At 47.0% G+C, this 142,202-nt stretch overlaps 3 protein-coding genes across 11 annotated transcripts; 2 read left to right on the top strand and 1 right to left on the bottom strand.

Moving 5' to 3' along the window:
- Nucleotides 1-26,132: 26,132 nt before the first annotated feature.
- Nucleotides 26,133-55,610, top strand: RAD21L1 (RAD21 cohesin complex component like 1). Of its 6 annotated transcripts, XM_083447412.1 has the most exons (16): nt 26,246-26,264; nt 26,770-26,980; nt 28,126-28,235; nt 29,370-29,545; nt 32,988-33,117; nt 33,820-33,919; nt 35,224-35,333; nt 36,401-36,586; nt 37,573-37,674; nt 39,480-39,584; nt 41,599-41,828; nt 42,870-42,951; nt 43,245-43,351; nt 49,209-49,304; nt 52,030-52,110; nt 54,423-55,610. In XM_083447412.1, the coding sequence occupies exons 4-16, from the start codon at nt 29,402-29,404 to the stop codon at nt 54,609-54,611; spliced, it is 1,662 nt and encodes a 553-aa protein (XP_083303538.1). In that variant the 5' UTR covers nt 26,246-26,264; nt 26,770-26,980; nt 28,126-28,235; nt 29,370-29,401; the 3' UTR covers nt 54,612-55,610. The 6 variants fall into 6 exon arrangements, with proteins under 6 accessions (XP_083303536.1, XP_083303538.1, XP_083303540.1 ...); XM_083447410.1 differs by lacking the exon at nt 26,770-26,980 and having other exon boundaries at nt 26,133-26,264; nt 28,126-28,196; XM_083447414.1 differs by lacking the exon at nt 26,246-26,264 and having other exon boundaries at nt 26,370-26,980; nt 28,126-28,196.
- An 11,446-nt stretch (nt 55,611-67,056) lies between these two features.
- SNPH (syntaphilin) lies at nt 67,057-109,629 on the top strand. Of its 3 annotated transcripts, none has more exons than XM_083447440.1 (6): nt 67,057-67,193; nt 67,387-67,539; nt 95,442-95,532; nt 98,275-98,481; nt 105,949-106,098; nt 107,552-109,629. In XM_083447440.1, the coding sequence occupies exons 3-6, from the start codon at nt 95,483-95,485 to the stop codon at nt 108,819-108,821; spliced, it is 1,677 nt and encodes a 558-aa protein (XP_083303566.1). In that variant the 5' UTR covers nt 67,057-67,193; nt 67,387-67,539; nt 95,442-95,482; the 3' UTR covers nt 108,822-109,629. The 3 variants fall into 3 exon arrangements, with proteins under 3 accessions (XP_083303566.1, XP_083303567.1, XP_083303568.1); XM_083447441.1 differs by having other exon boundaries at nt 67,058-67,193; nt 98,374-98,481; XM_083447442.1 differs by lacking the exon at nt 98,275-98,481 and having other exon boundaries at nt 67,059-67,193.
- Nucleotides 109,630-116,098: 6,469 nt separating this feature from the next.
- Nucleotides 116,099-133,320, bottom strand: SDCBP2 (syndecan binding protein 2). Of its 2 annotated transcripts, XM_083447621.1 has the most exons (9): nt 132,985-133,320; nt 130,010-130,078; nt 128,886-129,006; nt 127,654-127,763; nt 125,823-125,984; nt 124,524-124,699; nt 122,389-122,560; nt 120,351-120,442; nt 116,099-118,565 (listed from the first exon to the last, which is right to left on the bottom strand). In XM_083447621.1, exons 2-9 carry the CDS (start codon nt 130,061-130,063, stop codon nt 118,511-118,513), a joined length of 942 nt encoding a protein of 313 aa, XP_083303747.1. In that variant the 5' UTR covers nt 130,064-130,078; nt 132,985-133,320; the 3' UTR covers nt 116,099-118,510. The 2 variants fall into 2 exon arrangements, with proteins under 2 accessions (XP_083303747.1, XP_083303746.1); XM_083447620.1 differs by lacking the exon at nt 132,985-133,320 and having other exon boundaries at nt 130,010-130,104.
- Between the last annotated feature and the right edge of the window lie 8,882 nt (nt 133,321-142,202).

Below are 142,202 nucleotides of genomic sequence, written 5' to 3'. Positions count from 1 at the left end.
TTGCCCTCTGGAACTCCCCGCCTCTTGACCTCAGGCAGGCGCGTTCTTTTCGGCACTTGCTAAAAACGTTTTTATTCAGGCAAGCCTACCCAGGATCTGTTTTTAGTTTATTCTGATTTTGTATGATTTAAAAGAGTTGGGTTTTTGTTTACTTATAATTGCACTGTGTTATTCTATTTGCAAACTGCTTTGAGGGTGTGGGTGTTTTAAAACAATCAAATGGTGTATAAATATTATGAAATAAATAACAACGTGAATAAATAATAGGAAAAATACTGTGGCATGTTTTCTTTAAGAGGAATGTAGGTGAAGGTGTTGTTATGAGTTTGGTGGGGTCAGTTTGAATGACCATCTGTCACAGATGCTTTAGCTGAGATTCCTGCATCGCAGCGGGTTGGACTAAAGGATCCTTGCGGGTCTCTACCATTCTATGATGCCCTATGTACTTTCCAAACCTGTGCTCCTCAGATGATGATTGCAGGGTTTGGGTCAGTGGTGTCACAACAAGGGGGCGGTGCTCGCCGGGTTCCATGTCTGTGGGGGTGACAAGAAGTCACCCCGCAGGGGCTCGCGGCAGCGCAAGCAGCCATCGCACCACCGCAGCCGCATGTGGAGGATCCTGGGTTCACGGCTGCATCCATGAGCAGAGGATCCCAGCGCCGGCGGCAAACCGCTATGTACAGCACATGTGTGGCATCACACGCATGCACTGTACGTAGCGATGCCGCACATGCGCTGTATAGCGGTTTGGTGGCGGCAGCGCTCCAGTGCTGTACGGACAGTGCTGAGATCCTCTGCTCGTGGCTGTAGCGGCGATGGATCCCGGCTCCATCCATATGGCACTGGAGCGGTGGTGCCGGCAAACACCTAAGTACCGTGCATGTGCAGCGTCGCTGCATACGCTGCATGCATCGTACGTAGTGACACCACACATGTATCCTACATAGCGATGCCTGCCCGGGGTGTCACAACGCCTTCCTTCACCCCTGGTCTGGGTCGGTTCAGATGCAGAGAGGCACAGTGGCGTAGCGTGGGGGGTGCAGGGGGAGCCGGCCGCACTGGGTGCAACATCTGGGGGGGGGGGGCGCTCGCACTCGCAGCTCTCTGCCCCTACCTGGCTCACTCACTCTCTCTCACTGCAGTGCTGGCTGTGCGAATCCGATCCGAGCCGCCGGGTCGCCGCCCACTGTGGAGGGGAGGGTGCCAGGCGTGCGGTGTGGTGTGGAGAGAGAGCGAGGGACTATCTGGGGGAGGGACAGTGCAGCGGGGGGGGGGGCAAATTACCTGCCTTGCCCCGGGTTAGGGGGCGCAAATTACTTGCCTTGCCTCGGGTGCTGACAACCCACGCAACGCCACTGGAGAGGCAGCCCATGAGGTACTGTGGTCCTAAGGCATTCTTATTATTATTATTATTATTATTATTATTATTATTATTATTATACCTCGGGTTACAGACGCTTCAGGTTACAGCAATTCAGGTTACAGGCTCCACTAATCCAGAAATAGTACCTAGGGTTTTAGGATGAGAACAGAAATCACGCAGCGGCAGTGGGAGGCCCCATTAGCTAAAGTGGTACCTCAGGTTAAGAACAGTTTCAAGTTAAGAATGGACCTCCAGAACAAATTAAGTTCTTAACCCGAGGTACCACTGTATTATTATTATTATTAGATCTATAGGCCACAGCAACTCCCGCCTCCCTGACCCTCAAGTCTGCCCTGTTGCTGTGCCGAGTACCCAGGTGCGCACAGGTGGGTGAGACCATCTCTGCCATGCTCACCCACCCAGGCCCCAGGGATCCAGACAAGAGCAGTCTCCTCATCCACAATCAAATCATGGACGGCAGAGGTCTTCCTCTGAGCTGACCTGGCGTTCAGCAACTGCAGCCACCGACCCAAGGGCTGCCCGATAGGACAACCGCAGTTCCCCAGGATGGAGGAGGGGCTGGCCTGTGGCACAGTCGCCAACTGCCTGTGCCGTGTGCCCCTTACCTGGCCTGTCCCACCTCTCACAACATAACTCCCCTTACCCAGAACCACTGTGATTGGCGGAAGGGGGGGGGAGCTTGCTTTTCCTCCAGCTCCTCTCTTCCCAGGCACATCACCCCTCCAACAACAACAAATTAAAAAACAGGTTTTTTTATATGCTTTTTATTGAGTTTTCTGTAACATATTCAAACAAAATAAATACTCTAAAGTTCAGCAATCATATGTCTACTTACCGTATTTTTCGCTCTATAAGACGCACCAGACCACAAGACGCACCTAGTTTTTGGAAGAGGAAAACAAGAAAAAAAAAATTCTGAATCTCAGAAGCCAGAACAGCAAGAGGGATCACTGCGCAGTGAAAGCAGCAATCCCTCTTGCTGTTCTGGCTTCTGGGATAGCTGCGCAGCCTGCATTCGCTCCATAAGACACACACACATTTCCCCTTACATTTTAGGAGTGAAAAGTGAGTCTTATAGAGCAAAGAATACGGTATTTACTACACGCTCTATCGTGCACCGGCTTCCCTCCCTCCCTTCATCTGGCTTTTGTATTAATTTTTCTCTTTCACAGGTTCTTATTTGCATTCTACACACATCACAGGATTTATTTTAATCCTGCTACAGTCTTTAAACATCTACAGTTAGTACCTATATACTCAACAAATTTACTCCATTCCTTTTTGAACTTTGCTTCCTCTTGCTTACAGATCCTGTGGGTCAGTTTTGCTAATTCTACATAGTCAAGCATTTTTGTCTGCCACACCATTCGTGTTGGTATTTCCTGAGTTTTCCATTTTTGAGCTACAAAGATTCTGGAGGCAGTTGTAGTGTACATAAATAGTCTATGGTCTGCTTTTCTGAATTCATCACCTATCATCCCCAGCAAAAAAAGCTTCTGGTTTCAAATTAAAAAACAGTTAAAGCAATTGTAGCAATTGTCTCTGCCTTGCAGCTGGCATTGAACTAGGAGATGTAGACTGGTTGCAGGTGCAGAGGTCATGAGACCCCCACCGCTCTCAGCGGCTGGGGCAGGCATGTCTGATGGCAAGAGGGGTTAGAGCAGGCTTCTTCCACCTTGGCCCTCCAGATGTTTTTGGCCTACAAGTCCCATGATCCCTAGCTAGAGATTGAGAGCCAGTGTGGTGTAGTGGTTAAGAGCGATAGACTCGTAATCTGGTGAACCGGGTTCACGTCTCCACTCCTCCACGTGCAGCTGCTGGGTGACCTTGGGCTAGTCACACTTCTTTGAAGTCTCTCAGCCCCACTCACCTCACAGAGTGTTTGTTGTGGGGGAGAAAGGGAAAGGAGAATGTTAGCCGCTTTGAGACTCCTTAAAGGGAGTGAAAGGCGGGATATCAAATCCAAACTCTTCTTCTTCTTCTTCTTCTAGCTTAGCAGGACCAGTGGTCAGGGATGATGGGAACTGTAGTCCCAAAACATCTGGAGGGCTGAGGTTGAGGAAGCCTGGGTTAGAGGCTCAAAGTCTCTCCCTTACCCTCTCTCCCTCCTGTTCACTGCCTTGCTAAAAACAGCAGTCCCTTGCACCAGGTATGCTCCTTGTGCTGCTTGAGAAGCTCCTATTATTGTGCCCCACGCGCTGGGTATTTTACCCCACATGGAAGTGGGGCAGGACGCAGCTTTGTGGAACAGCTTCTGCCGCATCGAAAGACTCAAACCTCATGGGCTCCCTCCTGTAATTGCTGGTGCAATTAACAAAGGAAGCCTGAGAACGCCAGCTCAGCTATCCCCAGATAGCTTTTTGCCTGTTTCATTACAACTTGTTCACATTGTTAACTATTTCACCCCCAGTCCAAACTTAGGAAGCTGTATAATGCAGAGCCACACCCTTGGTGTTCTGCGTTCTGCCTCAGCAAGGACTCTGAGACATTCTAGGGAACGGGCAAATATGTATTGAATAAGCAAAGAATAAACCACTGAACCTAGGGCTTGCCAATTGGAAGGTCGGCGGTTCAAATCCCCACGACAGGGTGAGCTCCCATTGCTCAGTCCCAGCTCCTGCCAACCTAGCAGTTTGAAAGCACATCAAAGCCAGTGTGGTATAGTGGTTAAGAGCAGTGGACTTGCAATCTGGGGAACCGGGTTCACGTCTCCGCTCCTCCACCTGCAGCTGCTGGGTGACCTTGGGCCAGTCACACTTCTCTGAAGTCTCTCAGCCTCACAGAGTGTTTGTTGTGGGGGAGGAAGGGAAAGGAGAATGTGAGCCACTTTGAAACTCCTTCAGGTAGTGATAAAGCGGGATATCAAATCCAAACTCCTCCACCTCCTCCTCCTCCTCTTCTTCTTCTTCTTCAAAGTGCAAGTAGATAAATAGGTACCGCTCCGGTGGGAAGGTAAACGGCGTTTCCGTGCGCTGCTCTGGTTTGCCAGAAGTGACTTAGTCATGCTGGCCACATGACCCGGATGCTGTACGCCGGCTCCCTCGGCCAGTAAAGTGAGATGAGGACCGCAACCCCAGAGTCGTCGGCAACTGGACCTAACGGTCAGGGGTCCCTTCATCTTTACCTACGGTAATTGCTGATCATGTGAACACAAGGAGGGACCTGTTTGATCAGAACATGAGCCCAAGAAACACAGCATCCTGTTTCTCACAGCGGCCAGACAGATGACCTGAAGCAGGGTTGGATTGTCTTCCATAAACACAATTTCAACAGTGAATCTGTAAATGACTGTGGAGGCCAATTCTGGATCCACACATCCTTCCACAGTGGGGGACATTGATTTCCAGGCGGGAGTTGATCATGGTGAGGGTTTACCAAGCGTGCCTTCCTCTTAGCACATTTCTCCCTTGCGTCCTGAGTTCGAGTGTCTTCAAAGTTCCTGACACCTTTGATAAAGGCTGTTCTCTAACGGGAGCGCTCGCAGGCAAGGTGTAATGTACTGAGTTGAATAGGATCCAAACTGCAACAGTCTTACTGAGTTGAATAGGATCCAAACTGCAGCAGTCTGATTGGTCCTAGAACAATAGTATCCAAAACGCAGCAGTCTGATTGGTCCTAGAACAATAGGATTCAGAATGCAGCAGTCTGATTGGTCCTAGAACAATGCAGCAGTCTGATTGGTTGGCAGGAACCACCCAATCATTCTCCAGATAGAAGCGAATCCACAACCTGATTGGCTTACAGTAGAATTCCGGAATTAGCCAATCATGTGCAGCCCATTGTGTAAATAATGTATATAAAGCAGATACTTTGAGGGGACATTCATTCATTCCTCCTCACCACTATGAGCTGAATAAAGAGCATGAAATCACTTTGCGACTCTGAGTATATTTCACAAGTGTTTCCCAATTGTTGGTGTTTATACTACATTTTTTTAGATTTGCCTTGAGACAGTCTTTAAACCTCTTTTGTTGACCACCAGCATTACGCTTTCCCTTTTAAAGTTTGGAATAGAGTAGTTGCTTTGGAAGACGATCATCAGGCATCCGCACAACATGACCAGTCCAGTAAAGTTGATGTTGAAGAATCATTGCTCCAACACTGGTGATCTTTGCTTCTTCCAGTACACTGGTGTTAGAGAAGAGTGATAATAGTTTAGTGATTCTTTATTGTAATTGATAAGTGTAAACTGTTTAATTCTTATTTGCTGGTGTTCAATTTTACTGTTTACTATTATACTCTAATGGATTATTGAATATTGCTTTATTTGATGTAAATTGTTTATTTTAAAATTATTGTGACTTTTGTATTGGATCAGATTGTTATGTGGTTTCTTCATTTTGTAAGCCTCCTTGTGTGTAGCAATATAGAAAGGCGCAGTGGCGTAGCGTGCGGGGTGCAGGGGGGGCCGGGCGCACCGGGCGCAACATCTGGGGGGGGGGCGCGCTCGCACTCGCAGCTCTCTGCCCCTACCTGGCTCACTCACTCTCTCTCACTGCAGTGCTGGCTGTGCGAATCTGATCCGACCGCCAGGTCGCCACCCACTGTGGAGGGGAGGGTGCCAGGCGTGCGGTGCGGTGTGGAGAGAGAGCGAGGGACTATCTGGGGGAGGGACAGTGCAGCGGGGGGGGGGCGCAAATTACTTGCCTTGCCCCGGGTTAGAGGGCGCAAATTACTTGCCTTGCCCCGGCTGCTGACAACCCACGCTACGCCACTGGAAAGGCGGTATACAAATTAAAAGTGAAATGGGGGGGGGGGGGAATGTTGCCCAAACGCCTCAAAATAAAGTGAAGAGATAGGATTTGGTGTCTCAAAAAGTTTTGAAGTTGTGCATCCCGTGAAAGCCTCAGAGAGATTTGTCCCATTGCTCAAACCCTCGCCTAGAAGAGAGTGATTCCCCTGCCAGCCCAAGCTGTGCCAATGAAGGGGATCCCTTGCCACTGCCAGTTCCTCCTTTCCCCAGATTCACTCATTCAGAAACATTCTGTCCTTGCTGTTCCTCGTGACAAAGCCAAGCTGGAGCCTGAAAAAGCTGGAACTGTGTCAGATACAAACAAATGAAAAGGCGTCGCATCGTGACTGAGGTTTCCTTGGAAACGCATCTCCAAGGCTGGCGACAGGTCACCGGAGCCTGCAGAGATGTGCAGGGCCATTTTCTCCTCGGTGCTGCGGAAATACAGTTGCAGCAGCTGCCTTGGGAAAAGGCAGGCTTAATTCTCCATCTTGTGCCATGTTGGGGAAGGGCATTGGCTCAGTGGAGAACATTGGAACGTCCCCACTTGGCAGGCAGAATGTTCCAAGTTCAATACCCAATGGCATCTCCAGATAGCACTGGGAATGCCCAGGATCTGAAACCCTGGAAAGCAGCTGCCAGTCAGTGTAGACATTAGTGGGCTAGATAGACCGGTGGTTTGATTTAGTATAATCAATCAATAGCAGATTCCTATGTCCCCGCTGATTAGCAGAGCCTCTCTGGCACACCCCTTTCGTCCCATCACCTGCTATTTAACTGGAGACCCTAGATGCTATACCATGGGCAGTGGTGTAGCGTGGGGGGTGCAGGGGGGCCGGCCGCACCGGGCGCAACATCTGGGGGGGGCGCGCTCGCACTCGCAGCTCTCTGCCCCTACCTGGCTCACTCACTCACTCTCACTGCAGTGCTGGCTGTGCGAATCCAATCCGAGCCGCCGGGTCGCCGCCCACTGTGGAGGGGAGGGTGCCAGGCGTGCGGTGCGGTGCGGAGAAAGAGCGAGGGACTATCTGGGGGAGGGACAGTGCAGCGGGGGGGGGGGCAAATTACTTGCCTTGCCTCGGGTTAGGGGGCGCAAATTACTTGCCTTGCCCCGGGTGCTGACAACCCACGCTACGCCACTGACCATGGGGACTGTATGCTGCCTTACCAGGGGGCAGCTGCACTTTGATCAGCTCCAGCAAGGTCTATAGGTATTGGCCTGATCAGCAGACAAACCATTCTTAAACCACCTGCAGTGGTACCTCGAGTTAAGAACTTAATTCGTTCTGGAGGTCTGTTCTTAACCTGAAACTGTTCTTAACCTGAGGTACCACTTTAGCTAATGGGGCCTCCCGCTGCCGCTGCGCTGCCGGAGCACGATTTCTGTTCTCATCCCGAAGCAAAGTTCTTAACCCTAGGTGCTATTTCTGTGTTAGCTGAGTCTGTAACCTGAAGCGTATGTAAGCTGAAGCATGTGTAACCTGAGGTACCACTGTATTCTTGGCTAACGTTCTCTCGGGACACATGTGGTTTACAGGCTGCCACAGAATTGGGCATGATCCGTTTGCCCCTGGCAGCCGCCAGAGCCTTGGGTTCCCCTGGCAGAGCAGACAAAAATGCCAGTCTCTGGTTTGCTCAGCTATTCTTGATTCCACCTCCTCTGATCCAAGAAAGGAACCTTTTTTTTATTTGATGACTCCCCCTCCTGCCTATCTGTCTGTCTGATTGTCTGTCTGTCTGATTGCCTGTCTGTCTGTCTGTCTGTCTGTCTGTCTGTCTCTCTCTCTCTCTCTCTCTCTCTCTAACACACACACAAACACACATATCAGATGGAGCTTGGCATGGCATAGAGGAGCTCCCCACCAGCCCTGCTCAGAGTGCGCTGCAGAAAGATGGAATTGGGGGGGGGGGAGAGAGAGAGAGAAAAACACCCACACTCCCACCCAGGCACTCATGTTCCAAGCCGAATCACCAGTTGCTTCTGTTCTGCTGGCTGCACGGTGCCACTGCAACTGCGTAGAGGCTTGGGGGGGGGGGGACCTTCAGTTCGGCTGGAAGAGGAGGCGGCAAGCAGTGGGAGAGGGAGAGAGATTGGAGCTCCTGGCCTGTGCATTCGGAAGCCCCATGCTGCCCCCTCAGCGGGCAGAGCCTGGCGCTGCCTGAACGCCCCACGTTTCCAGCATGCAGCTGGAGGAAGAGAGAAAGCTGCGTATTGAACAGGCGCTGGCGTGGCTGAGGAGAGAACTGGTAAGGTAAAGCCCACCTCCCTTTGTGCAGGTCCTTCCCAGGCAGAGAGGGGTAAGGCTCCCTGGGCGCTCGCAAGAGCAGCCCGGCAGGCAGGAGTTCAGCAGGTGAAGCTTTTCAGAGCTGCTGGAATGCAAAAGGCTTCATTCGCAATATTTGTGCCAGTCATCAAATGTTGAAAAGCGGGGTGAGGGAGCTGCCAGCTATCCACAGAGCAAACCTTCTTGAGCTTCTCCAGCTGGCATAGAAGTTTGACCCTCCTATTCTATGCTGTTTGCAGAGCCACAGGTACCCTCCTAAGTGATTCCTTGCATTTGCATTCCAACCTTTTCTGCGAGATGCTTTGTGTAACATAAAGATCTCATTTGATCCACACGGCAACCCTGCGCAGCAGGTTAGACCTTGAGATGGCAGAAGAAGAAGAAGAGTTTGGATTTGATATCCCGTCTTTCACTCCCCTTCAGGTCTCAAAGCGGCTAACATTCTCCTTTCCCTTCCTCCCCCACAACAAACACTCTGTGAGGTGAGTGGGGCTGAGAGACTTCAGAGAAGTGTGACTGGCCCAAGGTCACCCAGCAGCTGTATGTGGAGGAGCGGAGACGCGAACCCGGTTCCCCAGATTACGAGACTACTGCTCTTAACCACTACACCACACTGGCTCTCTCTTGCTCTTGCTTCTCTAGGAAGGGAGTTCCCAATCCTGGGAGCAGCCACGAAGAAGGCCCTGTCCTCTAGGGCAGCTGGATGAAAGCCATTATTCTATTGCACCCTTAGACAGGTGCAATAGAATAATGTATCTTTTCAGTTGTGGCTCCCTCGCCCCAGGGAGGCACGCCTGGAGCCACCATTATTTTTAGGCAACAGATGATGATTTTGTCTTCGCCAGGGGTTTTGGCATTTAATTTGGAAGAAAGAGGCGTGAAACAAAAATGAATGCCTTACAAATGGAAAGAGAAAGAGAAGAGGAATTGGGAAGGGGGGGGGGAGGAAATCGCCAGAAACATCACAAATTCTGGAAGCTGGCAAAAAAATGTGATTTACACCCATGAGGGCAAATGTACCCAGAGTGCTTGTTTCCCAGGCAGCAGACAGTCCGAGTGTCTCTCTCTCTCTCTCTCGCTCAGCCGAGATGGAAAGGGTAAAGTTTCACTCCTTCCTCCTTAGTATTCATAGCTTTGCACAGCAGACCGAACACCCAGAGACTAACGCTGATCAAGGTGACTCAAAGGTCGAGATGGGATGATGAGCCGGTTGGTGGGAGGAGGTGAATATCAGAGTGTTTCTGCTGTGAGCTCATTGGCACAGGGCTGATTTGTTTCTGAAACGGGAAGTGTCAAGATTTGGGCATGACAGGCAGCCATGTCTCCGAGGATTTGACCAATGCTGACATCGCTCAGCAGGGAGGGAATGTCACTTTGCGCATGCTCAATGACCCCCTGCTTTAAGGTTACATCACATTTCCAGGGCCTTGAAAGCACATTATCAATCTTAACACAGCCTTCAAATTATATCCAGTATGTGCCCCTTTAGAGAGAGCAATATTGTCCGCCCTTTCTTTGAAGAAGGGAGACATTTGTCATTTCAGCTGCTGCCAAAATTGTCGTGGGGTTTGGGGGGAGGCAGCGTGGAAACAAAAGATGCCATTCGGAATGGAATCTGATCTTCTCTGAAATCTTGTTCGTTTCAACATATCTTCGCCTTGCTATTCTGCTCACAATGAACATCCATAGTTGCTTATAACAATATCACAGTTCACAAATAATACCCAGGCGGTAGCAAACTAATCTCCCAAGAACCTCCAAAACAAAACAAAAAAACTCACTGAGAAAGTAGGAAGGGTGAAGCTGACCTCTCAGGGGAGGGAGAGAATTCCAGAGCCCAGACACAATGGCAGACCCTCCCTATTTGTCCCTATTTTCCAGGGACATCCCTGATATAGAGAAGCCGTCCCTGTTTCAGATTTGATCCCAGAATGTCCCCACTCCATGTGGGGCTGCCCTTGAGACTGACCCAGAAACTCCAGCGGGTGCAGAATGCTGCGGCGAGACTCCTTACGGGGTCCTCAATACTGGATCACATTCATACCAATTGCACTGGCTCCCGGTGGAGTACAGGATCAGGTTCAAGGTGCTGGTTTTGACCTTTAAAGCCCTTCATGGCCTAGGACCCTCATACCTACGGGAACGCCTCTCCTGGTATGTCCCACGGAGGACCTTACGGTCTGCAAATAAAAACATCTTGGAGGTCCCGGGCCACAGGGAGGTTAGGCTGGCTTCAACCAGAGCCAGGGCCTTTTCGGCTGTGGCCCCGATCTGGTGGAACGCTCTGTCACAAGAGACCAGGGCCCTGCGGGACTTGACATCTTTCCACAGGGCCTGCAAGACAGAGCTGTTCCACCAGGCCTTTGACCAAAGCACAGTCTGATCCCCTCCTTTGGTAATCCTCACAGAACTCTAGCCCAATGGTTGCCACTAATTTGATTTTGAATTGATTTTAAAATGAATTGATTTTAGAATGCTGTGTTATTTTTATTGTTGTTAGCCGCTCTAAGCCAGGCTTCAGCTGGGGAGGGTGGGATATAAATTAAAAAATTATTATTATTATTATTATTATTATTATTATTATTATCCTTAGGACGTCCCTATTTTCATTGGAGAAATGTTGGAGGCTATGAAGTTAGCCGACCCCCAAGCCGTCTGAAGGCAACCCTGTATAGGGAAGGTTTTTGTTTTTTTTAATGTTTAATGTTTTGTTATGTTTTTTCTATATGTTGGAAGCTACCCGGAGTGGCTGGGGCAACCCGGTAAGATGTGTGGGGTATAAATAGCAAAATTATCATTATGGAATTGCATGTCCCTATTTTCATCGGGAAAACATTGGGAGGGTTTGCAATGGTGAAGAATGTCTGGCAAACATTCGAACCTTCCTAATCTTGAAAGGAGATAAGATGCAGAGTGCAGACAGGATCATAAGGTACTGGAAAAGATACTTAGCCCTCAAGCGCTTTCCTAACTCCAGTTTATTAGTGATTTGATTTAATTGATATTCCACCTTTCCTCTAAGGAGTTCAGGCGGCATGCAAACATGGTCCTCCTCTCTCATTTTTTATTCTCACAACCACCCTTTGAGGTAGGTTAGGCTGAGGCAATGGCTGGTCCAAGCTCACCCAGAGAACTTCCTGGCTGAGTGGTGATTTGAATCCTGGTTTTCCAGGTCCTCATCTGGGACGCTAACTACTACACCACACTGCCTCTCCACTTTACCTTAGCACACTCCAGCAGTACTCCTCTAAGGTATATCGGAAAGGAAGTCACCTGCTCTACTGTAAAAATGGCCATCAATCCCATGCCTAAATCTTCCGGTGTCATCAGCTACGATTTTAACACTGGCAAGTCAAGAAACTCATTAACCAGAAAGTCAAACTTGTTCCAATGTGACGTAACAGGTATCTTTGCATTTAAGATGCAGGACTGTTATTATTTTAATGCAAATTGCCTTAGCTCTGGGATGAGGAGCACCACAGGGAAAAGTTTCCTCAGAGCTGCAGCGGGAGGGAAGGGTTGAATTCTCCCTTCCATGCCTGCTATGATGCTGATAAAAACTTACTTCACCCTCTGATGCTATTTGCATTTTTGAAACCTAGGGCCATTTTTACCCATGGGTGCAAGAGGTGCGGGCGCCAAATTCTGGGGGGCGCCGGGCGCCCGCCGCTGAAGCCACCTAAGCTCTTAACTATCTACCTGTTATGAAATAATAAATAATTTTGATCAAGCTAGAAAAACAAAATACATATATACCTAGGTATTACCGAAATGTATACCTACTGTTTCACTAAAGGACTTTCGACTTTGTGCGCTTATTTAGCAAAGACGTGCTGCGCCAGCGGTGGCGCTTGTCATTCACAACAGCGGTGCTTGTCAGACTCAACGACAACGCTTGTCATTCTCAATGGCGTTGGGGCTAAACTAATTTTGGGGGCGCTGGGCGGATCTTTGCACCCCGGCGGCGGATATGCTAAAGACTCGCCTGTTGAAACTAGTCCAGTTACCGTATTTTTTGCTCTATAAGACGCACCAGCCCACAAGACGCACCTAGTTTTTGGAGGAGGAAAACAAGAAGAAAAATATCTGAATCTCAGAAGCCAGAACAGCAAGAGGGATTGCTGCACAGTGAAAGCAGCAATCCCTCTTGCTGTTCTGGCTTCTGGGATAGCTGCGCAGCCTGCATTCGCTCCATAAGACGCACACACATTTCCCCTTACTTTTTGGGATGTAAAAAGTGAGTCTTATAGAGCAAAAAATACGGTAAATGCAAAGATGCATTTAACATTGCGCCAAGTTTGTTCCTGAGACCCAAGAGAACATTAAGCATTCCCACATAAGGCTTCCCAGTAACTCTGTAGTGTGGACCACTCTTACGATCTTCAAATTTTAGATGGGGGACTGAGAAAATGTAGTTTCACTCTGACCATGTGTGGCCCAATCCTTTGCCTGTTTACTCAGAAGGAAACCCAGCAATGTTCCACAGGGCTTACTCCCAAGTACGCATGCAAAGAACTGCAGGTAAGATGTGAGTGGGAGACCTCCTGCCAAACACTTGTCGAAGCTACCATGCGACAGAGTCACTCAAATAGTTCTCCCTTTCTTGCTTGTTTCCTATTCTAGTTAGAAATGCAACTCCAGGACCAAGAGCTGCTGGAAAAGTTGTTGCAGCTGCACAGCACCTTACGGGAGCTGAAAGCAGAGTGTGCAGACTGGGAGAGCTCCGATCCAAACAGGGATGTGTTTGGGGCCAGAGCCCGCTCAAGTTCGGAGGACATGGGAGCCCCAGTCCTGTCAAGAAGGTTCCTCAGACTCAGAGCGAACAGGAGAAACTCCCTCCCGTGACAAATCGAGGGTGGATGCAAGGGCAGGGGGTCATTCGTCAGTGCAAACAGCTTCCTTGGCATTCCAATGAAAAGTTTCTGGACTGTGTTGGTGCATTCAGAGGTGGAGAACATTGTATTAGTTTTCCTGATCATAATGCTAGAGCTTATGTCCTGTTTTCTGATGTTCCTGCAACACCTGGTGGCATTATGAAACGGTGGCTTCTTGACTGATATAGGTACCAGCATCTCGCGCTAAATTTCATTCACACCAGTGGAACAACAAGGAACATTACCGGGCAACTTTGCTACCCTCCCACTCTTTTGGCACTTGCATTCTTCTGTTCCTCTATGAAAACAGCAGGAAAGAACTATATGCTGGAATACTGCCCCGAATTTCATCACTTTACTCCTGAAATTTACTGGGCTAAGGATGCTGCAAATTGACTTTTTTCCTGTAATCACGTAACATGGAAATGAACACTAAGCATCCACTACATGCCGTTCGTTTTACCAGATGTGGCTTCTATGTTGTGTGAAAGCTCAAATATAATGCGGAAATTAACTGCAGTTAAGGAAACATCGGGGAACAGAATAAACGGCAGCTTGTGTGTGCCAGCTCAACTCTCAAAGATGAAAGAGCGAAAAATCAAAATATAATTCTGTGACCGGGAAGCCGAATATATTATTATTCAAATCAGGTGTTTGCATAATTAAGATATGTGTGCTTGCATTACGTCATGATTCTGCAGTCATGACTTGGCTTTTCAAATGATTCATTTTTGCATTTTTTTGCAGGGTGGCAAGAGGTGGGAGATGATGCCATTGCAGGCAGATGGAGGAAATCCTAAACTGTTTCATCATCATCGCCAGCAGCAATGGCATCAACATTGATAGTTATATAGTGCCAAAAATTACTGGGTCCCTACAGTTACATTTTTTAAAAATATATATAATTCATTGCCTCTGTAAAACAGTATTTTTTTTTCAATCTTCAAATCCAGATATTACAAGTTCATCAATAAATTACAAGTTCATTAATAAATTAATAATAAATTCATTAATAAATTAATAAATGTCAGTAATGGTTTTTCTCTAATGAAACAAGTTAATTTTGCCAATTAAGCCATGTCCAATAGTTTTACCAGCCATTCCTCTATGCTGTATCTTTCCTTCTTTGTGCGTAGAGCAATCTCACCGCTGCAATCATAAATTGGAGTAATCTCCCATCATCCTTTTCCAGTTGTGTATCCATTAACCCTGAAAGAAAGAGTTCTGGCTTCAATTGAATATTAACTTTTAAAATTTGCTGTATCAATGAATGTACATGTATCCAATATTTTTTAGCCTTTTCACATGTCTGCCAAGCATTATAAAATATCCCTTCGCATTCTTGGCATTTCCAGCAAACATTTGAAACACCTTTATACATTCTGAATAGTTTCTCAGGTTGGATCTTAATGAGTGAATACTATACTTAGATGCAAGACAGAGAACCCGAAGCATTATCTTTCTTTAATCTTGTCCAGATGACAAGACCACCCCCCTCTTGGCCTCGCTGATGTGGTCCAAAGGAAAGCAGCGCAATAGGTTTGGCACCAGCTTGGCTGCAGGAGTTGCTGGAAGGAGGCACACAAGGCACCCTCCAGCCACCTTAGGGACTCCATTCTGGATTTATGTAGGGTTTACTCCTTAGCCTTTTCTTCTCCCAAAGATGTCCCGCAAGGCAGCAGAGATTTAGGATCAGAGTTTTCCTTCTCCTTGATGGGCTGCCATGCCAGGTTGATGAACCCCACCTGCCCCTTAATAGTGTATTACTGGTAGATAGATTTAGACTAGGCCAGTGATGTATGGAAGTGAGAGCTGGACTATAAAGACGGCTGATCACCTAAGAATTGATGCTTTTGAATTCTAGTGTTGGAGGAGACTCTTGAGAATCCCATGGACTGCAAGAAGATCAAACCTCTCCATTCTTCTTAAGGAAATCAGCCCTGAGTGCTCACTGGAAGGACAGATCCTGAAGCTGAGGCTCCAATACTTTGGCCACCTCCAAAGAAGAGAAGACTCCCTGGAAAAGACCCTGATGTTGGGAAAGATGGAGGGCACAAGGAGAAGGGAACAACGGAGGACGAGATGGTTGGACAGTGTTCTTGAAGCTACCAGCATGAGTTTGACCAAACTGCGGGAGGCAGTGGAAGACAGGAGAGCCTGGCGTGCTCTGGTCCATGGGGTCACGAAGAGTCAGTCACGACTAAACAACTAAACAACAACAACATCCACAGATCATTCTGCTCCATTAGTTGTTCTGCTATGCTTCTCCAATGTTGCTGCATTTTTGCTCTCTGGAGGGGTACCCCTGCACTACAGCACAATGAAAGCAAGACAAAAATAAATCAACCTGGAACATTTGAAGAACAGAAAGTTACAGGATTTCAGCGGGATGCTACGGGGCATGCGTCAACTGGAAACACAGCAGTTTGTCTGCGCTGAAACTCTCTGAGTCTAAACAGTTGTGCTGGTCCCGGGGGTAAGGTACCTTGGGTGTAGCAAAGTCCACACGAAGAGGGGCAAGGTCCGAGGCAGAGTGCCGGGCGGAGAACAGGAACGCTGGAACAGGAGGCTGTGCAGGGAACAGGAACACCGGATGGTCGGGAACAGGAGGCCGAGCCGGGAACAGGAGTACCGGTTAGTCACGAGCAGGGATCACGAACGCAGGAAGGTCCGAAGCCAACAACGACGTTGCTCCCGCAACCTGGGGCCGGGCTGACTGGGCTTTTATCCTCTTCTAAGGCCGGGGGCGGTCCCGGCCCCCAGGAGCCCCGCCTCCTCTGGCCTTAAGGCGAGCACTCCTCCTGGGGGCAACCAGTTCCCTTCGCCTCTCTGCTCTAAACCTCTGCAGATCAGGAGAGGCCGAAGGGTTACTGGGCCCTGGAGGAGGCTCACCTGTGGCCACTGAGTCGTCAAGCCTCTCTGGGGCCAGAAGGGCTTCACCTGGGGCCAGCTCCTGATGCACTGCCACAGGTGCAGGCTCTTCAGCATCTAGGCCTGGCCCCAGTTCAGCCGGCCCTGGAGGCGGGGACTCCTGTGCAGGCCGGGATTCCTCTGTTTCATCCTCCGAATCGGAATCCCAGGCCATCACACCATCCCCCCTCCCAGGCCCCCCCCTCAACCGAGGGTCCGGACCCGGCTTGCCGGGGTACGTCGCATGGAACTCTCGGAGGCAGGCAGGTGCGTGGACGTTGGCCGCTGGTTCCCAGGAACGGTCCTCCGGTCCGTACCCCTTCCAGTCAATGAGATACTGCAGCTTCCCCCTGCGGTATCGGGAGTCCAGGATGCGTTCCACCTCGTACTCAGGCTCTCCCCGAACCAACACTGGCTGCGGTCGGGGACGGTTCGGGTGGAACTCGTCGGGTGGGGCCACCGGACTCAAAAGGGACCTGTGGAAGACCGGGTGAACCTTCAGGGTTGCGGGTAACCGGAGACGAAATGCCACAGGAGAGACTTGGTCTACGATAGGGAACGGGCCGGTGAAGCGGGCGTCCAACTTCCGCGAAGGTCGAGAGGGGTGGAGGTGGCGAGTGGAGAGCCAAACCAGGTCACCGACGCGAAGTTCCGGCCCCACCTGGCGGTGGCGGTCGGCCTGGGCCTTGTACGCTTCCTTGGCCTGGTGCAGTTGCTCCACCAAAAGCTGTTGCTGGGACTGGAGCTCTTGAAGCCACTCCGTCACCGCCGGGACTGCGGATGTCGGCAGCACCTCTGGAAACAGCCGTGGATGATAACCATAACTGGCCTGGAACGGGGTCTGCTGGGTGGACGCATTCACCGCGTTATTGTAGGCGAACTCCGCCAATGCCAGGTGGTCGACCCAGTCATCCTGCTGGTAGCTGCAGTAACACCGGAGGTACTGCTCCAGCACCGCGTTCGCCCGTTCCGTCTGGCCATCGGTCTGTGGGTGGTAGGCTGACGAGAGGCAGACCTCCGTCCCGAGGGTCCGGTGTAGTGCTTGCCAGAACCGGGATGTGAACTGAACGCCCCGGTCGGACACCACGCGCTCAGGTAGGCCATGCAGGCGGAAGACATGCTGAAGGTACAGCTGAGCAGTTTCCTTGGCTGTGGGTACAGATGGACAGGGAGCGCAGTGCACCATCTTGGTGAAATGGTCGGAGAAAACCAGAAGGCAGGTACAGCCACGAGACGAGGGTAAGTCCACTACAAAGTCCAACGAAACCGTGTGCCAAGGGTGCGGTGGAACTGGCAATGGCTGAAGTAGGCCGGGGGGTCGCCCGGTAGGTCCCTTGGCGCGCCGGCAGACATCACAACCAGCAACGTAGCGAGCCACGTCAGCCTTCAGGCGGGGCCACCAAAACTCTCGACTGACCAGATGGGTGGTCCGATACCGTCCAAAGTGCCCCGCTGCTGGGGCATCATGGGCCATCCGGAGAACCTCCAGCCGTAGTGGCCCTGGCGGGATGTACAAACGACCGTGGTGCAGCAGAAGGCCCTGATGCAGGACCAGCCCCGGATACTGTGGGCTGGACCCTTCAGCCAGCTCCCGGAGTCGTTCCTGGGCCCAAGCGTCGACCCGCTGCTGTTCCCGCACCCGAACCTGCAGTGGCTGCGCCTCCTGGGTGGCCAGGAATGCAGCCGGAGGTAGGATCGTGGTGGGTTCTGCTTGCTGTACCGTGTCTGCGTTGTCGTCAGGTTTCCGGGACAGGGCATCCGCCTTCTGATTCTGAGAGCTAGGGATGTAGCGGATCCGGAACTCCGTGGTATATGTGGCCACCGTGGACTTGCCCTGTTTCAAATGCCGAATCGCCCGGTTGGCTTGACTCTCTTTCTGGGGGTTGCCGAACGCGGCCTCCAAACGATTGCAAAACCCCGTATAGTCTGCCAGCAAGGGGGAGTCTTGCCTGAGTAGCGGCAACGCCCACTTGGCCGCCTGGTCCTTTAACAAGCTAATCAAAAAGTGCACCTTGGTACGGTCGTCAGGAAAGTTCCGGGCTCGCCCCTGAATATACAGTTTGGCCTGGGCCAGGAACATGGGAAAGCTGGCCGGGGCTCCATCAAATTTCTCAGGCAAAGCCACTGGGTACTTGCCCGGAGCCGGGGCGTCGGCCCCAGAAGCCGGTAGGGCTTCCAAGCGTTGCTGAAGTGCCTCAACCGCGTCACTGAGCTGCTGCACGGTGTGAGACAAGGCCTGGTTCTCCTGGGCCAAAGCCACCAGTGCAGCCGCCTGTTCAGCCATGGCCTCTGGCTCTTCCCGAACGCACCCCGACGAAGGGGGAGTGCGGGAGCTGGCGGGAGCAAACTGTGCTGGTCCCGGGGGTAAGGTACCTTGGGTGTAGCAAAGTCCACACGAAGAGGGGCAAGGTCCGAGGCAGAGTGCCGGGCGGAGAACAGGAACGCTGGAACAGGAGGCTGTGCAGGGAACAGGAACACCGGATGGTCGGGAACAGGAGGCCGAGCCGGGAACAGGAGTACCGGTTAGTCACGAGCAGGGATCACGAACGCAGGAAGGTCCGAAGCCAACAACGACGTTGCTCCCGCAACCTGGGGCCGGGCTGACTGGGCTTTTATCCTCTTCTAAGGCCGGGGGCGGTCCCGGCCCCCAGGAGCCCCGCCTCCTCTGGCCTTAAGGCGAGCACTCCTCCTGGGGGCAACCAGTTCCCTTCGCCTCTCTGCTCTAAACCTCTGCAGATCAGGAGAGGCCGAAGGGTTACTGGGCCCTGGAGGAGGCTCACCTGTGGCCACTGAGTCGTCAAGCCTCTCTGGGGCCAGAAGGGCTTCACCTGGGGCCAGCTCCTGATGCACTGCCACAGGTGCAGGCTCTTCAGCATCTAGGCCTGGCCCCAGTTCAGCCGGCCCTGGAGGCGGGGACTCCTGTGCAGGCCGGGATTCCTCTGTTTCATCCTCCGAATCGGAATCCCAGGCCATCACAACAGTGTTGAAAGCAAAGTTGTGTACAACTGCCCTGATCCCATCAGAACAAATGCACGATAAAAGGGAGACCTGGAGGAACCCTATCTGTTGTGGTGGTGGTAGGGAACACACACACAAAACTGGGTATCAGACGGACGGGAAAGAATCATTCCACCCTGAAACATTTAGTTGCAGATCCCACTTTAGGCTTCTAAATCCAAAACCATAACAGCAGAAATGTTTATAGAAGGAAACGTCCTGATGTTGCTGAACCCCCCAACTTCCATCAGCCACAGCAAGCATGGCCAATGACCAGGGATGATGGGAGTTGTAGTTCAGCAATATTGGGAGTAGGGGGGCAAATGCCCTGCACGTCTGCTGCGCCCCAACAGCTTCCAAACATCTCTTGGGGCTGCCTGTCACAAAGGTCCACCACTACTACTGAGCATTGCTCACCAACAGGGGCATACCATGGGTTGCTGGTGCCCAGCACAGGGCAAATGTTGCACCCCCCGGTGGACTGGCCATCTGGGGTGGGGGCCGTGCAGGGAGCCTGCACAGCGGGTGAATGGAGCCCACCTCCCCCCCAATAGGATCCTCACCAGCTGCTTCCATTCATCTGCCTGCTCACTATATTAACCCACCCGCTACTGCGCCTCCACTGCCAGCGCTCTGTGCCTGTCGTGGGGGCGCCTGATTGTACCCCTTTAAAATGTGTGCCAGGGGCCATGGCCCCGCCGCTATTCCTTTATCTAACCAGTAACCAAAAGAAAGGTCCATATTTGTCAGTTGAAAAATCTTGTTACCAACAATATGACATGGAGTACTGTAGAAGAGCTATACAGCTTTTAGAAGACATCTGAAGGCAGCCCTGTACCTGGAAGTTTTTAATGTTTGGTGTTTTACTATGTTTTATATGTGCTGATCGCCGAAGAATTGATGCTTTTGAATTATGGTGCTGGAGGAGACTCTTGAGAGTCCCATGGACTGCAAGAAGATCAAACTGATCCATTCTGAAGGAAATCAGCCCTGAGTGCTCACTGGAAGAACAGACCGTGAAGCTAAGGCTCCAATACTTTGGCCACCTCATGAGAAGAGAAGACTCCCTGGAAAAGACCCTGATGTGTGGAAAGATGGAGGGCACAAGGAGAAGGGGACGACAGAGGAGGAGATGGTTGGACAATGTTCTCGAAGCTACCAGCATGAGTTTGACCAAACTGCGGGAGGCAGTGGAAGACAGGAGTGCCTGGCGTGCTCTGGCCCATGGGGTCACGAGGAGTCGTACACGACTAAACGACTAAACAACAACAAAAGCCGTCCAGAGTGGCTGGGGAAACCCAGCCAGGTGGGCAGGGTGCAAATAAAATAACAGTAATAGTAATAGTAATATCCCACCCACATAGCTGGGTTTCCCAAGCCACTTCTTCTTCTTCTTCTTGTCTCTAGTACTCTCTCTGAACAGCAATTTTGGATCACAACTAGGGTGGTCCTCAGTATCATTTTGCAAAGGTATTTTTTTTATTTGCATAACATGGATATTTTGATACTATGCTATACTACACTGAAATGTTTAGATGTTTCTTTGATGGTCCTTGAATCTTCCTGCCATGCTTGCCATCCTCTCTTGGCACGTGGGGCATCACACCCTTTGAGAACCACTCCTCTAACCACTACGCTGCACTCTCTCTCCCCATTCTAATTTGCTGGAGAGCAGCCCAGGCAGAGGCCTGTTTTATAAAACCTTCAACAATAGTTTTATTGCTTGCTGACCGCCCTCTCTTCACAAACAGGCACCTGCCGCCTCTAGAAGCTTTCCTACCCCTCCTCTGGGAATCTGCTCACACTGCAAGCTCTGGGAGTAAATAAACAGGCTGGTGTTGTTTTGGAAACTTGCCAAGATCGGGGCGCAGGGGAGCGGGGAGAGAGAGAGAACGCAAACTCTCCTCAGCAAAGCACATAAAGCACATGGTTCTAAGGGATTTTACAAGCAACCAGGGTGCTGTTTTCAGCCCTCCTGAGCACACCAGGATTTCCCTTGTTGCTAGGCAGCGGTGTCTTCCAGCTGCTCTAAAACCTGAAATTACAGAGGCAGTGGTAAGTCATCATTTAGCTGGGGACTTTAAGATGCCATGTACGGTCCCTGAAGACAGGTGGCGCTTTCTGCAGTTATATTTCGCAATATGCCACCGACACAGTAATAAGCACATTAGTGATGGATTTATGTTGATCTGTCGGCACATTATTCTGCTCTTTTGCTTGTTCTATGAGGCTTCCCCAATGTTACCACGTTTTTGCCATCTGGAGTAGAAACACAGAACTGTAGAAGAAGAGGAGGAGGAGGAGGAGTTTGGATTTGATATCCCGCTTTATCACTACCCGAAGGAGTCTCAAAGCGTCTAACATTCTCCTTTCCCTTCCTCCCCCACAACAAACACTCTGTGAGGTGAGTGGGGCTGAGAGACTTCAGAGAAGTGTGACTGGCCCAAGGTCACCCATCAGCTGCACGTGGAGGAGCGGAGACGCGAACCCGGTTCACCAGATTACGAGTCTACTGCTCCTAACCACTACACCACCCTGGCATCATACTATAGAGCTGTTCATCTAGTCCAAGGGTAGGCAACCTAAGGCCCATAGGCCAGATGTGGCCCAATTGCCTTCTCAATCCAGCCCGCGGACGTGTTTTTACATGAGTAGAATGTGTGCTTTTATTTAAAACACATCTCTGGGTTATTTGTGGGGCATAGGAATTCATTCATCCCCCCCCCCCCATATAGTCCGGTCCACCACATGGTCTGAGGGACGGTGGACCGGCCCATGGATGAAAAAGGTTGCTGACCCCTGAGCTAGTCCAACCCCCTGTGATGCACTCTCTCAGCACTACAGCGCAACAAAAGCAAGCCAACAAACTCTGGGTTGTATTTAAAAGATGCTTTGGGAAAGCAGAACAACTTTGCCTTGCACAACCTGAGTTTCCTCCCATCTCCAACCTCCACATCCCCTTTATTATTATTATTATTTTATAATATTTATTGCTTTTTGAACAATTTAAACATTACAAAACCAAACAAAAACAGAAAAATAAAAACCAATACAATACAATATAAAGACACTACATAACACTAAACACATTAAACTAAACAAAACCAAACAAAACAATTTAAAACTCATACAATTTCAATATCATATCTTTCATTCACTTATTTCACCGACCTCCTCACACCTCCCTTTTTGTATTCCACTTCTGTCAAATGTTTCAGCAATTCCTTTCCATCTTCCTCTGTTATCTGTCGTATAATTATCTTAACACATTCTAACCTTATTTTACTTTTAAAATTCCATTAATCTATTTATACTTAAATCCTTATAGCATTTCTACTAAAGCCATATAACTTCATTCCAACATTTTAACATTCATTAATTTTGCCCTTTACATCTGTTTAGGAGCCTCTTCTTAACTTCTTTGCTGTAACTAATTCAGAAATACAGCAGAAGTAATTTCCCCCAGTAGAGACTGATAAGGTCACAGGCTTCCTCAACCTCAGCCCTCCAGATGTTTTGAGACTACAATTCCTGTTGAATAGGATCCAAATTGCAGCAGTCTGATTGGTCCTAGAACAATAGGATCAGAATGCAGCAGGAGAATTCCGGAATTAGCCAATCATGTGGGGCCCAGTCTGTAAATAATGTATATAAAGCAGACATTCTGGGGGAACTTTCCTCCTCACTACTATGAGCTGAATAAAGAGAATGAAATCCACACTCGACTCCAAGTATACAGTGGTGCCTCGCAAGACGAAAAGAATCCGTTCCGCGAGTCTCTTCGTCTTGCGGTTTTTTTCGTCTTGCGAAGCAAGCCCATTAGCGGATTAGCGCTATTAGCGGTTTAGCGGCTATTAGAGGCTCTTAAAGGTTTAAGGGATTAGCAGATTAGCTGCTAAAAGGCTATTAGCGGCTATTAAAGGCTTAAGGGATTAGCGGATTAGCTGCTAAAAGGCTATTAGCGGCTTAGATCAGCTGATAAGCGTCTTAGATCAGCTGTCAAGCGGCTTAGCGAACAGCTGTTAAGCGGCTTAGGGGCTTGGGGAAAAGGGGGGGAGGGGGAAAAAACCCCAGGAATCGCAAGACATTTTCGTCTTGCGAAGCAAGCCCATAGCAAATTCGTTTTGCGAAGCACCTCCAAAACGGAAAACCCTTTCGTCTAGTGGGTTTTCCGTCCTGCGAGGCATTCATCTTGCGGGGCACCACTGTATTTCAATTCCCATCATCCCTGACCACTGGTCCTGCTAGCTAGGGATCATGGGAGTTGTAGGCCAAAAACATCTGGAGGGCTGAAGGTTGGGGATGCCTGGATTCTGAGGCAAGACCTGGGTGATGAACTGTGCATCTTGTGCAGAGATGTAACAGCCACATGAGGCTCATAGGAGATTTTAATTTAAAGTCATATCTCATGGCACATTAGGATTGCACTAGTGTATCCAGATACACAGTGTGGAAATTACTGAGATCTTCTGTTTACGTCCTGCTAATATGGTATACAGCTCTTCTATGCTACAACTTTGCTTTCCCTGAAAATACAGCACCACCTGCTGCCCAGATGTGATTAGTTCACTTTTGCAGTGTCCTGGGTAGGGGACTGATAATCAAATTTATAGAGTACAGTTCTATAAAGACTATATGGGTGTCGCAGTTGAGCCACGTCTGGACTCAGAAGTGCCAAGTCTAATTAGGCCAACCTGCAGCTAACTATCAGACAATGAAGAGTTAGGAAAACTGCTTAACAGTTATATGCACATGTCACATGCTGAACAAAGTACTTCATTTAGCGTGGCAATTTTTTTTTAAAGTTACGAAAAAAATGAAATATTAACACCCACCTTAAAATGCACAAGGAAGCAGTCCAAATAAAACAATGCAGTAATGAAACAGGAAGTTCCAGTGTAACAACAAATTGCTCTAAGTATTCATTGTTATAACGCCAAGAGGTCCGGAAGGCAGCAACATGAGAATGGGCCTTTTCTGTGGTGACCCCTCGCTTGTGGAATGCTTTCCCCAGGCAAGTTTGTTGGGTGCCTGTTAGTTATATTTAGGCACCAGGTAAAAACCATTCCTCTTCTCTCAGACCTTTGGTGAATTATTGGGAAATTTTTAATGTCTAATGTTTTACGTCTTATGTTTAGCATCTTAAAAAGCAGAGACATCACCTTGCCAACAAAGGTCCGTATAGTAAAAGTCATGGTTTTCCCAGTAGTGATGTATGGAAGTGAGAGCTGAACCATAAAGAAGGCTGATCGCCGAAGAATGGATGCTTTTGAATTATGGTGCTGGAGGAGACTCTTGAGAGTCCCGTGGACTGCAAGAAGATCAAACCTCTCCATTCTTAAGGAAATTAGCCCTGAGTGCTCACTGGAAGGACAGATCGTGAAGCTGAGGCTCCAAGACTTTGGCCACCTCATGAGAAGAGAAGACTCCCTGGAAAAGACCCTGATGTTGGGAAAGATGGAGGGCACAAGGAGAAGGGGACGACAGAGGACGAGATGGTTGGATAGTGTTCGCGAAGGTGCCAGCATGAGTTTGACCAAACTGCAGGAGGCAGTGGAAGACAGGAGTGCCTGGCGTGCTCTGGTGCAGGGGGTCACAAAGAGTCGGACACGACTAAACGACTACAACGTTTTACATGCTGTAAGCCGCCCAGAGTGGCTGGGGAAACCCAGCCAGATGGGCGGGGTATAAATAATAAAATTATTATTATCAATCATTTAAACTTTGTGGGGGGTTCCATGGGCGTAGCCAAGAGGGGGGGCAACTGCCCCCCAAATCCTCTAAAGGTACTGAAAGACAAAAAATACTCAATTAACTGTGGTTCTGCCCCTCCCCCAACAAAAGCCTGCCCCCCCGTAATGTCCTCTTTTGGGGGGGATTTTTACCTGTGATCTTCCCCCAAAAACAACTTTTTGGGTGATCTATGGGGGTGCACTACTATTGTCATTACTATGTTATGTATTTTTGTATTTTTATATTGTAAACCACCCTGTGATCTTCAGATGAAGGGCAGTATAGAAATTTTAATAATAATAATAGTAATAGTAATAAACAACTATTCCAAGTTCCAGCCACCTTAGGCCACTCCCACATGTGCTCATGTTGTTTTTTGTTGTTTAGTCGTTTAGTCGTGTCCAACTCTTTGTGACCCCATGGACCAGAGCACGCCAGGCACTCCTGTCTTCCACTGCCTCCCGCAGTTTGGTCAAACTCATGCTGGTAGCTTCGAGAACACTGTCCCACCATCTTGTCCTCTGTCGTCGCCTTCTCCTTGTGCCCTCCATCTTTCCCAACATCAGGGTCTTTTCCAGGGAGTCTTCTCTTCTCATGAGGTGGCCAAAGTCTTGGAGCCTCAGCTTCAGGATCTGTCCTTCCAGTGAGCACGCAGGGCTGATTTCCTTCAGAATGGAGAGATTGGATCTTCTTGCAGTCCATGGGACTCTCAAGAGTCTCCTCCAGCACCAGAATTCAAAAGCATCAATTCTTCGGTGATCAGCCTTCTTTATGGTCCAGCTCTCACTTCCATACATCACTACTGGGAAAACCATGGTTTTAACTATACAGTCCTTTGTCAGCAAGGTGATGTCTCTGCTTTTTAAGATGCTGTCTAGGTTTGTCATTGCTTTTCTCCCAAGAAGCAGGTGTCTTTTAATTTTGTGGCTGATTTGCTTATTTGGAAAGGGCTGGTGCAATTCCTCTCCAGGTACCAAGGCTAAGCTCTGCAGCGCCTGGATGTCGTCTTCCTCCTCCGCCTCGACTTGAAACATCCACCGAAGTCTCTCCATCACTCTTGCAGGACCTACCATGGACCAGCGCACCTTAAACGAGCTGCGCTTGCGCAGCTGGGCGAGGGAGGCGATAATAAGAGACGAGCCTATCACGACACGCATGCGCATCCTTTCTCCCTCGGCCGGGAAAAGACCTCGAGGGGGCGGGGTCCGCAAGCGGGGAGAGCGCATGCGCGGCGAGCTCCCCAAGATACCCGCGAAGCCCCGCCCCCTTTCACACAAACGCCTCAGAAAAGGCGCCAAAATCTCTTATTTTAAAAAAATTTCTGACCGGTTTCCTGAACAGTCTGATTTGTTAGCGTACTCCCTCATATTTATACAGTACCTCTTTGACATTCTTTTCCCGACTCCTCATATTCGCCTCACTTAAAACCCGCCTTTAAAATAAAAAAAAACCACCTGAAGTCCGGAAGCGGCAGCCCCCTCAGCGCCGACACGTGTAGGGAAAAGAAACACGCGACGGGAGACTCACACGAGACTCCCTCGAGGGGAGGCGGGTGTTTCCTTTCCGGACTCAACCCTGATAGGAATCTAGGACTTGGGGGAAGGGGCGGGCTTTTTCCCTTCACGGGTTGAGGAAAGGTTGGATGGCCTTAAGGGGTCCCTTCCAAATCAGCGACTCAGTAATAATAATAATGAGGAGAAATAAATGCTGACATTAACCTGCAACGTGGGGTCCACGGTTAATCATGAGCGCCCCAAACCCTCCTCCTTCCACTCCTTTCTATTGAGCTGATAATAATAATAATAATAATAATAATAATAATAATAATAATAATAATAATTTCCTTCTCCTCAGGGGCCTTAACAAGCCTCCCCATCTCCCGCAGCTCCTCCTCCTCCTCACGCCACTTCTGTGGTAATTGAACGCAGCCGTCTCCATTTCCTCTCTGAAAGCAGCCTCACTCCGAATCAAGGCTGCCCCCTCCCGTGTGCACGTGCCTTGCTGCCCCTTTGCTTCGGACCCGGGCCTCTCTCTCTCTCAGTTCGTGTTCGAATTCCCTGGGAAGGTTGGTTGGAAACCGCTCGGAGGTTTTAAAGCAGAAGAGGATTCTTCCTCTGCGATCCCCGCCTCGCAGCGGCGGGTTGGGATGGATGACCTTCCGGGGTCCCTCGCAGTTTCTGCGATTCTGATCATACAGCCGGGGAAAGGTCCTCTGGCGCCTTGGGTCCATTCATGGGAAGCGAGGCCTCTCTGGAAGCATTTTAGAACCAGTGCTTTTATTCTAAAAAAATGTTTAGGGGTAAATTCTCATTTTGACTCTAGAAAATCACCATTTTATAGTTGGAATCGGGGAAAATGAATGCAGTGAATGGATACAAAGATTCACAAAATGTTTAGGGGGGTGCGCAGGGCCGGATTTAGGTTAGATGCGGCCCTAAGCTACTGAAGGTAATGGGGCCCTCTATATGGCCAGCTGTCAACAAATTGTCACTGGTTTTTGTGTTGAATATATGCTATATGGTAATTGATGGATCTAGTAGGTATCTAAAGTCATTTGAACATAACTTATTTGTTTTTTATCTTATATTTTGGAAAAATCCAGGTTTTCCCCCCCTTTAAATTTTTTTGGGGGGCCCCTAATAGAGCTGTAGGTTGTTTAGCTTATACGTAAATCTGGCACTGGTATGCGTACCCCCATAAAAAAAACACCAAACTGTTGGCTTCTGACCTATCGGTAATATTGCCATTTCTTTGCAGGCACACAATTGCCTTCTGTGCAGTTCTTCACTTAATGGTGATTTGTGGTGGCCACTATGAATTGTGCTCTGTACCTTTAAAACACATGGCTTCCTCCACAATGAACCTGGGGACTTGTAGATGCAGGAGACTGACCCTTACGATTTAGTAAATTGTTCTTTTTTTCATTCGTTCTCGCTCTCTTCCATGTTTTGTCCTAATCTTTTTTGTTCTACTATAGCACAAGAACTTCTGGTACGTACTCTAGTACTTCTCAAAAAAGCATATGGTGCTTTTGTTTTTCTGTTTCATTTCTTCTGCTCTTCTGGGTTTTTAGTTTTTTCTTTGTGATTCCTAAAAACAAAACACTGAGCCCAAAACTACATCTACTACTTTTTTTGTGTGTGTGTGTTTATAGGGAGCCAGCCAGAGTGGCTGGGGTATAAATAATAAAATTATTACTTTATTTTGCAGGAATGTCCCAAGCTTCAGCTACAATCTTAGACACTTCACCTGCAAGTTAATCTCTCCAGACTTACTTTTGAGTAGGTGCATATAGGCTTGTTCAGTGCTTCAACTTCCAGGTGAAAATGCTTAGAAATATTGTAGCTTTGGCAAATGTCACACAGTTTATTGATTTACATTCTATAAATCTCACGTTTTATTGTTTTCAAATAGCGTAAAAATTGTTTGCCGTCATACTCTTAAGTAGACCCACTGAATTTAATGGACCTGAGTAACTTTTCTGTTGATTTAAATGGGTCTATTGTGAGTATGCTTTTGTTGGATACTAACCTTGATGTTTCAGAATTTCACATATGTGTTTTTCTGATGCACTGTAGTCATTTTGTTTTGGGTGGTTATTTGCTGCAATTGTTATGAGTTTGAGGCTGCCTGACTCCTCTAACTTCCTGGCTCCAGTGTTAGAATATAATCAAGGCTTAGGGGTGTTAAACTGGGTACCAGACCCATTCTAACCCCTGGACCCAACAAGTGTTAAAATACAAGCCAGGCTGTAGCCCTGTGTTCAGGTGACGAGCCATTAAGCGAACAAAGGAGAAGGGGGCTCTGTGTCAGATGGCAAATGGGTGGGGGCCCTTCTCCAGCTCTTAGTTAGGACAAAGCTGGAGTCTGATGTGGCCCAGAACTCCAGCTTCAGGCTGGAAAGCCAGAGATGCAGAGCACAATGTTTTATTTCTGCTGAATCCAAGGCTGTGGCTGAGATTTTAAAAAGACTGTTTCGTAATGTTGATGCTCTGAAGCTCAGGTTGTAAATATGTGTAAAGGAACCATATATCACAGCGGCACCATATTCTCTGCTGTGCCTCATTCCCAAAAGGAAGCATAAACCCTGGTTTAAGTGCCTGAAACCACTAGAATCTCTCATCGCTCTGAGATTGAGGTGGCGTGCAACAGTCTTGCATGGAGATTGATACGAAATATGTACAAATGATATTATGTACAGAAGTAGCTAATCAACCTTCTTTGTTTTTGTTATAAAGCTACCTAGCTTTTGTACACAGCCATTTGTTTAAAACAATTTGCAAGCCTGCAGAGCTTGGAAATCTTAAACAAAAACTCCCTTCCAAATCATTTACTGCAAATCAAGGTTGTTGGGGTTTTTTGTTTTGTTTTTGCTTAATAGCTTTGAAATTGATACAAAAATGCCACATTCAGCATTTAATATACCGTATGTTGTTCTGTTTCCCCCCCTTCAGCTCATCAAGTTAAAGAACACAGTCTTGGCAAAATGTTCTACACGCAGCTGCTTATGAATAACCGTGGGCCTTTGGCCAAGATATGGTTGGCTGCTCACTGGGATAAGAAACTCAAAAAATCTCATATATTTGAATGCAATTTGGAGAAGACTATTGAAAATATTCTCTGCCCAAAGGTTTGATCCTCACTGAGATGTCTCATAAAAATCTGCTGTAGAAATGTCCCTAAGGTTTTACCCATCATTATGGGGCATATGTCACTGCACCCTTTGTTGATTACTAAAATATAAAAAGAACAATAAAAAGGGTAGGAAGACAGTTACTTCTTGGGACACCTCAGAAGGTGAAATTTTCTCGTTAGCTGGGAGTTACCTGGTTTGCAGCATTCTAAAGGAGTACATTTCGAATCCCCGCGACGGGGTGAGCTCCCGTTGCTCAGTCCCTGCTCCTGCCAACCTAGCAGTTTGAAAGCACGTCAAAGTGCAAGAAGATAAATAGGTACCGCTCCGGTGGGAAGGTAAACGGCGTTTCTGTGTACTGTTCTGGTTTGCCAGAAGCGGCTCAGTAATTCTGGCCACATGACCCGGAAGCTGTACGCCGGCTCCCTCAGCTAATAAAGTGAGATGAGCGCCACAACCCCAGAGTCATCTGCGACTGGACTTAATGGTCAGGGGTCCCTTTACCTTTTAAAGGAGTACCATCAGCCAGATGCACATTTATTATATTAAGATGTTTGCTCCTCTTTGTAGCAGTCCAAATAGAAGATATTGCCTTTCACCTGTAGTGAGGTGTGCAGATATTCTTGGACCACATCTTCCTTCATCCCTGAACATTGGCAGTACATATAGGAGTTGTAGTTCAAAACAACTAGAGGGCATAATGTTGGCATCCTGTTGGCTGCCTCTATCATTCCTATCAACTTGTCACATCTTTTTACTTGTTACATCTGTTTACTGTTTTACTGTTGTTGTTTTTTAAATAGCGACAAGACTTATCTAACTAGTTAGTTATTGAGATGCAACAGAAGCTTAAAGTATTTAGGGCTTGTTGAGAAAACAGACAACAAAGGGCAGACATAATAGCAGTTCATAAAATTAAGCATGGCGAGGGAAAAATAAAGATAATTTTTCCTCCTATCCCATGATTCTTGAACCCAGGGGAATCCAGTGCTACTGATTGGCAGTGGATTCAGGATAGACAAAAGAAGAGGGTAATCCATATTGCAAAGCATAATTCATTTATCGAAATTATAGCCGCAGAATATAATCATGGCCACTACCTTAAAAAGGTAAAGAGACCCCTGACCATTAGGTCCAGTCGTGGCCGACTCTGGGGTTGCAGCGCTCATCTCGCTTTATCGGCCGAGGGAGCCGGCGTACAGCTTGGGTCATGTGGCCAGCATGACTAAGCCGCTTCTGGCGAACCAGAGCAGCACACAGAAACGCTGTCTACCTTCCCACTGGAGCGGTACCTACCGTATTTTTCGTCCCATAGGACGCTCCGTCCCATAGGACGCACCTAGTTTTTTGGGGGGGAAATAAAGGAAAAAAATTTTCCCTTTATTTTCCCCCCAAAAAGCAGGTCGGGGAAACCTAACCAGGTCGAGGAACAGCGGGATGGCGGCGATGCGCCTTCCTGCTGTCCCCGCAGCTTGTGGGGCTGGCAGATGTCTGCCTGGCGCGAGGGGCGCTCTGCTTCAGGGCACCCCTCGCGCCAGGCTGCAGGCTGCTATCCGCAGCGTGGGGAGCGCTGCTGGGACCTCCTGCAGCGTTCCCCATGCTGCGGATGTCTGCCTGGCGAGAGGGGCGCTCTGCTTCAGGGCGCCCCTCGCGCCAGGCGGCAGGCTGCTATCCGCAGCGTGGGGAGCGCTGCTGGGACCTCCTGCAGCGTTCCCCATGCTGCGGATGTCTGCCTGGCGAGAGGGGCGCTCTGCTTCAGGGCGCCCCTCGCGCCAGGCTGCAGGCTGCTATCCGCAGCGTGGGGAGCGCTGCTGGGACCTCCTGCAGCGTTCCCCATGCTGCAGATTTCTGCCCGGCGCGTGGGGCGCTCTGCTTCAGGGCGCCCCTCGCGCCAGGCTGCAGGCTGCTATCCGCAGCGTGGGGAGCGCTGCTGGGACCTCCTGCAGCGTTCCCCATGCTGCGGATGTCTGCCTGGCGCGAGGGGCGCTCTGCTTCAGGGCGCCCCTCGCGCCAGGCTGCAGGCTGCTATCCGCAGCGTGGGGAGCGCTGCTGGGACCTCCTGCAGCGTTCCCCATGCTGCGGATGTCTGCCTGGCGAGAGGGGCGCTCTGCTTCAGGGCGCCCCTCGCGCCAGGCTGCAGGCTGCTATCCGCAGCGTGGGGAGCGCTGCTGGGACCTCCTGCAGCGTTCCCCATGCTGCGGATGTCTGCCTGGCGAGAGGGGCGCTCTGCTTCAGGGCGCCCCTCGCGCCAGGCGGCAGGCTGCTATCCGCAGCGTGGGGAGCGCTGCTGGGACCTCCTGCAGCGTTCCCCATGCTGCGGATGTCTGCCTGGCGGGAGGGGCGCTCTGCTTCAGGGCGCCCCTCGCGCCAGGCGGCAGGCTGCTATCCGCAGTGTGGGGAGCGCTGCTGGGACCTCCTGCAGCGTTCCCCATGCTGCGGATGTCTGCCTGGCGCGAGGGGCGCTCTGCTTCAGGGCGCCCCTCGCGCCAGGCTGCAGGCTGCTATCCGCAGCGTGGGGAGCGCTGCTGGGACCTCCTGCAGCGTTCCCCATGCTGCGGATGTCTGCCTGGCGCGAGGGGCGCTCTGCTTCAGGGCGCCTCTCGCGCCAGGCGGCAGGCTGCTATCCGCAGCGTGGGGAGCGCTGCTGGGACCTCCAGCAGCGTTCCCCATGCTGCGGATGTCTGCCTGGCGCGAGGGGCGCTCTGCTTCAGGGCGCCCCTCGCGCCAGGCGGCAGGCTGCTATCCGCAGCGTGGGGAGCGCTGCTGGGACCTCCTGGAGGGCTCCCGACCCTGCGGATGTCTTCCTGAAGCCTGGAGAGCGAGTGGGGTCGGTGCGCACCGACCCCTCTCGCTCTCCAAGCTTCAGCGAAAGCCTGCATTCGCCCTATAGGACGCACCCAGATTTCCCCTTCATTTCTGGAGGGGGAAAAGTGCGTCTTATAGGGCGAAAAATACGGTATTTATCTACTTGCACTTTGACATGCTTTTGAACTGCTAGGTTGGCAGGAGCAGGGACTGAGCAACGGGAGCTCACCCCGTCGTGGGGATTCGAACCGCCGACCTAGCCAAGTCCTAGGCTCTGTGGTTTAACCCACAGCGCCATCCACGTCCCTGGCCACTAGCTTAGATGGCTTTAAAAGTGGGGTGGGAGGGGGAGAGAGTAGTGAAATTCATGGTGGATAGGTCTGTCAGTGACTGAACCAAGGTGGTTCAGAAGCAATATGTCATTGAATACCAGTTTCTGGGGGTCGGGTGGGAGAACTATTCCTCTTCATGTCCTGTTTTATGGGCTTCCCAGAAGCATCCGGGGGACCCCTGTAAGAAGCAAGATGCTGAACTAAATTAACTTTGGTCAGATTCAGCAGGTCTCTTGTGTTCTCATTTATTGTGTTCTTTCCCACAAACATCAGTATTAAATAATGTAAACATTTCTTCCAAGTTTAAACTTGCCCTGCGAACCTCAGGACACCTCTTGTTAGGCGTGGTGCGGATCTACCACAGGAAAACCAAGTACCTCTTGTCCGACTGCAATGAAGCTCTACTTAAAATGCAGTCAGCCTTTCGTCCAGGTATGCTTCCATCCACTGTTCACCTGGGGTTTCTTATACATTACTACATACCGGGGCAGCAGTTAGATTTCTTTGCGTCCTCTAGCAAATATCTTTTTGCGGACTCCCAAAGTAACATGGCTATTCATAACTGTTCTCTTTCAGAACAAGGAATGGTCTGCAGCACCCATTATCCGTGGGTGTTGCAGTTCAAGTAAGACTAGATGATTAGGAAGAATTTTAATATTGATGATGCAGGTTGCAGTCCCATACTCAATTACTTGACAGTAAGCCCCATTGAACTGAAAGGGACTTACCTCTGAGTGGACAGGTATAAGATTGTTCTCTAAGTGGCCACTTATCCACTGAAAACCACTGGAGAGCCTGCTGAAGATTATTGACATGAATAACAGTTAAGTTTCATCCCAGTCTGGTGGTTCCTTGTACGACTGGTGCTTTCAGTGTTCACCTGCATTTTCATTTCATTTCATTTCAGTAGAATAGATTGTTCCTCTTATGCTTTTGCTTAATTAATGCTTATCAATCCTTTGCAATCTTGAATAGGAAATGACACACAAATTTGAACGACACTGCTCCAGCTTTGTTTTTAGCATATTTTATGCCCTTGGACATTTACTTGTACCTTTATATCCTGCAGGATACATATATAATAAATACAATTTCAGCATACGACAACTAATCCTGTGCTGTCTCTCTCTTTAGGACTTGTTGATCTCCCAGAAGGGAACTCAGAATTGAATTACGATGCCATCACGTTGCCTGAAGTATTTGATGATTTTGCCACACAACTCCCTGAGGTGAAGTACGTGCTTTTCAGTTTGCTTATTTTTTGAAGTTTCCTTGGGATGCATCTATGGTTGGCAGTTTTTCACATGGATGACTCATCCTCATGTGAGACAGATGTGGGTCCATGATATCTGTTTCCAAATATCTGTCACTTTGTGCATTTTGCATGATTTATCTGGACAGAAGAATTTAATTATTATTTTTTAGTAAGCATGATTATTACTGCCAGAGCAATACACTGGGGCAGTCCAATATCACTATGTTCATAATATGTGTATTATAGAAACCCCCAGTGAATGAAAATAGTAATAAAAGCAGTGCTCCATTTTTTCTCCTGGAGTGCTTTGACAGAAAGTCAGTGTTACGTTTATGATTGTCAGTGTTATGTTTATGATTGCAAATTGTAGTTCATAACAGCTGGAGGGCACTAGGTTGGCAAAGTCTGTGTTAAGGATACAAACAGGGGTGTCTTACCCATAGAGGCTAGTGATGCGGGGCGCCGGGGTGCTGCCCTCGCCCGCCTCTGCCATACTGCGCTGAAGCAGCGCAGCTCCCGGAGCCTCTGTCTGCCGTGGCCCAAAGCTGCCAGCTGAGCCGAGAGGCACCATGTCCAGCCCCCACCTCTTCCCTGCCGGAGGAGCCGCCCTCCAGCTGCTGCCCCGCCAGCAGCGCTGTCCTCCCTAAAAAAAAGTTGGCAACTCTGGGATACGGGCTGTGCACCACGGCGCCGGATATGCTTAAGACGGCCCTGCATATGAGTAATACAATATATAAAATCTTAGTTAGAATCATAGAGTTGGAAGAGACCACAAGGGTCATCGAGTCCAACCCCCTGCCAAGCAGGAAACACCATCAGAGCACTCCTGACATATGGTTGTCAAGCCTCTGCTTAAAGACCTCCAAAGAAGGAGACTCCACCACACTCCTTGGCAGCAAATTCCACTGTCAAACAGCTCTTACTGTCAGGAAGTTCTTCCTAATGTTTAGGTGGAATCTTCTTTCTTGTAGCTTGGATCCATTGCTCTGTGTCCGCTTCCCTGGAGCAGCAGAAAACAACCTTTCTCCCTCCTCTGTGTGACATCCTTTTATATATTTGAACATGGCTATCATATCACCCCTTAACCTCCTCTTCTCCGGGCTAAACATGCCCAGCTCCCTTAGCCGTTCCTCATAAGGCATCGTTTCCAGGCCTTTGACCATTTTTAGCTCATTGGATGTTAGGAGTTGTAAGCAAAATATGCCCCTCTTATATAACACATACAAGCACACTTTTTCAGTTGAATCCCTTCTTTCCAGATAAAGTCACATTTTTCTCCTTAGTGCCATTGATGTTGCTGAACATTTTACACTGAACCAGAGCAGAGCTGAGGACATCACTTTGCTGGAAGAGGATTATAGACGGGATCTACTTCTCCATGGTGGTAGTTTTGGTGAGGCGGCTGTTCTTTCTTCAAAAGTCAGAATATGAATGCTCACTTGGTTGGGGCGTAGTACTGATAACGCCAAGGTTGCAGGTTCGATCCCCGTATGGGACAGCTGTATATCCCTGCATTGCAGGGGGTTGGACTAGATGATTCTCAGGGTCCCCTCTATACAATTCTATGATTCTGTGTTAGGTTCTAATTGGCCCATTTTCAATATAAAGGCCTCATCTAGAATCACCGTTGCTAATGACTGAAAATTATGAACTGAGTACCACACCAAAGAATGGATCTGTTTTTTAATCAGGCAGCCTGCATGCCTTTTGCACTAAAGAATTATATCAGCTTGAGCAGGAGGCAAATTTCTGCTTGGCTGATTTTAACCTTTGATAGTGATGAAAATCCCACTCAGATGTTGTACACCTTCAGAGAGAATATGCCACTGTCACTAATGGCAGCATCCCATCCAGAGCAAATAGTGATTTTCATTGGAACCGCAGCACAGGGGAGAATCTTCCTCTGCCTTTACTGTATTTCGCCAGACCCATGCCTGGTACACGGGCATAGCCAGGATTTTTTTTAGCAGGGGCAGGACTTTGTTGGGGGGGCAGAACCGATGTGAGTGGTCAGTTAGTTAAGTATTTCTATTGTTTTACTTGATCGGGGGGGGGGGGGCAGCTGCCCCCCTGCCTCCCTCTTGGCAATGCCCATGCCTTGGTATTTTTAAAATGAAAATAGAAAGCCAGATATGTGATTGTGCATTTCACATCTTGTTAGGCCCTCAATGTGTTTAATATATGATGATGATTCAGTCTTAACTTTCAGAGGTTACATGTAGGTTTAATTCTTTTTTTCTTTTTTTGCATTTGATTGATTTCTTTTCAAAACTGTTTTATTTTTTAAAAGACATTTTAAAGAAAATTATAATGAAATTAACCTTAAAATGTTGCTTTTTATCCATCCTGCTATTGTGTGTATCTGTATCCGTATTTATATACACTTGAAACCACGCACTCACTTGCAGGGGAGAGGGAGAGGGAGAAGTTACCACTAGCCCTTCATATGTCCTTTTTCAGGTGAAGAAATTGAAATGCCGAGGCAGCAAAGCTTTCTCAATGACAGCATATTGGCTAGTTCTGGTGGCCTCTTGACTGATCACAGTTTTTTGAGCTTCACTGAAGACAAAACTGCATTTGCTGAAGATGCCAATTCATTCAAGTATGATGGGTTTGGAGATGAAGGAACTGCAGGCGATATGATTGGTACGTATGAACAAAATCCAATAGGCACAAGTAAGTGGGAGCCTTTCCTGAATTTCCCACCCTGAAAGGAAATTAACGTGACTTAAGCATGAGCCACTGTCCAGCCCTGCACTTCAGAAATTATGATCTGACATTTCTACACTACCTCCTAAATATGGGGCAGTTAACAATATAAAGGCAAATCCCACCCCCCATAAAATTATACATTATAAACAATTTTGAATACAGGTATGTACTTAGTAAAATACAGAATGGACTTATGATTGTGTGGGTTTAGGGTATAGTGAACACATCTTTGTGTAAGGGGGTGATACCTGCTGCCTTGAATTAGGTAATTGTTATGTACTGAGTTGAATAGGATCCAAATTGCAGCAGTCTGATTGGTCCTAGAACAATAGGATTCAGACTGCAGCAGTCTGATTGGTCCTAGAACAATGCAGCAGTGTGATTGATTGGCAGGAACCACCCAATCATGCTCCAGATAGAAGTGAATCCACAACCTGATTGGCTTACAGTAGAATTCCAGAATTAGCCAATCATGCGCAGCCCATTGTGTAAATAATGTATATAAAGCAGATACTTTGAGGGGACACTCACTCATTCCTCCTCACCACTATGAGCTGAATAAAGAGCATGAAATCACTTTGCGACTCTGAGTATATTTCAGTAATAGTGAGGCTGGGGTGGGGTGGGGGGGGGTGGCTAATGCCTTGTTTGCCCGCCTTCCCTGCTTTGTTGAAATCTTTTTCCAGGGCAGCTAGTGGTAGATTAGCCTGTAGGAGGAGGAACCATTCTAGCTGGAATAGGAGTTGGTGCCTGGTGTTAGCCTGTTAGCCAGCCAGCCAGCCTGCCTGCCTGCCTTGCTTTCCTGGAATTTTTCTCCCAGATAAGCCCTAACACAGCTGTCTGGTAAATCCCCACACCCATCCCAATGTATAAAGTAATAGTATCTTGTAAACCAATTGTTAAGTTCATTTTCCCTTAAGATGCTGTTCTTGGAGCTGAGCCGAATGACCACGTTCTTACGGACCTCAACATGGAGGAAGAATTTTCTTTACTCCAAGAGCTTCCGACTGATAATACAGCAGGTGAGTTATTTCCAGAGATGGCTCTGTGAGTCCAACAGCAAAAACAACAACGTGGTTGTTGGATGAACAGGTTTTTTGTGGCATCTTCTTCTTTGGCGATCCCTTGTAGCAGAGTAAGATTGTCTCCCGTGAATATGGTCTTAACAGTGAGTCCATAAGTGAGTCTGGTATTATGGCATAAGCTCTCATTGACTAGAGTCTTCTTCACCAGATGCATGAAGCGTTGTCATGAGTACATGGATATAGAGGGAGTAAAAACTGTAAAGAGTGAGATGAAATAGAAATGAAATGCAATGCAATAAAATAAACTAGAGTCTGACAATTTTGTGGAGTACTTGAGAAGCAAAGAGACCATTCACTGTGGCAGTAATGGATGATAACACACCCTGTCACTGCTAAGTTAATAAACAGCAGTGGTGGGAGAGGAAATCATGAACTTGATTCAGGCCAAAATGGATAAAATTGCAGTTATTGATAAGTTCCAATTCTGCAGCCTCTTTTGTAGGCGATGTAAACTTATTTATTTATGCTTATAGACTGCATTTCAAAGCATCTTGCAGTAAAAACAATATCCAAAATCACTGCAACATTAAAACACCAGATAATAAAATGTTAACAATTAATTATGAAAATTCATCTGAAAATCACAAGGATCACTTAGAGCAGAAGAGTGTTTCAGGCAAAAGTAGAGTGTTTTGGCCAAACAAGTAGAGTAGCAGACCAATAAAAGAAAGCAAGAACAACAGAAAACTACACAGGACAGAAAGTCTGGGTAAATACAGTGGTACCTCAGTGGTACCTGAACTGTTCTTAACCTGAAGCACCACTTTAGCTAATGGGGCCTCCCGCTGCCGCTGCTGCATGATTTCTGTTCTCATCCTGAAGCAAAGTTCTTAACCCGAGGTACTATTTCTGGGTTAGCAGAGTCTGTAACCTGAAGCGTCTGTAACCCGAGGTACCGCTGTAAAGCCATCTTTTACATCCTGATGAAAAACCTGTTTTCTGTAGGCAGTATGAATTTGTTCTACATCCTAGATGCTGCTACTGAAAAGGACCTGTTTGCAGTCGCACAGGTTTGAGAAATTCAATTCCATGCATTTAGGCTTGAATCAGCAGAATGGTTTCCTGTTAATATCTGTTGCAGCTTTTGTAAATGGTCACTTGGTTTATGTCATAATATCTGCCTTTAAGCTGCCACAAGCTTCTTTGTTGTTTTAGAAATTAAACTTGTGCAAGTGAAGTCAGAAAGTCCCTCTGGTCCCTCTTGCTCTGTTTGAGCCAATTGTGAAAGATAATCAGGAGCATAACATATACCGTATTTTTTTGCACCATAACACTTACTTTTTTCCTCCTAGAAAGTAAGGGGAAATGTCTGTGCGTGTTATGGAGGGAATGCCTACGGGTGGCATGCCTACGGATTTTCCTCCTCTAAAAACTACGTGCGTGTTATGGTCGGGTGCGTGTTATAGAGCGAAAAATACGGTATATTGAATGCACATTTTAATTAGCATGGTTTCTGCCCTTAAAAAACACCACCACCACTAGTGTAGGTTTTAAATTTGCTTTATAGGGTAAGGCTGCACACTTACCTGGGAGTAATTTCCCATTGAATTGTTGATTACATGCAATAAAATACAAGAATGCTATACAGTATGCAAAACATTAAGTGGCAAGACATTCCTCAGGCACATGTACAAAAATAACTCATTTAAAAATGGAATCCTTCCATAGAATGTACCATTCAGCCTTTCATTATTTACCATTGTGGAATAATTCTGTATTGGTTATGGATTGGTGTTTTGCAGGCGATCCTAGATCTGAGCAGGAAGCAAGAAGTTGCCCAGTTAATGAAACCACCTTGTTGCTCAGTGAGGAAGAAGAATTTGTACTGGAACCACTTGACAATTCAGGTTAGATTGGTCGCGTTTTGCTCTTGACTGAAAACATAAAACTTGGGAGTCCTCAATACCACCTCCAATGCCAGCTCTGTCAGCTCAGGCAAGGAGACTGCTGGGCAACTAGGTGGGCAGTAAACTAGCAGAATCCCTAATCTGTCCCGATTACCCAGGAACCCCCACACTAGATCCCCACACAACTGGACAGAGAGTCTGAGAAGAGAGAGATGGGTTTTCTATAGACCACAACAACTGCCCCTCCCTAACCCCATAGTCTGCCCTGATGCTGCACCCAGGTAGGGACAGCTGAGTAAGACCAACTCCAGCCTGCTCTCACACCCAAAGTCTTAGTGAAGCAAACCAGATCAGCCTCCTCATCCACAATCAGATCATGGATGAGGAAGATGTTATTCAGAGTTGTCCTGGTATTAAGCAGCAGCCGCCACAGACTAAGGGTTGAGCGATAGGAGAAACACAATTCCCCAGGTTGGGGAGGGGGGGCTGGCACACAAAACAGATACTAACTGCCTTTACTGTGTGCCCCTTACCTGGCCTGCCTCACATCCCACACCATCCCTTCTCTTACCCAGAACCACTGAGTTTCCCGCTCTCCCGAGCTCCTCTCCTCCTAGACCAGGGGTCGGCAAGGTTTACAGAATGCCGCGGCGAGACTCCTTATGGGGTCTTCGCTGCGAGATCATATTCATCCGGTACTATACCAGCTGCACTGGCTCCCGGTGGAGTACAGGATCAGGTTTAAGGTGCTGGTTTTAACCTTTAAAGCCCTATACGGCCTAGGACCCTCGTACCTACGGGACCGCCTCTCCTGGTATGTCCCACAGAGAAATTTACGGTCTGCAAATAAAAACATCCTGAAGATCCCAGGCCACAGAGAGGTTAGGCTGGCCTCAACTAGAGCCAGGGCTTTCTCGGCCGCGGCTCCAACCTGGTGGAACGCTCTGTCACAAGAGACCAGGGCCCTGCGGGACCTGACATCTTTCCACAGGGCCTGCAAGACAGAGCTGTTCCACCAGGCCTTTGGTCAGGGCGCAGCTTGACCCCCTCCTCTGGCAATCTGCACAGAATTTTGCTTAATGGTTGCCATCAATTTGATTTTAATTAATTTTATAATGAATGTTTTTAGAATGTTGGATTATTTTGATTGTTGTTAGCCGCCCTGAGCCCAGCTTTGGCTGGGGAGGGCGGGATATAAATAAAAAATTATTATTATTATTATTATTATTATTATTATTATTACCTTGCCTGGGCTGGTTCACTCCAGCAGAGATCCCCCCGTGGGCCGGATCATGCCCCCCCCCCCCCCACGATTTCCAGCTTCTGTGTCTGTGCAGATGCGATTTTCGGCACCGCAAAAGCAAGTCCCTGCGCCGTGCTGCACTGGTTTACCGCAGCATGCAGGGACTCGCCAAGTGGGCAGCTCATGGGCCAGTTAAACGACCCCTGTGGGCTGCTTGTGGCACATGGTCCTTAGGTTGCCGACCCCTGTCCTGGGCCACTGTTTCCCAAAATTGGGTCTCCAGCTGCCTTTCCCATTATCCCTTGCTAGCTACAAATGATGGGAGTGGTAGTCGAAAAACAGCTGGAGACCCAAGTTTGGGCAACACCATCTTCTCGCCCTTCCACTCAACAATTAAAATAAACACAAAAACAATTGGGACAAGGCCAGTCCCACAGCAGATGATGTTAAGGGGGGTAGTCTTGCACTTGCTCCGAAGTTACCCCCAAACTAAGGTTGCCATACATCCAGAATTTCCTGGTCATATCAGGGCAGAAATCAGTAAATGTCCAGGGAAATCCGGGTGTATGGCAGTCCGTGTCGGCAGTACCGTTTTTCCATTTAAAAAAACTCCAAAATGGCTTTTTATGGTTTTGCCAAACAACTTTTCTATCTGGATTTTCTCCATTTGAAATATGGCAACGCTACCCAAAGGCAAAAAACTGATCCTTTGCTACCCTATTCATTGGATTGACTTGCAATATTTCACTTGTGAATGTGCCTTTTATCTAGTTCTCACAAGGAAACAAAGAAGGAAGAAGAAAAGAAAGTTACTTGTTGATTATGTGAATCAGCTAAGCAGAAAAGCTATGCAAAACCAGCTTATGGACTATGAAGACACATTAACTACATTAGATATTGCACCCCCTACAAGAAGGCTGATGATTTTACAGGACTTGGGGAGTGCGGATAAACTTCTGGGCAGACCTACCCAGACTACAATTAGTGAAGATTTGCAAAAGGTAACAGTTTGTTATTTTAGGGGCTTCCAGACAGCCTATTTGTTGAGTAGTTTTTGTGATTTCTTTGCAGGGAGCTAAGATGATGTTGACTATTTAGTGTGCATTCATTCTGATGTGTTTGTGGGGAGTTTCCTACGCTTTCCAGGATATTTTCCAATCACTTTCCTTCTTGCAAAAAGTCTAATCTTTGGGGGGAGTGTGTTTGCTGCACAAGACCTCCCAGCAACAGTCAAGTGTAATTTTGCAACCTGAATTTGGCAATTTGTAATTGCATCCCACCAGAAAATCACAACAATCTGGAAGAACACCATATATGCTCCTGTATTGTTGCCATATTTGTGTATATATCTTGAAATATTGTGTGTTCAGAACGGCTGCATCCAATATATTTTCACAGACTTTAATGTCTGGGGTATTGCAAAGATCACAGAGCAAGTACGAGATTATCAGAATTATCCATATGTTCTGCAGATCCAATAGTCAGCTATTAAAGCTGCTTCTGTTGCTAAGCATTTAAAAACAACAATAAAAGCCTACTACAACAATACAAATAAAAATAGCTAAACAAAATGGCAGGACTACAGGTCCTGCCCCAGTAAAGGAGGAAATATCGCTCTTCAAATTAAGAGCCAGAAGCTTAGGGAAAAGGGGAAAAAATGGTTCCTAAAACTGGCTAAAGGTAGCACTTGGCATGCATCCCTCTTAGATGTTTGTTAGGTTTCTTTAGTGTGTTCCCAAGTAATCTGATTTGTTCCTGAATTATCTGGTCTTGGAAAGGAGGGTCTGCTAGGTGCACTACAATTAATGGAGATTTCCCAGGGGAAGAGGTGGCTTAGGGCTCAGGTTTGCCTACATCCCAAGGGAATATATTTAATAGCGAGTTAGGCATTTCTAAATATCTACAGAAGCTTTCTTTATGAATGAAAAGGTTAAGCAAGTCAAGAGCTGTCATATTAGTTGTCACTTACTAAGTTTTTGATTCATTAATATGAAAGTCATGTTCCAGAATTGAGAAAATATATATGAATACTGTTTTTACAGCTCTTTGCTAAAAGTCTCAGGTATGGAAGAAAAAGGTTGCAAGAGCTTGCAGTTGAAAGAAGCAAAGAACAAGATGTCCAAGGCAAGATTTTAGAATTATGTCTATTTTCAGCTAGTTGCTTTAACTCCTCCATCTGTAGTTTTGGGGGGAATGCACCACATTCAGCAAGTGTACCCTAAAGAAGAGCATGCTTAAATTCAGAAGGTGCAGATCTGTGTTTGCACATATTCCAGTAATGGAAAAGTCATTTATCAACTGAGCCATGAAATAGCTGTATGACTGGGCCCTGTCGTTCAATGGTGGTGTGGTTAGACTGGTGCAGTAGTCAAGAAGTTAAGTGTGATTATCTTATTGCTATTTTGTTGTCAATTCAGAATTGCCAACAGCAGAGATTCCAAAAGCTATGCAAGACACAACTTATCAGTTTGTGTCACAAAGTAGCAGAGAAGAAATGGGAAATAAAGAAATTGTTGAACCTATGGTAAGTACTTTCAGTGTAAAGTCATATTACTGTGCACTTAAGTTTTCCATGGCGCCATGAAAAGCCTGAAACTACTTCCCTTCCAACTAGGGGGTGGGGGAGAGGAGAGAGATTGGGGTCTGTGCTCTACACATCACTCCTTCCCTTTCCCGGAGTAGTCTGGAAAATATTTTAGCCCTCTTAAAGTCTGTCAGCATCATGCAGCTCCACCAGACACTAGGAATCTGGAAGCTCAGCCTTGCTCAATGCACTAATGTCAGACAGCCATGCTTTTGTAAGGGTCTTGTCTTGGTTCCTTACTGCTTAACAAAATGAGTTTGGGTAGGTTCCTCTGGGGTTTTTCCTGAAGTCTGAGATATTAATGATACACCATAACTGGGTGCTTTAGCTGAAATAGCAGTTCATACTATAAAAGAAGTAGTCTTCTTTGGCAATCCCTCGTAGCCTAGTAAGATTGTCTTCCATAAACACGGTTTTAACAATGAGTCCATAAGTGACTGTGGAGGCCAATTCTAGATCCACACGTCCTTCCACAGTGGGGACATTGTGTTACGATATTGAAGCAATGATGCTGCAAGCTGATTGCTTGGAAAAGTCATGTGATGTTGGGAGTGTCTGTGGGAAACAGACAGCACCGGAATTAGCTCAGAGTGTAATATGAGCTGCACAGGAAGTGCTTGCGGAGTCGTCTGCTGGAGATTGAAGAGAGCAGACATGTTTTCTGTAACACTGCAAAGACAGGAATAAAGCCATGTAAATACGTTTCTGTCTTATCTCTTTCCCCTGCCGGGGGGGGGCAGGAAAGAGTGGTGTGTTCTTCTCACGCTGAGAAGGATCGCCTATCGCGACCTCTGCCTGGTCCCTGCCGGGAGAGCAGACCGGGAGGTCAACAGGAGACCAAGCCGGGTGCCTGGGAGAGTTGCCGGTTTCTCCTGATAAAGGCTTGGAATCCAACATCTGGTAGCAAGAGCCGATGGTTTCATTCCATGAAAGCAGCGAAAGAGGTTGGTGGATCGTAACTTCATCCTCTGCAAATAGATAAGGGAAGATATGGTAGCGGGCGGATGGAAGCTGCAAGACCGGCAGGACATCGGAGCAATCGTTTTTGCTGATAAGCCAATGAGCAACGGAACCCCCAAGGTATGCTGATTTTATGGGCTAAAAGGGTGAACGCAGATTGAAGATTCTCTGGTTCACAAGAGCTGTTTCTTGGATTAGAAACGGCACTGAGAGAGAGCCACATACTTCGCATTCTTGGGATAGATAAGAAGCTTGTTGTTCAAGCTTGGAATGTCCAGTTGCTAAGCAACGGGACGTCAATCTTTTCAGCTACTTCGGAGATAGTTAGCTTGAAAAGGAAGTGGAAATCTACTGGCCACCGGAAGAGGCTGGGACTGTGAAGAGGCTGGAAAAACACTGGGTAAACATTCCAGCGTTTGTTTTGTCTTTGGCTAACTGCTCTTGGAGGGACTTTCCAGAGCTGCCAAGTGCCAATAGACTCTTGGATTTTACAAGGCTCGAGAGTGAGAGCTGAGGCTTGGATTCAAAATGGATACCAAGAAGGGGGGAGGCTTACCTTACCCACCTCCACTGACTAATGACAATTATGCCTCATGGTCTATAAAGATGAAAGCCCTGCTACAGAATCAGAGGATTTTTGGGGTGATTGAGAACCCCATCCCTGCTGCACCAACGCCAGGTTGGAATTCACAGAATGTGAGAGCCGGGACGGCCATAATTCTGTGTATCTCAGATGATCAGCTCGTGCATGTTCAGGATTTGGAATACGCACGTGAGATTTGGGAAACGCTGCGTAGAATACATCAAATGAAAGGGACAGACTTGCTGCAATAGATGTCAAAGACAGGGGGAGAGAAACTCGGAGTTCTGACACCCCCACTGCTATTGCAAGTGAAGAACAGGCTGTTGCTTTGAACGTTGTCCGTTGTTACAATTGTGGACAGACTGGGCATCTTCAGCGGAACTGTAAGAAGCCACGTCAACAGAAAGGAGCTAAGGGGAGCTCTGCAAAGCCTGAGGCGTCAGGCAAAAGTCGTACCAAGTCCCAGATGAAACCTGCAAAAGCATTGCTGTCAACAAAAGCCGAGTTTTCAATGAAGAACGCTTTTGTTATTGACACGGGTTGCACGCAACACATGACGTCGCGCCGAGGACTGTTTTCCACGTTTAAGAAGCAAAGCTTCACTGTGAAACTGGCCAATGGCCAGGAACTGAAAGCGATCGGGTTTGGGACTGTGTATCTTGAAAGTCTGAACTTGACTATTAACAATGTGTATTTGGTTCCTGGTTTAAAGTACAATCTGCTGAGTGTTTCGCAGATCACAAAGAAAGGACTGATTTTGTCCTATGATGAAGAAAACTGCAAAATCTTCAAAGATGGAGAGCTGTATCTTTCTGCCAGAGAGAAAGATGGACTGTATTTGTTGACTTTTGATGAAAGTGATTGCATAAAATGTAATGCTTCTGAGTCTAACATGATCTCTCTTGCAGGTGTGACGAAAAATGTCCGGAAGACGAGAGTAAACAAAGCTTTTCAGCGAGTGTATGCTGATGTGATTGGTCCTCTAGCACCTTCTAGAGGCAATGCAAGATATTATCTTGTGTGTGTGGATCATTTCTCTCATTACGTGTGGTTATTCATGTTGAACAAACCACAAGAAGCCTTAGAAAGGTTTAAAGAGTTTTGTGAGAAGGTTAAGAATATTCATGATGCGAACATTGATTGTCTTTTCACAGATGAAAAGCCAGTTTTTCTTTTACAGGATTTTCAGGATTTCCTGCATAAGAAAGGAATAAGGCACAAGATTGCTGTTTCAGCAGATGCATGGAACAAAAGTGTCTGTGTGCAAGTGAACAAAGAATTGCAAAATGGCATGAAGGCGCAATTGCTGAGTTCACGTTTGCCACATGAGTTTTGGGCTGAATCTCTATCATGTTATTGTTACAGTTGGGTGAGAAAGGTTTCCAAAGGTATGGAATGTTCTCCTTTTGAGAAGCTGTTCCACAGAAAACCTTCTGTCGCGCATTTTAAGGTTTTTGGATCTCAAGTCAGGACTGAAACTCCAGATGGGGTGAAGAATGCCAGAGGCATTTTTGTGGGTTATGAAAAAGGTCTCTACAGAGTAATTTTGTCTGAATCTGGTCAGGTGATTCTCACAAAATTTCTAGAGAGTGCTCCTGAACAGGAGAGAGTAATTGTTCACACATTTCCCACTGAGGACAGTTCAGATGATGATGATGATTTTACTGATTACAGTGGTACTGAGAGTGATAGTGATAGCTCGAAGAGCTCAGTTGATACAGTCATTGAGAGGAACTCTCACACAATGGCTAGACCTTCACAGGTGGAGGATGAACTACTGTTTACTATTGGAACTGGTTCTCCAAAGAGTCCTGAGTTTGCTAACTCAGCTGTAGCGTGTGTTACTATTGTTGACAACTCAAGACAGATTAAAGCTGTGTCTAAGTCAGAGACAGAAACACAACAGGGAGTTGCTAAGCGTAACACTACATTCCCTAGCCAAGGAAATGCAGATGCAATCATTCCTTGGAAGTCAGACAACCAGAGAGGTACACTGGGGAAACCAGTGGCGGGTAGTTCCAAGGGTGGAACTGAAACAACAGGGGAGTGTTATATGTATAACAATTGTTTGTTTTCTTCTCTGTATCAAGCTTTGCTCGCAGCACACATTGAATCAAATGGGGGAGTATGTTACGATATTGAAGCAATGATGCTGCAAGCTGATTGCTTGGAAAAGTCATGTGATGTTGGGAGTGTCTGTGGGAAACAGACAGCACCGGAATTAGCTCAGAGTGTAATATGAGCTGCACAGGAAGTGCTTGCGGAGTCGTCTGCTGGAGATTGAAGAGAGCAGACATGTTTTCTGTAACACTGCAAAGACAGGAATAAAGCCATGTAAATACGTTTCTGTCTTATCTCTTTCCCCTGCCGGGGGGGGGGCAGGAAAGAGTGGTGTGTTCTTCTCACGCTGAGAAGGATCGCCTATCGCGACCTCTGCCTGGTCCCTGCCGGGAGAGCAGACCGGGAGGTCAACAGGAGACCAAGCCGGGTGCCTGGGAGAGTTGCCGGTTTCTCCTGATAAAGGCTTGGAATCCAACACATTGGTGTCCGGGTGGGAATTGATCACTGTGTGGATTTGCCAATTGCGCCTTCCTCTTAGCACGTTTCTCCCTTGCGTCCTGAGTTTGAGGGTCTTCAAAGCCCATGACACCTTTGATAAAGGCTGTTCTCCAGCTGGAGCGCTCGCAGGCCGGTGTTTCCCAGTTGTCGGTGTTTATACTACATTTTTTTAGATTTGCCTTGAGACAGTCTTTAAACCTCTTTTGTTGACCACCAGTATTCCGCTTTCCATTTTTAAGTTCGCAATAGAGTAGTTGCTTTGGAAGACGATCATCAGGCATCCACACAACATGACCAGTCCAACGAAGTTAATGTTGAAGAACCATTGTAGTGTCATCCTGCACACTATAATTCCATTGGGAGCTTGTTTTCCTCTTTTCAGTTTTCTTCTCTTCTCACTCCCTTATTAATGTTTCTTTTTTTGAGTTGTCCTTTTAGGACAGGAAGCCTCCTCACCATCCCAATACCTTAGCCATGCTGTCATATCCATATTCTGATATAAGTGGAGTTTAGTGACAGTCCCCTCTCTGTAAGACTAGCGTCATAGGTACACTTGGCTTAGAATCATAGAATTGTAGAGTTGGAAGGGCCAACAGTGTAACGCGGCAGCTAAAAAAGCCAATGCAATTCTGGGCTGCATCAATAGGAGTATAGCATCTAGATCAAGGGAAGTAATAGTGCCACTGTATTCTGCTCTGGTCAGACCTCACCTGGAGTACTGTGTTCAGTTCTGGGCACCACAGTTCAAGAAGGACACTGACAAACTGGAACGTGTCCAGAGGAGGGCAACCAAAATGGTCAAAGGCCTGGAAACGATGCCTTATGAGGAATGGCTAAGGGAGCTGGGCTTGTTTAGCCTGGAGAAGAGGAGGTTAAGGGGTGATATGATAGCCATGTTCAAATATATAAAAGGATGTCACATAGAGGAGGGAGAAAGGTTGTTTTCTGCTGCTCCAGAGAAGCGGACACGGAGCAATGGATCCAAACTACAAGAAAGAAGATTCCACCTAAACATTAGGAAGAACTTCTTGACAGTAAGAGCTGTTTGACAGTGGAATTTGCTGCCAAGGAGTGTGGCGGAGTCTCCTTCTTTGGAGGTCTTTAAGCAGAGGCTTGACAACCATATGTCAGGAGTGCTCTGATGGTGTTTCCTGCTTGGCAGGGGGTTGGACTCGATGGCCCTTGTGGTCTCTTCCAACTCTATGATTCTAGGAAGGGACCCTGAGGATCACTGAGTCAACCACAGCAATGCAGGAATATGCAGCTTTCCCATACAGGGATAAAGCCTGCAACCTTGGTGTTTTCAGAACCATGCTCTAACCAGCTGAGCTAGTAAGTGAACTTAGTGGAGCTGACCTCTGAGTCAACATGTGTGAGATTGCAGTGTAAAAAAGCAGTCTTGGAGTAGAGCATAGAAAGACTACACATCCAGTTATATTATGGAAAAAACTATGCTTTCAACAGAATTGGGGCCTTGTTCTTAGGTGAAATTCTAATAGATCCAGCTATTTAGCTTCTACATCTCACATTTAGTCCAAAAAAGGAACCATAAAATTCAACACAGAAGCTCTGTCTAGCCTGAAATATTCATCTTCTACTGAGTAATGAACATATGCCCAAAAAGAACATGACTGAGAAGTAAATTTTGTTTGCTAAGAGACTGATCACTCCCCCCTCCCAAACTTGTAATATCAGGAAAGTGTTGGTGGAGTGTCTGCTGCATCTGATGGCTCTACCCAAGAGACGTCTGTAAGACTAGAGGTTGAGGGTAAGCAGGTTGCAGTGGAAAAGGTATGTTTTATGATTTGTTCCAAGTTTTATCTGTCACCGAATAAAAAAGAATGTTTAGGTCTAGTATAACTGGATCCAATGTTATCCACAGACTTTTAGGGTCATTCTTGAGGATATGATTAAGAGCTGCTTTCAGATTTCACATTTGTTGTGATTTTGGCAACTAGCAGCCATGCAGAGGATTTCCCCCCCTACCCCGTGCTGTTTTCCCAGTGAAACAAAACAATAACACACCACCACCACAAACACATTTAAAAAGCTGTAGAATATTAACCAGCCCCAGGCCTGCTGCCTAAAAGAATACCCTCCACAAGAAGGCCAATCTTAGCTCCTATCCTGAGATAGGACCAAATTAAAAAACCTGACTCTTCAGAAAGGCTAGTGAGAAGAGTATCGATCTCCAGCAATTTCAGGGCTAGGAGAAAAACCTGTAATCCTGGAGAGCTGTCCCAAGTCAGTTTAGAAAATATTGATCTAGATGGACCAGTGGTCTGAGTTTGTGGAAGGCGGATTTCTGGGTGCTTGCTTCTGTTCCTGCTGCTATGTTTTATTCATTTTTATCTGAAAATGTAATATGAATTATAATTGTATTTGCACTGTTGGTTGTTGGTTGATTTTTGCATGTTTAGTGTTTTTGTTGAAAACTTACCGTATTTTTCGCCCTATAAGACGCACTTTTCCCCCTCCAAAAATGAAGGGGAAATGTGTGTGCGTCTTATGGGGCGAATGCAGGCTGCTTGGGTTCAGCGATAGCAACGCGAAGCCTCCGAAGCCTGCGCTCCGGAGGCTTCGCGTTGCTTCCGCTGGAGCCAGGAGAGTCTGCTCTTTGAGGCTGGCGGTGGGGAAAGCAGCGCTTCCCCCATCGCCAGCCCCAGAGGATGGGGGGCAGCAGGAAGGCGCGCGACGCCTTCCCGCTACTCTCTGACCCCGCTTTGAGGCTGGCGGGGGGGAAAGCAGCGCTTCCCCCTTCGCCAGCCCCAGAGGATGGGGGGCAGTGGGGAGACGCACGACGCCTTCCCGCTACTCTCTGACCCCGCTTTGAGGCTGGCGGGGGGGGAAGCAGCGCTTCCCCCTTCGCCAGCCCCAGAGGATGGGGGGCAGCGGGAAGGTGCGCGACACCATACCGCTACTCCCCAACCCGGCTTCGAGGCTGGCGGGGGGGAAAGCAGCGCTTCCCCCTCGCCAGCCCCAGAGGATGGGGGGTAGCAGGATGGCGCGTGACGCCTTCCCGCTACTCCCCAATCCGGCTTCGAGGCTGGCGGGGGGGAAAGCAGCGCTTCCCCCTTCGCCAGCCCCAGAGGATGGGGGGTAGCAGGATGGCGCGCGACGCCTCCCCGCTACTCCCCAACCCGGCTTCGAGGCTGGCGGGGGGGGGAAAGCAGCTCTTCCCCCTTCGCCAGCCCCAGAGGATGGGGGGCAGCGTGGAGGCGCGCGACGCCTTCCCGCTACTCTCTGACCTCGCTTTGAGGCTGGCGGGGGGGAAAGCAGCGCTTCCCCCTTCGCCAGCCCCAGAGGATTGGGGGCAGCGGGAAGGCGCGCGACACCATCCCGCTACTCCCCAACCCGGCTTCGAGGCTGGCGGGAGGGGGGGAAAGCAGCGCTTCCCCCTTCGCCAGCCCCAGAGGATGGGGGTAGCAGGATGGCGCGCGACGCCTTCCCGCTACTCCCCAACCCGGCTTCGAGGCTGGCGGGGGGGGGGGAAGCAGCGCTTCCCCCTTCGCCAGCCCCAGAGGATGGGGGGCAGCAGGATGGCGTGCGACACCATCCCGCTACTCTCCAACCCTCCTGTGGGCTTTTGCGGGAGATGGGGGAATTCCCCCACCTCCCTAAAAGCAGGCAAAAGCTGTGCGCTCTTTAAAGGGGCTCCGCGGCTTCTGCTGGCTTTTCTTGGAGGTGGGGGAATTCCCCCACCTCGTAGAAAAGCCCGCAGGAGTCGCGCACCCTTTGAAGAGTGCGCCCCTCCTGGGGGCTTTTCCCCGAGGAGGGAGAAGGGACTGACTGGCCGTTTCAGTCCCTTTTCCCTCCTGGTCGAAAAGCCCATAGGAGTCGCGCACGGCTCCTGTGAGCTTTTGCGGGAGGTGGGGGAATTCCGCCACCTCCCGCAAAAGCAGGGAGAAGGTCTTGGAGTAGTGCACAGGCTGCGTGCAGCCTGTCCGCTGCTCCCAGAGCTGCGGGGGGGAAATCATATTTTTTTCCTTCATTTCCCCCCCTGAAAACTAGGTGCGTCCTATGGGCCGGTGCGTCCAATAGGGTGAAAAATACGGTATTTGTTTTAAGCTGGGGTGGTGGCCAACTTGTGGCCCGACTCCAACTCCCATCAACCCTGCGGTCAGTGGTCATGGAAGATGGGAGCTGTAGTCCAACAACATCTTGAGGGCCACAAGTTGGCCACCCTGGTTTAAACCTTTAAGCCTTAAAGAAAAATAGGATAAAAAAATACTTCAAAAATAAATGTGTAAGTAAAAACTGAGACAGCTTTGTAACTTTAAGTGTACAGTTGTACTGACACTTTTCGGTAGCAGTACTAAGATACTAGTCTAACCATATGACCATGTTTGCAAAATGAACTTGAATGAGTAATTCCTTGGTAAATTTCTGTGAGACCACAAATGTGCAGCAGAATTCTGGGGAAATCTGATTTTTTTCACACTTTTAAGGAGCATAATCATTCATCATTTACCCTTTGAGTGGCTGTTATAAGTCCTTGCGTTGCTTTATAATGTAGGGAAATGAAGACAATGCTCCAGATAATGAAGAAGAAAAAGAAAAGGATAAAAGAGCTGTAGATTTGCTAAATACTTTCCGGGTAAGTATTAGGCTAGGCTAATGTAGCGCTAAACCATGGTTCACAATTACATATTAACATGGCCACAATATCTGCCAACAAGTTAATAAAAAGAATGCCTGCCAAGTCTATGTGAGTTGTTGTGCCCTGATTATAATAAAATAGCTGCACATAAAAATAAATGAAATCAAATGCAAGTATGTCTTTACTATGAGGAAAAATTATCAAAATGTCCCCAAGTCTAAACTCTGTAACTCTTAGAGCAGGTTTCCTCAAACATGGCCCTCCAGATGTTTTGAGACTACAATTCCCATCATCCCTAACCACTGGTCCTGCTAGCTAGGGATCATGGGAGTTGCAGGCCAAAAATATCTGGCGGGCTGAGTTTGAGGAAGCCTGTCTTAGAGGTATATCCTGTTTATCAATGGCAATTTCTGGCCTCTTTCTCTTGGCTGTGCTGTCTTCTCGATGCACACAGCCCTTACTCTTTCCTGTCTGCAATCTTGAAATAAAAGCCAAGAGAAGCACGCTGTCCAAAATCCCTGCCAGCAATGCCTTTGCCACAGGCTAGCAAAGCAAAGTTATTGGTGGGGGCAAAGGATGCTTCCCTCCCTTAATGTGGCTCAGCCTCTGTCTCCTGTGAGAGCTGTTTGCAAAGAACTGCAAGCTACGTGAACCCGTCGTGAGTCATTCACACATGACTTGGGTGCAAAGCCTATAGCCCCCTTGCATTGTTCCCCTGCAACTGATGTTAAGAGGCATGCTGCCTCTGATTCTAGAGGGACCAATACCCGTCATGACTAGAAGCCGTGTGTACCCTTGTCCTCCATTAATTTGTCAACTTCATTCCCCTTTCAACGATATCTTCTTGACCATACCTCGTGATGGTGAATTCAAGTAGCCATGCGTTTCCTTTAGAACTTCCTTTTGCTTGTCCTAAATCTCCCACCCTCAGCTTCCTTGGATGGAAATGCTGTGCTAGATAGGCCTTTGCTCTGTTTTTGCAGGGCTCTTTTGATAGTCCTATGCTATGGGTAGGCAAACTAAGGCCCGGGGGCCGAATCTGGCCCAATCTCCTTCTCAATCCAGCCTGCGGACAGTCCGGGAATCAGCATGTTTTTACATGAGTAGAATGCGCCCTTTTATTCAAAATGCATCTCTGGGTTATTTGTGGGGCATAGAAATTAGTTCATCCCCCCCCCCAAATACAGTGGTACCTCAGGTTACAGACGCTTCAGGTTACAGACGCTTCAGGTTACAGACTCCACCAACACAGAAATAGTACCTCGGGTTAAGAACTTTGCTTCAGGATGGGAACAGAAATCGTGCTACGGCAGCAGCGGGAGGCCCCATTAGCTAAAGTGGTCTTTGGGTTAAGAACAGTTTCAGGTTAAAAACGGACCTCTGGAACAAATTAAGTACCGTATTTTTTGCTCTATAAGACTCACTTTTTCCCTCCTAAAAAGTAAGGGGAAATGTGTGTGCGTCTTATGGAGCGAATGCAGGCTGCGCAGCTATCCCAGAAGCCAGAACAGCAAGAGGGATCGCTGCTTTCACTGCGCAGCGATTCCTCTTGCTGTTCTGGCCTCTGAGATTCATGATATTTTTTTTCTTGTTTTCCTCCTCCAAAAACTAGGTGTGTCTTGTGGTCTGGTGCGTCTTATAGAGCAAAAAATATGGTACTTAACCCGAGGTACCACTGTATAGTCCAGCCCCCACAAGGTCTGAGGGACAGTGGACCGGCCTTCTGAAAAGGTTTGCTGACCCCTGTCTATGCTCTGACAAGCAGCGGGCTTGAATGCTTCCTGATGCTGGGCTGGGGAATCTATTCGACTGCAGTTTATTTCATCCCTAATCATTGGCCACTGTGGCTGAAGCTGACAGGAAGTCCAATGACTTCTGGAGAGCTGCAGGTTTCTCAGCGATGACATACAACATAGTGTGTATGTGGGAGTAACATGGGAATAGCCAAGGTGGGGCAGGGAGAGGCAGCTGCCCTCCTCCAGATCAATAAAAATATAAAATCAAAAATACATTGGTAACTGAGGTTCTTCCCCCCCCCACACACACACAAAGTCCTGGCTATGCCCACGGAGAGTAGTGAATGGTTATGTCTTTATATATGAAGTGAGAAATATGGGGATAAATAGGAAGTAGAAGAGCAATCTCTAAGTCCCTTTCACCAAAGCCCGATTCCTTCCATCAACAAACGTTGTGATGAATATAATACTGAATAGTGCAGCATCTATCACACAGCTGCTCACCAATCATTTTCATGTGTAAAACTGAACATCACCTCGTTGGTTTATTCCTTTGTTTTGTTCCCTATGCAGGACATGTACCAGACAGGAGCAAAGTCTTTCAGTTTTCTGACCCTCTGTAAAAACAAGACAAAGAAAGAAGTTGCAGAGAAATTCTTTAGCTTGCTTGTTCTAAAGAAAGAACGAGCTATTGAGGTGGCCCAGGCTGCTCCCTATGCTGACATTGTGGTGACGATGGGTCCAAACTTCCATACTCTCTGAAGAGTAGAGCGGTCTCCTTTTAACCATTAGTTGCTATGGTTGAAAACTGTACTCTGCATTCTATGAAAGTTGTAAAGAGACACCTTACAGCATACCTAGATCTTTGGATTAGACAGTGTCCAGTGCCCACATGCACTTAAGAACAAGAGCTAATAGACTATGTGCAGAAATATTATATTGTTAAAAAGAAACAAAAAAGAAACACAATGCCTTTGTTTAATTAGCACATCCAGAGTTCAAGCTGTATGTTAGGAGGAACACTGCTGCTGTTGTTGGTTTTAAAAAATGTTAAAGTATAATTTACATAGGCTACCTGTTTTTCTGTTTTCCATATGAAGTAAAAACAGGGTTAGCTATGTTTGATTCTGTATGCAAAGCTGGTTGATTGTTAGCTATCAAAATGTGGATATTGGCACGTAGCAATAATGGGAATTCTGTACAGCTGTGGTCTTCTTGACCCACATTTGTATTATTTAACATTTTTAGTTACTGCACACTGTATGGAACATTGTAATAATTTCATTAAGGCAAACGTGATGCTTGTTCTGTATGTTGCCTGTTTCGGGAACTGGATGCATTTCTGCTGTGCATCCAAGTCCCCACAGACACCACACACTGGGTACTTGAGTTTGCACTTCGCAGACACTTGAAGTATAGTGGCAATGGTGGCTTTGGATTGGTGACACAGGAGTGTTCCAAAAGGAGTGCTACCTGCCTCCTCATCCTACTCCTTGCTTTGCAGTATTGAAGCTTGAGTACCATCCAGGGACACCCTTAGGCTGCAGAAAGGGACCCCCGCCCCAGAAAGTGATGAGACAGATCTATTGCTCACTATGGTTTAGCCCCAAAATATGGACACTGGAACTCTTATAAAATAGTTGTATATATGTATGTGTTCTCCTATATAACCTGTGTCGTTAAATACAGTGTTTTGTTCTTTTTTCCCTGTATCTCCTGAAACTTTTGACTCATTAAGTAAATGCATTTTTGAACCTGAAATTGTAGAATTTGATGCACTGTGTACGGGGGTGGGAAGCTTAGCAAAAATGTCGTCAAACTTAAACAGTGCCAAGAGCCAAACTAGACTTGATGGCCACACAGTAGTTTGCTTAAACCTTAAGCCAGTTACTCAAACCTTAAACCATACACAAACCAGGGGGACAAGGGGTCTGATTCCTGGAGCAGAAGCACCATAGAGATGCTAAATCCTTCCTTGTCCACAGCTGATCTGCTTCGTAGTCTGTGTCCACCAACAATTGAAGTGAAATGGTCCTCAAAAAAGCTTGAGGGGATGGATATAGGGAAATAAGCTGTGGATATATGAGGAGGGTTTTACCCCTCATATTTGTGTCCCTATTAGGAATATTATTTGATATATTATACCTGTTCATGGTTCACTGGCTCTTCATTGGATCTCAGTCTGTAGCTGTTTGGATTCTTGGCTTTGCAGCGACTTCATTCCAGTTTGGAAAACACTGCAGCCTTAGAGAGCTGATTTGCCCATGTTGGAGGGTTCAGACAGGCCTCTTCTCTCTCTGCCCTCCCCAGTGCCACAGAAGATGCTACTGGAGAGTAGTATGGAACCAATGGAGTTTGCCAATGGAGGCAAACGTGATTTTGAACTTTGACATCATTCCTAGTCCCTGTTGTCTAAAAACTGTACACACACAACACACATACACAACTTTCATGTGTGATTTGGACATACCTTTGCAAGTCTTGGCCCATGCAGCTGGTGCAGACACATTGAGTTGTATCAAAAAGCCCCACCACCCCACACAATTGGCGCTGGGGGTTTCCCTAAGCCATGGGTAGGCAAACTAAGGCCTGGGGGCCTGAACTGGCCCAATTGCCTTCTAAATCCGGCCCACAGACAGTCCGGGAATCAGCGTGTTTCTACATGAGTAGAATGTGTCCCTTTTATTTAAAATGCATCTCTGGGTTATTTGTGGGGCATAGGAATTCGTTCATATTTTTTTTTCTTCCAAAATATAGTCTGGCCCCGCACAAGGTCTGAGGGACAGTGGACCGGCCCCTTGCTGAAAAGGTTTGCTGACCCCTGCCCTAAGTTTTCAAAGTAGGTTTGGTAAGAGTGTAGTGGAGCATGGAGGGAGAAGACAGAGAAGTTCCACTGCATGAGTAGAAGTTTTTCCATTTGCACAATGACTTCAATTAGCTTCAACCCTTCATGTTCGCTTGTTTTGTTTTTAAGAAAGGCAAAGAAACAGCCTGCACATACATACATGCATGCATGCACACAGACAGACACACGCACAGTGAGCACAGCTGTTACCAACTGCAACAAGGCTCTTACCACTCAGCCCCACCAGTTGCATAGAGATTGGCAGAATATTTGGGACTGACACTCAATAGACTTCTGCTCAGGAATGTGTGAAAACTGTCTGCCATCTCATCATCTAGCTATGGTTTGCTGCTGAAACATCTCGGTGTATGGCTCTTTAGAGACTGCATCTGGCAGGAGGATGTAAGCTTTTCTTCCCATTACTTACCTGGCCACCTTATGTATTGAAACAGATAATAATAAAAATAAATAATAAAATAATAATAAAAACCATAATAATTATTATTTATACCCCGCCCATCTGGCTAGGTTTCCCCAGCCACTCTGGGAGGCTTCCAACAAAATATTAAAATACAATAACCTGTTAAACATTAACAGCTTTCCTAAACAGGGCTGCCTTCAGATGTCTTCTAAAAGTTTGGTAGTTATTTTTCTCTTTGACATCTGGTGGGAGGGCGTTCCACAGGGCGGGTGCCACCACCGAGAAGGCCCTCTTCCTGGTTCCCTGTAACTTGGCTTCTCGCAGGGAGGGAACTGTGAGAAGGCCCTTGGTGCTGGACCTCAGTGTCCGGGCAGAACGATGGGGGTGGAGACGCTCCTTCTACTGAGTCACACCAATGGCCCATCTAGCTTGATACTGTCTACATCTACTGGCAGTGGATTTCCAAGGTTTCAGACCTCTGAGCTGTCTGTGAAATAGCAACTAAAAATATAGGTGGTGGTACAGCAGTACCCACTACAAAGGCTTTAGTGAATGTGTGCTGAGCTGGACTAAGTTTGCCTGCCTGATTTTCATGGCTCATGTCAAGAGTAGCACTAAGGGCATCTACATTGCACTTACACTCCTCATCTGTTCTTCTGAAAAGTCTGAGAAAAGGGAGACAAACCACAGGGAAATGCAGAATGACAATGATTTGTTGACAGCATTGTATAGAAGCCCCTATAAAAAGTGAGTGAATGAAACATGGTAATTGATTAGGCTGCATCAATAGGAGTATAGCATCTAGATCAAGGGAAGTAATAGTGCCACTGTATTCTGCTCTGGTCAGACCTCACCTGGAGTACTGTGTCCAGTTCTGGGCACCACAGTTCAAGAAGGACACTGACAAACTGGAATGTGTCCAGAAGAGGGCAACCAAAATGGTCAAATGCCTGGAAACGATGCCTTATGAGGAACGGCTAAGGGAGCTGGGCATGTTTAGCCTGGAGAAGAGGAGGTTAAGGGGTGATATGATAGCCATGTTCAAATATATAAAAGGATGTCACATAGAGGAGGGAGAAAGGTTGTTTTCTGCTGCTCCAGAGAAGCGGAATGGATCCAAACGACAAGAAAGAATATTCCACCTAAACATTAGGAAGAACTTCCTGACAGTAAGAGCTGTTTGACAGTGGAATTTGCTGCCAAGGAGTGTGGTGGAGTCTCCTTCTTTGGAGGTCTTTAAGCAGAGGCTTGACAACCATATGTCAGGAGTGCTCTGATGATGGTTCCTGCTCGGCAGGGGGTTGGACTCGATGGCCCTTGTGGTCTCTTCCAACTCTATGATTCTACGATTCATCCAGACAGGAAGGATCTACAGGGATAATGCAGTTGCAGAATTAGTGCCTTCATTCTTTCTTGGAATGAAGACTTCATTGCTTGCCAGCTATATACAGCACGCAAAAGCATACCTAGCAGCCAATTTACATAATCTGAGATGCACTGTAGAATATGGGCTGACTGTTTCAGTTTGTGCAAAAAAAAAATCGGCTCACAAAGTGTTGAGGGCAAGGCATATTTGGCAAACATTTAGGATTGTAGGAATTGGACACAAATTTGAAACACATCAGCAAAAATGAGTATGTAGCACACTCAACTTTTTACAAATCAAGCAAACAAAATAATCTCTTGCTTAGGCTCTTCATTAATGCTTTTTACAAATTGTAATTTGCACTTCTGGTAACTCCGGCCTGGTTTGTTATTGCCCTTATGTCATTTCACTCTGGAAGCAAGAGGGTTCTTCTGTTCTAACAGGTTACTTTTCTATTCACTTCAAGAGTCTTCATGAAATTGCTGGTAAGTATTCCTCAGTCTTGACTGGAACCCAATTTCATATGCCTCTGAGAGTGAACTGCAGTTACTGGGTGATTTGTGAGTGTATGAGGAAGGATGTGGGGGAATTTATGGAAAGCAACCCAAAATTAAATCTTCTGTGTTTCACCCTTTCCCACTAATAGGTAGAGAATGATGATGTTGTATGTGAACAATTGGGTTGCACTTGGTATTTTCCTGGGAGGCTGGTGCTAATCGGATGTGTTGCTGATTTGTGGAGGATGTGTCTGCAGAATGGAGGTAAGAATCATAGAATTGTAGAGTTGGAAGGGACCAGAGAGTCATCTAGTCCAACCCCTCTGCAATGCAGGAAGATGCAGGTGGCCCACATGGGGTTCAAACCCATAACGGTACGATACAATAATCTTTATTGTCACTGTCCCATACAGAACAACGAAATTGGGGGGGGGGGGTCTACATAAGACATTCAAAACCAACAAGCCTGCTATCCCCATCTGGTTAGCCCCCTAAAAACTCTGATACCCCATTTTTAAAATACAATATACTCCCATAGAGACTCCTTACACTGCGTTTAAAACCAGAATCGCATTTGGATAGAAACTGTTTCTCAGGCTGCTAGTCCTAGTCTTTATAACCCTGTACCTTCTTCCAGAAGGCAGAAGCTGAAAGAGATCATTTCCAGGGTGCGCACTAATCTTGGTGTTATCAACCCCCCACTCTAACCAGCTGAGCGAAGAGTATAGAAGTCCACAAAATGGACAAGGAAAGTCCAAAAACTTGGATAAGGAACTCTTTTAAGTAGGCAATTGAACTTTTTTTTTTCAGTGTTAGAATAGAGCAGGCATGCCCAACAGGTTGATTGCGATCTACTGGTCGATCGTGGGCTGTTCCTGGTTGATCTCTGCCCCCCCCAAAAAAAAGCTCAACAACTCTGGCTCCTTCAATGACAATGGGTTGATCACTGCCAGTTTTTATACTGTGAGTAGATCGTAGTCTCTTGGGAGTTGGACATGCCTGGGATAGAGCAAATGCAGTGGTTAAAATAATTGTGTGTTTGCTAGTATGGTGTAGCTAGGGCTGCCATACGTCCAGATTTTCCCGGACATTCCCAGGATTCCAAAAGTGGAACTGTATACCGCCCTTTACCTGTAGATCCCAGGGCAGTTTTTTTGGGAGGAAATGTGGACTAGAGACGACAACCACACTTGGCTACCATTATTTGAGTGTCCTTTGTTTTCCCCCCGCCAGTGTGGTAGCAGAGCTGAAAGGCTGCTCAAAGAGATCAGAACAGTGCAGGAGAGTATAGCACAGTATGGGATGCACACAGTGTGAGTGTCATCAGTGTTAGGAGATGAAGACCAGCAGGGGGCTTGCCCGCAAGGGGAAGGAAAATGCCCTTGAACTCTGCAGCAGCTGGAACAATACAGTAGCATAGAATGAAACACTGGCAAGTTGTTCTGCTGGAAACTGCACAAAACGAAAAATAAGCGTGCAGGCTGATTTGTTGCTTTCATAACGCCGTTGCGTTTTGCTCTCTCTCTCTTGTAGGGTTTCCCGTTTGATCCTTAGCTACAAATTATCCTGAGTTCTCACGGTGTGATGCTGGCTCGCTGAAAAACCACAGGCAGCTTCAGGCGGATGTGTTAGGTGATGGTTTTCTGAAGGTGCCGGGTGGGTGGGAGGAGACGGGAAACTATTCTGTTGCATCACAAGGGGGTGTCATACACCAGAGAATGAGGATAAACACATTTGAAAAGGGAGGGGGACACCTGGTGGGTTGCAGTTTTGAGCAGAGAAATGGCTGGCAGGCGGAGGAAAGATTCACTGTTGCCTCCTCTGCTTCTCTTCTTCCAAGTCTCTCCTTCTGCCTACAGCTTTTCTTCCTCCCCAAAAAAGCCATTTAGTTACCATGGAACACTTTTGCATGTAACATCAGTCACATCAGTTGGCACCTTTGGGATAATCTTACCTTGTGGGGCTGGAGATAAAAGGTGGAAATGTAACAATAACCTTTACAGAGCAAGGAAATCAGAGAGTCCTCTAGCCTCCCAAAAACGTAGGCTACTGTAAATAGGTTTTTTAAAAAATTATTAAAAATTTCAACAGAAATTATCAAAACAAATCATCTTCACTATTTCCCCCCCCTTTTTTCCCCTCCCCCCAAGACTCCCCCCAGCTCCTCTCTCTGATTTCTCAACTCATGTTATTCTCTGCATACTGTAAAATTGTATATATCCTTTTATTATCTGTCTACTATATTAACCCTCAATAAATTTGTGTATGTTTATTCAAAACCTGCCAAGGAGCAGTGGCGTAGCGTGGGTAGTCAGCACCCGGGGCAAGGCAAGTAATTTGCGCCCCCCCTGCTGCACTGTTCCTCCCCCAGATAGTCCCTCGCTCTCTCTCCGCACCGCACCGCACACCTGGCACCCTCCCCTCCACAGTGGGCGGCGACCCGGCGGCTCAGATCGGATTCGCAGAGCCAGCACTGCAGTGAGAGAGAGTGAGTGAGCCAGGTAGGGGCAGAGAGCTGCGAGTGCGAGTGCCCCCCCCCCAGATGTTGCGCCCGGTGCGGCCGGCCCCCCTGCACCCCCCACACTACGCCACTGCCAAGGAGTCCAGTTCATTTTGTTGTCTTTTTAAATAATTTGTAAAAAGTTCCCATTCTTCTTTAAAGTCACAGTTGTCCTTATCTCGCAATTTGCATGTTAATTTCGCCAGTTCTGCATAGTTCATCAATTTCTCTTGCCACTGTTCTTTTTGTCGGGGTTTCCTCATTCTTCCATCCTTGTGCTATCAAGACTCTTGCCACTGTTGTCGCATACATAAATAAGTTCTTTATTTTCCTTGGTAGGTCTTGTCCTACAATCCCTAACAAAAATAAGTTTTTAATCCACCACAGGATCCTGCTGCTCTTCCTACTCAGCTAATCTTTTGCAGTTACTAATAAAAATAAAATAGGACTTGCAACAAATCATTGAAGTGCCACTCATGCCCTCTTCCAAGATAAATGCACTATACATCCTAGATGATTTCCCATCCTATCCCAATTTCCCCCAATGTCAGCATTCAGTGTCCACAGTAGACACTGGAGATTATTTTCCCCTCTAAAGATTTTTTTTGTAGTACTAAAAAATTGGGGATTCACCTAAGTCTGCTGATGGTGTTGTTTTGTCCACATAGGAATCCACACTTTGGTAATGGGTTCGTGATTGGTATATAGGACACATTGTGCTACTAATTGCCAAAGCTGGAGATAATAGCCAAGAAATTAAATAATTGATACCCATAATTTAGTACGTGGGATCCCCCAAGTAGAAATTTGTCTTTTGCTTTACTGCATACAACACTGAGGACACTGTAGAAATATGGAGTTTTCTTGGACATCACCTTGCCAACAAAGGTCCGTATAGTCAAAGCTATGGTTTTCCCAGTAGTGATGTATGGAAGTGAGAGCTGGACCATAAAGAAGGTTGATTGCCGAAGAATTGATGCTTCTGAATTCTGGTGCTGGAGGAGACTCTTGAGAGTCCCATGGACTGCAAGATGATCAAACCTCTCCATTCTGAAGGGAATCAGCCCTGAGTGCTCACTGGAAGGACAGATCCTGAAGCTGAGGCTCCAATACCACCTCATGAGAAGAGAAGACTCCCTGGAAAAGACCCTGATGTTGGGAAAGATGGAGGGCACAAGGAGAAGGGGACAACAGAGGACGAGATGGTGGGACAGTGATCTTGAAGCTACCAGCATGAGTTTGACCAAACTGCAGGAGGCAGTGGAAGACAGAAGTGCCTGGCGTGCTCTGGTCCACGGGGTCATGAAGAGTCGGACACGACTAAACGACTAAACAACAACAACATCTATCTATCTATATCTATCTATCTATCTATCTATCTATCATCTATCTATCATCTATCTATCATCTCTATCTATCTATCTACACACACACACACATCACATTTCGTTAGTGTGAGATAACAAAACCAGAATCTTAATAACACAAAATAACATCATACTGCATAAAACCACAAATGTGTTCAAATTACAGGATATGCCTGACTGGAAATGAAGCAGTATGGCTGCCCCCAAACCTTTGCAGGTGCAAAGCGGTATTGCATACAATTGCCCTGCTGGCATCATGTTCACAAATAATCACGAATGCACAATTTAAAAAAAGGATCTCTGGAGGGGTCTGAATGCTGGGGGTGGGGTGGGGTCTCTAACTTCTGTTCCACTATAGTTCCTCCAGACAGTAGTACTGTGGTAGAATTGGGGAAGTAACACAGAATAATGAATGGGAGAAAATAAACCCATCACTAATACACTAGTCTTGTGCCAACAATAGGCTGCAGAATATCCCCAGTACAAAAGACCAGCCTGGAGAGGCCCTGGGAGGATGCCAGTGATACAGCTATTAAGAGCAGGGGTTGGGTATTGGGCAGCCTTCCCTCTGCCTGGGTTTCACTTCTACTTGGAGGAATGCAAACTTTAGCAAAACACAATTAGAGGAAGAAGAAGAAGAGGAGTTTGGATTTGATATCCCGCCTTTCACTCCCTTTAAGGAGTCTCAAAGCGGCTAACATTCTCCTTTCCCTTCCTCCCCCACAACAAACACTCTGTGAGGTGAGTGGGGCTGAGAGACTTCGGAGAAGTGTGACTGGCCCAAGGTCACCCAGCAGCTGCATGTGGAGGAGCGGAGACGCGAACCCAATTCACCAGATTACGAGTCTACCGCTCTTAACCACTACACCACACTGGCTCACATATCTGACAATAGCATGTAACTAATTAATGCCAAAGAATCATCAGGTCTACTGAATTCAGTTTTTGTAGCTACCTGGCCCAGAAATGCATACAATTTTTTAAAATTTTTTTTAAAACTCTGTTATTACTTCTGGGGGCTTGTGGTATTAATTGTGGACTACATAAAAGATTGAAAAATGGTGTGAGGGTCTGGGAGGAGAATGGTGTGTGGTTATTGGTTCCAACTAACAGTATATAATGGGACGCTGTGAGTAAAAGCTTCAGCGCCTAGGGCTTGCCGATCGAAAGGTCGGCGGTTCGAATCCCCGCGGCGGGGTGCGCTCCCGTTGTTCGGTCCCAGCTCCTGCCCACCTAGCAGTTCGAAAGCACGTCAAAGTGCAAGTAAACCACTTGCAAGGGACTGCTTTCTAGTGGGAAGTTAAACGGCGTTTCCGTGTGCGGCTCTGGCTTGCCAGAGCAGCGATGTCACGCTGGCCACGTGACCCGGAAGTGTCTCCGGACAGCGCTGGCCCCCGGCCTCTTGAGTGAGATGGGCACACAACCCTAGAGTCTGTCAAGACTGGCCCGTACGGGCAGGGGTACCTTTACATTTAACAGTATATAAATAATAAAATTATTATTATTGAAGGCAGCCCTGTTCAGGGAAGTTTTTAAAGGTTCGTGTTTTACTGTGTTTTTAATATTTTCTTGGGAGCTGCCCAGAGTGGCTGGGGAAACCCAGTCAGATTGGTGGCATATAAATAATAAAATTGCCTACTTAAAGTAACATCCACTGAGTTCAATGGGGCTTATAAGGCAGGTAAGTATAAGATTGCAACCGACCAAATATGTTATCAATGATTAGGCACCGTTATCATCTCAGACCTAATCAAACACATTTTTAAAAAGTATCCTTAGCTGTTTTTTCTAATGCTCATTGTGACATGTATTTTCGACAAATACTCAGACAGCTGCAGTATATGCAGTGAGGGAATCATGGCTATAGCCGGGGGGGGGGGCAGCTGCCCCCATCAAGTAAAACAATAGAAATAACTAACTGACCAATCGCGGAAGTTCTGCCCCCCCCCCTAACAAAAGTCTTGCCTCCCTCCACAAAAACCCTGGCTATGCCCATGGAGGGAATTCAAACACAATTGTATGCTGTCCTTTTATAAGTGAGTTCATTGTGCTGCTGCATCTTTTCCTTAGCAAATAAAATGTAATTGACCTTCTGCCTTATACATACTGCATTATAAATATCACCATCAATTTCATTTACATGGCTCCCTGACTTTCTGGCATAATGGAGCAGCTATTAAATGATAACAAAGCCACATTAACTTGTACGTTAAAACCATTTAACAGAGAAAATGAGAAAGGAAGGGTGGGGAAAAGTTATATTTCCCTGCCCTTGTCTCTCTCTCATATATTGAGAAAGAGAGAGTTGTAGATCACTCTTCATCCCAAAGGATTCCCAGATGGTGTACAAGAGGCAATATATATATATATATATATATATATATATATATATATATATTCTTACTAAATACAATAAAATAGCATTCATTAGCAAATGAGAGGCAGCAATAAACCTAATATAAAAACTGTAGGGCACACTGAGGCAGCCAACCCTTGGGGACATAAATAATAGATCATTTAATTTAAAATTTCCGGAGTCCATTTGTTTGAACAATCAAAATATGACAAAATAGCTTGCAGGTTTTAAAGTTCTTTAGAGCACAGAGAAGAATTTTCTCTTTGAAATCTTCAAAGATGTGTCCTGCCAAGAGGCTTTTCTATATGGCTCGACCACCTAATCCTAGCCAGAGTTGAGCATGCCTAAACCCATTGATTTCAGTGGCCTTGTGCCAGCCTATCTCTGTATAGGATCTGCTTGCCAGACTTTACAGAAGTTCTGTGCTTTGTGCACTAACTGTGCTTAGTGCGAATACACCAGTGTTCAGAAAAGTGTTTCCAGGAATTCTGAAGGATGGTTTAAAAACCTGTGTGCGCACACGTGTGTTACTGAGCCCTTATTGGACAAAGCTCCCAGGGCACACATACACAAGTGTTTAAGGATGTGGTGGTGTCTGTTGTTCACGGTGGGAAACACTGATGATGTTCTGGTGTTGCTGTACCCATTATAGTTGTTGCACAAAGTGTGGTGGCACCACTCTTGTCCAGAAAACCAGAATAGGGTTGCCATTGTTTAAAATTTTGCAAAACGACAACGACAAACCTATGGTTACGTGGAACAACCTCAATAAACACACAAAACGTAACCGGCTGTACTTTTGAATAAATAAGGTATACTATTCATTGTATCAGGGATGCGGGTGGTGCTGTAGGTTAAACCACAGAGCCTAGGACTTGCTGATCAGAATGTTAGTGGTTCGAATCCCTGCAACGGGGTGAGCTCCCGTTGCTCGGTCCCTGCTCCTGCCAACCTAGCAGTTCGAAAGCATACCAGTGCAAGTAGATAAATAGGTACCGCTCCAGCGGGAAGGTAAAAGGCATTTCCGTGCGCTGCTCTAGTTTGCCAGAAGCGGCTTAGTCATGCTGGCCACATGACCCGGAAGCTGTACGCCAGCTCCCTCGGCCAGTAAAGCGAGATGAGCGCCGCAACCCCAGAGTCGTCCATGACTGGACTTAACGGTCAGGGGTCCCTTTACCTTTATTCATTATATCAATTTGTAGATTTCAACAGAAGTCTCATAAAGTCCAATGAAAAAAGCGGAAGACCCAGTGGATCAGTTCATTCTCTAGACAGTTCATGCATAAGGTCCATATATATGTAAGTATCTATTCCACCTGTCTGTTCAAAGTCCAATAATCCACATGAAGGGTTGTTACAGTTCCGCAGAATCCTTTCACAGAGTCTCATACAGGATAGTAACGCTTCATGTGGATTATTGGACTCTTTGAATAGACAACTTATACATGTATGGCGCTTATGCATGAACTGACTAGAGAATGAACTGATCCACCGAGTCTTCTGCTTTTTTCGTTGAACTTTATGAGACTTCTGTTGAAATCTACAAACTGATACAATCAATAGCATACCTTATTTATTCCAAAGTACAGCCGGTTACGTTTCGTGTGTTTATTGCTTTAAATTTGCCTCTGCAAATTGTGGCTCTAAAAGCAGCCTCTTGACCTGCAGAAATTACACACGTGAAGCTTTTTTAATTTTTCCTGGCATGCAGATGAAGTTATGGGAAAGCACTCTCGCTTGATTGATTGCGCCCAAGAGCAAGACCTGGTGACAATTCTTCCGAGCCAGCCCTGCGCGCCTCCAGCCGGTTTTTCACGATGCTGTCTCTTTAAGGAGGAAGTGCGGAGACAACCGCAAAGTACGCAGCTGCCTGGCAAATCAGGCGCCCTCCCCTCCCGTCGGCCCCAGCCGGAGAGAACAGCTCAGCCCAGCCGCCTCTCCCACAAGCCCTGCAAGGGAGAGCATCAAGCATGGAAGAAGAAATACGCACAGGTGATGATGCAGGGAGTTGCAGACGTTATCCTTTGGTTGTGGATAGTGTTTCTCTTTTTTTGCAAAGGGTAGGGGGCATATTTAGGGTCTGGGAGGAATCTAAGGGAATCTGATCTCCTTGGGACCAAAGATCCAGCTGGAAGGCTTGGCTCTTATCTGCTCCCTGTTTTCTATTTTCCTTGGCCGGTGGCAGGTTGCTGATCCAGCCAGCTAGCTGGCTTCCTCATGCAAGTACCGCATTGGGGCTGCGCCCTCATCCACCCTCCCCTCCCCAAGGTGTCACCAAGAAGAGGTTTGCTTTTGGAAATTACCCCGACTGCCCCACCCCACGACTGAGCTGTCTCGGGTAAGTACCACGGAGAGATAAAATTTTTGCATCCTTCCTGGGAGGGATAGAATGCGGGGCTGTTGGCTTTTGCAAATGTGCAAGGCATGGGGAGCAAGTCTGTGAATTTAGGGCATGCCTTCCCCACCCCCACCCCTTTTTTGCTGAAAACTTAAAAATTTGATCCATGAAGATGCTTTGCAAAGAGAGCGGCTGCATACCTGCGAGAGCCGGAAGGTGCTTCTCAGTGTCTGTCATTCTCCTCTTTTCCCCTTTTCTCCTCCCCCTCCATTAAGGGCAGGTGGGGAGAGTCTGCTCTGGATCAGACACACCCGTTGGCAAATACATCTGTTCAGACAGACCCTGGCACCTCTCGCAGCACAGTGCAAATCTATTGTAGTTTTTTAAAAATAATAATAATAATAATGTTTTCCATCGTCATTGTTGCAGTCTCTTTGAGGTGACAGTGAAGCACATGAATTGGGCTGGCCCTGCAGAGTGTGGGGTGCCTTTTTGGTTTCTGTGCCCCCCCCCATTCAAGGTCATTGCTAGAACTCCTCCCTCACGAAACCATCCTGTTTCTTTTTGATGGAAGATTTCCCCCCTTAAAAAAAGATAGAATAGCACATGCCTGAAGGTTTTTCTCAGATCCCCAAAGCTTCTCCATCTTGAACTAAAAAGAGACTTACCTTTGCAGCCTTGGCCTGTATCAAATCAAGGGCTCTGTACTAGGTAACATGCCTCTCTGCTTCCTCCCCCCCCCTTTTTTTTTTATTTTGCTGCTCCATAGTGCTAGAATAGGGATGTACTTGTGATCTCTACAAAGCATTATGCATCTTGATTTATGATATCTGATCTCCTGGGATCTCTCCCCCACCCCCGTTATTCGGTTTGGAAATGTAATTTCATCTGGCCAGCCTGCTAGCCTTTGTTTCAAAGGCGTATGTCATCCTTTCTCCCATGTAATGTGGCATTTTTCCTTCTGTAAACAGCAGTTTTCCACTGCCTGTTATCTCTGAGCCACCAGCTCTCCTTGGACCTCCCTTAAGAGGCTAGGTCCTTTAAAACACCCCGGTAATTAATATCGCAGGTGCACAGAGGATTCCCTTCCTACACATCTGCCAAAGAATAAACCCTTCAGCAAATCAGTGTTTTATGATAGCAATAGCAAGGGTGAGTTTTTATATGACAGGAGCACCAAGCTTGAGGCAGCCTAGTAGCCACCTACGGCTAGCCCAGAGGAGCTCGCTTCTTGTTGTTGAGTCGTTTAGTCGTGTCCGACTCTTCGTGACCCCCTGGACCAGAGCACGCCAGGCACTCCTGTCTTCCACTGCCTCCCGCAGTTTGGTCAGACTCATGTTTGTAGCTTCGAGAACACTGTCCCACCATCTCGTCCTCTGTCGTCCCCTTTTCCTTGTGCCCTCCATCTTTCCCAACATCAGGGTCTCACTATATTTTTTTGGATAGCAAAGACGGGGGTTTGGTTGTCCCATGGCAGGCCACAACACAAACTATTGAGTTGTACTTTGCTTGCAGGGTCTCAAGTTGTCCTAAATCACTGATAATTTTTTCCCCCCAAAGAAGGTTTGGTGCAGTTGTGCTACATTTAGTTTGGATGCAGAGGAGGAAACTTCCTCTTTCTTACACTTCCCATATCTTCCTAATCCATTACCCCCAAATCATGCCTCAGTTTTCACTAGAAGGAGGTGCAGCTGCAGTTATTATTTATTACTGTGTTCCTATCATCTCCTTATTTCAATCATTCTATTATTTATTTTTTTTGCAATGGCATAGGTTCACAAAATAAATGGAATTTGCTAAAGAGACCAGAGCACTTGTCTGACTGCTGTTAGAATTTTGCAGGGAACAAAACTGGATAGCTTGAAAGACACCTGAAATGTTGTAGTTCCGCTCTTATACTGTCCCTCTCTTTTATGATTTGTGAGTTAGCTGCACCAAACAGCTGTGCAAACACGTCCTGAAAGGAGTAACTGAGAAAAAATTCAGCAGAGATGGGGGGGGGGAACCTAAGGCCCAAGATCTGAATGCAGCCCCCCCCAGGCCATTCTCTCTGGCCATTGGAAGTGTGCCTTTTGCCACCTTCCTCTGTGCCCTCCTCAGTAACGGATTGTGATAATTCAGAGACATTCAACCTTTGTGTGGCTGGTGTGTAGTCTGCTGTGTGAAGGTAAGAGTCATATCTCTTGCTTCGTGTGGTTTTGCTTCTTGTCCTGCCCTTCGGTTTCCCCTTCTGTCAACCTTGGGTCCCAAGGTTGCTTTTGGCCTACAACTCCCATCATCGCTGACCACTTGTCCTGTGAGCTAGGGATCATGGGAGTTGTAGACCAAAAACATCTGGGGACCCAAGGTTGAGAACCACTGCACTAGATGATGACTATGTTTTGGAGCAGACAGCTTGAAAAATGCTGTATGCCTTCCCATAGCACAGCACACTCTTATACCTCCCCTTATTTGGAAGTCATCAGAGCTGTGCAATATCAGAACAAAACTAATGAAAGGAATGGGTTGTCTGGGTTGATGGGTGAAGATGTAGACCTGCATGCATCCAGGGAGCAAATAACTTTCTAAAATGTTCCACAGAGATGGTGGGATGGCAGGACCTTGGCTAGGACGGGAAACATTGCAAGAGCTGTTGTTGTTGTTTAGTCGTTTAGTTGTGTCCGCCTCTTCGTGACCCAATGGACGAGAGCACGCCAGGCACTCCTGTCTTCCACTGCTTCCCGCAGTTTGGTCAAACTCATGCTGGTAGCTTCAAGAACGCTGTCCAACCATCTTGTCCTCTGTCGTCCCCTTCTCCTTGTGCCCTCCATCTTTCCCAGCATCAGGGTCTTTTCCAGGGAGTCTTCTCTTCTCATGAGGTGTCTAAAGTATTGGAGCCTCACCTTCAGGATCTGTCCTTCCAGTGAGCACTCAGGGCTGATTTCCTTAAGAATGGATGCGTTTGATCTTCTTGCAGTCCATGGGACTCTCAAGAGTCTCCTCCAGCACCAGAATTCAAAAGCATCAATTCTTCGGCGATCAGCCTTCTTTATGGTCCAGTTCTCACTTCCATACATCACTGCTGGGAAAACCAGAACTTTAACTATACAGACCTTTGTTGGCAAGGTGATGTCTCTGCTAGGGACGTTGCATGGTTTCCACCCAACCAAGCAAAGTGGAAATTACATAAAGGTTGGAAACATAAACTCAGTGCTTATCAAGGGAAGAGGGCAAAAGCTGAAGGATTGGAAGGAAGGGGTGGCCTTAAGGGAAGAAAGGGAAGTAGAAAGGCTGTGAGGGGAAGGAAGAGAGCATGGGAAGAGATTGGAGGTGTGTATCACCCATCTACAATGCTGTCACTCCTAGCTGTGGTTCATATATTGCTTTGAAATAACCAACCAGACCTTTGGCTTCATCAGATCTTCATAATTATCACGGTGGGTGGTTCAGAAGTTGTGGCACACTCCGAAACCCCTGTTTCAAGCAAACTCTGGTCCAAAATTCCCTCCAAATAGAAATCTGAGGACACAGTGGTCACATTAGGTGCTTCAGTGATGTCAGCCTTTTTCTTAAAAAGGCCCTGTTGAAAAGTTGGCCCAGAATGGATCTTTCTGAGCTCTCCATTAGCTATGTTGGATTCTGTTAAGCAGTTTCCTGCCCTCAAATTGTCCAGGGAACTGTTCTTCAGCTGACATCTGTGAATAAGTCTGGTGCACAACAGCTAAGGAAGAAAACAGAAAGCTGGAGTTGGGCCTTCACAGAGGAGAAGCCCAGGCTTGAGCCAGCTTAAATGGGCCATGCTTAAAACCATAGACCTGGATTGCTGTCCTTATTGAAATGTCATAAAGTAAGAACAGGCTATATAAATGTCATTGATCCAATAACAGCTCTCTTACACAGAGTCAGATCATTGATCTATCTAGCTATGTGTTGTCTATTCTGAACAGAAGCGATTCTCCAAAGCTCAGTCCTGGTATCTGACACCCATATTTAACTGGAAATGTCAGGGATTGATTTTGGGACCGCTTTGCATTCACAACATGCTGAACTGGTGCGATGTAATTATTCTGAAACTAAATTTCCCTGTTCACTAATTTTTTTAAATAGAACTATAGAATGTCAAGAAATGTCTTGACTTTTGTGCTTAACGATGCCTGTTGTTAAACTATACAATAATGACATTTCATACCTGTACAAAAATACATTTAAAGCTTAAAATACAATAAGATGTTTGTGATTTGTGCATAAATTGTATTGTTTTATATTGATAGTAGATGCATTATCTTTCATATGATAGAATCATAAAATTAGCTTACCTAGTTTAGCTTCTGTTTTAAGATCGGAATGTGGACCTAACGTGTTTTAGGAGATGCCTGAGCAAACTTTTTTAAAAAAGAAGATTTGAGCAGCATCTGAAGAAACCATTTTTCAGTAGATCTGACACCCTGCATAAGCAGATTACTCTGATACTGGTCGTCTCTTACAATAATTAGGATGTTTTTCTTAATCCTAAATCTGTTGCTAGCAGTTCAGGCCCATTGCTCCCTGGTCTGAACTGGTCTGAGCACTGGTGGCATTATAATAGCTTCTGTTATTACCACTCCATGGGTGGGTTCAGGGTGCCATCCTGTGTTTGAACAGCAGCAACTTAGCATCCTTAAACTGAGGGGATCGACCTCTTTTCCCCCAAGCTATTCAGGATATATGTGGGACGCAGGTGGTGCTGTGGTCTAAACCACTGAGCCTAGGGCTTGGTGTTTGGAAGATCGGCAGTTCGAATCCCCGTGACGGGGTGAGCTCCCGTTGCTCGGTCCTTGCTTCTGCCAACCTAGCAGTCCGAACGCACGTCAAAGTTCAAGTAGATAAATAGGTACCACTCCAGCAAGAAGGTAAACGGCGTTTCCGTGCGCTGCTCTGGTTCGCCAGAAGCGGCTTAGTCCTTCTGGCCACATGACCCAGAAGCTGTACGCCGGCTCCCTCGGCCAGTAAAGCGAGATGAGCGCCGCAACCCCAGAGTCGGCCACGACTGGACCTAATGGTCAGGGGTCCCTTTACCTTTACCTTATTCAGGATATAGCTGAAGAGCCTATGGGGTGGGTGGAATTTTTCCCTCTCATAATTCTGGACTCTGGGATAATCTAATGCATCATTGGATTACCGAGTTAGAAGGGACCTTGGAGGTTATTTAGTTCAACCCCCTGCCCCATTCAGGATCTGCAATGCAGGGTGCAACTATAGCCACTCAGTCTCTGCTTAAATACCTGAGGTGAATGAGAGACCACTCCTCCCAAGGCAGCCTGTTCCCTGTCAAATAGATTTTGCAGTCGGAAAAAGCCCACGTCTGCTTCCCAGCAGTTTCCATCCATTGGTTCTGGTTCTGTCCTCTGTGACAACAAAGTTTATCCCGTCTTCTGCATGCCCGCCCTTCCTATATATGTGAAGATCACTATCTCCTCCGCCCCCATTAACTCTTTGTCAGGCTAAATGTGCTTAGTTCTTTCAACTGATCCTCCTACGACTTGGTTTCAAGACCTCTGATTGATGAGACATTTAGGGCCCCTCCAGACAACCTATTTAATTGAGCATTCATCCTGCTTTGCTTGTACAAGAGCTACATGGTAATACTATCTCTAGCCTTTATTGAGCATTCATTCTGATCTGTTTATGGGCCAGTTATGTGACAATTAGCAATCATTCTGATTCGCTTGCAGGATGTTTACACATCTTATCATAGAATCATAGAGTTGGAAGAGACCACAAGGGCCATTGAGTCCAACCCCCTGCCAAGCAGGAAACACCATCAGAGCACTCCTGACATATGGTTGTCAAGCCTCTGCTTAAAGACCTCCAAAGAAGGAGACTCCACCACACTCCTTGGCAGCAAATTCCACTGTCGAACAGCTCTTACTGTCAGGAAGTTCTTCCTAATGTTTAGGTGGAATCTTCTTTCTTGTAGTTTGGATCCATTGCTCCGTGTCCGCTTCTCTGGAGCAGCAGAAAACAACCTTTCTCCCTCCTCTATGTGACATCCTTTTATATATTTGAACATGGCTATCATATCACCCCTTAACCTCCTCTTCTCCAGGCTAAACATGCCCAGCTCCCTTAGCCGTTCCTCATAAGGCATCATTTCTAGGCTTTTGACCATTTTGGTTGCCCTCCTCTGGACACGTTCCAGTTTGTCAGTGTCCTTCTTGAACTGCGGTGCCCAGAACTGGACACAGTACTCCAGGTGAGGTCTGACCAGAGCAGAATACAGTGGCACTATAATCTTCCCTTTAGTCATTCATTCATCCCTCCCACAACTGCATTACCACATCACTTTTCAAACTACAAAAGTCATTTTCTAGTGGATTTTTTGCACTAGGGGAAGCAGGGGGATCAGACTCTGAGGTGTTTGGGCTTTTTTTAAGTCTAAAAATGAAGCAAAAGCCTCTAAACTTGACCTCCTGGTTTCTCTAGAAGAGAAGAAGGGAGCAAGGAGTGTGAGAGTCTTGAGACTCACATGTGAACAAGGCCTGCATAAAGCTCTAAAAGTTTGGTTTTGCTTGGCTTGGGACGCTCTTTAGTGCAGTATCTACTATTTTGTTTGTTTACTATGCATTTAATCATATTCTTATTTACTTATACCCATCCCATCTGACTGGGTTGCCGCAGCCGCTCTGGGCATATTAAAAACAGAATCAAGCATTAAACAACTTCCCTAAACAGGGCTTCCTTAAGATGTCTTCTAAAAGTTGTGTTGTTCTTTATCTTCTTGACATCTGGTGGGAGGGCGTTCCACAGGGCAGGTGCCACCACCAAGAAGGCCCTCTGCCTGCTTCCCTGTAACCTCATGGTGAGGGATCCACCAGAAGGCCCTCGTTGCTGGACCTCAGAGTCCGGGCTGAAGAGTCCAGGGTGGAGTTCCTTCAGGTGTACTGGGCCAAGGCCATTTAAGGCTTTAAAGGTCAGCACTAACACTTTGAATTGTGCTCAGAAATGTAATGGGAGCCAATGAAGATCTTTCAGGACCGGTGTGATATGGTCTCGGCGGCCGCTCCCAGTCACCAGTCTAGCCGTCACATTCTGGAGTAATTGTAGTTTCCAAGTCACCTTCAAAGGTAGCTCCATGTAGAGCACATTGCAGTAGTCCAAGCGGGAGATAACCAGAGCATGTATCATCACCCTAGCGAGACAGTGTGCAGGCAGGTAGAGTCTCAGCTAGCGTACTAAATGGAGCTGGTAGACAGCTGCCCTGGACACAGAATTACCTGTGCCTCCATGGACAGCTGTGAGTCCACAATGACTCCCAAGCTGTTTACCTGCTCCTTCATATTTACCCCATTGAGAACCAGGGAGTAGAAGAGATGGTGTGCTGTGTATCATCCGCATACTGGTGAACACCCAGCCCAACCCCTCTGATGATTTCTCCCAGCGGCTTCATATTGATGTTAAAAAGCATGGGGGAGAGGACGGAGCCCTGAGGCACCCCACAAGTGAGAGCCCAGGGGTCTGAACACTCATCCCTCACCACCACTTTCTGGGCACCTCTTAAGATATAACCAAATTTTGCTTGATTGTTCCTGAGATTAAGGAGCATCTGTGTTTGGATACTGTTGGCTGCCATTTTGAATCAAGGTCATCCACATCGTTTTATCTGTATGCTGCCTTTCCATAGTTGAAACCGTGCCGAAAGGGGAATGAACCTTCCAAAACTGTACTTTAATCACTGATTTCAAAACTGCACTGATTTTTGTTTTGTTTATTTCTTAGCATTCCCTAGCAGTGCTGGGCATGAAGCTGCTATTATGTTCATAAAGGACAACTTTACTACAGTCTTCTTTCTTGTGAAAATTGTGGCAGCAGTACAGTGGTACCTCGGGTTAAGAACTTAATTCATTCTGGAGGTCCGTTCTTAACCTGAAACTATTCTTAAATTGAGGCACCACTTTAGCTAATGGGGCCTCCCGCCGCTGCCGTGCGATTTCTGTTCTCACCCTGAAGCAAAGTTCCTAACCCGAGTTACTATTTCTGGGTTAGCAAAGTCTGTAACCTGAAACATCTGTAACCCAAGGTACCACTGTACAGTGGTGCCCCGCAAGACGAATGCCTCGCAAGACGGAAAACCCACTAGACGAAAGGGTTTTCAGTTTTGGAGGTGCTTCGCAAAACGAATTTCCTATGTCTTGCGAGTTCCTGCGATTTTTTTTTTTTTGCTCCCCACCCCCTTTTTCTAAGGCACTAAGCTGCTAATAGCCTTTTAGCAGCTAATCCGCTAATCCCTTAAGCCTTTAATAGCCGCTAATAGCTGCTAAACCGCTAATAGCGCTAATCCGCTGGTAGGGTTGCTTCGCAAGACGAAAAAACCGCTAGACGAAGAGACTCATGGAACGGATTCTTTTCGTCTTGCGAGGCACCACTGTACAAGCAAAATGTCCTGCCTTTATGTCTTCTTTCAGAGGCATTAGTCCATCAGGTTTTACACTGTCTTCATTCATATATAATCCATCAGTTTGTTTTTGCTGGAACTGCCTTAATATTATCCTGCTGCTTGAACCTTAGAGAACAATGTCAAACAAGAGGTTCTGCTTGTATTCCACACCAGCCCATTCCACCAGTAAAAGTGGCCACGTTTCCAGGGCCTTGGACTTTTGAGGATTGAGTCTGGGACCTGCAGCGTGCAGCCCTTCCCTGGTCATCTGCTTATTCCTGCCTTTAATTGGGCTTCAGGCAAGAAGGGTCCTGCAGCCATAAACACGATAAGCTGCTCCTCTTTGTTGTCGTCATCATCACTGTTCTGGTGAGGGAAGAACCCGGCTCAGATACAGTCGCCACCCCCAGGCCTGGAAGCTGGGAATTGCTACTCATTGCTTAACTCCCTGCAGGTTCCTTCTGCCAGGGAGAGCTCCGCTGCTCCCTGACTCACGCCTCATCAAGCCAGACAGGCCTGCAATGGGAGCATCTGCTCCCAAATTAACGGTGCAGCAGCAGATCCTCTGGATCCACGTGATTCTGGATGCATCCGCAAAGATTCTCCCACGCTGCCCTTGGCTGCAATGTCGGGGTGCCCTAGCCTATACTTCCCTGCTCGTTCATCCTCCTCTGTTTCAAAACATCCTTGTTCCCCAAATACTGACTTGATTTAGAAACAAAGATTCTGCTATTAATAAATGTGTCTTCAGCTACAGCTGTGTTTCCCATATGGAAGGAATATCAACTTTTAAACGACCTTATTATGTATTTTACTATTTGGATTCGCTGGTCAGAATATCTGAACAGATTTTTTTAACCTGTTATGTACTGAGTTGAATAGGATTCAGAATGCAGCAGTCTGATTGGTCCTAGAACAATAGGGTTCAGAATGCAGCAGTCTGATTGGTCCTAGAACAATAGGACCCAGAATGCAGCAGTCTGATTGGTCCACAGGAGCCACCCAATCCAGCTCCAGGTGGAAGTGAATCCACAACCTGATTGGCCTACAGGAGAATCCCGGAATTAGCCAATCACGTGGGGCCCTTTGTGTAAGTAATGTATATAAAGCAGACATTCCGGGGGAACTTCCATTCCTCCTCACCACTGTGAGCTGAATAAAGAGCATGAAATCCACTCTGACCTCCGAGTATGTTTCAAACCTTTTCTGTGAAATGTGATCCTAAGTGTTTTGATGCAGATGGGGGAAGTAATAAGATGTTTGGTAGGGTGATCATATGTCCTACTTTACAGAGGGCACACTTCTTTTGAAAGGGCTGTCTTCTTCTTCTTCTTCTTCTTCTTCTTCCTTTCTTTCATTCTTTCATTCTTTCATTTTATATACCGCCCCTTATCAGAAGATTCCAGGATGATGGCAACATCCAACTGGAAGATAAATAACTCTAAGATTGGGGAGAGGGGAGCTTGAAGTTGCCCACCCACAGTTATCAGCACCTGGAGAGGAGACTGAGCAGGCATACAGGTCACCTTGTCAGTCTACCTAGAGATATTTAAACAGATGCATTTCTGTTTAAACAATAGTAATTGTTTTAAAACATGCGTCTAGACATACTCGTTAGGAAATGCCAATCTTTTCCCTCTTTTGCCTTCATTTGGCCAACATTCAGATCATATAACTGCTTGATCTCTGCACCTCTGATTATTCTCCCCCCCCCCCAAAAAAAAATATATACACCTCTCAGATTTTGAACCTGGCAGTGTTTTTTTGTGCAGTCGTCTCAGTGTGCCTTAGCCAAACCAAGCAACCAAGTCGTCTCCAACTGGAGACTATGCATGTTACTTTAAGTCTTAGCCCAAAGTCTGTAAGGGCACTTTTCATTCTATGCCTGCATCTCCCCTCCCTACAGCCCCACTGCTGCAGAGTGCAGTCATAATCCTGCATATGAGAATGTGCGAGAGAGAAAGGAGAGCTAAGAAACTGCTGAGAGACAGGTGGGAAGGCATTGCAGTTATACTGTTATGTACTGAAGTTCTCACCCTGGGCCAGCAGGGGGATACTGTAGATAGTTATGCAAATAAGGGATCGAAAGTGACGTTCAGTGATTGGATAGTTTTAGAAAAGTGTTACAGTTACGTTGTACTGGAGGCCTCTATATAAGCAGGCTGACTGAACCCTTCAGTTCAGTTCTGTTCTGGCCTGTGAATAAACAAGAGCTGTTTGAAGAATCACTGTGTCGTCTGATATGTTCACCCACAACTTAGCATATACCGGTACATTCTGCCATGGTGTCTGAACTCTTTTTTTAAAAAAATAGTTTTTATTAAGTTTCATACAAATATAACACATACTACAACAAAAAAGAAAGAAACAAAGTCACAAATATAAACCAAAAAGAAAAAAGGAAAAAGAAAAAAGGAAAAAAGAAAGAAAGCAAAAATACATGTCAACAAACACCTAGACGATACAAATTACCGTATTTTTCGCTCTATAAGACGCACCAGACCACAAGACGCACCTAGTTTTTGGAGGAGGAAAACAAGAAAAAAGATATTCTGAATCTCAGAAGCCAGAACAGCAAGAGGGACAGCTGCGCAGTGAAAGCGGCAATCCCTCTTGCTGTTCTGGCTTCTGGGATAGCTGTGCAGCCTGCATTCGCTCCATAAGATGCACACACATTTCCCCTTACTTTTTAGGAAGGAAAAGGTGAGTCTTATAGAGCAAAAAATACGGTAACTGGTTATATAAACTTCTAACATCATAAATATGTTTTGGACTTTCTCTGAGCCCTCCCATCTGAATTTCCTTATATTTAAATGTAGCAATTTTCTAATATCATTATTAAAACACAGTATTCAAATTAAAATAAAATTTCTTAACTTTTCTTAAGCTTCTAAATCTCAATTATTTAACTAACTCTTAATTTCATCCTAGGCCTATTTAGTACTTTCAAGTAATTTCTAATTTTTAATGTTGCATTATTTATTCAAATAGTCTTTAAATTTCTTCCTCTCTTCTTGATATTCCTCTTCTTTCTGGTCGCAGATTCTTCCAGTAGGGTCAGCCAACTCAATATAGTCCATCATTTTCATCTGCCATTCTTCCACAGTTGGTAGTTCTTGTGTTTTCCATTTCTTGGCTATAAGAATTCGAGCAGCAGTTGTGGCATACAAAAATAACTTTACATCTTTCTTGGGTAATTCAGAACCTATTATTCCAAGGAGAAAGACCTCTGGTTTCTTAATAAATGTATATTTCATCTTTTTAGAAATTCATTATAAATCTTTTCCCAGAAGTCTCTCACATGGTGTCTGAATTCTTAAGCTGAGTCTTTGGGTTAGGAAAGGACAATGTTAGAAACAATATGAAGTTAATATCTTGACTAATCAGGGACGAAGCCATAGATGCCTGCGATATGTGATGTTGTCAGCACCAGACCCCAAAGAGCTTCTATACCTTGAAGGGTTGCATGGAATGGAGAATTCTGCCCGGTGTAGCTTTGGAGCAGTGTCTCAGCTGTGTTCTGCACAATTAACTTTTGCTGCAGAGAAATCTTCAATGGATGCCCTTTGGTCAGAATTTCCTATTAGCTCCCATCCACAATTTCCCCCTCTTTCTCATTTAATGCAATCTCCTGAGAATCAAAGCCTGTGTGTTTAGATTTCCCCATGGTCCATTGTGAGCTGTCTTCTGCTTCAAGGCATGGATTACAGTCTCATTCTGAAATATATTTGTTTTCAAAAATGCCGGTGAGTGAGTTGGCCACTTCACAGTATCTATGTAGAAAATCCCTCTTGTGTAAAGCGGGACTTAGTCTGGAACTGGAACTCAGGCCAGTCAGACAAGTTCACCAAAGGCTCCCAGGCAGAATGCAAGGGACTGAACTTTGGACCATCAGCATGTGACCCCTCTGTCTTTAGCCACCTACCCTGCTTCTGAAGACAAGGAAGGGTCTGCATCCATGCGCATGCACACGGCTATCTCTCCTTCTTAAGTTGTGGGTGAACATATCAGACGACACAGCGATTCTTCAAACAGCTCTTGTTTATTCACAGGCCAGAACAGAACTGATGGGTTCAGCCAACCTGCTTATATAGAGCTCAACTACAAAGCAACAGTAACAACTTTCTGTAACTGTCCAATCACTGAACGTCACTTTCAATTCCTTATTTGCATATGTGGACCTGAGTGAAAACTATCTACAGTATCCCCCTGCTGGCCCAGGGTGAGAACTTCAGTACATAACACTCCTTGTAGTCATCATTGGGAGGACGGTAAAATTCCAATACCCCCAGCATCCCCAGGCCTGGAAGCTGTACATTGCCAGACATTGCATAACTTCCTGCAAATTCTCATCATGACTGAAATAGAGGCTGAACTCTGATTCGCAAGGTGTCTCCTGCATTCTGTCTACCAAACCATGCTACGCTCTCTTTCTGTTCCACCTCTCTAAGCTCCTTTTGTTTTAATATTGCAAAGTACACCATGAATTGATATACGACACAGGTACATGATATTTTGTAGGGGTGCGCATCAGCTGCAGGATTCTGTTCAGACTCAGACTAGCCACTTTGTTGCTGTTGTTTAGTCATTTAGTCGTGTCCGCCTCTTCGTGACCCCCTGGACCAGAGCACGCCAGGCACTCCTGTCTTCCACTGCCTCCCGCACTTTGGTCAAACTCATGCTGGTAGCTTCCAGAACACTGTCCCACCATCTCATCCTCTGTTGTTCCCTTCTCCTTGTGCCCTCCATCTTTCCCAACATCAGGGTCTTTTCCAGGGAGTCTTCTCTTCTCATGAGGGGGCCAAAGTCTTGGAGCCTCAGCTTCAGGATCTGTCCTTCCAGGGAGCACTCAGGGCTGATTTCCTTCAGAATGGATAGGTTTGATCTTCTTGCAGTCCATGGGACTCTCAAGAGTCTCCTCCAACACCATAATTCAAAAGCATCAATTCTTCGGTGATCAGCCTTCTTTATGGTCCAGCTCTCACTTCCAGACCCTTCCATACTAGCCACTAGCTCAATTTATACCAGACCGAGTTGGAGGCTGCCCAGTACAGCTCAGGGTTCCAGATCTGTTTTGTGGCATTGCCCTCTTTTAACAGAAGCAAATGCGATTGGCATGCATAGTAACCCCACAAAGAGGATAAAGTCTGTTAAATTACAGGCATAAAGGTCTGTGGGCTTTTGTGCTGGGCACCTCTAAAATGCTTTCTCCCCCCAAAAGGAAACCTCTCGCTTTATTTTTATTTGGGGGTGGAATTGGATGAAATTTTCAGGCGACGTCATCCCTTCTGAAGGCATGAATCATGCCAAATTTTAGGATAGCCAGAGTGCATTTCTCACAATGTAAGTGGTTCCCATTTTATAGTGGTAATCACTTAATCTCCTCGTGTGGTTTCTGGGCATTTGGTCTGAGAAACTGAGATACAACAAAGGTGCCCATGGGCAAACAAACTGCAGATAAAAATGTCCAGGGGCTTTTGTGTTAGCCACCTTTATAATTGCCTTTGGAGTGGAAAGAATGAAGTGATTTGCTTCCTGGCTAAAGCAATTCTGCACCACAGAGATCCTGTTTTGCCTCTGACCAATCCAAATCACTCCAAGGTGTCTCCTGTCACCTCTGGATTCAGGATTTGTCTGAGTCCAATGCACACTCCTAAGCGTTTCATGCTGAATATGCTCATTAATGGTGTGACGTGGCTTTTGATCAATTTAATAAAAGGTAGGCATTGGCCTTGTGTCAAAACCCACTAGTCGGAATCCTTGAATTTATTAAGGTAATTGATACAGAACTGCCAGTTCAACACATCTAAATTTTGCTTCATGGTAAAAGGGAGGGGAGAGTAGATAGAAATGTCTAAGACAAGTACATAGCAAGCCAAAGGCAATAAAGCAAACTTCAGTACAACAGCATTTGCCTGTAAGGTAAAGGGACCCCTGACCATTAGGTCCAGTCGTGGCCGACTCTGGGGTTGCGACGCTCATCTCGCTTTACTGGCCGAAGGAGCCGGCGTACAGCTTCCGGGTCATGTGGCCAGCATGACTAAGCCGCTTCTGGCGAACCAGAGCAGCGCACGGAAACACCGTTTACCTTCCCGCTGGAGGGGTACCTATTTATCTACTTGTACTTTGGCGTGCTTTCGAACTGCTAGGTTGGCAGGAGCAGGAACTGAGCAACGGGAGCTCACCCCATCGTGGGGATTCGAACCGCCGACCTTCTGATCGGCAAGTCCTAGGCCCCCTGGTTTAACTCACAGCGCCACCCGCATTTGCCTGACCTACAGTTAAATCCTTTGCTTGCTTACTCACTTTCTTGATATAGGCTCTGAGGGTGATAAAGGAGAGGGCCTTTTCAGTTGTAGCGCCCCACTTGTAGAATGCCCTCCCTAGGGAAGTCTGCCAGGGACCTTCTCTGACATTTTTCCAATGTCAAGAAAAAGCTTACTTCTTATTACAGGCTTTTGATGGACTATGATGAAGTTGTCTGCTGTCAATGTGCTGCCAGAACTTTCTACAGCTTCTCATGATGGTGGGGAAAAGCAGGGGTTTTTTCCTGTATTTTTTAGTATTGCATGCATTTTCATTTGAAAGATTTTATGCAAATGTGTTTATATTATACTGTGTTTTCACTTACGCTTTAAATATGTTGCCAGTCACTTGAAGACCTTTTGGGTAACGATTGACTAACAAGTTGAACTGCTGAGTTCAGTGGTATTTGGTCCCAAGCAAGTGTGAATAAGGCTGCAGTGTCAGCAATTAAAATAAAGATCTTGCTTCCATTAATGTAAATGTCATTTAAGCACACTTTCTAGGGCTGCTAAGCACAACACTCTTTGCCTGCTTCTTTTGCTTGGGCTGAATTGGTTGTTTAGCATGCAGATAAGTCCAAGAATCCCTGCGACGGGGTGAGCTCCCATTGCTCTGTCCCAGCTCCTGCCAACCTAGCAGTTCGAAAGCACATCAAAGTGCAAGTAGATAAATAGGTACCGCTTCGGCGGGAAGGTAAATGGTGTTTCCATGTGCTGCTCTGGTTTGCCAGAAGCGGCTTAGTCCTGCTGGCCACATGACCCGGAAGCTGTACGCCGGCTCCCTCGGCCGATAAAGCGAGATGAGCGCTGCAACCCCAGAGTCGGCCACGACTGGACCTAATGGTCAGGGGTCCCTTTACCTAAGTCCAAGGTGAGGGAGGGATTGGCATAGTGGGTGCTGATGTCACAAACCAGGGGGAACTCTTGCTACTGCCCAGTGCATCTTCTAAAGCAGGCAAAGTCTTTACAGAGGGTGATGAACACAGCACATGATATCATGGGCGGTCCCTTGAGTCTGCTAGATGACAATGCAAGGGATCCTTGCCTTAGGAGAGGGAGAAAAATTCTCAGGGATGATTCACACCCCGGCCAGCACCTCTTTAATCTTCTACCCTGGGGCAGGAGATATAGAAGTATAATCAGTTGTACCAACAGACTAAAAAACAGTTTCTATCTGTGGGCTGTTAGGCTGCTGAACGGAAAATAATATAGTGCAACTGACTTTCAGGGTTGGCTTGTTGTGCGACAAGCACACAGAGTGAAATGAGATTGAGTGTTTGTGGGGAAGGGGAGGCTCGGTTAATTTAATTGTATACAGGTTGTACATTGACCATAAAGGTATTATTATTATTATTATTATTATTATTATTATTATTATTACTGGAGGAGAGAGCATTTGGGCTGCTCTTTTCCCAGGTGAAGAAAGCAGTCTCTGCAATCCTTCAACTCGGACCTTTTAGCTTCCTCTCTCTTTCAGACAGTACCTGCATTGGCAAAGTTATTGATTAGGGGAAGGCAGGCATATAGAAGTGTGTGATTTTGTAGAATATTGTATGGTTGATTGAATCAGATTCAAAAACCAAGCTGTTCAGATCAGGTACTTGATTTCATCTCTCTTGGTGCTTTGATCTAGCCCTGCCTTAAATCTGTATACATACTGCTGTCTTGTTTCATAGCTCTAGTGTTTTCAAAGTCCTCCAAGGCCTTAGTAGTTTTTGAAACAAATATGCATAATAAAATTACATGTCTAGCTAGACTTGCCTAAACAACCATTTTTAGAAGGCACTGAAAATAATAAAGCAGAGGTGCTTGCCTAATCTTCAGGGACAGGGACTTCCAAACTTGCAAATGTGGAATGAATGTTATTTGGCATGTGTGAAAGTGTCAGTCCTGCAGATCAAAGGGGTAAAGTAGGCACATATTGCATAAAGCAATCCTTCAGCTAAACTGGTTCCCTGATGATGATGATGATGATGATGATGATGATGACTTTATCTTCTTCTTTGGCAATCATTCGTAGCCGAGTAAGATTGTCTTCCATAAACACAGTTTTAACAATGAGTCCGTAAGTGACTGTGGAGGCCAATTCTGGATCCACACGTCCTTCCACAGTGGGGACATTGGTTTCCAGGTGGGAGTTGATTGTGTGGATTTGCCGAGCGTGCCTTCCTCTTAGCACGTTTCTCCCTTGCTCCCTGAGTTCGAGGGTCTTCAAAGCCCATGACACCTTTGGTAAAGGCTGTTCTCCAACTGGAGCGCTCGCAGGCCAGTGTTTCCCAGTTGTCGGTGTTTACACTACATTTTTTTAGATTTGCCTTGAGTGAGTCTTTAAACCTCTTTTGTTGACCACCAGCATTACACTTTCCTTTTTTAAGTTCGGAATAGAGTAGTAGCTTTGGAAGACGATCATCAGGCATCCGCACAATATGACCAGTCCAACGAAGTTGATGTTGAAGAATCATTGCTTCAACACTGGCGATCTTTGCTTCTTCCAGTACACTGATATTAGTTTGCCTGTCTTCCCAAGTGATGTGTAAAAATTTTCGGAGACACTGTTGATGGAATCTTTTGAGGAGTTGGAGATGGCGTTTATAAGTGTTCCCTGTTTCACAAGCATATAGTAAGGTTGGTAGTACGATAGCTTTGTAAACAAGCATTTTTGTTTCCCTGCGAATGTCCCGGTCCTCAAACACTCTGCACTTCAGTCGGGAGAAAGCCACACTCAAAGAGCTCAGGTGATGCTGGATTTTGGCATCAATGTTGGCCCTTGTGCACCAAAGTCCTTTCCACAAAGGACTTTATATACTAATAGTAACACACTGACATTACCAGTCCCTATATCCAGAAACATCCTTTCTCTAGCTCCACCACCTTTCACTGTCAATAAGTCTCCTGCCTCTTTCCTTTCCTTGGAACTGTCTCGCACAGTCCACCTTCATGCTCAGATATGCAGTTTTTATTATGTTGCATTTATGTTTTTATTTGCAAGCTAGTACAAAAATGCTTTGAGGCATGGTTGAAATACGTTTCCTGCTGTTTTCAGCTTTCATCTGAGCTGGAAACAGCTGGCCATTTTCTGGGGGGTTGAACATTCCTTTTTGTCCCTTTATAACATACAATTTCCATTGGGGTAGCCACATTAATACGTTGCAGATTATGTTATATGATTATGTTATTGTGACGTGAGCTTCCATGGGTTAGAACTACAGTGGTACCTCGGGTTACAGACGCTTCAGGTTACAGACTCCGCTAACCCAGAAATAGTACCTTGGGTTAAGAACTTTGCTTCAGGGTGAGAACAGAAACCGCGCAGCAGCGGTGCAGCAGCAGTGGGAGGCCCCATTAGCTAAAGTGGTACCTCAGGTGAAGAACAGTTTCAGGTTAAGAACAGACCTCCAGAACAATTTAGGTTCTTAACCCGAGGTACCACTGTATCTCCATACAGCTGAAGAAGTTGGTTGTATTCCATGAAAGCTTCTGCCACAATAAAAATTGTTAGTTTCTAGGGTGCCACAAGTCTCTTTGTTATAAAATCAACTTAAAAGGAACACTCATCCCATAGTGATAGCCTGGCGTTTTCTTCCTGTAGCACCGTGGTTACAAAAAGATATCTTTTTCAGAGCATCCACAAAAACATCTGATAAGACTTCAATGTGAAACTGATTAATTGAAATATCAGGTTTCTGCTCAGTTGACTGTTTTAGTCCAGCCCTGTGTCATTTTGCACGGGAATTTCACTGCTGAGAAAGCATTTAGTACAATGAAACTGGTGTCCGGAGGGTGGGTGGGGGGGAACGGGGGGGGGACTGCAAGGGGGAAAGGGCATTCGTGTGACAAGTTAATCCCCCAACCCCTCCTGCCACTTCATTGCCCGTCACCCACTCCCGACTTTATTCAGCTAACACATCCCATCAGCATAAGGTTTTTTGCTTGCACAATGGGGCTTCCTCCCATCTCTCCCCCGCCCCCCATGTTCCAGAGGATTCATTGAACTCTTAGAACAGATGTAGGGGATGCATGGGGGGGGGAGGAGAGGGGGTAGTTTCATGGTGCAAAAAGAAATCCTTGCACTGATGAAATGAGTCATTTAATGCTACTTTGGACACAACCTTTTGGACACACAAAGTAGAAGCAGCAGTTTTCAAACCAAAATGCTTCTGCTGAAAATTGACATTCAGCTGTTAACATGTGCCACATCACTCGCTGTGGACCATAACACATAATATTTTTCAGGCACTGGCAATAGGAGTAGGCATGCATTCTGTAAAGGGACCCCTGACCGTTAGGTCCAGTCGTGGACAACTCTGGGGTTGCGGTGCTCATCTCGCTTTACTGGCCAAGGGAGCCAATGTACAGCTTCCAAGTCATGTGGCCAGCATGACTAAGCCGCTTCTGGCAAAGCAGAGCAGCGCACGGAAATGCCGTTTACCTTCCCGCTGGAGCGGTACCTATTTATCTACTTGCACTTTGACGTGCTGTCCAACTGCTAGTTTGGCAGGAGCAGGGACTGAGCAACGGGAGCTCACTCCGTCGCGGGGATTCGAACCACCGACCTTCTGATCGACAAGTCCTAGGCTCTGTGGTTTAACCCACAGCGCCACCCACATCCCATATGGATTCTGTAACTTGTGCTTAATGCAAGCATGCCTCTTTAGACACCTTGATGGCCCCATGCCAGTCCCGCTGTAAATTGTCACTTGGTTTTAAACTGTTTCTTAAATAATAGAATTCCTTGCTACCCTTCCCCCATTCCTTATCTTCACTGCCCTATAAATAGATAAACACTTCATTGCCCTAAGGTTGCAGTCTGAGCATACCGCAATGTTGGGTGTTTCTTAAATGTGATGGGTTGTGAATAAATGCTTCCTGTCTGCTCATAGCCCAGCTAGCACTCGCTGTGGCAGATAATTATTCATTGTTGAACCCAAAGCTGAGCATCAGCCGAGGAGCATGCCGGCTGGAGTTTGGGTTTTTGTCCTGTCCATGGCAGCATCCAGTGATCTCCTAAGCCCTGCCCTTGTTGCCATGACAACTCTTTGCATGGGTTGAAACAATCAGGGATGCCTCATCACAGTGTGGTGCTAGGAAGCTGGGGGGCAGGGAAGGAGCTCAAGGATGTGGTTATGCACCAAATCTGCAGCTCGGGTGGTTGTGCTGAGCAAACGACTTATGGAAAGATTCTTGCATTTGCCCATTGAATTTTTGCTAAAAAGCTTCTCATGTTTGGAAAATGTTATGTCTGAACCAGCTCAGTGACATGCCAGGAATCCCCTATACTTTTGAAGTGAGAGATGAACCCAGGGCTTCCAAAAATACATACTGAATTATTTGATTGTAATCTAAGGAATGTTGGGGCTTCCTAACTTTCCAGAAATCTGAAATTAAAAAGAGAATCTCTGAATTGCATCCTCTATGCATTGGGAAGATCTTAAAGTACCCGGATTTGAAACCAGTGTCATTCCCATGTGGTCTTCTGTAATCGTGCATTCATGCCACTAGCATAGCAGCATATTCTCAGGGTTGCCATCAAAGTGCGGCATTGCATATTAGTGCAAAATCTTAACATTTTTTAATTTCTATTTTTGACACGTTTCTGGTCCTTAAGTCTGGAATGCAGATTTGAAAATGCGCTCACGGTGCCTTGTGATATCACAGAAGTTGTGCTGAGGAGCAGAGGAAGTCTGAACAGGGAATCCACTGGCCAGCAGCTGCCTCTTAAATGCCCTTCTGCATAATAGAGAAGGAAAATGAGTTATGCAAAATATGTAAGTGTGTGTTGATTTCTAGGCACAAGATTGCAATAATGTTTTTCAGTTGCTTTTCTAGATGGGCAGTTTTGGTAATAAATAACAGTCAGCCAACACTGTCGTCTTCTGTGCCTTCAGTTCTGCAAATCCTGAAATTACTTTTCCCCTCCTTCTTCCCTTCCTTGCAGCCGCAATGTTGATGGCTTTACACTGCTGAGTCACCGCTCTGCCAGAGATCTCTTATAATTCCCCTGCCTTTCATAGCAGTCAAAATGCTTGGAGTGTTATTAGCAGTTTCTTCTCTCCACCCCTTTTCCTCACTCCCACATTTGTCCATTTTTATTTCCCTAGGCAGAATTAGTGATACGTTTGCGTCTGGTTGATCAAAATGCTGGAACAGAGAAGGGCTTTTGAACTTCTTAAATTCTTATTATCAGGCTAGTGGCAGAGGAAAGACTGTATGTTGCAGACCTCTAGCCTCAGGGTCTGGAGGCCAGAAACGGATTCTCACATTCATACATACCCACAACTGTGTCCCAAATCACTGCCAACTTAACCTTCTCCCATAGTATTTAATGGGAGCCGTTGAGAACTGAGCCCAGTTTTGCATGGCTTGACCTGGATTCACTTCCTTTGCCATCTTGGAGCAGGGATAGTCAATTGGTTCTCTCCAGCCATTGCTGAACTACAACTTCCATCACCCATGACCACTGGCTATGCCATCTGGGGCGCATGGGAATTGAGGTTCAGCAACATCTGGGTAGCATCATACTGGCTACACACGGGAGCCAGTCAGGCACAGAGAAAAAATGGCAAGGACAGAGAAGGAAAGGACACAGAGCTCTCTCTCTGGTGAACTGGGTTCGCTTCCCCGCTCCTCCCCATGCAGCTGCTGGGTGACCGTGGGCCAGTCACACTTCTCTGAAGTCTCTCAGCCCCACTCACCTCACAGAGTGTTTGTTGTGGGGGAGGAAGGGAAAGGAGATTGTTAGCAGCTTTGAGACTCCTTCGGGTAGTGATAAAGCGGGATATCAAATCCAAACTCTTTCTTCTTCTTCTTCATCATCATCATCTTCTTCGTCTTCTTCGTCTTCTGCCTTAACCTGAGCCAGACCATTGGTCCGCCTAGTTCATGGGTAGGCAAACTAAGGCCCAGGGGCCAGATCCGGCCCAATCGCCTTCTAAATCCGGCCCGTGGACAGTCTGGGAATCAGCGTGTTTTTACACGAGTAGAATGTGTCCTTTTATTTAAAATGCATCTCTGGGTTATTTGTGGGGCATAGGAATTCATTCATTCCCCCCCCCAAAAAAAAATATAGTCCGGCCCCCCACAAGGTCTGAGGGAGAGTGGGCCGGCCCCCTGCTGAAAAAGTTTGCTGACCCCTGGCCTAGGTAGTAGCTCATTACTCGGGGAGGAACTCTCCATGGTCCTAGGAAGAGATTATGAAATGTACAGCCCTGGGTCTATGTGATGTGACCTGCGGGGGCTCCCCATTTGTGGAATGCCCTCCCCCAAGTAGGCGTGCCTTCATTACATATCTTTAGGCACTAGGCAAAAAACATTCCTCTGCTCCCAGCCCTTGGGCTAATTAAACAATTTGGCCTTTGTGGGCGGGGTGTTGTTTGTTAATATAATATGTATTTTTGTGTTCTCATATTGTAAACTGACCTGTGATCCTCAAATGAAGCGTGGTATGGAAACTGAATAAACAGAATAAGTGAATATTCTGCAGTGTGTCTGCTCTTAAGAGACACCTATGAATTCAGCATTTGAACATACCGGTTTGCTTTGCAGAGGGAAGTGTGTGGGTGTTTTTACGTCGGAGGCGCCCTGCCCCTCTCCCTCTGCGCGGTTCCTTCGTCATTGCTTTAAACTCGACATGACAATTTTTCTGTGGCTTCTTTCCACGGTCCTCCCACACCATTCGTCACCATGGAGAACCCAACTCTTTCAGAAGCCTTTATTCTTTTCTCGCCACTTTTTAAAAGGAGCAATTAGTAGGTTGGAAGGACTACTTTTTGTTGGCAGGGGAGTTCTGCCTCCCCCAGTCCTCTAGAGCTCTTGTCTGAGCAGTGAATTCAGGGTGGCGCCCCACATATATGTTCATTGCTTGAGAATGGCCAAATGGGTTCAGCTGTGTATCTTGGATAGCATTGCACCAAAGTTGGCTTTGGGTGATATGAAAGATCTTTCTGCAGTAATCATATTATTATGAGTTTAGGGGAGAGGGAATAGGATGTATGCGATACCTTTCTAACCCATGAGTCCAGCAATTAAAATATAATTGAAATATAAGCCAGGCTAGCTTCTTGTGTGGAGGTCACCATCTGGGTGATGGGCCATTAAGAGATGAAAGGAAAGGGGGCTCTATGCGAGACAATAGATAGACCTCTCTCAACTCAGGGATACTGTAGTTAGAAGGACAAAGCCTGAGTTTAGAGTTGAAAGCGGCAGCGGTTTGTCCCTGCTCCTGCCAACCTAGCAGTTCGAAAGCACATCAGAGTGCAAGTAGATCAATAGGTACGGCTCCAGCGGGAAGGTAAACGGTGTTTCAGTGCGCTGCTCTGGTTCGCCAGAAGCGGCTTAGTCCTGCTGGCCACATGACCCGGAAGCTGTATGCTGGCTCCCTCGGCCAGTAAAGCGAGATGAGAGCCGCAACCCCAGAGTCCGTCATGACTGGACCTAATGGTCAGGGGTCCCTTTACCTTTACCTTAAAAAAATAATAATCCTTAAATAGTAGCCCAGGGGGTATGATCAGGGCTGAGCCTGTAGTGAAGAGGGAGGATTTGTAGTTTGGCTCTGTATATAAGAATTTGTTCATGCAAACAACTTTCTTGACGTTACAGTGATAAACAACTATGTGTGGAATGATGCTTAGCTGCAGGGTTCGCAGGTACCCTAAACCAGTGTGTAAGCCTTTAAATGTGCTTTGTAAAGCTGCCTTCTGGCTGTGTCCTCAGTCAACTCTAAAACTGGTGTTGGTTCGGTGTGTTTTTATTTATTTATTTAAGTATTTATAGACTATGCTTCCATAAAAATACAGCGTGGCAGTCTGCAGCCCATAAAGTTGCAATAAGATCAATAAAAAGCATCAATAAAACGTTCATAAAAGCATCAGTAAAAACAAAAAGAGATCCTAGTTTGTAAAATCAGACTCACGTGGAAAGGGCCTGTCTGAATTAACAATAGGTTTTCGGGCACAGCTTCTGTCCATTCCCAAGAGCCACCAGAGAGGCTAGAGTGCAAAAACATTCTTGTAGCGTAGTCCTATAAATGTTTGCTTACATGAAGGGTCCATCAAGTTCGGTGGAGCTTTCTCCTGAGTAACTGCACCTAGCATGAAAGCTTTGGGGTTGCTTGTGGAATCAGCCTGTTTTATGTCTATGCTGTTTCACAAGCACAGCTCCTGCTGTTTTCTGCTTCCCAGCCCCTCTAAGTTTTTTTCTAGCCAAAAAGCTCCCCCTTAATTCCTTTCCTTTGCCACTCTCTGGTGCAGCCAGGGTGATGGGTTTTTCCCGGCTCAGTGCTGCAGTCAGCAGGCTTTGCTTAGGCTGCGTCTCTCCACTCGCAGCATGCAAGCAAGCCGGGTGATGACTAATCGTGGCGCATTAGCAAAAACCCCTGCAGCTTTGCATCTTGGGGAGGAAGACTCCATCGATTGGGGAGCTTTTATCCAGAAAGGCAGCCTGTGTTGCACACAGCTGGAGACTCCCGCCCCCCAGCATCTCCCCACTTCCCTTCCTCTCGGGAGTGAAGGGATAAAACACAGATTTCAAAGTTTAGCGGAACCTACTGTCCTACTCCCCCTTTGTGAAACTCAGGACAGTTTCTTCTGAAGATTTGTGGTGTCTTTGTGTAAAATCAAAACTGGTTGTTTACAGGATAAAAGAGTTCTTGGGACCTAAATGATTAAGGCCTTAAAAGACAACAATATGTTAGGACAAACACCATCCTGTGTGTTAAGATCAGCAAAGATATTTAAGTGGTTGTTGTTGTTTAGTCGTTTAGTTGTGTCCAACTCTTCATGACCCCATGGACCAGAGCACGCCAGGCCCTCCTGTCTTCCACTGTCTCCCGCAGTTTATTCAAACTCATGCTGGTAGCTTTGAGAACACTGTCCAACCATCTCGTCCTCTGTCGTCCCCTCTCCTTGTGCCCTCCATCTTTCCCAACATCAGGGTCTTTTCCAGGGAGCCTTCTCTTCTCATGAGGTGGCCAAAGTATTGGAGCCTCAGCTTCAGGATCTGTCCTTCCAGTGAGCACTCAGGGCTGATTTCCTTCAGAATGGATAGGTTTGGTCTTCTTGCAGTCCATGGGACTCTCAAGAGTCTCCTCCAGCACCAGAATTCGAAAGCATCAATTCTTCGGCGATCAGCCTTCTTTATGGTCCAGCTTTCACTTCCATACATCATTCAAGTGGTAGTGGGGTCTAAGAGGGCATTCTCTGCAGCAGCCCCACAAGTGTGGGGTTCTCTTCCTGTAGAGGTGCATCCGATGTCCTCGTTGTAGGGCTATTCCTGTATGCTGACGACCTAACTCTTTACCAATCCTTTGATGGCTGAGTTACATATTTTAGAGATTACCTTTATTCTCTGCTTCTAAATTGTATTTCAGGTGTTGTGTTATACGTTACCTTTATCTGATCTTCAGTTGTAGCATCTCGGAGCTGTTCTAACCTGCCCTGGGATCTTATGGTGAAGAGTGGATAACATATCCTACAAATAAATAAACAAACACAGTTCAGGGACACATTCCAGCCAGGCAAAGGTACTCAGTGAAAGCCTGGAGCAGGGCCAGTGACCTGTGGAAGAGACAGGACCTAAGGAAAGTCCCAGGGGCCAGATAGAGCTCTGGAGGGCCGCATTTGACTCTTGAGAAGTAGTGGACCATTAGAAGAGCAGCCTGGATCAGGCCAGATGACCATCTAGTCCAGCATCCAATACTAATAATAATAATAATAATTTTATTATTTATACCCCACCCATCTGGCTGGGCTTCCCCAGCCACTCTAGGCGGCTTCCAACAAAATATTAAAATACAGTAATACATCAAACATTAAAAGCTCCCCTAAACAGGGCTGCCTTCAGATGTCTTCTAAAAGTCTGGTAGTTGTTGTTCTCTTTGACATCTGGTGGGAGGGCGTTCCACAGGCCGGGTGCCACCACTGAGAAGGCCCTCTGCCTGGTTCCCTGTAGCTTTGCTTCTCACAATGAGGGAACTGCCAGAAGGCCCTCGGAGCTGGAGCTCAATGTCCGGACAGAACGATGGGGCTGGAGATGCTCCTTCAGGTATACTGGACCGAGGCCGTTTAGGGCTTTAAAGGTCAGCACCAGCACTTTGAATTGTGCTCGGAAATGTACTGGGAGCCAATGTATGTGGTCTCGGTGGCCACTCCCAGTCACCAGTCTAACTGCCGCATTCTGGATTAGTTGTAGTTTCTGGGTCACCTTCAAAGGTAGCCTCACGTAGATCGCATTGCAGTAGTCCAAGCGAGAGATAACCAGAGCATGCACCACTCTGGAGAGACAGTCTGCGGGCTGGACCCAAGCAGAAGAGCCCTCTCCCCACTTCTGATTCCCAGCACCTGGTATTCAGAAGCACACTGCCTCTAACTGCGTAGGAAAGAGCATAGCCACTGATAGACTTAGCCTCCCTGAATTTGCCCAGTCCTCTTTTAAAGCTATCTAGGTTGATGGTCATTACTGCGTCCAGCAGGAGCCAGTTCCACAGGTTAACTCTGCAGCACTGCATGTAGAAGTACTTTCTCCTGTGCCCATTGTAGAAACTTGGCACAAAGCTGCAGAGGCATCCTGGGGCAATTTGCCTGCCACATGGTTCCATTTCCTCTGCTCCCCTTCGCCCCTTCTCCTTGCTCATTCTCATCCCTGAGCGCAATTCAGAATTATCATCTGATTGTTCATTGATTTGTTAATGGCCGCGACAATTGTTCCCTGTCTCTCTGAATAGGGCTGGGAGGAGATTTCGGTGTATCCATTTTGTATGTGGAATTTGTCGTTCTCCAAAAGATGACCAGCTGCTATAACCCAAAGTCTAGTTCAGGCCTAAAAACAGGACCAGGCTGGAGAGAGGGAGATGAGTTTTATGGGGCCGTGGGGATGAAGGCCAGCCAGCTGGGACAAAAGAAAGCATTTTTTAAAAATCTGTTCCTTTTTAAGACGTATAAACCGTCCACATATGGATTCCAGGGTGGCCTACATAAAAATAGAAATACAGTGGTGCCCCGCAAGACGAATGCCTTGCAAGACGGAAAACCCGCAAGACGAAAGGGTTTTCCATTTTCAGAGGTGCTTCGCAGGACGAATTTCTCTATGGGCTTGCTTCGCAAGACGAAAATGCCTTGCGATTTTTGAGGTTTTTTTCCGCTCCCCAACCCCTTTTTCTAAAGCACTAAACTGCTAATAGCCTTTTAGCAGCTAATCCGCTAATCCCTTAAGCCTTTAATAGCCGTTAATAGCCCTTAAACTGCTAATAGCGCTAATAGCGCTAATCCACTAATGGGGTTGCTTCGCAAGACGAAAAAACCGCAAGACGAAGAGACTCGCGGAACGGATTCTTTTCGTCTTGCGAGGCACCACTGTATCCCTACATAGAAATATTTCACATCCCTGAACAGGAAGATGAAATCCATCAGCCCTAAATAAAAGGGGGGGGGAGTCATGTTCTGATCCTGCCATACATACCCCATTGTTAGAAGGACCTTGTTATCCATTGTGTTCGCACCACACCTTGCCCTTTCCACCTTGTGCTTTATGGACTCACCCAAGGAACAAGTTAGGAGCCCATCTTTGAAGGAGGCTGTGCCTGGAGGAAGAACTGGGGGGGAGGTGACTCCATCTGGCAAGGCCTCCTTCCTCCTGCCTTGCTCCACCCTCCAGTCTCTGCTTCTCAATTTGTATTTTATTATTTCATGTACTGTGTGGCTTGCCGTTGTTTTACTGATTATAGTTTAGAAATTATTTATCGTAACTGTTAAGGGTGAATTTCTGTAACTTTTATATGCTGTTACTATTTCATACTACTCTAATGATTGTTGAATGCTACTTTTTGATGTAGATTGCTTGTTTTAAAGTTTTGTATTATTATCACATTTTTGTCTTGCATTAGATTGTTATAAGATGTACATTTTTTGTTTCTTCAGCTTGTAAACCACCTTGAGTATTGCAAGATAGAAAGACGGTATACAATTTTTTTTTTAAAAAAAATGTTGATGCAATATTAAATCCAAATAGTGAAAATAATGGAATTATTGAATATTAAACCAGAGGCTGTACAAGCACCTGAAACAAGTCTCTGCAAAGAAAAGCATCTTACCAAATAGGAAAAGCTTTATGGTTTGAAATCTAGGCATCCCCAAATGCACCTTGCTATACCCATGTTTGTTCTAACCCCAAAATCCTTTCCCTCCCCCTTTTTATATCTCTCGCTCTTTCCCCAGCTGGAGTGACAGCCAACGTCACCGCCAAGACCTGCGGTTCCATGGCTATGTCCCTGCCAGGAAGCAGAAGACCCTCAACGGGATCCCGGAGGTGAATATCACGAACCCTTCCCCTCCTCATTGCGGAATGGGACTTCCGGCAGCATCCCTGCTGGTTCTCAGCAAAGGAACCGTTCTCGCCCCCACCCCAGCCTCTCCCATGCTGCTTTCCTAGAGCGAAGAGAGAGCCTGGGTGCTCTCCAGAGATATGGAAGGAGCCTCTTCTCCTTCCATGCGCTTCGCAAATGTACAGGATTATGAATGCTGCACAGTGCCTTGCGGGGACCGCAGAGCTGCTAGGAAGGAGGGACAGGTTGTTTCTTGTGGCTGCCGTAATCCAAAATTGCATGCCTGTTGACCACACCTTGGCACAACATTTGCATGCCTCCTCGCCTGTTGTGCATGTGTGAACTGCTCCATCACAATAACTGGACCTGGAATCCCACACTTCAGTTCTGGGTAGCCAAAGGCACTCTTTGGGGCGACTGCTTCCTCAGCAGCCAGGGGGGTTGGTCTGTTAGCCCTGGCGGCTTGCCCTTTGCTGCGTTTTCCCCTGTCCCTTAGTGTGTTTTCAAACATCGGAGGTCCCTGCCATTCGCATTTGCGAAGGCACCTCCTGAGAACAGGGCTGCCAGGCTCTTCGATAGGCTCTGCTCCTGCGCCTTTAAGGCAAGCCTGCGCAGCTTGCGATGAGCCAAGCCAAGCACAGCTCTCCTGTCACGCTCAGTGACCTGTCAGGTCCTGCCAGCCACAAGAGCAACGCTTGTTGTTGTTTGAAAATGCCAACCCTGTCCGGGGAGAGCAGAGCAATGCTGAGCTGTTGTCAGATGCCTGAGTTCCCTGGGTTCTTTCTCAGGAATGGAAGCATGTGTGTTAATATGGATGGGAGTGAGAAGAGGGTGTGCCGACCATTTTCACTTACTGAAAAGGACTAGGAATTGTTCACCCCTGGGCAAGATGCCATGGATCTAAAGTACAAGGAGACAGATTTAGGCGAAACGTGCTAGTAAGCTGCCTGTGGTGCTGTGGAATGTCAAAACAGAGACATGTCAAGCACTTAGTACCTAGTGCACTCAGATAGGAGTGTCCTTTCCAACCCTTTGATTATATGACTCCTTATCATAGTTTTAATTTTTATTTACAGTGTTTCTATACAGCGGACGCTCGGGTTGCGAACGTGATCTGTGCAGGATGCATGTTCGCAAGCCGCAGCGTTCGCAAGCCGCAGCGACACATCTGTGCTCCTGCGCATGTGCAAAGTGCGATTTAGCGCTTCTGTGCATGTGCGAACTCCGAAACCCGGAAGTAACCTGTTCCGGTACTTCCGGGTTTCGGAGCGTCCGTAACCTGAAAAAACGCAGCCTGAAGTGTCTGTAACCTGAGGTATGACTGTACTATCCATGAGCAAGAAGTTCCCTGGGCAGATTACAACTTTAAAGATGTAGAATCATGAGGTTGTAGATGTGGAAGGGGTCCCAGGGGTCATCTGGCCTAAGCCCCTGCAATGCACGAATAGATGTACAGGTGCAGATGTAGAAATACAGCACGAGGGCAAAGTCAAAAGCAAATTAAGACAACATTATTATATATACAGTGGTGCCTCGCAAGACGAAATTAATCCGTTCCGCGAGTCTCTTCGTCTAGCGGTTTTTTCATCTTGCGAAGCAACCCTATTAGCGGATTAGTGCTATTAGCGGTTTAGCGGCTATTAGCGGCTATTAGCGGCTATTAAAGGCTTAAGGGATTAGCGGATTAGCTGCTAAAAGGCTATTAGCAGCTTAGCACCTTAGAAAAAGGGGGTGGGGAGCGAAAAAAAACCTCAAGAATCGCAAGACATTTTCGTCTTGCAAAGCAAGCCCATAGAGAAATTCGTCCTGCGAAGCACCTCTGAAAACGGAAAACCCTTTCGTCTAGCGGGTTTTCCGTCTTGCGAGGCATTCGTCTTGCGGGGCACCACTGTACAATGGAATCTCGGTTATCGAACGTAATCCGTTCTGAAAGTCCATTTGACTTCCGAAATGTTCGGAAACAGAGGACCAAAGGTCTGTCAGTAAGTTCAATGGGGGAAATTGAGAAACGCACCTCGGAAGCCGTTCAACTTCTGAGGTACATTCGAAAACAGAAGCATTCCCTTCCGAAACGTTTGGCAGCCGAGACATTCAAAAACCGAGGTTTCACTCTGTGTGTATAGTCAATTAATACATGTTCCCTTGCAAGCATCTCTCCTACCTTTTCCTGTCCATCTATCTAGAATGTTGCTTAAAGGGTCTCTGCTGCCTCTTGTCATCCCAAAGGCAGCCTTGGCCTAAGGATGATACTGTATTTTTCCGTGTATAAGACTAGGTTTTTTTCCTTTTAAAAATGTCAGAAATTAGGGGGCGACTTATACACAGATAGTGCCAAGGGCGGGTTGGCGATTGGTGAGTCCCCCAAAATAGGGGCCGTCTTATACATGGAGGCGTCTTATAGGCGGAAAAATACGGTACTTCCCAGCACTTCCCCTCTAGCGCTTATGATCAGGTGCTTTTTCCTGGGCTCTGAGCTCCATGAAAGTGATGGGGTGCTCCTGCTGGGGTGCTGGGGAGTGGTGCTGGGGGCTTGCAGCGCCCTCCTCAGGCCCGCCTTTGCTACTGCTTCACTAACCTGTTTGCAGAGAGAGAGCTTTTGCCACGTTCCATTTTGAACCCCGCCTGTTTGTTCTTGTCGTTTGTTCTGTTCTGTCCTGTTTCGTTTTTTTCTTCTTCCTGTATTCGTGTTTTCCTTTGGTGGTGTTGTTTTTTTTTTATGTTTTAAGCCGTGAGTTTTACGGAAGGAGTGGCTTTGCCTCGTTCTTTAAGTCTGCAACGGCCCCTGCCACTCCGACTGAGAAACAGCCTCTTCTTCCTGCCTCCAGGCGTCCCTCTCCGCCAGTGAGCATGCGGGACACCTACGGCACCTCCTCGCTCAGCAGCAGCAGCAACTCCGGCTCCTGCAAGGGCAGCGACAGCAGCCCCACCCCAAGGTAACCCTTGGCTCCTGGAAGGGCAGCAGCACACAGACACACACACACACAAACACACGCATCACAAGCGTCCAACGTAAGAGAGAGAATTGCCTTGCCAACCCAGCAGTGGCCTGCTAAATATTATTATTATTATTATTATTATTATTATTATTATTATTATTATACCCTGCCCATCAGCTGGGTTTCCCCAGCCACTCTGGGTGGCTTCCAACAAATTATTAAAAGACAGTAATGCCTCAAACATTAAAAGCTTTCCTAAACAGGACTGCCTTCAGATGTCTTCTAAAAGTCTGGTAGTTATATTCTCTTTGACATCTGGTGGGAGGGGGTTCCACGGGGTGGGTGCCACCACCAAGAAGGCCCTCTGCCTGGTTCCCTGTAACTTGGCTTCTCGCGGTGAGGGAACCGCCACAAGACCCTTGGCGCTGGACCTCAGTGTCCAGGCAGAATGATGGGGGTGGAGACGCTCCTTCAGGTATACAGGACTGAGGCCATTTAGGGCTTTAAAGGTCAGCACCAATGCTTTGATTTGCACTCGAAAACGTACTGGGAGCCAATGTGTTATGTGGTCTCGGCAGCCGCCCCCAGTCACCAGTCTAGCTGCCGCATTCTGGATTAGTTGTAGTTTCCGGGTCACCTTCAAAGGTAGCCCCACGTAGAGCGCATTTCAGTAGTCCAAGTGAGAGATAACCAGAGCATGCACCACTCTGATGCGACAGTCTGCGGGCAGGGAGGGTCTCAGCCTGTCTACCAGATGGAGCTGGTAGACAGCCGCCCTGGACACAGAATTAACCTGCACCAACATGAACAGCTGTGAGTCCAAAATGGCTCCCAGGCTGCACACCTGGTCCTTCTGGGGCACAGTTAACCCATTCTGGACCAGGGAGTCCCCCACACCTCCCCACCCCTGTCCTCCCAAAACAGTACTTCTGTTTTTAATAATAATAATAATAATTTTTTATTTATACCCCACCCTTCCCGGTTCAGAAAACCGGGCTCAGGGCAGCTAACAACAAATTTAAAGCACTTAATTGTGATACAACAACAAAAGCAGCATAAAATACAGTATAAAAGCGTGAATAACAGTAAATTCAAAGTTCTAAAATCAATTTAGGGGGAAATCCATCCAATAAACATTAGATGATCACCAGGGCTAGCTGACTAAATTAGTCCTCTTTGGGCCAGAAAGGAGGCCAGGGAAGAATTAGCCTCTAGGATAACTGCAAGCTGAACAAGATAGAGGCATCATTGTTGCACAGCACCTGGTACTCCGGGAGTATACTGCCTCTGAATATGGAGGGTTCTGCTCAGCTTGGTCTTTGCCAACCTCGCAGCCTCCACATGTTTTGAACTACAACTTGGGAGTTGTAGTCCCAAAGTATGATCAAGGGTCTGGAAACCAGGCCGTATGATGAATGGTTGAAGGATCTGGGTATGCCTAGCCTGGAAAAGAGGAGAGATGTGATAGCCATCTCCAAACACCTGTGAAGGTCTGTCGTGTGGAAGCTAGAGCAAGCACATTTTCTCCTGCTCTGGAGGGTAGGACTCAAACCACTGGATTCAAGTTGCAAGAAAGGAGATTCTGACTAAACATCAGGAAGATAGATAGATGATTGATTGATTGATTGATTGATTGATTGATAGATGATAGATAGATAGATAGATAGATAGATAGATAGATAGATAGATGATAGATAGATAGATAGATGATAGATAGATAGATAGATGATAGATAGATAGATAGATAGATAGATAGATAGATGATAGATAGATGATAGATAGATAGATAGATAGATAGATAGATAGATAGATTGATTAAATAAGATAAAACTTTATTCACATTAGCCAATGGCCATACCAACAGTAAAACATTACAGTATAGGCAAAAAAGGAAGTTTGATATAAGAGCACAAGTTAAAGTCCTGAATCAGCCGTCAGTTAGTGGCCCTTATTCCGATTGCCCCTGCTGTGAACCTAGCCACCTTTGCTGTTCTCTGCTCATTTTGATCTGATAGAAGGAAGCACATTGTGGCAGTGGATGAGCGCCCTGGGATGGTTAGTACGAGTGGGGTGATGATCTCGTTCCTCAGGTCTTTGTAGAGAGTACAGGACAGGAGGACGTGTGCCGCAGTTTCGGTGCTGCCATCTCCACAGGGGCAAAGACGTTTCTCAGGCGGGATCTTTTGGAATCGACACTCAAATACCGCAGATGGCAAAAACATCCAGTCTTGCAAGTGTAAAAGCACGTCTGCATTTTGGGATAATAAGTTTGTGCAGATATGGGGCCAGAGAATCAAAATGGAGAGGTGGAAAATGAACATACCAAGGGCAGAATTTCCTTAGAGTGGCCAGGTTGTTCTGAAACATCAAGAAGAACTTTCTGGCAGTAAGAGCTGTTCAACAGTGGAATGGAGTCCTTCAGAAGGTTCATTGGAGGTTTTCAAGCAGAGGTTGTATTGCAGGGGGTTGGACTAGATGGCCCTTGGGGTCCCTTCCAACTCTGATTCCATGAAAACATTTGAAGGGCACCCAGCTGGCAAAGGCTAATTTAGCCGTTCTGGCTAATAGGTAAAGGTACCCCTGCCCGTACAGGCCAGTCTTGCCAGACGCTAGGGTTGTGCGCTCATCTCACTCTATAGGCCGGGAGCCAGCGCTGTCCGCAGACACTTCCGGGTCATGTAGCCAGCGTGACAAGCTGCATCTGGCGAGCCAGCGCAGCACACGGAACGCCGTTTACCTTCCCGCTGGTAAGCGGTCCCTATTTATCTACTTGCACCCGAGAGTGCTTTCGAACTGCTAGGTTGGCAGGCGCTGGGACCGAACAGCGGGAGCACACCCCGCCACGGGGATTCGAACCGCCGACCATGCGATCGGCAAGTCCTAGGCGCTGAGGTTTTACCCACAGCGCCACCCGCGTCCCTGTGGCTAATAGCCATCACCTAACCTCAAGATGTCCAATATAACTGGGGAAATGTAATTGATTAGTCCAATCCTAACCTGGCACCAGTGAACCAGGTGGGCTGCCAAATAATGGCAGATTTAACTCCTAATGCAGGTTAACTCAGGCTGTTCTGAAGCACAGAAGAGTAGCTAGGAAGCAACTGGAGGGTAGTTTGTCTGTACTCTTTTATTGAACTACATGGCTAACTATATTTGTAAGCAACTGTGAATATGAATTCAGCTGCTGATAATAAGGCTGGACCTGTGAATGAACCCCAAATAAATAAATAAACCCCATAAAAAGGGGTTGGATTCTGTCTTTAAAAATAGCTGTTTCAAAAGAGCAGTACTGCAGTAGGTGCAGACTAATTCTGAACTCAATTGAAATGAGGGCAGTTACACGCTACTAAAACTGGGGCCTAACGTAGGTCCCTTGATACAGGGTTTCAGAAGTGATCAAATTCACCATTAGTGTGGAAGGGCAGGAAAGTTGCCAACAGATTTCATAGATGATAGATAGATAGATAGATAGATAGATAGATAGATGATAGATAGATAGATAGTAGATAGATAGATAGATAGATAGATAGATAGATAGATAGAGATAGATATAGATAGATATAGATCGCAATTGCCCTTATGCACCTGTCCTTTGCATACAACCTATGTATTGACCTGGGATTAAAATATAAATAAATACGGATTGTATTTCAGGAACCTTAAAAATTAAGGCCAATGTTGCAATAGTAAAAAGGAAAGGAAAAGGCTCCATTCAGCAGAGACTTTGTGAAGGTCACCAGTTATTGCAGCTGCAAATGGAATAGTGGTCTAAGGATGTACTTTCACATTACACATTTTTGGCAGTGTTCCTGTCCTCAGCTCCTGCTTCTCCCATCTATAACATCCAGCCCAGCCTACCTGACGTCATGATGATGTGTGTGTCCGCCCTGCCATCACATTCCCTGCTCCACATCATTGGCAGGACCAGGGAGCCATGCATAAGCATATACAGTGGTACCTCGCAAGACAAAAGAGTTTTTTGTTTTTTGAGTTGCTTCGCAAGATGAATTTCCCTATGGGCTTGCTTCGCAAGACGAAAACTTATTGCGCCTTCCGTCAATGCATTCCTATGGAAAACCGTCAATGCATTTCCTATGGGAAACCGTGCTTCGCAAGACGAAAAATTCACAAGACGAAAAAACTCGCAGAACGAATTAATTTCATCTTGCGAGGCACCACTGTATACCGTATTTTTCGCTCTATAGGACGCACTTTTCCCCCTCCAAAAATTAAGGGGAAATGTGTGTGTGTCTTATGGAGTGAATGCAGGCTCCTTGGCTTCAGCGATAGCAACGCAAAGCCTCCAAAGCGCAGAGGGAGCATTCCCTCTGTGCTCCTTGGCTTCGCGTTGCTTTCGCTGAAGCCAGGAGAGTCTATCCCTGAAGCCTGGAGAGTGAGAGGGGTCGGTGCGCACCGACCCCTCTCGTTTTCCAGGCTTCAGCGAAAGGAACCTGAAGCCTGCGGCTTTGGGTTCCTTTTGCTGAAGCCAGGAGAGCAAGACTCTCCTGGCTTCAGCAGAGAGGGAGGGCTGCACAGCGCCCCTTCAGCCAAGCAGGAGGAGAAATGGAAGGGGCTCCGTTTCTCCTGCCGCTTCGCTAATGAGTGCTGAGCAGAGAGGGGGAGAATTTTTTTTCTTGTTCTCCCCCTCTAAAACAAGGTGCGTCCTATGGTCAGGTGCGTCCTATAGAGCGAAAAATACCTTATATGTTTTTATAAGCCTGCATTCTTTGTCACATATTCTTCCACTGCAAGTTCGTAACATTGGACTTGATCCCATTTAATAATAATAATAAAAACCTTTAATATTGAATCAGATTCAGTAGTACTGGGGCCATCCTCCTGGGGAGTCCAGGCCTCATTCCCAGTACAGTTCTGAAAGGCTAAACTCTCATCTTACCAAAAGGGTCCTCTGCTGCCAGTACATTTAAAGGCAGTCCTTTTGAGCTCTCTGGGAAGGAAGGAAGGAGGAGGTGTGAACTGGCCTAGAGATGGACCAAATTAAGGAAGACGGGCCAGGTCCCAGATTCCTAACTCTACACTCAGGATTGCACATAGACTTCTCCAGGGTTTGTAGTGGGAGGAGGATGGCAGAGACTTGCACTCCTTTCCTAATTTCTCTTTCTTTATCAATGTAGACACTGAGCATTTAGGAAGCAAGTATAAACGTGGACAGGAAATCTAGAGACAGCATCAGTCCTGCACTCCAATGTTCTTGAAAGCTGCCAATCAGCCGGGAAACTTTTAGCCACCTGTTCAAACCAGGCTTAAACTCATACTCTGCCCTTTCACTGGCTGTATTCAAAACTTGCGAGGCAAGCAAGACACTGGCTTCAACCCTAACAGTAGCAGATAGATGCGGGTGGCGCTGTGGGTTAAACCACAGAGCCTAGGACTTGCCCATCAGAAGGTCGGCGGTTTGAATCCCCGCAACGGGGTGAGCTCCCGTTGCTCGGTCCCTGCTCCTGCCAACCTAGCAGTTCGGAAGCACGTCAAAGTGCAAGTAGATAAATAGGTACCACTCCAGCAGGAAGGTAAATGGCGTTTCCATGCGCTGCTCTGGTTTGCCAGAAGCGGCTTAGTCATGCTGGCCACATGACCCAGAAGCTGTACGCCGGCTCCTTCAGCCAATAAAGCGAGATGAGCACCGCAATCCCAGAGTTGGCCGCGACTGGACCTAATGGTCAAGGGTCCCTTTACCTTTGAATAATTAAGCTGCACAAAACCCCACTTAATTATTTACTTTAGTCATTTCTAACCTGCCCTGGGGGAAAAAATTCTTTGAAGGGTGGAGGTAGAAATGTCTAAAATAAACCAATTAAAATGTCGGCTTTTGTACAGCTTGACAGCTAAGCACTCATCATGGAATCAATATACACATAATAAAGCAATCATAGAATTCAAAAACCAACAGTAGACTAATGCAGGTTACTGTTAAAAAATCAAGGATATAAAACATCATGGTTAAAATGCCAGGGCAAGGTGGGGAGAGATAGGAAACAGACACACTTCCCCGGGCAAAGCATTTTAACACTGGAAAAAAGAAACTTCCCCTCATTGAAGCTGATAGGACCACGGCCCCTGCCACTGCCTAAGCTCTGGGGAGCAGTTTTTTGTGGGGGTTTTCTACAGCAGAATATTACTGTACAACAAATTTATTTTAAACTTATTTTAGCTATGTATTTATGATCCCCCATTACTCCCCAAAGGCCGAAAGCTAACCAAGATCGGTGGTTATGGATAAATACAGGAAGGGTGCTGGGTACTGAAAAGTACCAGGGTTTGGCAAATCGACACAATGCCAAGGGTCTTGCAAGCGTAAAGAAGCGTCTTTCGTCTTAAATGTCTGTCTGATTTCCCCCTCTGCTGCTCTTCTCTGTTTCTTCATTTGCTACAGTCATTAGTCTGCTATAGCTCCACATTACTCCATCCTGGGCAAGAGGCAGCACTAAAGCATCCTTTGCACAGGGTCATTGCTCTCCTCTGTTTTTGCTTGGCTTTGGAAGAGAAATCTGGAGAAAGGAGCAGAAAAATCTGAGCTCGAAATGTGCGCAGTTACCGTATTTTTCGCTCCATAAGGATGCACTTTTCCCCCTCTTAAAATCTATGGGGAAATGTCTGTGCGTCTTATGGAGTGAATATGTGGTCCCTGGGGCTTGGGGGGGGGACCCAGGCTTCCCCTACCAGCCCCGACCTGCTCTTTGGGGCTGGCGGTGGGGGAAAGCGCTTCTGGGGTAGCCCGTGAAGCCTCCGCAGGGCAGCGGGGAGCCTTCATCCTGCTGCCCTGGGGAGGCTTCACGCGGCTATCCCTGGCTTTTGCGGGAGGTGGGGGGAGGGACAGAGTGAGGCTCTCTCACTTCCCCCACCTCCTGCAAAAGCCCCCAAGAGCCGCATATATTTTTTTCTTGAATCCCCCCCCCAAAAAAAAAGTAGGTGTGCCTTATGATCAGGTGCACCTTATGGAGCGAAAAATACGGTAACTTAGCAGTGTCAACATAGGCAGCACTGTCCTGAGTTTCTGAAGCTTAAAAGGTGAACCCCAAGGCGCTTGCAGTCTAATTTTCAGCCCTGAGAGAGAGAACAAGAGCGCGAGTGTGAGAAAATGAGGAGATGCAGTCATGTGCTGTGAAACCTTCCACGGACCAGGAAGGGAAATCTCCCTTCTGACCCTGGGCAGTTCCAAGGCACTGAAGAAGAGTTTGGATTTGATATCCCGCCTTTCACTCCCCTTCAGGAGTCTCAAAGCGGCTAACATTCTCCTTTCCCTTCCTCCCCCACAAGAAACACTCTGTGAGGTGAGTGGGGCTGAGAGACTTCAGAGAAGTGTGACTAGCCCAAGGTCACCCAGCAGCTGCATGTGGAGGAGCGGGGAATCGAACCCGGTTCCCCAGATTACAAGACTACCGCTCTTAACCACTACACCACACTGGCTCCCTAATTCACTGATGAACTTTCCTGTCTTTTCAGGCGCCCAGTCAAGTACCTGCTGTGCAGCGACAACCATGGGATCAAGCCCCCGACCCCTGAGCAGTACCTCACCCCTCTCCAGCAGAAGGAGGTCTGCATTCGACACCTCAGGGCCAGGCTGAAAGACACACACGAGAGGCTGCAGGACAGGTCAGTATTGGGGGGCTCTTGCATCTGGGGGGGAGGAATTTGAGGCTCGGCATTCCCCTGAACATACTAGGCCAGGCAAGCATCAGTCAGCCTTGCAGGCTGCTCAGAACTGTGTCAGGTGGAACTTTTCAGGCGCTAATGATTGATAGATTACAATAGCTGGCTTCATGGGAACGACGCACCTTGATTTGCTGTGGAAGTGTCTCCTTGCCAGTGCTGAAGATTCAGCTGCAAATTTAGTCAGCTTCTTGCGCTTCACCTCAGGCAGCAAACCCTAACCCTTACTCACAGGTAAGAGTGCATAGGATTGCTGCCTAAGAGAAGCAGATAAAGGTAACTTTGCTGAATGTGTACAGTCTTCTCACAGAATTTAACTTTCACTCTATACCAGGGGTAGTCAGCCTTTTTATACCTACCACCCACTAATGCATCTTTCTTGATGGTACAATTTCCTTACTGCCCACCAGAGCCGGTGTGGTGTAGTGGTTAAGAGCGGTAGTCTCGTAATCTGGGGAACCGGGTTCGCGTCTCTGCTCCTCCACATGCAGCTGCTGGGTGACCTTGGGCTAGTCACACTTCTGTGAAGTCTCTCAGCCCCACTCACCTCACAGAGGGTTTGTTGTGGGGGAGGAAGGGAAAGGAGAATGTTAGCCGCTTTGAAACTCCTGAAGGGGAGTGAAAGGCGGGATATCAAATCCAAACTCTTCTTCTTCAGCGCTCGATGGAAGGAGGATTCAGCTTGTGCCGTAGCATAGCATAGAATAGAATAGAATAGAATAGAATAGAATAGAATAGAATAGAATAGAATAGAATTTATTATTTATACTCCACCCATCTGGCCGGGTTTCCCCAGCCACTCTGGGCAGCTTCCATCAAAGTATTAAAATACAGTAGTCTCTTAAACATTAAAAGCTTCCCTAATCAGGGCTGCCTTCAGATGTCTTCTAAAAGTCTGGTGGTAGTTCTTCTCTTTGGCATCTGGTGGGAGGGCATTCCACAGGGCGGGTGCCACTACTGAGAAGGCCCTCTGCCTGGTTCCCTGTAACTTGGCTTCTTGCAGTGAGGGAACCACCAGAAGGCCCTCGGCGCTGGACCTCAGTGTCCAAGCAGAACGATGGGGGTGAAGACGCTCCTTCAGGCATACTGGGCCAAGGCCATTTACAGCTTTAAAGGTCAGCACCAACACTTTGAATTGTGCTTGGAAACATAGTGGGAGCCAATGTAGGTCTCTCAGGACTGGTGTTATGTTGTCCCGGTGGCCTCTCCCAGTCACCAGTCTAGCTGCCGCATTCTGGATTAGTTGTAGTTTCTGGGTCACCTTCAAAGGTAGCCCCACATAGAGCGCATTGCAGTAGCCCAAGTGAGAGATAACCAGAGCATGCACCACTCTGGCGAGAAAGTCTGTTGCAGAGCTAGCAAGGGCAGTGACCGTCTGCTTGTCCGTCTGCTACAGGGATGCCGAGATCGATGATCTGAAGACGCAGCTCTCCAGGATGCAGGAGGACTGGATCGAGGAGGAGTGCCACCGCGTGGAGGCCCAGCTGGCGCTGAAGGAGGCCCGGAAGGAGATCAAGCAGCTGAAACAGGTCATTGACACCGTCAAGAACAACCTGATGGAGAAAGACAAAGGGCTCCAAAAGTACTTTGTGGACATCAACATTCAGAACAAGAAGCTGGAGACCTTGCTGCACTGCATGGAGGTCGCTCAGGACGGGACGGTCAAAGAAGAGGGGGCTGCCGAGTCTGCGGGGGGCTCTCCGGCCCGCTCCCTCACCCGCAGCTCCACCTACACCAAGCTGAGCGACCAAGGAGCCGCGGACAGGAACCTAGGCGGCTCCCAGATCTCAGTGGAAGAAGCGGCCTGTGACAGCGGCTTTGTGGCTGCAGATGACTCCTTGAGCCGGACGGACTTGCTGGACCAGAGCAGCCTCCTGTCCTCAGGGGTGGAGTGCGGCACAGACGACACCTCCCTGCAGACCAACTTCACCCTGGGGTCCCGGGTGCCCACCAGCTCCACGTACGAAAAGCTGATGGGGTCTCAGCACAGCGTCGAGGCCGCGGTGCAAGCCAGCTGCATGCAGGAGCAAGCCATACAGACGGACTTTGTGCAGTACCAGCCAGATCTTGATACCATCCTAGAGAAGGTGATGAAATCCCAGGCTTGCAGCCTGCCCAGCCCCACCTCCGTGTGGGTGTCTGAAATGGAGGATGCGGCTGAGCCATGCAGCTCGGAGATCCAGGGCCAGAGCCTTCCTGGGGGGCCCACGGACATGGCAGCTGCTGATCCCAGCTCAGCGGTGTCGATCAGCGCAGTAGAGGAGCGGGAGAACGCTACTGAGCAAGCAGCTTCGCCAAGCCCAGTGGCCAACAGCCCAACCGTGCGCCAGCCTTCTAGCGCCAGCCAGTCGGTGAGCGTCGTGTGCGCCCCAGAAGAAGAAGAAGAAGAAGCAGAAGCAGCTGAACCAGGCCAGGAGCTCGTAGCAGCAGCGGCGGCGGAGCCTCAAACTTACTGGAGCCGCCACTTCATCGTGGATCTCCTGGCCGTGGTGGTGCCGGCAGTGCCTACGGTCGCCTGGCTGTGCCGCTCGCAGAGGAGGCAGGGTCAGCCCATCTACAACATTAGCTCGCTCCTGCGGGGCTGCTGCACGGTCGCCCTGCACTCCATCCGCAAGATCAGCTGCCGCTCCGTCACCAACACCAGCGGCTCCTGCTCCCAGCCATAACCTCCTTCCCCTACTCAGCCCGTTGCGCCGCACACATGCTTCGCCCGGAGAGAGCCAGTTCATGGAAACGACCATAATTTAGCTGACCACTGATTGTACATCTCATCCACGCACTGAGACTTTTTATTTATTTATTTTGGTATTTATTTGGGGGGGGGGTGCACCTGGGTGACAGTTCTGACCTGCTGCATCTTGATTTATACAAATGGGGAGTTAGCAGTGCCCCTCTTTCTGCAACCCTGGAGGAATTGCAAGGAGCTGGGATTGGGCAGCCGGCCTCCCTGCTGAAGGACCCTCGCGCCGTAGGTGCTGTAGCTTGCGGAAGTTTTCCTCTCATTCCATTTCAGGGAAGTTACGAGACTTTTCCCCAATCTCTCTCCTTTCCACAGTAGGCTCTTTCTGGCCATTTTTGCGATCTGCTAGAAAAGCTCCCAGATAGCTTGTTTCTTTCTCTTCTGCTTTTTCTACGGCTACTCTAGAAACCACCAGTGTCCCTGATCCTCACTAGGCCACCACCTGTAACCCACTTTTGCTCGCGTTCCCTCACTTACAGGATTTTGCAGCAGTAACTACAGATCCTGACTGAGCCTTTTGCCGGCTCCCGATGGGAAGAGAAGGGGCACATCGCAGTCGCCTTGCAGTGACGAGATGTATTCTCTCCCACTGCCAGGTTGACTCAGAAGTGAGGAGGGAGTGGATTTCATAGCTCGGCAATCGATCACCTGCTTTGCATGCAGAAGGCTCCAAATTCATTCCCCAGCACCTCCAGGTGGGACTGAGAGAGACCTCTGCCAGTCCGTGTAGGCAGCACTGGACCCAGAGGGTTCCCTCACTGCAAGAAGCCAAGTTACAGGGAACCAGGTAGAGGGCCTTCTCGGTAGTGGCATCCGCCCTGTGGACCCAGAGACATCGCTTTCCTCCCTTCTTCCAGTGACAGGCAAAGGGACCATCTTGGTTCTTTCATGGGGCACAAAAAATAAAGCAGAGCCCTTTCTCCATCTAATGACACAACACCCGTCACCTTCCTGACAGTTTAAAATGGCAAATTCCTTCCTTCGAAATGGGTTACCATTTCCCCAGTCTTACTAGAGCAGTTGGCGCTTGCATTTTCAAGCTCAGTTCACAGTTTGTGTTTCTTCTTCTTCTTCCCAAGCAAAAAAAGTGACTTTACCAATTTATAATCCCACATTCCAACCCTCTCCTGACGCCCTTTCTGTGTCATTGTGCCAGTCATTTTGGCACCTTAAGTATGTCCCCTTCCAATCCACTAGGGGCAGTAGCGGGGCTACTCTTCAGTAGTAGCTTCTGCAGGCAGAGAGGCCAGCGCACATGTGCTGCACATGCGCCCTGGCCCTGATTCAATACAGTGGTACCTTGGTTTGCATACGTTTTGGATTACAACCACGTCAAACCCAGAAGTGCATGTCCCGGTTTGCAAACTTTTTTTGGATTACAACCCTTTTTCTTTTTTTGGATTACGAACAAATTTTTTGGGGAGGTCCCATTGGCGAAAGCGCGCCTTGGGGTACAACCTGTTTTGGTTTACAAATGGACCTCCAGAACAGATTATGGTTGTAAACCAAGGTACCACTGTAGTGGGAGTCTCCTGTTTGTTCTTAATGTTTTCATTACTGCCTCCCTTAGGCGCAAGTCAATGGACACAATCATGGGGTAAGAGACCCTGGATAAATCACTGCTGGTCAGGACAGATAATGTCACATTGGGTGGCCTAACAGTCCGAATAAGGAAACTGCCCAATGCTATCCCATGTCCCTGTGGCATCATCCTGCTCTGCTCTTTTCCCTGCCCCCACTTGCCAGACAGTGATGCTCAATAAATAGTCTGTTATGCTGGACGTGGGTGGCGCTGTGGGATAAACCACAGAGCCTAGGACTTGCCGATCAGAAGGTCGGCGGTTCGAATCCCTGTGACGGGGTGAGCTCCCGTTGCTCAGTCCCTGCTCCTGCCCACCTAGCAGTTCGAAAGCATGTCAAAGTGCAAGTAGATAAATAGGTACTGCTCCGGCGGGAAGGTAAACGGTGTTTCCATGCGCTGCTCTGGTTTGCCAGAAGCGGCTTAGTCATGCTGGCCACATGACCCGGAAGCTGTATCCCGGCTCCCTCGGCCAGTAAAGCGAGATGAGCGCCGCAACCCCAGAGTCGTCCGCGACTGGACCTAATGGTCAGGGGTCCCTTTACCTTTTATGCTGGAGTCATGCAATACAACTCCCTTCCCAACTCAATTTTCTTCCTATTCACCCGCTTCCTTCAGATTCCATGCCCCAAAATCCCCTAAGAACAACAGAACCTTTCATATGGATGTTCCTTTGGCAAAGTTCACAAAGAGTTGATCCAAACCAGTATTCTTTAGCCCAATAGTCTTCAGTCTTTTCACACCCAGGACCCACCTTCGACCCAAACATTTCCCATTATTTTTTTTACCATAGTGCAACTGCTGCTGTTGTGACCCATCATAGATCAAGCCGTGGCCCAGAAGTCAGTCCCAACCCACCTGTTGAAAAACCAGTGCTTTAACCAACCTCAAACAAATGATGTCCCTCACACCACTAAGATGTGCTGTGCCCCCTTTTCTCTCAAATTCCAGCAACCTGTTTCATGAGCCCACAACTTCTCATTCCTGCCACTGGTGTTCCCAGTATGCTTTTTCAAAGCAACCGCTAAGGAACAATGCACACAGACACATTCTTGCTGCTTTTTTTGTCCCATTAGTGATGACTCTCCGCACTCTGAGGAGCAACCAGTAGGCAGAGAGCGCACGTGGGATGGAATGAATGAATGCCTAGATGTATGATTGTTTTAAGACTCGACATATATCTCCTCTAGGTGGTGTAGGAGCCCCAGGGATGACACACTGTGTAGTACTTACAAACTGGATTTTTATTGCTAGGATTTAAGACTCAGGCTTGTCTTGAAGTCGTGCCCTCTGCTTTGGGTTTCCTTTTCCTTAATCCCCAGAGTTGGTTGCGGCTACTCAGGGGGAAGGGAAAGGCACTTTGCACTTTCTCAGAGACACTTCATTCGTTCATATTTCCCAGGGCTAACGCTTGGGGAGCTTTGTCTCACGCCAAGCCCTGATCACTAGCATCTAATGCCCCATGCTGTACCATGTTCAGAAGTTTGGTTCTCTGATCTGGAAGGCAAGAACTAAACAGCCAGGGCCGGGGATGCAGACATTTAAAATTTGAGCCTGGGCTCACTTTCGCCTATTTACCCCCAAAGCGTTGCAGAATTGCGGAGAGAAATTCAAGCCCTTCTGCCTCCCTCCCCCCACCTGAGAATGTTAACAGAACGTAGTGGATCACGAATGTTGTGCGAAAACTTCACTTTTGACGACCGCGTTATTGTCACTTCTCCCCATCACGTTCATGACGAGACTTTTCGAACTCTCTTTGGCTCTGACTCCCTCAGCTGGGAACTGAATTTTACGTCGTCCGCTTCTTGGAAGCCGCTGCTGGGAAGGGCGGCTGCTGGCCAAGATGCAGAAGAGCCAGATAATATACCTCGCGTAGAGCAACTGGCCGCCCCCCTCGCTTGGGGCAGTAATTAAGGAGTCCTTAATTCGGTTTCTGTCTTGCTTTGCACTATGTTCACTTTTGGCAAACTTGAACCCTACCATGCAAAGGTTATCGGCTGACAGCATCAGGCGGTTGGCTTCCTCTTTCCTCTCTGCAGTGCTGTTGGAAAAGCCCATTTTTCGGAACTGAAGAGGTGAAGGAAGCCGGGATACAGTTCTGCTACCTGGTTGCTTCTTCCATAATTAGTATGAGCTTTGAGAGAAGAAATATAAGCCACAGGTGGCTCAATGGGTCCTTTTGTCTTATTTGAGCTTAAGCTTATGGGTGTTTGGGTGATGCTGTTGGAGGGAGCTGGGAGTATCTCTATGCTGCACTTCCAGTTCCAGTGCTGGACTACTGGGATGCCACTGGGTGGGCTGGTTTAAAGGGATTGGTGCGAGCAGAGGCCAGGGGAAGTATTTAGTGAAAAGACTGAGCTCCCTTCTCCTCCTCGCATGGAGACTTTTCCCTTCAGTGCTTGAGGGTCAGTCTCATGTAGCCTTAAATTCTATGACTGCTATTTACTCTGTATTCTCAAAATGTCTGTCATCAGGATAGGTGGGAGGGAGGGCTTGTATATTGCAGATCTCTTTGGGGAGGGCACTCCTGTACAAGATCCCTAATTGGGGGGGGGGGGTGAGGGGACAACAGGTAAGTTTCGCCCTCCCCACAAAGCATCCCTCAAATGCAATGTGATATGTTTCCTTGTAGGAGTGAGCGACAACCATTTATTCATCTGGGAGAAAGAAAGTACTGGGTGCATTCATTGGCGATGGAGCTTAAGATGTTCCTAGCGACCACCAGGCACTAAAGAAAGCCTGCCCCGGCTTGCATGGCCCCTTCCTGTCGTTCTGTTTTTCGGTCCTACTAGAGTATCCAAGAATCATAGAAGTGTAGAGCTGGAAAAGGGAGCCCAGGACTCATCTAGGGAAGTTTTCAATGTTTGAGGTTTTATTGTATTTTCAATATTTTGCTGGGAGCCACCCAGACTGATTGTGGCAATGCACTCAGACGGGTGGCATAATAATAATAATAATGATAATAATAGTAATAATAATAATAATAATAATAATAATAATAATAATAATAATAATAATTTTATTTATACCCCATGCCCCCCTGCCAGAGCCGGGTGCTCAGGATGGCTAACACCAGTAAAATTACAGTAAAAACATAGTAGGGAGGAAAAAACCAATTTAAAATACACGCTAAAATGCAATTTAAATAATTAAATTAATTTAAAAATTTACTGTTATTATCATTAAAGCATAAGAGGACAGGGAGAAATAAAAATGTGAATGGCCAAAGAAAACTTAAATTTTCCTTCAAGTTTTTTGGCAGAGGCTGGGTGGCCATCTGTGAGGGATTCTTTATCTGAGATTCCTTCGTTGCAGGGAGTTGAACTACATGGTTCTTGGGTTCCCTGCCAGCTCTACAGTTCTGTGATTCTATTTTTTAAAAAATGGCCTGTCCATTTCTTGAAACTGTCCATCCTACAACGGATCATGTTGCCGCAAGCTGTTGCAAGGCCACAGGGCTGGGCAGGGGGGGAAACAGCCAAGCAAACATTGCTGCAAGCTTGGCTGTCCCAGCACTGCTGGGTCTCCGGGCGAGGAGATGAAGGCAATGGCAAGAGCCCTGCGGCTCCTTGCTCTCGGGGCACGGCTTCCTTTCCCCTGGCATGTTCCCTCTGGGTCCAGTCTGGACAACTGCCCACATGAGGGACAATAGGCGGTGGAGAAAATGGCTGTGTCTTATCCCTCGTCGGGGCTTGTGTGCTCAGAGAGGGCAGATGAACAGGAAAGGAGAAGGAGAGCTGTGGAGCTCAAAGGGTAGCTGGGGATCGCCTCATCAAGATGTGGGCCTCAGCCAATGCTCAACAATGCCAATCGCCAATGCCAGCCCAATGGCCTCAGTTATGGAAGCAACAGAACCGAGAAATTGCACAAAACACATGAAATACCGTGAAAATCCCTGAAATGAGAAGTAATTGACTAGAAATATTATCTTGTGGAAATCAACTAGAAATGTGGGAATCAACTAGAAATATTATCAACTAGAAATATTATTAATATATTATTATTCATAATATTATAAATATTATCAACTAGAAATATTATTAAAATGTGGAAATCAACTAGAAATATTATCTTGTGGAAATCAAATCAATCTTTAACATCTAGACCATGGGGGCGTTTCAGCCCTGTTCTTGAGTTTGTTCAAAACCTAAAACAGCTTTATCTTGTATTCCTTTCTTTGAATTTGTGCCATTTAGGTTTTTTAACTTTTTTGTAAAAGCAGCACTAGAATTATCACAGTTGAGTCCTCAACCCTTTATTACTGTGCTTTGCCTCCTTTAAGTTGGGCTTTGTTTAAAACTTGCTATTTAGGTTTTCAAACCTTTTTTGTAAATTCAGTATTAGAAACTGTATTTTTGAGTCTTTAATCCTTTATTACTCCATTTTTACTTTACCTAGGTCGAGCTAGGATTATAATACGTCAGAATTTTTGGGGTTCTACCCTTGTTTGAATTTTGGTCATTTAAAGTTTATATTTTTCTATTTCCTTCTGAGGAAACTGAGTAGTTCAGTGATACGAGGTTTGTAGCCGGCATCCCCTTAAGGCTTTGTTCTATTTTAGGTTTTCCCTTAAGTTTTTTGATTTTTATTATTTAGTTGATTTCCGCAAGGTAATATTTCTAGTCGATTACTTCTCGTTTCAGGGATTTTCACGGTATTTCATGTGTTTTGTGTAATTGAAGTAGCTAGAGCTGGCCTTATGTTGATTTAGTGGGGGCTCTGTTGCCTGCAGAGACAATGCTAGTGAGCACATGGTCCCAATCCCACTCCGCTTGGGGCCAGTGTCACAGTTTGCACCCCAAGTCTTCAGCTGCCCTGACCACAAGGCTCGCATTTGTGACCGGGGTGCCTTCACGAGCCGCTCGGCCGACCTCTGCTTCTTTCCCCTTCAGGCTCACGACGTAGCAGCAAGGGCGGACAGGTTGGGCGTGCCGTGTGTCATAAGCCCAGGCCCAGAGTTTCATGAGCCTCCTGAAGCCAGTTGAGCAGTGGCGGCCGCAGCATCTGTGCCTGCGCTTGTGGCAAACAAACAGCCCATGTGATTCTGCTGCTGCAAGGATTTGAAAGAGTCGAGGGTAGATTGAATACCGTAGATTCCGGCATATTAGGTGACTGGGCGTATAAGACGACCTCCCAAATTGGCAGTGCTAATTTGGGGTTTCGTCTTATAATCCCAGCCTTATACGCTGGGCAAGAGGAAGCTGCCCAGCGCAACGCGGAGCCCGCCACCCACTGCTGCCTCGGAGGTGGTACCCGGGGTATAAGACGACCCCCCGACTTTTTAACCTCTTTTCCGGGGTTAAAAAGTCGTCTAAGACGTCGGAATCGACGGTAACCCTCGGTTTGCTTGGGTTACAGAAAGGGGCAAGGGTTAGGGGAAACATAGAAGGCAGATTTTCCAGATGAGCTAGCCAGTGGGAGGTAGGTTTTGCCTCTGTTTTAACTGTAACGTGAAGTATTTGGGTAGGGAAGGAGAGCGCGAAAGAGTGGATTTTGGTGAAAGGGTGGCAAACATGGCCGGTGGTGCGCTGCGAGGAAAGCCGCCCGTGTGATGTACTTGTGGATATGTGTACACATCTGTTAGACTATCCAAAGCTCTGCCGAGAAATAAATGTATGACTATATTTGAAAGAGAAGGAAAAAAATATCTATATAATATATTTTTAAATACAGAACTTAAAAGCTGTATACTCTTCTTGGGTTTTGATTTCCACTGTCCTGTAACCTTCGTCTGTTTGGTGGCTGTAATAAAATGTCTTTTCGGTCTCCAAAGGCGTCTGTCTTTCCATGATTGGTCGAGGCTGAAACCGGGAGGGGGAGAAGGAGGCAGACTTCCCTTCCACACTGGCTTACTCTGGACAGGGGCAGCAGAACCAAACCAAGGGCCAAGTTGCCCCATGAGCATAGCTGTCAACCGTCCCTTATTTGGCGGGAAACTCCCTTATCCCAGCACCATTTCCCGCTGCTGTCCCGGATGATGTCCCTTAAATTTCCCGGTTTTCATGCTCGCCCGGCTTGGGAGGGAAGCAGCGGCTCAGGGTCCTCCGCCTCGAGAGAGAGAATGCGCACGAGCTGCCGCATCGCCGTCTCTCCCTTTTCCCGCTCAGGGGCGCCTTGTGAGGAGACGGGTGGTGGCGGGCGGGCAGGCAGCCCCTCTCTTGTGAGACTTCCGCTGCGCTGCCAGGGGAAGCTGGAGGTGGCAGTGGCAGCGGCCGAGGAGGCGGCCTGAGGGAGGAGGAAGAGGAGGGGACGGGGAGGGACGCAGAAGGGCGGTGCTTCAGTGGCCGTGGCGGCGCCGCAACCGCTTCATGCCGGGCTCGCGAGCAGCATGGGCAAGAGTCTCCCTCCCTCCCTCTCTCTTGGGCAGGGAAGGGTCAATGGAACTCCTCGCGCCACGACGACGGCAGCCCCAATGTGCTGCTTAGCATACCCTCCAACCAGTGCAGCATCTTAATGTTGTGATTTCCCCCTCTGCACCCCTTTCATAACTCTATTTTTATAAATCATTTGTCCATCCATAGTTCAAATTTTTACTACAAGTTTTCTGTCAATCCTACCAATGTACGTAACTCTTTACAACAGCTTTTCAAATAAATTATAAACTTTCCCCATTCTTTATTAAAGAGGTCCTCTTCCTGGTTTCTAATTCTGCCTGTGAGCTTTGCCATCGTTCATCAGTTTTGTCTGCCCCTCTTCTTTGGTGGGAGTTGTAGACCCTTAGGATCATCTAGTCCAACCCCCTGCAAAACACAGTCAGTCGCAGCCCAAGCAGCATGGCTCCATCAGTGCCGGATTTCTGTATAAGCTAAGCAAAATCCCTTATTTTGGCTGCTGATCCCTTATTTTCAAATCTGTAAGCTGACAGCTATGACTATGAGCAACTATCATTGTCCAATATCCTGCAGCAAACATGCAACGAAAAGCACAGGGGCACTTGGAGGTAGCAAACCCTCCTTCTGTACACAGCCAAGACTCAAAGGATGGGTGGAAGCTAAGACTGCAATCCACCGGTAGACCACTGGCCAGCTACCAGCCTGCTAACTCCTAGGACTCATCCAAAGTATGTTAGCTTGTGTGAACCGTGGGCTCTGGTTGTGCCAGACACTGCCTAGATTGATTTTAATCTTCAGATTGCCTGTTCATGGAGTGTTCATCCCAGCAGGCTTGGCCCAAGCTTACGCAGATGTTTGACCACATCCAGCCTTTATTTGTTCTGCTTTGATTGCAGAGCAGCTGTACAACAACAAGCATTCATCCTGGTTTGCTTGCAGGGTGTGGATACATCTTCCCACTGATCATTCATTCATCTCGCACTGTTTTCAGTGCATTGCCCCACCGCTCTGTTAATCGCAACCAGTCCTGTCTTAAGTGGATTTGTTGCAACAGAGCACGTTAATCTACTTTAACTGTGCAAACCTTAATTTCCAGTACATGCTCGAGTCCCTACGAAGTATTGACTTTAGTGCATTTATTGCATTTATATCCCTGCTCTCTTTCCGACACGGCATTCAAAGCAGGCACTCTTTCATTCTGGCACCGATCGAGGTGGCCCTGCAATCATGTCCAATGTGCTTAAACAAGAGCGCACCGTTGGCATCACTTAACACAGGCTAGTGTTTCCCTAAGAGAGTCAGGCTGTTTGCTTTGTAAATTTGGAACACATTGCTGGACCACAGTGGTTCTAGTATTAATAGGAGGCACCCAGGTCTGATTTGGTTGTCTGAATAGGCAGCAGAAGGGCAGGCTGAGTTTCTTCGGTTTACATTTAAGCTATGAAGATCGGAGAATCGGCTGCTTCACTTCCTCATGGAGATAAGAATCGCCCAGGAATGCAATAAACTCCACTATGTCCCCATCAAATCTCTGGAGTCCTCACAGTCCTTAAAGAATAACTGAAAGCTTCAAGGAATTGATTTATCTTTCTGCACCTCTTGATTATTCTCCAGTGAGACTGAAAGGGTTCTGGAGGAGTCATCTGTGGTGTATTTCATCCCGGAAGAGAGAGGCGGTGGAAGGAGGGGAAGTCTTGAGCAATTTTAAACATCAGGAACTGAACGGTCCATGGAAGATTTCGCCAGCCCACTCGAAAGCCTTAGGAGACAGAAGGAACAGGAATCAGCCCTTTAAAAGAGGTCAAAATACTCTCTGCAAAATTCAGCTGTACAGCTAAGGCCACAAAAGTTTTTTCCTCCTCTCCCACCCCATTAATACTAGAAGTTAAAGTCACTTAGTTAAATTGACTAGCGATGGGAGAGCCAGAAGGAAGTATTATTTTTCATAACTCATTATTAGATTGCATTGCTTCCTGCCACTGATATGGTGCCTGCCATGACCTTAAAGGTAAAGGGACCCCTGACCGTTAGGTCCAGTCATGACCGACTCTGGGGTTGTGACACTCATCTTGCTTTATTGGCCGAGGGAGCCAGCGCACAGCTTCCGGGTCATGTGGCCAGCAGGACTAAGCCGCTTCTGGCAAACCAGAGCAGCGCACGGAAAAGCAATTTACCTTCCTGCCAGAGTGGTACCTATTTATCTACTTGCACCTTGACGTGCTTTCGAACTGCTAGGTGGGCAGGAGCAGGGACTGAGCAATGGGAGCTCACCCCGTCGCTGGGATTCGAACCGCCGACCTTCTGATCGGCAAGCCCCACAGCGCCACCCGTGTCCCTAGCCATTAGGTGACTCTTAAAAGAAGAACAGACAAATTCATGGTGGTTGGGCCCTTTAGCCATTCTATATAAATGTAGCCTCCAGGTTCAGAGGCAATATGTCTCAGAATGCCATTTGCTAAGGGTCAAAAATGGATGAGTGTTGCCTTCATTGCCCTGCTTATGGACTTTCCAAAGGCCTCTGGCTGACTGCTGTTGGGAACAGGATGCTGGACTACATTGACCCTCGGTCTGGGCTCTCCTTGCGTTCTTATATTTATGTTCAAGGTAGACAACAGAGACTGGGAGCTTATGTGACTTGTCTAGCACAGGGCTGGGGGAATCTGTGGCCCCCTGGAGGTTGCTGGACTCCAACTCACATCAAATCCCAGCCATGGTGGCCAACGTTCAGAGATGATGGAAGCTTGGACTCCAACAAGGTCCCGGAACATTCAGAGCAGATAAAGTAATTCTTCATGCAGTGCATGATTAGACTATGGAACTCCCACCCACAAGAGGTAGCCACCTATTTAGATGGCTTTAAAAGAGGATTGGCCAAATTCATTGAGGGGGAGAGGGCTATCGGTTGCTGCTAGCCATTATCGGTTGCTGCTAGCCATTGCTCCAGAGAAGCAGACACGGAGCAATGGATCCAAACTACAAGAAAGAAGATTCCGCCTAAACATTAGGAAGAACTTCCTGACAGTAAGAGCTGTTCGACAGTGGAATTTGCTGCCAAGGAGTGTGGTGGAGTCTCCTTCTTTGGAGGTCTTTAAGCAGAGGCTTGACAACCATATGTCAGGAGTGCTCTGATGGTGTTTCCTGCTTGGCAGGGGGTTGGACTCGATGGCCCTTGTGGTCCTCTTCCAACTCTATGATTCTATGATTCTATGATTCTATGGCTCGGCTCGGACTCCACAGAGGCAGCAAGGCTACTGAATGCCAGTGGCTGGAAAACCACAGGAAGAGAGAGATGCTCTTGTGCCCATGTCCTGCTTCCTAGTTTCCCAAAGGTATTGGGTTGGCCACTGTGAGAACAGGATACTGGACTTGATGGGTCTGGTCCACCAAACCCTTCTGATGTTCTCAAGATCTAAAGCCACAGGTTCCTCATCTCTGTGGCAGCGAGTTCCCAGCTGGGGTGAGCTACGGATTGGGTGGCCATTTCTCAGCTCGCTCACTTAGCCGTTCCGCTCACCACCACCACCCCCAGCTCCAGGCCACTCACTTTTTGACCATGTGTTCGTAGATCACGGCAGGGACAATGGTCAGAGTGATGATGTTGCCAGCGTTGGTGAGGACCTCTGTGATCTCCTTGTCCTTGAGAAGGAAGAGTTCAAGAAGAAGGTTGCTCAGAGATGGAATAACAGGTTTGGAATTGCCCAAGAAAGATGTTAGACTGTTTTGATATGCCACAACTGCAGCTAGAATTTTGTTAGCTAAGAATTGGAAAACACAAGAAGTCCCAACAGTGGAGGAATGGCAGGTGAAGATGATGGACTTTTTGGAGCTAGCCAACCTGACTGGAAGAGTCCGCGATCAGAAGGAGGAGGAGTACCAGGAGGAATGGAGGGAATTCAAAGACTATTTAGTTAAATATGTTAAGATAACTTAATTGGAAAAACTTGCAAATACCAGATAGGCTTAGGATTTAAATACAGTGGTACCTCGCAAGACGAATGCCTCACAAGACGAAAAACTCGCAAGACGAAAGAGTTTTTGGTTTTTTGAGTTGCTTCGCAAGACGAATTTCCCTATGGGCTTGCTTCGCAAGATGAAAACGTCTTGCGCCTTCTTCTTAAAACTGTCAATGCATTCCTATGGGAAACCGTCAATGCATTCCTATGGGAAACCATGCTTCGCAAGACGAAAAATTCACAAGACAAAAAACTCGCAGAACGAATTAATTTCGTCTTGCGAGGCACCACTGTATGTAATGTTAGAGAATAACATGTTTAAAGTTAAAATTAAAAGAAAGAAAGATGTTAAGTGATTAAGTTAATTTTATGAGAAAATTGGTTTTGGAAAACTGTTACAATGATATATACTGAAATTCAGCCGGGGGATTTGAGGAAGTCACTTAACAATGTTACTAAGATTGGATTAAGTACAATTAAGATGTATGTTTGTTTGTTTATTTTTTTTTGGAAAATCAATTGAAAAAAATGAAAAACAAACAATGATGGGGTGAGCTCCATTAAGCCTTGCCTATCCAGAATGTCCCCAAGTCCCTTAAATCGGGGGGGGGACAGGATCTAGCTGGTGGGCCAGATTCCCATCTCTCTCCCCCACCCCCCATGATCTCCCAGAGGCCACTTTTGACAAGCAAGCAGGCTCAACCTGCCCACCTGTCAATCACCCGATGTCACCATGATGTCCGGTGACCCAACGTCAAAGGGAAGAATTGGCAGTACACCCCACATCAGAGCTTTGCAAACTGTGTGTTGTGACATGTTAGTGTGTCAGCAGCAGTGTGTAGCTATACCGCACAAACTCTCCCTGCACTTTTCCTGGGGCTGGAAAGGGGTTAGTTTAACCTTCAGTTTGATAGTAAAACTGAATGACTGTGTCATGAAATGATGCAAAACTGAATTACTGTGTCGCAAAATGATGCATGTCTCAAAAGTGTGCCACCAACGTGAAAAGTTTGGAAAGCTCTGCTCTAAGTGTGGCTCGGGTGTGGGAAGCTTTGCGAGGCAGACTGGAACCCGTGCCAGAGATTTCCTATGCTTGCCCTAAATGGACCCCCTCTTTCTCGCTGCCCCACATGCCTGGACACCCCCCAGAAAAGGGACTATTTTATGCTAGCCACCACTTTCTCCCTGCTCTTGAAATCTCTCCTCCAAACTCTCCTCTGACCCATCAGTTCGAAACAAAACCAGGCAGAAGGTGTGGACCTGTCTATGTGCCCAAAGAATGCTAGATGCTGCGCATAACAGAGGACTTGCAAATAAACGTAATAATATCGACACAGTCACAGTAGAGCACTGAGAGGAATGGGCATGGCTACATCTGGATTTGGGGACTGGGTGTAGAAGACAGGGGGTTGGCAGGGGGTTGGACTCGATGGCCCTTGTGGTCTCTTCCAACTCTATGATTCTATGATTCTAAGACAGCTTGGATTTTTTGTTTGAGTTGTGTTTTGTTTTTTTAAAAGCAAGTTTCCAGCTTTTAAGGATTTGAGCACAGCCCGAAATTTGCGTGGCTCCACAGAGCTCTCCGCAGCATCCTTTGCTCCACTGCCCCTTTCACACAGGAGTCCTTACCCTCAGGCCAATGACATTCTGCCCGTTCACCTCACAGATGTAATGGTTGATGAGGAGCCCGTTCCGAGCCGCAGAGCTGCCTTTGGCAAGCGAGTTGACTTGCCCTTTCTTGACGATGAAGCCCACGTGGCCCATGCTGTCTTTGTGCATTGTCACCGTGCGCTGGAAAGGCCTACCGAGCAAAGATTATAATATTAAAGTAATGTAATAGCATATCACATCATTAATAATAATAATAATAATAATTTATTATTTATACCCCGCCCATCTGGCTGAGTTTCCCTAGCCACTCTGGGCGGCTCCTAATCAAGTGTTAAAAACAATACAGCGTTAAATATTAAAAACTTCCCTATACAGGGCTGCCTTTAGATGTCTTTTAAGGATAAGAGAGCTGCTTATTTCCTTGACATCTGGCGGGAGGGCGTTCCACAGGGCGGGCGCCACCTAGAAGGCCCTCTGCCTGGTTCCCTGTAACTTGGCCTCTCGCAGTGGGGGAACCGCCAGAAGGCCCTCGGAGCTGGACCTCAGTGTCGGGACAGAACGATGGGGGTGGAGACGCTCCTTCAGGTATACAGGACCGAGGCCGTTTAGGGCTTTAAAGATCAGTACCAACACTTTGAATTGTGCTCAGAAATGTACTGGGAGCCAATGTAGGTCTTTCAAGACCGGTGTTATGTTGTCCCGGTGGCCTCTCCCAGTCATGAGTCTAGCTGCTGCATTCTGGATTAATTGCAGTTTCCGGGTCACCTTCAAAGTTGCCCCACGTAGAGCACATTGCAGTAGTCCACGCGGGAGATAACCAGAGCATGCACCACTCTGGCGAGACAGTCCGTGGGCAGGTAGGGTCTCAGCCTGCGTACCAAATGGAGCTGATAAACAGCTGCCCTGGACACAGAATTGACCTCTGCCTCCATGGACAGCTGAGAGTCCAGAATGCCTTCCAGGCTGCGCACCTGGTCCTTCAGGAGCACAGTTACCCCATTCAGCACCAGGGAGTCCTCCACACCTGCCCGCCCCCTGTCCCCCCCAAAACAGTACTTCTGTCTTGTCAGGATTCAACCTCATTCTGTTAGCCGCCATCCATCCTCCAACTGCCTCCAGGCACTCAACAAAGGACCTTACCGCCTTCACAATTATCATTTTACTCTTTGTATCCCACCTTTCTGATTGAGTTGCCGGGAAAAAGAGCATACACCGTTCTTAGCCATTTCCAGTCTCCAAAAAAACAGGCCTTTGAGCCTGGAAGCCATTAGGATATGGCTGGGCTTTATTTTCAACCCCTTTCCTATATTTTTAGATATACTGTATTTTTCCATCTATAAGACACCCCCTATTTTTGGGAACTCCAAATCAAGAAAATGGGGAGGATAGCCCAGAGTTGTTGATTGCTGAAAACCACTTGCCATGTCGCTGAAGACATGCGGCCCTATTGCCATAGCGGCAGCCAATCACCTGCAGCCCTTCTCACAGCCACCAATCACCAGCAATATCGCCACCGAGAATCTCCCGCGACCAATCGCCCAACCCACCTCTGCACTACCCATGTATAAGGTAAAGGTAAAGGGACCCCTGACCATTAGGTCCAGTCGTGGCCAACTCTTGGGTTGCGGTGCTCATCTCGCTTTCTTGGCCGAGGGAGCTGGCGTACAGCTTCTGGGTCATGTGGCCAGCATGACTAAGCCGCTTCTGGCGAACCAGAGCAGCACACGGAAAAGCCGTTTACCTTCCCGCCGGAGCGGTACCTATTGATCTACTTGCACTTTGATGTGCTTTCGAACTGCTAGGTTGGCAGGAGCTGGAACAGAGCAATGGGAGCTCACCCCATCGCAGGGATTCGAACTGCCGACCTTCTGATTGGCAAGTCCTAGGCTCTGTGGTTTAACCCACAGCGCCACCCGCGTCCCTACCCATGTATAAGACAAGAGATAATTTTAAAGCTCATTTTTTAATTAAAAACCCTCATCTTATGGAAAGAAAAGTACGGCATTCCTGAAAAGGCAAGCAGAGCAGAAGCCCCTGCAACTTGCATTTTATGAGCATCCTTAATATTAAAGGCAGTTCTAGGGGCTTAGGAAATGCAGCCCTTCAGGGTGATAAAATGACTCAGATAACCGCGGCCACTTCCTGTTCCTCACCTGTCCCGGATCACCATGACGATTTTCTCCGGAGAGGCTTTCTTCAGCGCCCGCTTAGCCTTGTCCGTGTTCCAGCCTGCGCAATCCTTCCCGTCGATCTGCAGGATCTGATCTCCAAAGCGCAGACCCACCAGAGAAGCCGGGGAGTTTGCCTTGACCAGCTGCACAAACAAGCCCTGCAGAAGACATTGGGCTGGTGAAAACCGACATACTTGATTTCTAAAACGAGACCAGCAAGGAAAGAGCCACGTCCGCCTAGAGCCCAGAGGCAGACGTCCCTGGGCAGCAGGTGAGATGGGATTTCGAGGAAGCCAGTCCCACACCTCTCAGATGGGGAGGGAGTTGATGGCCTGGGCACCCAATAGCTGGGCTGATTGGCATCATAAACATGGACCACTCACAAAAGCCATCTCCAACTCCTCGAAAGATTCCATCAACGGTAAGAAAAATCTTACACATCACTTGGGAAGACAGGACTGGTTAATATCATAAACATGGACCACTTATCAACCCCATCTCCAACTCCTCGAAAGATTCCATCAACGGTGTCTCCGAAAATTCTTACACATCATTTGGGAAGACAGGTGAACTAATACCAGTGTAAAGATCACCAGTGTTGAAGCAACATCAACTTCGTTGGACTGGTCATGCTGTTCAGATGCCTGATGATCGTCTTCCAAAGCAACTACTCTATTCCGAACTTAAAAAATGTCTTCTAGAAGAAGAAGAGTTTGGATTTGATATCCCGCCTTTCACTCCCTTTAAGGAGTCTCAAAGCGGGTAACATTCTCCTTTCCCTTCCTCCCCCACAACAAACACTCTGTGAGGTGAGTGGGGCTGAGAGACTTCAGAGAAGTGTGACTGGCCCAAGGTCACCCAGCAGCAGCATGTGGAGGAGCAGGGAAGCGAACCCGGTTCCCCAGATTACGAGACTACCGCTCTTAACCACTACACCACACTACACTCAATAGTCTTCTACAAAACTATTAAAGGTGCAAGAGCCCCCTGTCTTCTTTTGCACCTGGTCCCTTGACTCTGAATAACAGATGCTCTTGCCTTTGTAACCTGTTGGGGAGGGGCTCCTAATAATCTCTAGAGTGACGTTCCCCAACCTGGTGCCCTCCACCTGTTTCAAGCTACAGCACTGGCTGGGGCAGATGGGAAACAAAGCAGAAAAAAGCAAAGGTACAACGCTGACCCAGGCAGGGCCACTGTAAAAACCGCAATGCTGGATTAGATGGGCCTTTGGCTTCATCCAGTAGCACCCTCTGGCTCTTAAGTCCTAACCTCAGAACTCACCTTATCAATGTTCCTCAGCTTCAGTCCCGTCTTCCCACGCTCGTCCTTGCAGAGGTGAACCTCCCGCAAGCCGGGCTTGATCTCCGCCCGACGAATCCCCAGGTCGCTTCCCGTCACGGGGGCCACCACCAAGCCCGATGCGGAGGGCGCTGAGGTCACAGCCTGCCAAAGAACCCAAGTTGTGGAACAGTCAAATTAATTTTCACCCAGGCTCAGACTGGATAATGAGGGTGGTTCATTTGCCACATTATGTTTTGAGACTACAATTCCCATCATCCCTGGCCACTGGTCCTGCTAGCTAGGGATCATAGGAGTTGTAGGCCAAAAACATCTGGAGGGCCGAGGTTGAGGAAGCCTGTCCTAAGTGGTAGGGACATTCCTTATAAGGTTTCCTGAGGTCCATGGCTTACCTGAAATCTCCAGGTTGGCCTGCCTGCCTCCAGGTGGCAGGCAGAGGGCTTGAATATCCATTCAATGTGTGAAGCCTGCAAGCTTTAGCTCGGGCGTCTATTCTCCTGCCATCTCCCAATTAACCTCCATCTCCAAGGCTCGGCGCTGGGAGGTAGCGCAGAAGCAGAATCACCAAAGGTCACTTCTAGGTCACTGAAATCCCCGGGTCTGCAATGCTCCTGACCTGGCTATCCTTTTTCCAGAACAGCCTTTCACTGGGTCACTGTACAAATTTGCATTCCTAGAAAAGCAGCATGGCTCAGTGGTTAGAGCACCCGCTTTGCATGCAGAAAGGCCCTTGTTTAATTCCCAGCATCTCCCCATAGGGTTGGGGATCTCTGAAAACCTGGAGAGCCCTGTCAGTCAGAGTAGACAATACTGAGCTAAGTGGACCAGCGGCCCAGACTCAGCAGAAGGCAGCTTTCTATCTTCCTCCGACTGACTGATAATGTCATGGTGGGAAATCAAGGAACCACCAGGATCCGAGGCCGCTGTTAAAGGTCACCCAATGAGTTTCAGGACGGAGCAGGGATTTGCACCCAGGTCTCCCTGGTCCAAGCCCAACACTCTAACCACTATGCAACACTGCTGCTATTCCCATTCATTGCTCCACTCACTTTTGACTCTGGTCCCACCCACCCTTGGCATGTGGCCCTGGCAAGGTTACACAGAGGGGGATGTGGCCCTTTGGTGGAGAAGGTTCTCCACCCCAGAGTTAGTGTGGAGTATGGTGGTTATAGGGTTAACCTCCAGTGGTGTCCTGTATCTGGGGGGAGCTACCAGGTGAAGCTGTGGTCACAGTTCTTTGTCTGTGAGTTACTGTATTGTTCGCTCTATAAGACGCACCAGACCACAAGACGCACCTAGTTTTTGGAGGAGGAAAACAAGAAAAAAAATATTCTGAATCTCAGAAGCCAGAACAGCAAGAGGGATCGCTGCGCAGTGAAAGCAGCGATCCCTCCTGCTGTTCTGGCTTCTGGGATAGCTGCGCAGCCTGAATTCGCTCCATAAGACGCACACACATTTCCTCTTACTTTTTAGGAGGGGAAAAGTGAGTCTTATAGAGCAAAAAATACGGTACTTTCAGTTTAGGCTGAGATGCTGAGATACACAGAGCGTGTCTTTTGTGCTCCGGCACTGAGAGAATGTTTTTGTGGACTGATTTATGGCTGCAAATAAACGCTTTTAGAGATAGAAGAAACAGTCTCTGGACTTTTTACTTCTTCTCCTCACACGGAAGGCAACCGCTGTGACTCTGCACCTCTGCCTAGGTCGTTTTCCACAGAGTTTGGCCCAGGGCAGAATGCCCCTGCATACAGAGATTCTGCAAATGCAACCGACAAATGAAAAGCTGTTGCAGATGACCCTCAGAAATGCTTACGTTTCCGCCTGCCGGGGCAAGTCCCAGATTCTTCTGGACCTCCTCACTGGAGAGGGAGAGGCCCATGTAATCATTTAAGTCCGTGAGGTTCGGGTACAAGACTGGCAGGGCTGGAAAGGAAAGAAAGAGGAAGAAGTTAATTCAGAGCGTAAACTGCACAATAATGCACTCTGAGCATTATCTCGTGCGTCAGCTGCGGAGAATGCAAAACAAAACACAAAAATCAAGTCTCTAGATCTCATGTTGTGTTTGTACATGTTGACAATAATCACTGTCTCCGTCTAATCACCGCCTCCTGTGGGAGTGAGGTCCATAGTTTGATTCTGTGCAGTGTGGGTTTCTTTTATCGGCCCTGAATTTTCCAACGTTCAGCTTCCCACGAATTCTAGTGCTACAAAAGAGGAAGAAAAGCTTTCCTCTCTCCCCTATCTCCATGCCCTGCATGATTTTGTAAAACTATCATGTCTCCTCTTCCTCGCCTTTTCTGTAAGCTAAAAACTCCCAGACGCTGCAACCGTTCTTCTTAGAGGTCCATCCTGTTTTCTGAACCTTCTCCAACTCTACAATCTCTCTCTACATAATAATAATAATAATAATAATAATAATAATAATAATAATAATAATAATTTTATTTATACCTCGCCCTTCCCAGTTCAAAAACCGGGCTCAGGGCAGCTAACAACAAATTTAAAACACTTAATTATAAAAGCAGCATAAAATACAGTATAAAGACATGAATAACAATAAAAATAAAAAATCAATTAGATAATCCCCAGGGCTAGCTGGCTGAATTGGTCCTACTTGGGCCAGGGGAGAATTAGCTGTGGGGTCTCAGAGCGGGTGATCTTCATAAAAGGGGAAGAAAAAATAAATAAAAGATCAGACTGAATTCAAATTAAAGGCCAGGCGGAATAGCTCTGCCTTACAGGCCCTGCGGAAGGAGGTTAAATCCTGCAGGGCCCTGGTCTCATAGGACAGAGCATTCCACCAGGTCGGAGCCATCACTGAAAAGGCCCTGGTCCTGGTGGAGGATAGTCTGACTTCCTTAGGGACCTCTAAACTATGGTTATTCATGGACCTTAAGGTCCTCTGCGGGGCAGACCAGGAGAGGCAGTCCCGTAGATAAGAAGGCCCTAAGCCACAAAGCTACAAGACATCTTGGCACTGTTGAAGCTTGCATTGCGAGCCTTTGGTGCCACCGAAGGCTTTTTGCCACCTGTGAATTGTGTTACCTGCTGGCTTGGGCGGCTCGGCCTTCTCTGCGGGAGAAGCTGGAGGAGCTGACGGCACAACGAGGGCAGGGAGCGGAGCGGGGATGGAGGCTGGCACCTTGGGGGCTGCGTCTGCCTGGGCCTGCGGAGGCAAGAAGGGCAAGTTATTAGGCTGGCATCTCCAGGGTCTTCTCTGCCCCACCCGACCCCAAAGCTCCTGCTTTCAAGGAGGAGTGATTTGAACCAGGACTGAGCTGATGCATGAAGGTCCTGTGTGCGTGCTGTTTACATGCTTCCATAAAGGAATCCTTTCCTAGGAAACACCTCAAAGCAATTGGCCAATTAAAGACAAAAGCAATTAAGAACAATCTCGTTTATAGGAACAACAGTGTCAAGACCTGCATTTAAAAGGCTTGTTGGAAAGGGAAGGTCTTTAGTGGGTGGCAAAAAAGCGTGAGTGAATTTTATTATTACGGTCACAGACCAGTTCCGGCTCACTTACAATATCAGGAAAATCATAAAACACAACAGGAATACATTGAATTGCAACTGGGTATAACAGAGACAATTCAGATATAGCGGCAGTTAAAAATATATATTAAATCTTGATCATTAAAATATAACCTAAAATTGTCATTGAAAACCTTAGTCATTTTGGTGGTACAGCTTGTTCCCTGAGTTTTATGGCAGTCGCACAGAATTTGGCCACCCTTAGCGTGATCTCTGCATCCTTGTCCTCTACCAGGAGTTTTAAACATTGATGTTCGGACCCATTTGGAGATTTTTGTATAACAGGAGTGATAAATAGCGAGAGTATATCCCCGTAGAAACGGCAGCGTAACAAGACATGAGAGACAGTTTCTACCTCCATCAAGCTGCAGGGGCAGACTCGTTCCACGTACGGTTTACCTTCAAATCTGCCCTGCAATAAGGCAGATGTGGCTAAAAGGCAGCAGAAGTGATGTTCGCCTGGTGTGTTTGTTTGTTTGTTTGTTTGTTTGTTTGTTTGTTTGTTTGTTTGTTTTGCCGCCCTTCATCCAGGGATCTCAGGGTGGTTTACAGCATAGAAATGCAAAATATAAACACAAAACATAATAAAGACGAAAAACGAAAGGAAGGGCAACAGGAAAGCCCAACTCTCTCACCTTCAGAACGTGGTCCACTTTCATGTCCTCGAGAGATGGGTACAACGTCGCCATGTTTGCTGCTTCTTTCTGGTGGGTGAAGCACACAGAGGGTGAGACCACAGCTCTGGGTATACACAGAACATCGGTGTTTTCTCAGTGTTCTACTTTTGGGGAGGTACTGTCACTTTTGGGGCGGGGAGACAGTCACATTTTTTTATTTAAAAATATTTATTAATTGAGTAGCCATATGCAATCAGATTTGAATAAATTCACAGCTGCTAGTTTGACCCTCAGGTTTTAAAAAGAATTTGGACACACACACAAGGATTAAAAGCAAACCAACCACTGCCATTCTATGAATCAGGATAATTATCAACATAAAATTTATCACCACTTCTGGGAGATGATATATAATGAGATGAAAAAAATGTTGAAATATACATTTATTAAGAAACCAGAAGCATTTTTACTTGGCATTGTAGGAGATATAAACAGAAAGGATTGTAAGTTGTTTTTATATGCAGTGATGGCAGCAAGAATATTATTGGCACAAAAATGGAAGCAAGAAGAATTTCCGACAAAAGAAGAATGGAGGATGAAATTGATGGACTATGCAGAATTGGATAAACTAACTGGAAGAATTCAAAACCTGCGGGACCAGAGATTCACAGAAGACTGGTGTAAATTTACGGACTATTTGAAAAGTATTTGTGATGACCAGATTACGTTTGTAGGTTTGCAAGAAGTTTTGTGAGGTAAATTATTTGAATTATTGCAAAAATGGTTAAAGAGGTGGGTTGTGAGTTAAGATAATTAAAGGCAATAGGAATTTAAGAAATGCAGAAGAAATGATAAAAATGGTGGATCATCAGAGGTGCTGATGGAAGTCCAAAAAGACTGTATAAGATGTGAAGTTCTGTGGAATGTATAATAATTGGTATGTTGAAATTAATAAAAATTTATCGCCAGCCCTTCACCCAAAGGTCCCAGCTGACACTTGTAGCTGGTTAGAAGTTCCTTTAACAGACTCATCTAATTGTCTTAACAGATTAATGCGGCAGCTATTTTCTAAAAAATGGTTGGAAACTATGCAATGCAGTTACTCAGTCACTTGAAAAAGATTGCCCCATGAGGATGACTTGATAGGTGTTATCGTGCCCGCTAATGGATGCCACGGGAGGCAGGATCACAGGTTAATTGCATCACACACAGGAGTGATCACCGGATCGTAAAAAGTTAGTCATAGGGAAACGCAGGATCTTCCAAGACAATGCAATGATTGCATTTCGCCATTTGGCGTGTGTGCCACAGGGGTGGGCGGTTTTAAAATTAGCTCTTGGAAGAACTTGATTTGCAGCCTGGCAGTTCTCCACGGGTGGCACCAGCACTGCCCCTCCAGCCAGCAGGATGCCATCATTGCAACAACCTGGGCAAAGAGGGATGTCCCGGGAATTTAAGGAGCGTAGGGGGTCCCTGCTATAGTGGGAATCCCTCATCAGCCCTCTTTGTCCTCAGGGTTCACATGTGGATGTTGAAAATATGAATGAAATAAAATTGCAAGATTTGCTACCCTAATCTTAATGGTATGACCAACCTATAATAACAATAATAATAAAATTTTATTTATATCCTGCCCTCCCCAGCCGAAGAGCGGCTAACAACAGCAAAAGTTACACAGTTTACATAAAATCACAATCAATTAATAGAATACATTCTAAAATCAATTCATTCGAAAATCAGTTCAGAATCAAATTAATAGCAACCCTTGGGCTAGAGTGCTATGAGGATTATCATGGCCTCTGACCCCAGTTTCCATAGCACCCTCCTTCCCAACCACAAAGCTCTTTTCTTCTGATTCGTGATAAAGTTTTCTCATTTTCTTAAGTACAAGAATTGCTTTGGGATTTTGTTTTTACACCTTTCTGTCTCTCTTTTGTAATTGTTATATATTGGAAATCAATAAACTATTTATTAAAGAAGAAGAATTGCTTTGTTGAAGGAATCCTACAACTCGGGTAGCCCGATATTCTGTGTTTTTTTAAAATAAAAAACTGAGCCTTTATTCTGAGAACAAACTTACAAAAAAAATGTTAAACCAAATGTAGTAAAACTATCATCAGGTTTCAAAACTTTCAATAATAATGCTTTAAGAATACAATGTAAACAAATTTATCGCATCTGCAATAATTCCAAACATCTTCTGTTGTCGTACATAGTCTTGCACCTTAATATTCCAACACATTATAAAAATGGAACACTTTAAAATCAATGAGTATTCAATGCTAGTCCTACTCAGAGTTGAAGAAAATGGCGATGGGTAACTTAGATTTATTAGTATCAGTGGGTCTACTCTGATACACAAATATGTCGACTCTCATCTCAACACCCAATCCACTTATAGCAGATTATTCATTTCTTAATTACTGTCAAGATGAGAACCATTTCCATATCTTTCTGTGTAAACTCCTTGATCTTACAAAACAAAATGTCACGAAAGGGTTTAAAGACAGTAGGTCCAAAAGCCTCTTTCCTCCTCAAGAATCCTCCTCCAAAATAACTTTAAGAAATCCACTAAAAATGGTCAGGACATCAGCAGCCGCCTGGCAGGCTTGCAAAATCAGCTTCTAACAGAAGTTCGTAAAAGTTGAACATCCTGGGACTGCGAGGAGAAAGTCCCTGGTGACAGAGTCCAGGAGAACACAAAATGCTGGAAAGAGAGCGCTTATTAACTAACTGGCAGCTAATTAACAGCAACCACAAGCAGCGTCTGGAGCAGGAAATCAGTGGCTCTCTCAACTCCAGCAAAATCTGGAGAGCAGCAAGGAAAATCACCCTCTTTGCAAATCAGGGTGGCAGATGCAGAGCAGCTTTAGAAGCCTTTCCAAACAGCTGTCTGGGTTTTACAATCCAAGGTGGGAGCGTACATTTTATCCAAATAGATGCCTTCGCTCTCCCTTCCCCCTTCCACACACAAAACAGATCGGCGCTCTTACCTGTCGGCGGCCTCTGGCAAGAATTCTGCTCTTGGCTTGCGCACTCCTAGCCTGCCTTCGACTTTATAACAAGGGCCAGGGCTCAGCCTGGGCTGGGCGGGGGCATCAGCTGACTAGGAAGCGAAACTCAGGTGGCAGAAGAGAGAACCAGGTCAGTGCACCTGGATGACGTCAGGGGTGGAGGTGGCTCAGATTAGAGAAGCACTGGTTTTGCCATGTGTTGCAATGAAGCAGAGGAACGTCAGGTGACAGACTTCAGCCAGCCGGCCCAGTGCAAGTGGAATTTGCAGCAGTGTGGGGTGGAACTCTGAGCAGGAGCAGCTGGCCAGCCAGCCCCTCTTCCAGGAAACTCCATTCCGTCCTCCTCATCCCCCCCCCCAAAGGTCAACCTGCAGCTGAATATGTTCAATCCACAGCTAGTGCCCAACCTCTTGCTCTGCTTTGCTTTGTTTTGTTTTTTCCAAAAAAAATATTCATTTTTTAACACAAATAAAGAACACAAACAGAAAAACAATAAAAACAAATTCTTGTCTTATCCTTATTTTCCTAAACATGGTTAGGGGGGCTTCCCCAAGTCCCGCCTATCTGATGGTCTCTGCCTGCAGGAGGGAGAAGGGACTGGTGCGGCCAGTCAGTCCTTTGCGCAGCTCCTGTGGGCTTTTGCAGGAGGTGGGGTTATTGCCATGGTTGCACGCGGCCATGGCAGAAGCCAAGACAGCGAGCAGGATGCATCCCACTTGCTGTCTTTGCTCTATGGGGCTGGGGGGGGGACGACACCCGGGCTTCCCCGGCAGCCCCGAGAAGCTCGCGGAGCAGCGGAAGGCAGCCTTTCCGCTGCTCCACAACCGCTCTTTGGGGCTGGCGGTGGGCTTCCCCCCGCCAGCCCCAAAGAGCAGGTTGAAAGGAACCCGAAGCCTCCGGAGCGCAGCGGGAACTCCCGCCGCGCTCCGGAGGCTTCGGGTTGCCTTCACTGAAGCCTGGAGAGCGAGAGGGGTCGGTGCGCACAGACCCCTCTCGCTCTCCAGGCTTCCAAGGTAGCCACCTGAAGGCGACTGAACGCACCTTGAATGGCACCTTGTTTTAGAGGGGGAGAACAAGGGGGGGGGAGGGAAATTCTCTGCACAGCACCTCCTGCTGCTTCGCTGAAGCGGTGCTGGGCAGAGAGGGGGAGAATTTTTTTTTCTTGTTCTTCCCCTCTAAAACAAGATGTGTCCTACGGTCGGGTGCGTCCTATAGAGCGAAAAAAAAAACCCGGTATTTAAAAGTCTCTGCAGCTCCCATTTTTTTCAAATGGGGTCTGTGCAGTAGAACTTCCTGACGGACTGTCCCCCTGCTACTTTAAGATCAAAATTGAGCGTGGAGACTTCATACCCGTTGGGTTCTTTTCCCACCTCTGCTGTTGACTCACAGCATGGACAACGGGTCACAATCTCCCTCTGTGAAATGGGCACAAGACCTTCAAAGAGTGCAAGATGTTCATGTAATGAATAGCACAGGATCCCAAGGACACCTTAGTCATGGCAACGCAGTGAAGCATGGAGAGTTGTCACCGGAAATGGATGTGATAACAGCCGGTTAGTTAAGGACTATGGCATCTGACTTCCGCCATTTGTCTCCAGGGCTGACCTGTCTACTAGGCAGCGCTGCAGGTAATTATACTTTAGACAGCTTCAATGATTTATCAGCTGCCCAATCTGCTGAAGGGTGTACGGGTTGCCCTTGCAAATTCAAGCATGGAGAGGTATGGCCTCTGATGAGCAGAACCTGTGACACATTCGCTCGCAAGAACTTCAGGATTGCCTTGCTGAGTGAGGCCAGGTTATCTCTCGCTTGGACTACTGCAATGCGCTCTATGTGGGGCTCCCTTTGAAGGTGACCCGGAAACTACAACTAATCCAGAATGCGGCAGCTAGACTGGTGACTGGGAGCAGCAGCCGAGACCACATAACACCGGTCTTGAAAGACCTACATTGGCTCCCAGTATGTTTCCAAGCACAATTCAAAGTGTTGCTGCTGACCTTTAAAGCCCTAAATGGCCGCAGTCCAGTATATCTGAAGGAGCGTCTCCACCCCCATCGTTCTGCCTGGACACTGAGGTTCAGCGCCGAGGGCATTCTGGCGGTTCCCTCATTGCAAGAAGCAAAGCAACAGGGAACCAGGCAGAGGGCCTTCTTGGTGGTGGTGCCCGCCCTGTGGAACGCCCTCCTACCAGATGTCAAAGAGATAAACAACTACCAGACTTTTAGAAGACATTTGAAGGCAGCCCTGTTTAGGGAAGCTTTTAATGTTTAATAGGTTAATGTATTTTAGTGTTCTGTTGGAATCTGCCCAGAGTGGCTGGGGAAACCCAGGCAGATGGGTGGGATATAAATTTATTATTATTATTATTATTCATAGAATCATAGAATCATAGAATCATAGAATCATAGAGTTGGAAGAGACCACAAGGGCCATCGAGTCCAACCCCCTGCCAAGCAGGAAACACCATCAGAGCACTCCTGACATATGGTTGTCAAGCCTCTGCTTAAAGACCTCCAAAGAAGGAGACTCCACCACACTCCTTGGCAGCAAATTCCACTGTCGAACAGCTCTTACTGTCAGGAAGTTCTTCCTAATGTTGAGGTGGAATCTTCTTTCTTGTAGTTTGGATCCATTGCTCCGTGTCCGCTTCTCTGGAGCAGCAGAAAACAACCTTTCTCCCTCCTCAATGTGACATCCTTTTATATATTTGAACATGGCTATCATATCACCCCTTAACCTCCTCTTCTCCAGGCTAAACATGCCCAGCTCCCCTTAGCCGTTCCTCATAAGGCATCGTTTCCAGGCCTTTGACCATTTTGGTTGCCCTCCTCTGGACACGTTCCAGTTTGTCAGTGTCCTTCTTGAACTGTGGTGCCCAGAACTGGACACAGTACTCCAGGTGAGGTCTGACCAGAGCAGAATACAGTGGCACTATAACTTCCCTTGATCTAGATGCTATACTCCTATTGATGCAGCCCAGAATTGCATTGGCTTTTTTAGCTGCCGCGTCACACTGTTGGCTCATGTCAAGTTTGTGGTCAACCAAGACTCCTAGATCCTTTACACATGTACTGCTCTCAAGCCATGTGTCACCCATCTTGTATTTGTGCCTCTCATTTTTTTTTGCCCAAGTGCAATACTTTACATTTCTCCCTGTTAAAATTCATCTTGTTTGTTTTGGCCCAGTTCTCTAATCTGTCAAGGTCATTTTGAAGTGTGATCCTGTCCTCTGGGGTGTTAGCCACCCCTCCCAGTTTGGTGTCATCTGCAAATTTGATCAGGATGCCCTTGAGTCCATCATCCAAGTCGTTGATAAAGATGTTGAATAAGACTGTGGATGTTGGGCTCGCCCTCAGAATCTCCACCAGCTGTGAAGGCATCAGACTACAGTTCCCATCAGCACCCTGCCCCTCCAGGTGTTTTCCAACCAGAACTCCCGACAGTCCCAGCCAGCTTGACGATGGGCATTGTAGTCCGACAGCATCTGAAAAGGGCACCAGGCGAAATTGACTTAGAAGACTCGGAACCAAAAAGAAGCAAAGTTCGAAAAGGACTGGAGTAAATTTGTTGAGTATATACAGAATAATTGTAGGAATTTAAAAACTGTAGCAGGGTTAATGTAAACCTTGTGATGTGGATGGAGTGTAAATAAGAAGCTCTAAGAGAGGATTTTGGATGCGAAAACCGATGAAGAATATTGGAATGAAGTTATATGGTTTTAGCAGAAGTGTTATAAGAACTATATGAATATTAATTGTTAATGTGTTAAAGTGGAAAATTTAAATTGTGTTCGGATAAATTATAGAACAAAAATTGAAGAAGAGGGAAAGGATTTGTTGAATTAGCAAATTTGAACTAGAATACAAAAAAGGGAGGTGCGAGGAAGTCGAGGAAATAAGCAAATGAAAGATATAGACATGAAACTTGCATGTGTGTTTAAATGTTTTTGTTTTGTTTTTTGTTGTATTGTTGTATTGTATCTTTTTATTGTGGATGTATTGTTTGTTGAATCTATGTATTTTTTTCTTTATTGTTTTTCTTTTCATAACTATAAAATATTTAATAAATATTATTTATAAAAAAATATATAACACTCTCAGGTCCTGCTGGCCAGAGGAATCAGGGTGGTTTCTGAGAGAGACACATGATGCACACAGACCTTTGGTGTGATCCAGAGAAGAAGCAGGGGATTCATATATTGAATTGGAGAACCTCTCTAGGACCTCTTGGATAAAAAAATGAGGAACAAGGGGAGATGCCTGGATTACGGTAATTATTGAGAAAACATCAGCTAGTAGAGGAAGAATGAGACGTCATTCGGGATTAAATTTTGGATTAAAGTAAAACATTGGACACTTGCAGTTACAACTGACAGGTGGATAGTTGGAAGTAATAATAATAATAATTTATTATTTATACCCCGCCCATCCGGCTGGGTTTCCCCAGCCACTCTGGGCAGCTTCCAACAAAATATTAATATACAGTAATGCATCAAACATTAAAAACTTCCCTAAACACTTCTATTTATATCTCTCCTCTTTTGCTTTATTCTGTTATATTAATTTCGTTGCTTTTACCTATCTTTTTATTTCTCTTTCTCTGTTCTTTTATTATCTTCTTTTACTTTGTGTTCTTCTGGCTTTTCCCGCTTCTCTTTCTTCTTTCTCTCTTCTCTTTTATTATTTTCCATTTTGAAGAGTTTGCTTTTCATTGTATTGCAAAAAGTCTTAATAAAACTTCATACGGAAAAGCAACAGGGCACTGGCCACGACAAACCAGTTATTAATTATTATAAAACCGCCCCACAGTGGGTTACAGCAATTAAAGCACAATATTAACACCCAAACATAATGCATTGCACTATAAAACAGCTCAAGGCAAAACGGCAGAAATAAGGTGTAAAAATATACACCTCCAGGTTCAAAAGCCACAGTAAAGAGGTGCCTCTTCAGCATTTGCCACTGTGGGGCGTTCCAAAATTTAGGAGCCACCACAGAGAAGGCCATTTCCCAGGCTATCAGACCGCTCCATCAAGCTTCTGAAGGCTGTGAAATGAACAATATGCCTTCCACCCACCTATCTTGGCCCCTGATAGGACCTGTAGTTCTCAGTGTCTCAGGACTTGATACGATTTGTACAGTGGGTTGTGCTAACTGTCCTCAACCCTCCTGAAACTATGATTCCCAGGGTTCCTGAAGGGCAGTCTCCACCCCCATCGTTCTGCCCGGACACTGAGGTCCAGCTCCAAGGGCCTTCTGGTGGTTCCCTCGCTGCGAGAAGCCAAGTTACAAGGAACCGGGCAGAGGGCCTTCTCGGTGGTGGCGCCCTCCCTGGAATGCCCTCCCATCAGATGCCGAGGAAATAAACAAGTATACAACCTTTAGAAGACATCTGAAGGCAGCCCTGTAAAGGGAGGTTTTTAATGTTTGACATTTTATTCTCTTTTTAATATTCTGTTGGAAGCTGCCCAGAGTGGCTGGGGAAGCCTAGCAAGATGGGCAGGGTATATGTAATAAATTATTATATTATTATTCCTTGGGAGGAGCCAGGAAGGGGCTTATCCGGCAGAGCAAGCAGACAAGGCGGCTGCTAGATTGGCTCCATGCCACCTGAGCTCATGCGCAATTAATTAGATGAGTGAATGATTTACCTGATGAAAACCAGACTAATCTTCTCACACAACTTAGCCCGTCTTCCAGGGCACTACAAAGCAGGCGCAGAAATGCCAAGCAAATCCGCATGGCCTCCAGAGCTTTCTACACGCAGAAGAATTTAGTATCGAACCATTCGGAAGCGCCGACTGCTCTTTGCAATGGGTGCCTTTTGTTCAGTTAAGCTCTTGGCAGCGAGAGCATCCCAAGTCCTCAGGTGAACTTGCTTTTTTAGCCCCAAGACCACAAAGCAGCTGGGGCAGCCCAGATTGGCTCAGAGGGTGATGGAGAGGAGGATGAATGAATCCAGCCCGCTAACCAGAGCTGGGTTTTCACACGCGCACCCGGAGAGCTCTGGGCACGGGGATGTTTATCACGTAACTCACCAAGGCATCAAAAGATGGCAAGCGTGCGTCAGTGAGGCATCAAAACCACCCACTCACAATTCACCCAGCGTGACACTTTGCTTCAAGGGACTCACTCAGCAGCGAGTCATTGTCTCGAGAAGAAATCAAGAAATGGCAGAGACATCCACCGTGACCCAACCAGAAGAACGTAAGAGCCTACTGGATCAAGCCAATGGCACATCTAGTCTGGCATCCTCTGGACTAGAGGGTGGCGCTGTGGTTTAAACCACTGAGCATCTTGGGCTTGCCGATCAGAAGGTTGGCGGTTCGAATCCCCGTGACGGGGTGAACTCCCGTTGCTCTGTCCCAGCTCCTGCCAACCTAGCAGTTTGAAAGCACAAAGTGCAAATAGATAAATAGGTACCGCTCCGAGCCAGTGTGGTGTAGTGGTTCAGAGCGGTAGTCTTGTAATCTGGGGAACCGGGTTCGCGTCTCCGCTCCTCCACATGCAGCTGCTGGGTGACCTTGGGCCAGTCACACTTCTCTGAAGTCTCTCAGCCCCACTCAGAGTGTTTGTTGTGGGGGTGGAAGGGAAAGGAGAATGTTAGCCGCTTTGAGACTCCTTAAAGGGAGTGAAAGGCGGGATATCAAATCCAAACTCTTCTTCTTCTTCTTCTTCTTCTTCTTCTTCTTCTTCTTCTTCTTCTTCTTCTTCTAAATTGCATTTCCATGTGCTCTGGATTCCCTCACAGTGTCCAGTTGCACCAGACACGGTTTAGTCATGTTGGCCACATAACCCAGAAAGCTGTCTGTGGATAAACGCTGGCTCCCTCGGCCTGAAAGCGAGATGCCCCACAGAGGACCTTAAGGTCCATAAATGGCAACACCCTAGAGGTCCCTAAGGAAGTCAGATTAGCCTCAACCAGAGCCAGGGCCTTTTCAGCACTGGCCCCGGCCTGGTGGAACGCTCTGCCTCATGAGACCAGGGCCCTGCAGGATCTGATTTCTTTCCACAGGGCCTGTAAGACAGAGTTGTTCCGCCTGGCCTTTGGCTTGGAATCAACTTGATTCCCTTCCCCTCTTCCTTTTTTCCTTTCTCCTTCTGTGATGGAGCTCCTGTCTGAGGACTTCCCTGGCTTTTTTCTGGCCCATGTAAGACCAGTCTGGATAGTTAGCCATGGTGAAGACTTGATGTTTTCATCCCCAAGAAACTTTTTGATTGAGTTTCCACTGAAATGAGGCTGCATTTTAATGTTTTAATGTTGTATTTTAATCTTGTTTTTTAAGCTGTATTTCAATCGTTTTCATATTTGGTGTTAGCTGCCCTGAGCCCGGTCTTGGCTGGGGAGGGCGGGGTATAAATATTATTATTATTATTATTATTATTATTATTATTATTATTATTATTACTATTATCAAGCGCTGCTACCCCAGTCGCCTTTGCCTGGATGTAACCATCCAGGGGTCCTTTACCTTTTACCTTTCCCCTCTGCCCACAGCAGATGACCACATGCAGAATCTGAGCACAAGAGCAACTCTCCCCTTCTGCAGTTTCCAAACGTATTCAGAAGCTTTGCTTTCCCAAACGGTGGAGGGCAGAGCATTGCAATCCTGGCAAGCAGTCATTGAATTTGCCTAACCCTCTTTTGAAAGCCATCTAGGTTGGTGGCCATCAATGCCTCTTGTGGCAGAGAGTTCCATAGTTTAACTATGCCATGCTGCACGTGGTCCAGTAGAAGAGGAGGAGTTTGGATTTGATATCCCGCTTTATCACTACCCGAAGGAGTCTCAAAGCGGCTAACATTCTCCTTTCCCTTCCTCCCCCACAACAAACACTCTGTGAGGTGAGTGAGGCTGAGAGACTTCAGAGAAGTGTGACTGGCCCAAGGTCACCCAGCAGCTGCATGTGGAGGAGCGAGGAAGCGAACCCGGTTCACCAGATTACACATCTACCACTCTTAACCACTACACCAGACTGGCATGGGAGCTTCGTCTCCTTGTACAGTGGTACCTCGGGTTACAGACGCTTCAGGTTACAGACTCCGCTAACCCAGAAATAGTACCTCGGGTTAAGAACTTTGCTTCAGGATGAGAACAGAAATCATGCTCTGGTGGCGCGGCAGCAGCAGGAGGCCCCCTTAGCTAGAGTGGTGCTTCAGGTTAAGAACAGTTTCAGGTTAAGAACGGACCTCCGGAACGAATTAAGTTCTTAACCAGAGGTACCACTGTATTTACAGAATTGTTAACCGTGTTTCAGAAGCCTTTGAACTGGTGTATCAGGAAAGATTGCCATCTGACCACAACCACCTCGGCTAGAAGGACCGCTAAACCACTTGCTCCAGCAGTGGCCTTGCAGACTTCCTGCTCCCACCCCAGTGCGAAGAGGGAAGTCAGACGCCCTGGGTGCAATTGATTTACCTCGCCCACATCAGCCAAGTGTGATTAAAGCAGAACGAAGCAAAGGAACTGATTAGGCAAAGGGGGAAATGCTGGCTTGGGTTCTTGCCGAGATTTTGTAACACATCTTTGAACAAAAGAGAGCTCTCTTGCAGGTCAAGGTGCCAAGACAGACCCTTCCGCAGCCTGGCTCTACCAGATGTTGGATCCCAGCTCCGTCACCATAGCTGTGAACATCTGGAAGGCACCAGGCTGTCTCACGTGGAATCTTCTTACTTCTGGATGCTGCCAAGGAAGAATCTGAACACTTTATACTTTCAAACAAACCTTCATTTGCCCCAATATTTTATTGTACGGCATGTTTCATCCAGCTTGCGCTAGGAGAGGTGGGGTCTCTGAGGGGAGACACAAACCACCTAGGCTGGCATTGCTCAGTTCCCTCTAGATTTCATCAGCTGCCAGCCGTGTTTTCAGCTTCGACAGGTTAAAGCAAGAGCCAAGATCGCCAGAATGCAGCCTCCAGAGCTGTGATCGCAGGAAAAAATGAACAACAGGCCCTGGTGTTTCTCTCTGTCCCCAAAACCACAAAGTCAACGAGACTCCTAAACAGCGCAAGGGCAGATGAACCAATTTTGGGAGAGACAAGATGCCAACGGGTTGTTTTTCAGCTGCCAACCGCAAGAGATTTCTCAATTCTAAGTTGCTTGTGATGAAGCAACGATCCTGAGATCTTATCAACAATGCTATTCATTCAGCATTCAGCAATTTGTATTTGCAGTCTGTTTAGTGGGTGGGTGAGGGG

This window comes from Podarcis tiliguerta (genome assembly GCF_965153285.1).
Source record: "Podarcis tiliguerta genome assembly, chromosome: 6".
Taxonomy (NCBI): Eukaryota; Metazoa; Chordata; class Lepidosauria; order Squamata; family Lacertidae; genus Podarcis; species Podarcis tiliguerta.
Note: the sequence above shows the minus strand (reverse complement) of the source record. Positions and strands in the feature narration are given on the sequence as shown.

Coding starts and splice junctions, on each gene's coding strand:
- RAD21L1 (XM_083447410.1), top strand. CDS start 26,140: ATGCGCGGCGAGCTCCCCAAGATACCCGCGAAGCCCCGCCCCCTTTCA. Junction 29,546..32,987: donor AAAATATTCTCTGCCCAAAG/GTTTGATCCTCA, acceptor ATTTCTTCCAAG/TTTAAACTTGCCCTGCGAAC. Junction 36,587..37,572: donor AACTGCAGGCGATATGATTG/GTACGTATGAAC, acceptor TTTTCCCTTAAG/ATGCTGTTCTTGGAGCTGAG.
- SNPH (XM_083447440.1), top strand. CDS start 95,483: ATGGCTATGTCCCTGCCAGGAAGCAGAAGACCCTCAACGGGATCCCGG. Junction 95,533..98,274: donor CCCTCAACGGGATCCCGGAG/GTGAATATCACG, acceptor TTATGTTTTAAG/CCGTGAGTTTTACGGAAGGA. Junction 98,482..105,948: donor GACAGCAGCCCCACCCCAAG/GTAACCCTTGGC, acceptor CTGTCTTTTCAG/GCGCCCAGTCAAGTACCTGC.
- SDCBP2 (XM_083447621.1), bottom strand. CDS start 130,063: ATGGCGACGTTGTACCCATCTCTCGAGGACATGAAAGTGGACCACGTT. Junction 120,443..122,388: donor AGAATGTCATTGGCCTGAGG/GTAAGGACTCCT, acceptor TTCCTTCTCAAG/GACAAGGAGATCACAGAGGT. Junction 118,566..120,350: donor TACGAACACATGGTCAAAAA/GTGAGTGGCCTG, acceptor CTGTCTCCTAAG/GCTTTCGAGTGGGCTGGCGA.